General features: G+C 38.1%; 6 protein-coding genes and 3 long non-coding RNA genes across 13 annotated transcripts; 4 read left to right on the top strand and 5 right to left on the bottom strand.

Moving 5' to 3' along the window:
- Positions 1 to 45,355: 45,355 nt before the first annotated feature.
- LOC309504893 lies at positions 45,356 to 53,213 on the bottom strand. Its single transcript, XR_014208219.1, has 3 exons — positions 52,847 to 53,213; positions 52,569 to 52,754; positions 45,356 to 45,555 (listed from the first exon to the last, which is right to left on the bottom strand). It is a non-coding gene; the product is annotated as an uncharacterized lncRNA (long non-coding RNA).
- Positions 53,214 to 81,737: 28,524 nt separating this feature from the next.
- Positions 81,738 to 100,387, top strand: cpxm1b (carboxypeptidase X (M14 family), member 1b). The gene is made up of 13 exons (XM_082177557.1): positions 81,738 to 82,536; positions 84,958 to 85,067; positions 85,757 to 85,896; positions 85,991 to 86,075; positions 87,147 to 87,297; positions 87,808 to 87,896; positions 88,843 to 88,966; positions 95,766 to 95,962; positions 97,028 to 97,207; positions 97,356 to 97,650; positions 98,766 to 98,905; positions 99,027 to 99,129; positions 99,258 to 100,387. The coding sequence occupies exons 1-13, from the start codon at positions 81,906 to 81,908 to the stop codon at positions 99,566 to 99,568; spliced, it is 2,556 nt and encodes an 851-aa protein (XP_082033683.1). The 5' UTR covers positions 81,738 to 81,905; the 3' UTR covers positions 99,569 to 100,387.
- Positions 100,388 to 100,485: 98 nt separating this feature from the next.
- On the top strand, positions 100,486 to 109,005 carry cox18 (cytochrome c oxidase assembly factor COX18). 5 transcript variants are annotated; one of them, XM_082177606.1, is made up of 7 exons: positions 100,486 to 100,633; positions 101,271 to 101,686; positions 103,649 to 103,749; positions 105,354 to 105,520; positions 105,661 to 105,767; positions 107,067 to 107,174; positions 108,570 to 109,005. In XM_082177606.1, the coding sequence occupies exons 2-7, from the start codon at positions 101,285 to 101,287 to the stop codon at positions 108,735 to 108,737; spliced, it is 1,053 nt and encodes a 350-aa protein (XP_082033732.1). In that variant the 5' UTR covers positions 100,486 to 100,633; positions 101,271 to 101,284; the 3' UTR covers positions 108,738 to 109,005. The 5 variants fall into 5 exon arrangements, with proteins under 5 accessions (XP_082033732.1, XP_082033731.1, XP_082033728.1 ...); XM_082177605.1 differs by having other exon boundaries at positions 105,658 to 105,767; XM_082177602.1 differs by having other exon boundaries at positions 100,487 to 100,633; positions 105,652 to 105,767.
- A 683-nt stretch (positions 109,006 to 109,688) lies between these two features.
- igfbp7 (insulin-like growth factor binding protein 7) lies at positions 109,689 to 117,370 on the top strand. The gene is made up of 5 exons (XM_082177607.1): positions 109,689 to 110,181; positions 112,887 to 112,996; positions 114,620 to 114,727; positions 114,966 to 115,092; positions 117,244 to 117,370. The coding sequence occupies exons 1-5, from the start codon at positions 109,767 to 109,769 to the stop codon at positions 117,261 to 117,263; spliced, it is 780 nt and encodes a 259-aa protein (XP_082033733.1). The 5' UTR covers positions 109,689 to 109,766; the 3' UTR covers positions 117,264 to 117,370.
- On the bottom strand, positions 111,966 to 112,880 carry LOC309504483. The gene is made up of 2 exons (XR_014208086.1): positions 112,632 to 112,880; positions 111,966 to 112,541 (listed from the first exon to the last, which is right to left on the bottom strand). It is a non-coding gene; the product is annotated as an uncharacterized lncRNA (long non-coding RNA).
- Positions 117,371 to 118,800: 1,430 nt separating the features above from the next.
- LOC309504477 lies at positions 118,801 to 119,403 on the bottom strand. Its single transcript, XR_014208080.1, has 2 exons — positions 119,186 to 119,403; positions 118,801 to 119,138 (listed from the first exon to the last, which is right to left on the bottom strand). It is a non-coding gene; the product is annotated as an uncharacterized lncRNA (long non-coding RNA).
- Positions 119,404 to 119,433: 30 nt separating this feature from the next.
- Positions 119,434 to 130,048, bottom strand: polr2b (RNA polymerase II subunit B). Its single transcript, XM_082177539.1, has 25 exons — positions 129,926 to 130,048; positions 129,509 to 129,581; positions 129,193 to 129,343; positions 128,985 to 129,097; positions 127,890 to 128,109; positions 127,597 to 127,755; positions 127,297 to 127,461; positions 126,994 to 127,190; positions 126,560 to 126,679; positions 126,256 to 126,442; positions 126,000 to 126,143; positions 125,751 to 125,890; positions 125,492 to 125,603; positions 125,241 to 125,395; positions 124,956 to 125,154; positions 124,641 to 124,809; positions 123,931 to 124,027; positions 123,737 to 123,831; positions 123,168 to 123,418; positions 122,878 to 122,967; positions 122,095 to 122,202; positions 121,043 to 121,156; positions 120,548 to 120,708; positions 120,273 to 120,468; positions 119,434 to 119,756 (listed from the first exon to the last, which is right to left on the bottom strand). The coding sequence occupies exons 1-25, from the start codon at positions 129,942 to 129,944 to the stop codon at positions 119,667 to 119,669; spliced, it is 3,525 nt and encodes a 1,174-aa protein (XP_082033665.1). The 5' UTR covers positions 129,945 to 130,048; the 3' UTR covers positions 119,434 to 119,666.
- Positions 130,049 to 130,219: 171 nt separating this feature from the next.
- Positions 130,220 to 135,678, top strand: noa1 (nitric oxide associated 1). The gene is made up of 7 exons (XM_082177783.1): positions 130,220 to 131,564; positions 131,875 to 132,039; positions 132,633 to 132,844; positions 132,991 to 133,122; positions 133,201 to 133,317; positions 133,409 to 133,526; positions 134,311 to 135,678. The coding sequence occupies exons 1-7, from the start codon at positions 130,322 to 130,324 to the stop codon at positions 134,541 to 134,543; spliced, it is 2,220 nt and encodes a 739-aa protein (XP_082033909.1). The 5' UTR covers positions 130,220 to 130,321; the 3' UTR covers positions 134,544 to 135,678.
- On the bottom strand, positions 134,741 to 142,675 carry rest (RE1-silencing transcription factor). Its single transcript, XM_082177782.1, has 4 exons — positions 142,531 to 142,675; positions 139,456 to 140,393; positions 139,266 to 139,349; positions 134,741 to 138,455 (listed from the first exon to the last, which is right to left on the bottom strand). Exons 2-4 carry the CDS (start codon positions 140,381 to 140,383, stop codon positions 136,465 to 136,467), a joined length of 3,003 nt encoding a protein of 1,000 aa, XP_082033908.1. The 5' UTR covers positions 140,384 to 140,393; positions 142,531 to 142,675; the 3' UTR covers positions 134,741 to 136,464.
- Between the last annotated feature and the right edge of the window lie 1,504 nt (positions 142,676 to 144,179).

Here is a 144,179-nt window from a genome sequence, read left to right as displayed (position 1 = left end):
AGAAATATATAAAAATTATATAAAAAAAAAATTATATATATATATATAGGCTATATATATATATATAATTTTTTATATCATTTTTATATATTTCTAACTATATATTTTTCTATATAATATAATATTATAGTTATAAATCATATAAATCATATATATATATATATATATATATATATATCATTTTTATATATTTCTAAACCTATTATATATATATAAAAAAAAATACATGTGTGCCTAAACTATGAGGTGCAGGGTAAAACAAATATAAATCAATATAAATATAAATGTTAATTTGAATTTATTTTATTTATTTTTATTTTATTTACAAAATTAATTCATAAAAATGAGTTTTTAATTAAATTGCCTGAAATATATTTGTAAATACATTTATATTACATTTATTTATTAAATATAATGAATAAATTATTTTAAATATTTATTCTTTTAATTATTCAAAAATCAGATTCCAAATATATAAGTTAGTGCTAGCAATTATGTAGATGATCTTCTAATTATCTTCTTAATATTAGTGCAGTTCGAGCCTCCCAGTAGGTTATAGCCACAGGACCAGCTCTCTCCGCCTCCTCGTGGTTGCTGTGGCAGCGGGTCGCCAAGGGGAAGCCCAACCCTCAGCACACCCTGAAGCGCTGACTCTGGTTTTGATTCAGTCACCTGGCCAGCTTTGGTTGCAAGCCCACACTAATCGCTAGCAGAGGCCTTTTCTCATTCTTCGTGCAGCTTACTGGTTTTTCACATGCTGATTGCATTCCTACTCCCCCTCTTGTTCCGTTCTGGGAAAATCTGGACTGGCGGATGTGTGCGACTGCTTCCCTCAAGTTTCCCACTTTGATCCAATACGACTTGAATGTTTCCTCTAATTAAGAGGGATTTCATTCGCCTTGCCTGAATAAAAAGAGAAACCTCAGTTTGGGTTCGCACTCGCATCCCACCCCGTGTTTATTTTTCCTTCGTTTCAAAGCCCAAGTTGATTCTGAATCCGGCCCTAGACTGAGAAAGCTAAAAGACATTAGAGATAATGAGGATAAACTTGGAGGTTTTCCACATCGAATTTCGAGGTAACACTGGAAAAAAAGCTGTGAAATTTAGTGAGATAGAGTGAAATGTCGTAAAAGTGCTAAATCCCTTTCCGCCCATGCCCGGTTGGAAAGGACCCAGAGCCATTAGTAGGCATCAGTTCTGGCTGGTGTTGGCTGAAGTTAATAGTGTGTCTCCAGTCCATCAGGCCAGTTTTCCGGGTGGCACAGGCCTAACTCCTCCTCGGTGGCCCCTAACGGTTTATGGGGAGTCGCATGCGCTAAGCACTGCTCCTGTTTGGTTCTGCACTCTTCCATTATCCCACGCTTCCAACATCCTTCCTGGATCAATGACACAATACGGCTCTTAGTGCTACAGTTTTCCATATCCACACACAAGAAGGATACCGATGATTAGAGAAACTAAAATTGGCCAACTCACTGATCCCTATCCAATCCCTTTTCTCTTTGACTTCACCAAATCAGAACCCTGGCAATAATAAGGTGACCCTTTATTTCAGTAAAGCTTCTCATGTTCGTGAAAAAATGCATTTTAGAAGCCATGCTACTAGTAACACACTAAGTAGTCATTCAGCAGTCACTTTTATCCAAAGCGACATAACAGTACAATTACAGGGACAATCCCACTGAAGCAAACTGAGGTTAAGTGTTTTCTTTAATAGCGCATGACCAGATCTGGACCAGTGGGATCTGGACTTTTTTTGTGTTGATTTTAGGAGAAAATCTATGGAAAAGGGCGGAACAAAAATAGAACTGAGAGTAGTACGCTCTAATTGATAGCTGAAAGCATTCCCTGCATAGAAAATCCAGCTTAAGATGAGAAGGTGTGTTTTGAAATATGCTACCTGGTTTACTGAGGATTACTACCTAGTCCAAGCTAGCTATTGGCTGGTTGCAAAAAAAATTTTTTGTAAAAGTAGGCTAACGATTTCGTCATAACCACGCGACTCTCTGTCGCACAGTATAGAGATTACCGAATGGACAGGAGGAGAAGCTCGCGGGCAATCGGGGAGACGTGGAGGCAAAATGACAAAATAATTAATCGGAATACCTAGCAAAAGTTTCTCCTGCTCCTAGCTCGTGGATACCTAACGAAAACTAATTAAAACCTACTGTGACTGGGGACAATTTAAACTAACCTAAAATACATTTTGATGACTCCAAAATCTAAAGTAAAAATGGTCACAAGTTATATCCCATAATCCCAAACAAATGCCAAAACATTTTTAAATTCTACCAGCATTAACTCTCGCCCTTTAAAATACTAAATCTAAAGTGCCCCTATTACGCTATTTTAAAGTTTCCTAATGTTGTTTTGGAGTCTACATGCATCAAAGGTAAAAAAACTGTTTAATTTCCTCATAATATACATTTGCACATCACCACATTTTCAATGATTCTCAAACGACCCGTCAAATGAATCAATCACTCTAAATCTGAGCTAACTCTGCTCTGATTGGCCAGACAGCTCAGTCTGTTGTGATTGGTTTACCACGTACAGCGCAACACCCATTGCCATAACAACGTCAGCTGTCCTGAAGCTTCCTACACCGTAAACTAAACACAGTAACGAACAATGACGTCGATTTTACCATATCAATGCGAGCGCGAGTCCAATGATGAAACACTGGGAGAACTAGTTATTCAACCCGAACCTCCAGGACAGGAAACGTCGAGCAGGACGTTTTTCAGTGATACACTACTCAGTTTGAGGTACATTATGAGATGTTGCAACTGTAATTCCTCACCATCAGCATTAACAAGTGCATGTCCATCAACAAACCGATTATTTTACTTGTACTAATTTATTTACAGAGTATTGTTCTCATTTATTGCGGTGAACATGTGGAAACTGTATCAATAACAGTGCATACATTAACCAAGCTCTAGCATGAATGACTGATGTAACATAAATATTGGTTAAACAAATGCTCCATGCTTAATCTTTCCTCAAAGTAGTGAGAACGACAGACAATCTGCATTAATGGACAGTTTTAGGTAATAGTGGCCCACAACTGATTAGCAGAAGTATGTCAGTAAGACAGTAATAATGTGAGTAACCAGTTAGCAGGAGACCTACACAATATAAAACTCAAAACTAAGTATTTTGAACACCATCTTTCAAGAGCAAGCGGTTTGCGAATCCTGCATTGAACTTCGAGATTTGAGAAGCAGTCGTCAGTGAAATAAAGGGAACACACAGCAAAAGTTTAGGATTATACTGCTGTGATATCATGGTAAAGATGAATTTTAACCACTGATTCTTCACATGCTCGTCCTTGTGCATTGAAAAACTGGCTTTACCTTCACATTAAGCACGGGGTCTTCTCGACATGATGCTATCCAGCATCCACAGGAATCAGCTGCAGGTTTGAGGTTCAAGTTTTCCCTGGTGTCTGCGTGCACAATAAATGGGCGGGCAGTATACAAATGTTTCATCTTGACGTCACAACGAAACGGCTTATGACTCGTTTGAAATCAATTCATTTCATTGACTCAGAGTCGACTCTTACTTTTGAAAGACAATAACTTTATATACGGTGCACTTTCAGATTTAAAACTTTGCAGGATGTTTTCATACACTTGTTACACACTACATGAAATGTCATTTTCAAAAATCCATAATAGGGGCCCTCTAAATTTCAGACTGAAACTAGAAAACTCTAAAAAAATAAATATTAATAAACTCTAAAAATCTAAATACTGACAGACTGACAACGATCAAAAATTAAACTAAATTAAATAGACAAATTGAATTTTTTTTTTGAAATTTTCTTTTTTTTTATAATAACTTAGACCAGTTAGACCAGCTTGGACTAGCTAAAGATCAGCATAGACCAGCTAGAACCCAAAGTGCCACTCAGTTTAAGTTGGATGTCAGCCGTTTGTAAAACTCGTTTTAATCTCTATGCAATCCTACTCTAGACTCTTGTAGGGCTCGAAGTTCGAACCAACAGTCTCCCTGTTACCAACCCTGAGCCTTAACCACAACACTACCCTGCCCTGCTCAGCTATATGTTTGTACCGTATGCACTCTTCCAACAAATGTCTCTTAAAAACATAATCCGTTAGAAAACCATCCAAATTTCCCTAATGGAATTATTACCTCGGTCTAGCGTGCATCATCATTTGTGGTAAAGCATTACGCAGTGCAGTATAAAGACAAAGGGCCCCCTGGAGTTATTATTCCATAATTTAGATTTAGTATTCCAGGAATCCGCGGAGAGGACTGCGGGATTACTACTATGGCCTTGAGTATCTTAGAGAGGCGGGTGGCTGTCAAACTTTCCACACAGTCCTTGAAAACACTTCACAGGCAGTATATAGCACAGCAAGTGCATCAATGCGCTGATTGGTCCATGGGAATACGTACTGAAGAAACAGATGTACTCCTGCAGTCGGCAGGATTTCTCATCGATGGACAAGGACACAGCGTTTTTATAAGTGTGCATGGCCAATGAGTAACATGACGCTTTGCTAACAGCATTTTTTTACGTACTTCTCTCCAACTCAAATACGACCCTTGTCCTTATTCTTCACCCAGAGAGAGAGAGAGGGGAATCAAGGGACAGTGTTGTTATCATTAACGAAAGCTAAAATTAAAACATTTCATTAACTGAAATAAAAAATACAAATATCTGGGGAAAAATACTTTATAATTCCAACTAACTAAAGTAAAATAAAATAAAAATCACTATAAAGTAATTTTAGTTTATGCTTTTCATACATGGTATATTATAAAACTTTTAACATGAAATGCCACTAAGATAGCAATAACACTAGACTGTGCTCAGAAATGTAACGTTAGCGCAAAACAATGCTGACTTTAGCCCTTTTGTAGCCGTAAAATACTAAAATAAAATATAAATAAAAGTAGTTGGTCAGCTTTGGTTTGAGTAGGTCCTCCAGTTAGAAGTGACATCCTCTCTAGACAATTAAGATGAGAAAGTGTCAGTCACCTTGCAGGCCGGGCATTTAATTAAGATGTCGCTAAAGCTCTGTTTGGATTTTCTCTCACTTACACTCATGCACACACGCACACTTTTCCACTCACTCTGGAGAATACAGATTGTGAAGCAGCAGTGAAAAGCTCAAACAAAACAAACACAGCACAAACCCTGACTCACTCTGACATACCCCTTATTCATAAGTAAGGCTATTCGCTTCTATTGTCTTCGACAAGTGATATTCTGAATATTCAACACAGCTATTTGTTTTTCTGGCCTCTGGTCCCAAATATGAATGTCAATATTGACGAAGTCCGAGATATTTTCCGACACCTCAATTCTGCCACAGGTTTTTCTGGGACGTACAAAAACAGCACAACCTCTCAGAGAAAACGCTGTTACCTGGGCCCCTGAGCACTGAACGCAACAGTCGGGCCTCTTCTCTCTCGCATAACGTCCCACGGGGGAACTTTTTCACTGGTTCTAGCAGTGAGAGAATGAGGCCTTGGGCAGTGCAACCGACACGAGTGTTGCACGGAAAACACGTAATCGCAAGAAGATGATGAAATCATGTTAGAGCTAGTTTCGAAACATATGCACCAAGTCTGTTGATTATGAATAGAGTCTTTTCATTAATTCGACTGCATACGAACATGGGACATGAAATCTGCATGAGAGAGAGGGAGAGGTGGATTAACTCCAAAACACCCCGAAGGAAGTGGGGTGTACTGAACTGGAACAAACCAGTCTCCAGCCTGAGGGAGCGGAGCATGTGTAACAAAGCAAAAACAAAGCTGCCCATAGGCCTCCAAGCACCCCCTTGTCTTGAAACACTCCACCAACTCACCTGTGCAGGAAACAATCCGAACTCAGGAGGCAGGAGCACGTCGGATTAATCCGAAACGACTGACAAGTATCATTGGAGCAAATAAGAAGATTATCATTCCGTGTTCTTTACGGCTTTATTTCAAAGGGAAACACTGTGAAAATCATCCGAACCAACATATGAACACATTTTGATAGAACGATCATTCTGTGTTTTATTGCACAGCACTGGCGAACGGCCTCGGAAAGGTTCCCATCACAGGAAGTGACATGTAATATTATCTCTGGGCATGACAGCAGCATAAAGTATCAGAGGATGGCTAGCATCTGGATATGAAATTAAGCTTTTATTGCTGTTGCATAGTGTTGGGGAGTACCATATTTCAGGAGACTGCATGGCATTGCTTTCAGAGATATGACTTTTCAGGGATATACAACCTGATTTGCTAATGCATGGGCTGATGGTCAATGTAATGTCAGAAATGCCTTAGATTTCCTCTAGCTCAAGAGAATGACCAAACAACATCATGCATTGCCACAAAAGAGAGAGATTGTGTCTGATAATGGTGATAAACTGTATAAAATACTGCATGAAGAACAGGCATTACTTTTCAACCCATGCATGCATTATGGTTCATTGAGTAAAACACTTAACTTCAGGTCGCTCCAGGGGCACTTGGAGTCACTTTGGATGAAGGTAAATCAGCTAAATGACTAATTAGCTGGCCCACACAGAATTTGCAGTCACACAATTGACACTTTGTTAAGCCCTGTTTGTTACTGACCGATCGTACCTTAAAGGTACACTGTGTAGGAATTTCTCCCATCTAGCGGTGAAATTGTATTTTGCATTCAAACGAATAGTGCTCTCTAGCGCCTCGCTTTTTCAAATGCATGTTGCAACTACGGTAGTTGTTACCAAGAAGCTATGACAACATGTCTTCCAATAGCACTTCACAGAGTTTAACGATACATGTTCTACTGTTATGCTGCCTATATAATGAATTACACAACCAAGCAATGAAAAAAACTTGTAATTTAGACCGTAACATTGACTTACCTGTCGAGAAGAAAGCAGGCAACTTCAGCGTCCCTTTCAAAGTCTTTCTCCTTCATTAGCTCTTTCCACCTGGGATAAGCTATCCCGATATTTACCCTCGTTTTTTGAATTCGCCCGTCACATTTCCTTTTAAATTAAATTTTTAGCTTTTTTGGTGACGAGGATTCCTTCTCCTGTGGCTCGGCATAAGTATGATCCTGCATTATGAAGTACAGTGCAGCCTTTCACATTTGCCGGGGCAGTGACAAGCGCCTCTCACTGATCTCCTTGTCCGTTTCCGCTGGTTTCAGTCACGTGACGCTGGCTCTGAACGAAAACGCGTAGTGGAAACGCGTTAAGGTAGGCTAGTGCTTTTTGTCCCTCTCTGCTATTATAGTTTTTCAAAATGGCGGAACGACATAGAAGCCTCCTTGGACTTACCCGTCCAATGTAAATAAAGATAAGAAATTCTTCGCTTACGAGGATAAGTCAGATCATTGGCAGAGGTAATTTTACACCAATGAGGACATATTTATGAATAAAGACATTGATTTTAACTAATAAAATGCTTAAAAAACTACACAGTGTACCTTTAAGCTGGATGCACACTGCACGATTTTGGCCACGATTTGACCGTCTGAGACAAATTTTGTGAATCCCAAAAGATTTCTCTGATCCTAGATTTCTCTGATCCACTACCAACGAAATGGCAGTGTCAGAAGTTTTGAGGCACAGTCCTGCAGTGTGACTTCTCCTACGACAACAACCGTCAAATCAAAAACCAATAGGAGCGCAGAACCTGATGACCAATTAGTGAAACAACAACAAACCACCACTTGCTCCACATACACACGTCTTCGTTTTTTTCCAGTTTTCTTTTCAAGAAAAGCCATGATCAAAATGAATGCTTTTGTGTGTTAGCCACCTTTTGCTATGTAAATGCGGCTCACGGTCACCAAACGTGTCATAGTCTTCTTGCATGCATCATTTTATAACATGTCTGAGATCCCACAGTGACATGGCTTATAGGGGGATCATGTTCGTACAGTCTGACAAGCAACAGTTGTAAACGACCATTATAAATTGTACAGCATGCACCCAGCTTTAGCAACCGCTGTTGTTCGCCATTTTACAGCCCTGGTTACCCAAACACCTGCATAAGAAAATTCTCTATTGACTACTTTTAGTAACTAAGTAACTAAAATTCACAGTTCATAGGGAATGTGTAGGGATAGGAATGTTATTCTAGTATGAAGTTAATCACTTTATTGCATAATTTAACATTTCTTCAAATTGACTGTTTTTCTGAGAAAAACAGCAGATAAAAATGCTTTGCAAAGTCAAAATTCGTTCCAGTCTAAGAATAAGTCAATCCGTTTTTAACACTTAATTTTACTTTTATTTTTGTAATTTTACTCAAATAAGCTTAGCTTGTGACAAAAACTATGCCATTTGCGAAAATCTCCTATTTATACATGATGTTCTGTAAAGCGTGTCTGACTTAGCAACACAAAGGAGGGCGGAGCTTAGCAAAATCAATTCCTCAGGTCAATGGTCAATTCTACAGAAATCTAAATAGATTCTGCTTTTAGATGCTTTTCAATAAATGTGTAGTAGCCTACATTAAGTTTCATTTAACACACTTGGCCATGTTTTAAATCCATTATGCAGATTTTTCTCCAGAAAATCAACAAGAATGCAAAAAAAAGATTGCATGTTTTATCTGGCCAGGCCAATTAGTGATAAGTAATTAGATTTGGTGCTAATCTCTATAAGATAAGTTATTGAACATGATAACTAACAAGACCTCTTCCATCTACATAATGCAGGATCTGAATTTGGTTTCATGAATGAACTAAACTTGTAAATACAGTACAGTATGAACGGCATCTGAAATTGCAGCATCAATATTACAGAAAAAGATCATATTAAGTGTGTCAAAAGAGGGATATTAATTAAGGGACTGAGTGATATAGTATAGTACAATAATATACTCATGTCCTGCTGGTTGGAATAAGCTATGAAAAACAGAAAAGAAGGAAACGTGCCCTCTGTACAAGGGCCATGTTGTAATTTGCAATCAACCGGCAAAACTATGGGAGCGAGCATGAAGGAGCCCCTGTTTGCTTTGCTGATCTGTATGAATGATATAGTGTAGTCCAGGGGAGGTGAGGATGAATCATGTTGATGGCCCGACTGCTGTTATGAAAGAGAGCCGGAAAGCCTCCACTTCCTGTATGACACACTCTCCATTTCCTGCCTGCACACATTTCTCACACAGAGGGTGGCAGAGCCGCGCAGCACTGGGACACTTACAGAGCTAAAACAACATCCTGAAGGAGGAGGTTACCGGGCCTTAAAGCCAGCGGGGTTCTCCGTCTGGGGAACGCTTGTCAAAGCTGCGTTAATAAGAACAGACGGAGGGACCGCGGGTGCAAACGCCCCTCCTGACGGCCGCTGACTTTTAAATAATCCTGTGAACTTCCAAAATCAACCAAAAGAAGGTTAATCATGCCCACCCAGGTAGAAGTCATTATGGCGGTGTCAAAAAGTGGATTATTGTGGCCCTAGGTATTGTCTAATATGTACTAACAATTTGTAATTTCATTCTCATAACAGCTGTGGAGAGGGATCGCAAAGCTTCACGACCCAAATTAGTTTATGGCATAACTTTTAATTGAAATAGATCTGTTTGCTTTGCTTATCACTCTTTAAGTTATCTCTTCATCTCTCCCGTCTCACTGAGGGATTTCAATTCACTCTTCCACTCTATTGTTTTACCAGTTTAAGGTCAAGTCTCACTGGCGTGCTGTAATCATCAGCATCCTCCTCGTAAACTCCCTAATTTGTGCTTTGTAATCGCTCCTTATATTCAAATAAAGCAATACCCTCCCTACCTGTCACAAGGGTGGGCATCTTCGCCTAGCCCTCAGCGCTACAACATTAGGAGGGGTTAATCTACACAAGATCCGCCACATGCACTGCTTATACTCCGAGTTAATAAGACTAAAGCAGTATTAGCCCGGCTCCATAACATTCCCCCGTAATAACGCCGTCGGCTGTCAATCATAGGCACAATTAAATTGTTTAATGAATAAATTTGCATAGATAATGGTGTGGCTGTAGGAAACATCTGGTTCCTGCAGTTTAATGACATACCTTGCATCAGACCCCCATATGGAATGCTAAAGAAAATGCTGTTTTGATGCTAACTAAATGAAAAGTATCACTCAGATTAATCTGGGCTTTTTGACAGAGATGAAATCACTTAACGAGAGTGATTCTGGCATGTTACAAGCCTCACAGTTAATTGCTTCAGGAGGAGCCGGCCCCGTGTCTCGCTTTCGCCCGGCAAACCGAGCCGCCTGCCCGAGAAGTCACAGTTTTTTCCTCGCTGCATTTCAATATTGCAAAGGCATCAGGAATTTCGAGACAGTGCCAAATTAAATGCAAATTGGCTCCCCGATGCTATCACATCTGGCTGAACTATTCCTTAAAATCTTTACGTGCTGTTTTTACAATTTAGATGAACAATTGCCACTACATTGCTAATTTCTTCTGCATAAACACTCCACGCTGCCAAGATATACATTTGAAACTTATGGCCTGAGAACGGGACGTGCTTTTAATCATGCCGGAGGAGCTGCGGAAACGCAGACATCAGTGTCATTACTGTGCGATTCCACAAATCATGCGATACTCAGCATCGCATTACAACACAATCGCTTGCTGTTTACAAATGTACATGCATTTGTGGAACAGATTTACTTAAAACGTCTCCGTCTACATATAGTATTCTTTCACACTCCCTTCTCTAGGCAACTGACAATCATCAGTTTCAACTGCTTGAAGGTGTGATGAATTTACCTTGAACCACAAACTGTAAATCATTATTTAAATGATTTTTATATCTAAGACATTGTGATACCCTGTGCATGCATACTGATTGTACTGGGCAATAGTGCTACTGTCTGAGCATGTCTTGAGAGCAGTGATCTACACATGCCTTTGGACTCTAAAAATTACACCTGCATAGTAAAATAATTTCCGGTCCCACTTTATATTAGGTGGCTTTAACTACTATGTACTAACCATAGACTGTAAAAAAAGATGGACGACGCCCCTTCGCTGTCTTCCATTGATGAGAACTGAAGCCACCAGTGTCCCGATATGGCGCTGACATATTGGAACTTGAGTCTGCGCAGTAGCGATCTCGGGACCAGACCTGCGCAGTCGTGAGCAGGAAGTAAAGGCGCGAAATCAAGGCCCCGCCCTCACTCTCGCAGAACACACTCAGGGAGAGTGCATTCTGCACACTTTTTTAAAAATTGATTGCAGTACGACAAGAGGCTTGCTAAAATAAAGTAAATACAATCTCCTCAGTCCTCCGAAGATCCCCAAAAAAATGTCCGTTGGTGCTTCAGTGACTACTTCGCTCAGAGAACCTGCCAATCACAGCTGTCAATCATGAAGTTACACCACCGCATCACGTAACTAACTAAAAACCAACTTATTTTTTAAACAGACACTTGAACTTACATCAGCGTGATAAAAATGACAGCAAATGAAAGAAACCACCTTTTGAAAAAATATATTTGAAGTGTATTTAATTGTTTAGTTGGTCTCACGTCCCGTAGAATAACACGGGGAGGCGGGGCTTATGACCTATACTAGGACCAGTCACCGGGGGGCGATCGAGACGTTTCGGCTTCACTTTTCAGGGCTTGTGCGGCACGCTTGGTACTAACATTTAAATGAATAATTTGATACAATGCACTTATTGTGTACATACATGTTTTTACGTTGTACTTAAAAAATACCTAGGCATATGTAATTACAGCTGTCATTAATTTCTGTAATTTCATCTACAATTACACTGTTGAGCCTTCCCTTATACCTAAACCCACCCTTAAACCTACCCATACCACCAAACCTGTCCCTAACCTTACCTGTATCCCACCTCAATAGCAGTAAAGGTGTTTTGCAAAACAACATGAACACAATTAGTACAGTGTACTTATTTTTTATGCAAGTATGCCAGTTAAAGGCACAATATGGGATTTTTTCTCCACTAGGGGTCGCTAACCTATTTACAATAACAAAGGCGTAGATTGATGACGCAGCATTTGCTATGAATTATGGATTTTGTCGTCAACGTCAAGCCGACCGATCTAATAATGTATATGGATTACTGAATACATCGATGCTTTTATCATGACTGTGATATGAAGCAGTTCGGGATTGCTAAGAGACAGCTATCAGCTCCAAACGCGATGCGAGTCCCGCGGATATAAAAGGAATATGGACATTTCATTCTACCGAACTACACGCAGAATTACTACTCACAGGTCAGTTTATTCGACAAATTAAACTTGAGACGTAACGCAGCGCTGTTTCACTTGCTCTAACATTACACTATCACTCTAAACTGCATTTGAATGTGTTGAAATGTATGTGTTAACGTTAGTTTGCCTGTATGAGACTAGCAGTAAGCTAGCTAGGCCTAGATCAACATTAGAATAACATACAGATCATATTCTAACATTTTATCATTGTTGAACTATATAACCTTGATTAGTTTTATGTAAATGTGCTCACCTGTTTAATAAAGTACATGTAGGAGTTGTCGAAGTCTCGGACGTGGAGCTCTCGTTTATATAGTGTCCATGGGAGCTCTCGACATCTCGAAAACACCGCGCTGATATTGATTCTCGGTTTAGTTCTCCTTTTTTATCCATAGTCTGCTTTCCATGGTCCATAATGTTTGAACGAAACAACAACAGCGTGCAAATAGACATTGCGAACTACACAGTTGTCCGCGTCAGTTTGGTTACTATCAGAGGGCTCTGGTTCATAGCTCTGGTTGCCATGGCAGCACGAGCGGAAACCAGAGACAACACGGATATGACGGCATTGACGGCGACAAAACGGAAATAAAGACACGGTCCGTGTCTTCGAATTAAAATATTAATTTCTCTGGATTTAGAAGTTAATTGGAACTGTCGGGATAATGTAAATACACAACTTTAAAAAATATATAACATAGATATAGTGATTTTTTTATATTTTTAAATAAAAAAAAATACATATTGTGCCTTTAAGAACACCTAAAATAATGTGTGACAGAATTTTCAAAATAAAAATTGCATTTGATGCCAGAACTAACTTTGCATCAACATTTCACTAACTCTACTATTTTGCATTAAAAAATCTGAAATTATTTATATTCAATCAATAACTGACAAGTGTATTTTCCCCATCTAAATATGGATAACTCTAAACCTATTCACAGTTTACACCTCTGGGGATTATATAAATTTTTTAATGGCTGTCTTTCACACACACACACACACACACACACACACACACACACACACACACACACACACACACACACACACACACACACTCTCTCTCTCTCTCTCTCTCTCTCTCTCTCTAAGTAGTCACCATACTTGCATACCAATTGCAATACAGTATGTCTTAAACTTCTTGTAGAGTTGTTCTAAACTTGTACTTCTTGTAGAGTGCAGTTGCATGGATGGTATGAAAATCTGCATTCTTGTGTGACCAGGAAAATTTTAATCATGAAAGATTTCTCATTATGTATTGAGGGCCTAACATCTCAAGCTAATGAGCAAAAACAACCTAAGACCAATGCAGACTGTAAAATATTATTATCATGATTTTGCTTAGTTCAACTGGACAGATGCAGCAACTGGAACAGACATCTAATAACCCGACCTTCGGCTTTAACCCGGATTAGATTGCTGCTTTTCAGCATGTTAAACCTACACCTGAGAACTACGAGAACTCCAAAATGATGTATGATGAACAGGGAGCAATGTTTTGACAGCGCCACGTTGTTTACTATCTGTGCATATTTCACTGGGACTGGAAAAAGTATTTTAACACTGAAAAGAAAAAGAAAAACAATACTTCACATTTAAATATTATGAACTTTCTTAGTCCCTAAACATTCAGGCCAATGGCTTGCATGGGAACAGTCCTGAAGTAATGTTTGCATACATATTTACAACATTTTATATTTATACATTTTATAATACAAGATATAGATTTTCCTTGAACATCTGACATTCAACTCAGAAGTTATTCCAAAACTTCCAAGAGAAGGCCACATGAGACTGCAAAGCAATTTTCTAATCAGTATCGGTCCTATAACATCCTTTCACGTCCCTGCAGCCCGAGACCCACAGTCCGGGTGCGGTTAAAGGTCTCCTCCTCATGAGGATTTCGGAACAGCGCAAATATTTCTCCCCTGAGAAGCATGTTGGTCAAAATGCAAACACGAGACAGCCATCGTAATGAGAAAGACGTCCCTTCAGCCAGATGATTCTGACAGAGCCAGGACCAAAGGATCCTGTAGACCGAACACACTGAGAGAAAGATTAAGGCCTTGTCCACACTAATACGTTTTCATTTGAAAACGCATCTTTTTCTCTCCGTTTTGGCCTTCCGTACACACTGAGACAGCATTTTTATTCATGAAAACTAACCTTTTTGAAAACGCTCTCCGATGTGGATAAATTTGAGGTTTTTAAAAACCATAATAACGACGCAAGTTTAGTCATGTGACGCATATTGAAACCATTATGTATACATGTTTATACCTGTATAGTGCCTGTTATGTGCAATTCACTTATACTAATATGTTACTTTGCACACTCTTCACATCACAGTCCTGCAAATATGACAGAAAATGTACTCGCATTTGCTTTCCTGCGGCAATACATGAGAGCAGTTGCGTTTTAGATCAAATACACGGTGAGTAAGTGCGAGCTGGTGAATCATCAGTGCGACATCAGTGAATGCTGATTGCTGAATAATATTAATATTTTTATAATAATATTTTGCTAAATAAAATGATCCTGCGTGAAGAATTGCGCGATAACTTTATTATTTATTTTACCGTCGTTATCATCTCAGTGAGCTTTTGTGAGGGTTTACGCATGCGCAGGAAGGTGAATTTAGAGTTTTCAGAAGTTTGTGTGAACGAGAAACTTTAGAAAAACGCTAATGTGGACGGAGTAAAACGAAAACGCCATTTTCAAATGTATCCGGATTAATGTAGACATAGCCTAAGAGTGGAGAAAAGGCAGCTAGAGCTCATGCACTTAATTGTGTTTCTTTTAAAATGCATTAGGTTTGGCGGAGAGGCTTGGGAAATGGGGAGCTGGATTAGGTGCTGCGAGGGAGGGGGAGGCTCATTAATGTTGTTATTATGTTTGGGACATGTTTGTTTGAAGATCCTGGTGCGCTCTGTGTTGACATATTGAGAAGGCTGCCTTGAGGGACCCTTTACACGCAGCCGGCTGCACTCGCACTCAAAGACTTATTGTTACAACCCACGTTCAGGGCGACAAAGGTCAGTGGCTTTCTCCTGAAGTCCTTCGACTGCCCGAGACCCTGAGGACAGAGGTTTTATTTAACCAAATTACAGTATGTGACTCAGTGGATTCATATTGTCATTGTTAAACACTTCTGAGAGGACACTTCTAATGTACCTGAACTCAATAACCTACGTGTACCTGTTGGTTCAGCTATACTCCATCAGAAGCCTCTAAATCAGCAGAAATCATTGAGTCTTACAGGTCTCAAATCCTAGTTCTGATCAGTAGTTTGAGTCGTTACCCAAAACCCTAAGGACACATTAGGGCTACTTTATTTAAAGAGCAATTCTCACGGTGCAACTAATCAGAAAAAGGAGCGCGCTCCCGGCCCGGGCAGCTGTGTCCTCATGCCAGAGGTTTTGAGGGCTGAAAAATGAGTTTATGGTTTCTGAAATATGTTTTGAACAAGAGAGGGTCTCCAAAATAGACAAAGGCATATCTGCCAAGATCGAGGAGTGGCTGGAATGTTCTTATTTTTTTAGCGTGGGTTGAATGAAGAGAGGTTTGTCTGGCTAGTGTTCTCCAAACCCACACAATCTCCTTTGAGTGCATTTATGCTCAACACACACACAAACATTCAAATACACACACACACTGGCCTGCATTGTCTGTTCAAGAGCACTCCCCACACTGAGACACACCTCAATACCACTGACCCGACCTCAGTCCGGCGTTTCCATCAAAAACACATTGCGTCAACAGCTGCTGAGTCTCTCAGAAAACTCTCCTTAGTATTTTTCATCATATCATTTCTAAACCTTTACGCACTATACCCAGGGGGTCAATAATACTTGGTGAAAGCAATCCGTTAGCATTCCTAATCTCAATGGCACTTGCTTGGCTGGAGTAGCACAGCCCTATTCCACTGCCATATTGTTTTGAGCCAATGACCTGAATATAATCATGTGACTAATGACTCTAAATGCAGCAGACAGGGTACATTTCACAAATGTAAACATCAAAAGGTACTGCTAAAACATATATATGTTGAAATATTTGCAATATTTTATAATGAAATATTTGCAATATTTTATAATGAAATATTTGCAATATTTTATAATGAAATATTTGCAATTAAAAAAGCTGGTCAGCCAAATTTAATTAAAAAAAAAAAATGTTTTAAGGCAATGGTAAGACGTCTACTATAATATAATGAAATATTTGCAAAACATTATATCTATCAATTTTTATATAAAAACTGAAAATTAAAATTAATATATTAAATCTTTCCCTGACATTGATGGAATTGTCCCTCATTTATTCCAACGCTTCCCTGCCATTGATTCCATGCGCTATTACGCATCTTTTGAAAGAATACAGAATCTCTGGATCCAAAAACAAACGAAGCAGAAGCAGAAACAAGCGATAGAAGCATTGCTTACACATGTGTAAGCTAAAGCAATCATCAAACATCCCACCAAAACACCCAGGAACAGCACTGTGCAAGCTTTGGGGGGGTTGATAGACTTGATCTTCTCGGTCTATGTTTTGATTATCGTTCTGAAATCCATCGGGACGTAGTCTTTGATGAAACGTGATTTTCTCAAAATGTTGCCGTTTTTTTTATTAAACTTGCCCATATTTAAGTGTAATATGCTTTTTACAGCCAGATGGCATGGCCATGCAAACCAGCAAAACCTGGACCTCTTGATTTGGATAAGCAGCTAGTCCCACCTTAAACTCACTCCATTGGTTAGGCAAAGTCGGGCCACTCAAACAAACAAAAAAAAGTCAAAAAGCACCACAAAATCAACCCACAAATATCTGACGTAAAGTTGTGTTTGACATAATAAACTGTACATTAATGTATTTTGATTTTATACTGTGGATTTTGATAGCATATATTTCAATAGGATAGATTACAAAGTATGTGCTTAAAACATTTCTGCCATAAATTCAACATAGCAATCAACTTTTCTAACTTTCAATGCTGTTCTGGAGTGTGTAGCCACAAGGACACATACCGGTGGTTGGGCCACTGTGAGTTCCCACCTTGGCACATCGAGCACCTTCGGCAGCAGACGAATTCTGCAAAAGACAGGATGGAGCGGCACACGCTTCCTCTCCTCTAAAACAAGGGGGCTGAGCGTTTTCGCACTCCATGAATGCATTGCAGCGTGGCTCGGCGGGCTGTTAATCTGTTTGCACATTTGTGGCGCTAACAATGTGTTGACAACACGCTGACATCACACAGATGTCAGACGCATCTGCCTCTTCTGGCCCATGAATATTAATGCAAAGCGCTTTGTCTCCTCCCGTTTACAGCAGGCCCTCGCTTTCTGTCGGCACTCATTTACACCAGCTTGCACATGTTTTCTTTACCTCTGCACTGCTCTTTTCTTTATTCGTTTTCTCTCGCCCCTTCTCATCTTATTGTTTGATCAAGTGATATGCTTCACTTTCCCTCTGTGCTGGAAACACTTGCTCTAATTGGAAAATGTTTCACCTCCGCTTTAGTAAAGGTGTCATTTTCGTTGGTTTTTCTATTCTTTTTTATACAATATAAAGCAAGCAAACACATCTATAGTGCAATAAAGAAGGGATTTGGCTTGAAATCATCAGTTCTTCACCTCTATCAAACTCAGGGTGCCATTTATCCAACCAATCAAAGCTGCTGGACTATATTTTTCACAGGCCCACCACATATATGATAAATAGCAATTTTTGCAACAAATTTTGATGCGTTCAAATTTATGTGATTCAGTGCTAATGCAAAAAAACTGATGACATCCATGACATCACACACTTTTTGCTAGAACACAATTACTGCTTTACAATTTTCAGACCCTTCTAACTTATGCTTATAAATCATCTCACAATTTAAAAAAAAAAAAAATCTATATTAGCTGACTCGATTACCTTATTTAAATAAATGTAATACATTTCTCACAATTCGCAATGATCATTGTATGACAGAAAACCAAATGTTTAAATATGCAGAAAATCCCCATTCAACCCCCTCCACGTGCCCCTGTTTTCCCAGTGCATTGTGGGAGCAATAAGGAATCATTGGTTAAAGGGAGTATATTCTGCTCTGCACTGGGATTATCCGTAAAGTGTGGGAGATAATTGCCCTAATCAAGAGAGGTTAATTAGCCCGACTGTGTCTGCAACCAAGGAAGAGTGTTATCAAAGCGGTGCCGCTGGTGTGGTGGGGTGACACAGGCCTCACCTCTTTTGCAATTAGGGCATCTCTACAGAGGCGATAACGCAGGGTTAAATATTCACTGTGAGCACCGCTGTGGCGCTGAGAGCAGATGAGGTGTTGTGTCAGACTCCGTGCCCCCAGGAAGAGGGGAGAACTGCAGAGGAGTGTAAGCATGTCATGTGATTGCTGGACAAGGAGCCTGATTGGCTGATGACAGATAAGATGTAATCAAACATTACCACAAGGAAACATCACTCTAGCTAGGCTTTTGAAAGCAGGTGATTTGTTTCCAGATTAATTGGCTCAATTCTTTAGAAAACAATGGTGGCGATAAATTGAGATATTACCATAGACAGTATATAAACTGGACACAGCGACCCCATTGGATTCAACGGAGACAAGTGAAGTCAAATAGAAGCACTAACTTCCTGATGGTCGAGCGTACTGCGCAGACTCAAACTGAGCTTGACGACGTAGTCTAGATGTGACGTGAGCAACCCGTCTGTCTTCTAGTAGCTGTGCCGAGAGAAATCTGAATCATTCCCTTACGAAACTTGCAGAGACGGAGAGTGTGAGTAGGAGGTGTCCATGAGCTAGGAGCAGGAGAAACTTTTGCCAAGTATTCTGATTAATTACTTTGTCATTTTGCCTCTACGTCCCCCCGATTGCGCGCGAGCTTCTCCTCCTGTCCATACGGTAATCTCTCTACTGTGCGACAGAGAGTCGCGTGGTTATGACGCAATCGTTAGCCTATTTTTACAAAAACTGCTTCTACGGGGCCATAACGTAAGATACAAGGTAATGGAGCCTTTTATACATTTTCGTGTTTCTTTAGAAATAAATAATGGACAAATGGAGTCTTTAAACGCCTCAGATGTAAAGTTATTCGCTGTCAAAGTGACGCCAAAATGAATGGGAGTCAATGGGATGCTAACAGCAGGTGATGGTCCGCTAGCCAATGGCGGCGCCCGGGGCTACTTCAAAATAATATGAAACCCTGCCCCCCTGGATATTACAGACACCATAAAGTATAATTAAAACTGTTATAAATGATACTGCAGAATAAATGACACAATATCTTTACATTCCCTATCAAAAATAAATAGCCTATGTAAATACACTATTCTATGTATAATATAACGAAAAATGCTTGTCACTGAGATTAATCCAAATGTCTACTTAAAGGGATAGTTCACCCAAAAAAATCATAATTTCCTCCCCCTCATGATGTTCCAAACCTGTATGAGCTTCTCTCTTCAGTTGAACACAAAAGAAGATATTTTGAAGAATGTTGGTAACCAGGCAGTTGATAGCCATTGACTTCCATAGAAGCGGAAAAAATACTATGGAAGTCAATGGGTGCCGTTAAGTGGACATCATTCCAATCCAACCTCACAAGTCACAATGCCTTGGAATCGAAGAGTCGATTCCTTTTTGGATCAACTCCTATTCCTTAATCTAGCGACTTTTATACTGCATCACTACTCATGTGTTTCATATTTCAAACTTTTTGCGCTAAAAAATCCTCATCTATATTTGCCATATGTATTTCAATACATGACAGAAAACCAAATGTCATCTGATGTAGGTCAAAACATTTGCCAACTGACCAGCAGTCCAAAAACAGTGTTGCAATGCGAAACAATGAATCGTTTTCTGAAGCAATAGGCTGAATTGATTCAGAGCTTCGAAAAGCTCCGTTTCGCTCTCCACTAATTCCAGCTTCAGTATTTAATTACTGTTTGGTGTAATACAATGATACATGAATTTGTTTTAGGGTACAAATCAAAACATGTAAAAATCAAAACGCAATTGTGAATGTAATAAAGCAGAACGCACCTGTTCAATCATGTGAACTCTGTCGAGTCAGGGAGGGTTCCATTAGGGCTTGTAGTACAGTTCAGAAATACTGGTGGTTTCTCGGATGTTTACTTAACATTTCGTTAAAAATATATATATAGCCTATAATTGTATATATTTATGTCCATATTCCACTCAATTATGCCGCCTTGGTGAGCGTTCAGAAAGTAAACACACCTATGATGTGTGTTCTATTCATATTACACAGAGAGTGGCGCTCTTGAGCTGTTATGATCAGTGAAGAAGAGCGATAGATGACATTTGATCGCGTCCGAAATTTCATGTGCATCACAATTCGCGTACTTATGCACTATATGACGTTTTTTGGTATAAACAGTGCGTGCTTACACTGAAAATTCCAAAAAGAAAAGGTGCACTTTAAATACCCAGCTAATGTACTTAATTAACCGGGAAAAAAAATAGGGAAATTGCATACTCTCTTGAGTAGGTATAGGCTACTTATTCTGAATAAGTAAATACTTCATAACCGTTAAAAAAGTACGTTCTATATAGTATGAATGTATGTAGTGAAATCCGGACGTACTACATTCGCTATGTTGCCATTATTATGTGACCTGCATCAGTTACATCGCTTCACTGCCATTCATAAATCCTCTCCCATTGCCTCATGGGATAGTAAAGTGTCCATCATATGCACACATCATATACACACCTATAGGAGTAGGTCATCCGGGTACATTTTGCCTACTCTTTTACACTGTAAAACATTATTTTCATTATTTGTAATCACAACTTATTATCTTTTGTCAAATCAACTTAGTTAATTAATGTGGTTCAGATAACATAATATTTTGAGTTTCTATTGATTAAACCAATCTCCTTCATTGTATTAACTCAAAATTTTGAGTTCATTGAAATGAAACAATTAAGGCAACCAGGTATCTAACTTTTTTAAGTTAAACCAACAATAATTTTTTACAGTGTATGAGTAGGGTATTGTGAATTCGGATATAGGCCTACTCCTTTTGTCACATACTATTTTTCGCCTACTATATAGTAGGGAAGTATGCTATTTCGGATGCAGCCGAAGTGTGGAATGTTGGACACTTCATGCCCTCAACTGTCACAGCTTTAATTATGTAGCCGAGGGGGAGGAGCTATCAGACTCTGATGCTGAATGACAAAATAACCTTATACACTTACTACACGGTTGAGTATACATAGTGCATAAGTACATAGTGTATAGTGTGTCATCTAGGACACAACTATAGGCTACTCTCTAGGTACTTATTTTGAATAAGTATGTCACGACTGCTAAAAAAGTATGTTCTATTTAGTATGAGTGTGTGTAGTATAAATGTAATCTGGATGTACAACATGCGCCATGTTGTCATTATCATGTGACCTACCAGCGTCAGTTGTAATAGTGGTGCTGGTATGATGTCACTTTGTAGGCCAATCAGCAGTTAGCATTGCGCTGGTTCCCTCAACAAAACCCCAATAGGTTTTTTCCATAGGCTTTTGGATTATCCCAAAAAAACAAGATCTGTGATCAATGTAAGTGTATGATACTTACACATTTTGTCCATCAAGATCATTTTTACAGATGAACACAAATTTTATGAATTTTGAAGCCTAAATACAGCTGCCAGAAGAAAAAGATATGGGTAGGCTATACACGAACTACACCATGGTCCCACAACTTCAACGTCACCACCGCTAAGCTTCCGACAACTCTTTCAGTTTTTATCTAAAAATATTTTCCCAGAACGTTTGAGTTAGAATAGTTTATAAGAGCACTATTATAAGCATAATAAGGCTGTAAAAGGAGACAAAATTTCCCTGTTCGCCGTGATGACGTTTAATCTCCTCGACAGCCTCTGTAGTCCAGTTTAGCAACTTGTTAGCAACTGCCTTCAATCTTATGATTTTTCTTATAAAATTGTGATTGCAATTTAAAAACTGATTTAAAAAAATCCAGGTTTGGGATTGGAAAAAAAACCCCACAACTGTAAAATTACAGTATGAGTATTTATGGCTTTATTTCTTAGTCTTTAAAAGATAAAGATATCGAACTTTTATTTTTGCCGGTAAAAAATGCAGTGAACCCTTAAAAGCATTAAAAGTATAAGAAGTATTGGTGGCACAAGCTGCGTTTTTAAATTAAATCACAGCCTTTGAGGTTTGATAATCGCACTAAACCATATCACGATTACGGGTTAATTGCGATTAATCGTGCAGCCCTACTTACTACTAACTCTTAGGTAAAAAAAAATTAATTCCAGTACGATTATTAAATATGACCTGCAATCACATTTGGTGTTTAAGCAGGTAATTTTTATATCTGTGCTCAAAAAAGGGGGTTGGATGAACAGGATCAAAACAATTTTGAAATTATATCATGAGAGTTGCTTTTTGTTTTGTTTTGTTTTTTGGTGCAGAACTTTCTAGAGTGATGTTTCCCTTATGAGACTGAGATTTTTTAACACAAGGATGGTGGAGGAAATCAGAATGTAAAGGAAGATTCCACAGGGCAAAGGGGAGCCGTGCCTGAGCGATGCTCTGCGGTGGGTTGTTTGAAATAGTTCACACTGATGCAGCCTGCTGAACATGCCCAGAGGCTATTGTCCATTTCCAAATGGCAAGCCTTCCCAATTAGCAGCTCTGCACAGCCGTGAATAGATAAACACATCTGTGCCTTCACCCCTTCATTTTTAATTCTTCGTGAGAATCTGCCACCTCTTAAGCCCAGTAATTATGAAGACAGGTGTGTTTTTGGCCTCTAAAGCCTCTACCCTTCCCCTATCAAGACAAATCTCTGAGATGGAAGAGGCGCAGATGCAGAAGATGACAGAGAGAGATGTTTGCTCGAAAGTAAATGGTGTCATCTCTGGCCCCCCTGTGGAGGCACGTTGCCATCACAAACAGTCTCTTAGTAAATATCACTCCAGGAAAACACACCGTCACAGTCCATTTCAGCCCGAATATTTCACGCTGATTCATGGCTAATCTTAAATAAAGTTTTAGCAAAAGATATCCAAGAGCTACATTCCATCCAAGAGCCATGTCAGTAATCATTTTTATAGTCTTCGATGATGAATTGCATCTCAGCAATTCGAACAAAGCCAGAAAAATACGACACTGTACTTCCACAATAAAACTAAATCCTCAGACAGTTCGGGTGCTTTTGCAACACACTGTATGTTCATGGAGACAGTATACGCTGTGAGCGAGACAGTGTTGATGGTGTGTTTAGGTAGAGGTGCTGCATAGGGGAGCCAAAAGCAGGTCTGATCTATAGAGCTGTAAGTCAGAATCGATCAGGTCCAGCACATTCTGGCTCTGGGGAGATCCAGGATGGATGTCTAGGTCTCCCACAGGCTCTGAGCACAGAGGCCCGGGACTGGAAACTGAGGTTAATAAAGACAAAGAAAGAAGAGGAATCTTTCTCTGCTTTAGCTGAGGGCTGTGAATTTTAAATGTTACACCACTTTAGTTAATTTGGTGAGATTCACCCATTTTGAATAACGTGGAGAAAGTGGTGTTGCACGGGTCATTTAAAATTAATATTAAAAATTGTATATATTTAGGGATCATTAACATTTTTCTGATATTATTCTCATGAAAATTAAGCAGAAACAGGTAAGCATTTCCTCCCAAGTTCTCATTAATGCATGCTGGGGATTTTTATTATTAATTTGTAATATTCTCAATGGTCCATCTCTGTAGAAGAGCTCAAATTAAGTCAAAATGAAAGCCAGTTATGTCAATGAAATTTTAATGGTTTTAAAAATGCTTCATTTTCTGTATGCAAAAAAAAAAAAAAATTTGATTGTTGATATTCACCCAAATACTGCCAAAAATACATTGTAGATTTCAATTCTAATATACGCAATGATTTTTTATTAGTTTAAATGGTTAGTTCACCCGAAAACGTTGTCAGTAATTATGTCATTAATTACTCACCCTCATGTCCTTCCAATCTTTTTGACGAAATCTGAGAGCTTCATGAAATCTCCCTCCAGACAGCTACACCATGTTGATGCTTTAAACAGTTTATCGTAAAACTAATCAATTTCAATTGAGCGGTTTAGTCTGAAGAGTCTTGATCGTTTAATTTTCTGAAGAGTCTTGATCGCTTTATATGATGAACAGACTGAATTTAGGCTTTTATTCACTTTTGATCAGCGTACATAAACAGAAGCTCAACCAAACCTGCATGACGCAAACCTGCACGAGAACAAACCTCTTGTGGGAGCTCAAAGGTGCTGAGTAACACGAGAATGAACCTCATTGGTTCTTGCGGAAGCTCAAAGGTGCTGCGTAACACGAGAATGAACCTCATTGGTTCTTGCGGAAGCTCAAAGGTGCTGCGTAACACGAGAATGAACCTCAATGGTTCTTGCGGAAGCTCAAAGGTGCTGCGTAACACGAGAATGAACCTCATTGGTTCTTGCGGAAGCTCAAAGGTGCTGCGTAACACGAGAATGAACCTCATTGGTTCTTGCGGAAGCTCAAAGGTGCTGCGTAACACGAGAATGAACCTCAATGGTTCTTGCGGAAGCTCAAAGGTGCTGCGTAACACGAGAATGAACCTCATTGGTTCTTGCGGAAGCTCAAAGGTGCTGCGTAACACGAGAATGAACCTCAATGGTTCTTGCGGAAGCTCAAATGTGCTGCGTAACACTAGAATGAACCTCATTGGTTCTTGAGGAAGCTCAAAGGTGCTGAGTAACACGAGAATGAACCTCATTGGTTCTTGCGGAAGCTCAAATGTGCTGCGTAACACTAGAATGAACCTCATTGGTTCTTGAGGAAGCTCAAAGGTGCTGAGTAACACGAGAATGAATCTCATTGGTTCTTGCGGAAGCTCAAATGTGCTGTGTAACACGAGAATGAACCTCATTGGTTCTTGCGGAAGCTCAAATGTGCTGCGTAACACTAGAATGAACCTCATTGGTTCTTGAGGAAGCTCAAAGGTGCTGCGTAACACGAGAATGAACCTCATTGGTTCTTGCGGAAGCTCAAATGTGTTGCGTAACACGAGAATGAACCTCATTGGTTCTTGCGGAAGCTCAAAGGTGCTGCGCAACACGAGAATGAACCTCATTGGTTCTTGCGGAAGCTCAAAGGTGCTGCGTAACACGAGAATGAACCTCATTGGTTCTTGCGGAAGCTCAAAGGTGCTGCGTAACACGAGAATGAACCTCAATGGTTCTTGCAGAAGCTCAAAGGTGCTGCGTAACACGAGAATGAACCTCATTGGTTCTTGCGGAAGCTCAAAGGTGCTGCGTAACACGAGAATGAACTTCACTGGTTCTCGCGCGTCAAGCAAACATGCTTGAGCTTCAGGTTACCGCAACTGATGTGTGAGTTGATGAATGTTTATATGTGAATAAAAGCCTAAATTCAATCTGTTCATCATATAAAACGATTGAGTCATTTCAGCAAATTTCGACTAAATGCTCAATTTAAATGGATTAGTTTTACGATCTCTTTATGAACTTTTAGAAGCATCAAAGTGGTAGTTGCGTAGCTGTCAATGGAGGGACAGAAAGCTCTCAGATTTTATCAAAAAGATCTTCATTTGTGTTACGAAGATGAACAAAAGTCTTACGGGTTTGGAACGACAAGAGGGTGAGTAATTAATAACAGAATTTTAATTTTTGCGTGAACTATCCCTTTTAAGCTTCTGTTGGCGTATATTAAAGTTTATTTTATAAAGAGGATAATTAGGCTTTCAATATGCAGCGTAGACTCAAGTAATTATTTTTCGCTTCTAACCAAATGTAGATTCTGACATTTTGTCATTTCAAAAGTTGCTCAAGTTGTCTCTCTTTTCTGGGGCCTGCACCTGCAGTGCCTCCAAGTATCTGACATCAATTAATCATGTCAAAGGTAAATGCAGAATAAATAAAAGATTTCTACATGTATGGCTGATGAATTATGCAGACTCTGTTTTTCTTAAGTTTTTCTTTGTCCTTCTGAAACATTCTTTCCAGTGAAACCCAAAAGGCATTTCAAATTAAACAACATGGTTCTCGGATGAAACAATAACAGTAACACACTTCGTCTCGGCTTTGTTATTAACGTGAAAAGATCTGCTTTGTGCCGGCACTCCCTCGTGGGAGCGAGGTAGAGATGTGAGGGAGAGACGAGAGAAAATGCTCTGGGTGATTTGAATCTCTTGAGAGGTGGAGGACAAAAAAAAACAACCCTGTGACAGACTCCGTTCTGACTGGGAGCTACTAAAATCAGTGTTGATACAAGAAGAGTTCAATGTGATTTTTTTTTCCCCCTCATCTTCTGAACAACAACAAAGAGTGAGCTGAAGTTTAATAAGACACTATGCTTGACACATTTCAAGTTTCTGTTCTACACACAAAGGTAGAGAAGCACCAGTTGAAGGCAGATGTTGAACGCGGTCCAAACGCCACAGGCTTACAGAAACCTGGATTCATATTTTTTTAACCCGAGGACAAGAATGCGCTGGTGCTTCTGCGTCCCTCATGATTTACCATGCTCGGTGAAGTCTTCTCCATCCTCATAAACACTGACGTACCTTCTCTCTGGTACCTGATGGGCCTCCTGTCAGGAAGGAAAGCAGTGCTCAGACAGGCAAATAATGGAAAGCCTGCTTTCAAGGGCCGAACACTGTTGCAATTATCATTATCTTCTTGGAGGCCTGAGGCGCTACTCTGACTGATGCCATCTAATCTTAACAACGAAACTTCATCTGTATCACTGCACATCTAATGTTTGTTTTATAGAAAAAAAAAAGGATTTCTGGTCTGTATTAAAGTATTTTTAAATGTTATCCAAAGCATTGAACTCTACAAATGAAGCATCAGCCACATCATTACCCTCAAAGTTCAAACAAATTTAACAACATCCACATTTTCCTCTGACCTTTTAACACAAACCAATGATTACTGGACGATTTGCATGCAACCTGAAATGCTTTTGCAATCACATATTCCACATTTGTGATTTTAACATGCCTTTGCCTATTAATATTTAAAAACTTAACTTTATGATCTTGAACTCCTTATTTCTTTTTATTTACTTTTTTCCTTATAGTTTCCAAAAGCATCCTGAGACTTCAGTTTTTGAACAAATTTTGATTCACCAGAGCATTCAGTCTTTCTGCAATATTTTAACCTATAAGGTATATTTGATACAGCCTTTAAAAAAAAACTGTTGTACACAATCACATGCTTTCTGTCGTCTTATTGATAGTTTATACTTTTTAAGTACTTTATAAATTTAAAAAGCGTCAAAATTCAGGTTCTGGTACACGTCTTTTTGCCGTATGTAAGAATCATTTTTATTGTTAGTAATATTTCAAGATGAACACTTGCTAAAGTAAAGCAACTTATAAGTTTTTACTTGATTATGCATATGCATTGATGATACATCAGGCTTTTGAGGAACGTTTTTCATCCATCTCTCAATAATCATTAAATTGCATTGCATTATATACAATAATTATATAAACACTACAGAGCTTTGATCGTAAAACTAAGCATTTAAATATAATCTTACAAAGACAAATTAATGGGAGATTTATGATTAGTATTATTACCAGGGCTGGGTTAAAGCAATTGAACTTTTTTTGCAAGATTTCACTTTTAATGTACACAGGCATGACTTAAATTTGCCTATTTTCACATAAAGAAAATGTTCAGCTTTAAAGCAGCATTCTTTAAAAAAAAATTACAGTAAAACTGTTATTTATGCAGGTCTTTTTTTTTTAATTTTTTTTTTTATTTTAAAAAATGATCTTTCTTGCAACATTGCTGAGAGAAAGATGACTAAAGAGTCAGAGGGGAATGCGCACAAATCACAACAGGTTTCCACATATTCATTTCTCTTCCACACATTCTTTCTGTCCCGCTGTGTTTGCAGGTGTACGTGTGTGTGTGTACATGTAATCCAGGAGTCCTGTCTTGCGCTGATGTCCAGGGTGAGGAATGCTGGGAGAGTTCACATCGCACTGAAGCCAGCCTGGCCAGAGAGAGCCCAGCCTCGCCTCACTGCAGATCTGCAATGAGTTATAACCCGACTCTGGACAACACTGTGTTTCCTGGGTTCATGCAAATGACAAAAACATGTTCTCCGATCTCTCGCGCTCTCTTTCTTTCGGCCTTTTTTTCCCTCAAACAGGCATCAGGGATTTCAGAAAGAAGCTTGTCTCCGAGTACGAATATGATTTTTGGCATCGACTCGTGGAAAATTGTCAAATGCTTAACGAAAAAGACCCCGTTACTCAGGAAGTTCATCATGTTTAATGACAGACTGACAATGAGCAGAGCAGGAAGTAGAGCTTATTTAACCCTTCTCAGACTTAAAATAGAGATTTACCTTTTACATCATTTCATAGATAAATAAATAACCACACAAATAACAACAGAAACATGCTATCATACACATTTAAAAATTAAGATTCTTTATTGGCATTGATATTCTCTGAGCCTTTAACATCCGTGGAACATTTACACTGCACAAAAGTGTCTTTACAGTGGAAAATTAAATGTTTCTTTAGATTATTAAAATGTTGACTTGCTAAGAAAAAATGGTTCTTTTATGAACTGTTCACTGAAAGCCTTCCTGTAGCTCAAACAGCGTTGGCGCTTGCAACGCCAAGGTCATGGGTTCGATTCCCAGGGAAAACAAGAACTGATAAGAAAGTAATTGTGTACCTTGAAATGCAATGCAAGTCGCTTTGGATAAAAGCGTCCGCCAAATGCATAAAATGTAAAATGTAAATGAAAGGTTATTCGGGGAACCCCAAATGGTTCTTCTATGGCATCACTGTGAAAATCCCCTTTTAGAACATCCCTAATTGACAAATGAGAAAGTTGATATAGTTGATAAAGTTGTACAAAAGGTTATTTCTGAATGTTTTCTGATTTTTTTTTTTTTAAATGGTTATGCAAACATTAAAGGGATAGTTCACCCTGAAATGAAAATGAAGTCATCGTTGACTCACCCCAGTGTGGTTCTAATGCTGTTTGTCCTTCTTTCTTTTATAGACCACAAAAGAAGAATTTTTGAAAAAATGTCCCACTCGCACTCGTCAAAAATACAACATGAAATACATTGCCTAGAAATTCCCCAAAACAGCATCAGTGTACTTTCTTCACTGAGTCAAATATCACCAGACCGGAACTCTTTTTGTCTGATGACAGTTGACAGATGTGAACGCGATAACTTCATGTTACGACGAACACAATGGATATCCACCTCAGAGAATGCCAAGTTTTTGTTAATCTTGATTTCTCACAACTTGTGAGTAAATTATAACTTAAAGGGATAGTTCACTTTGAAATTAATTTTTGCTATGTTTTAGCTTACCTCAAGGGCATCCAAGATGTAGGTGTCTTTTTTTCCGCAGTAGTTTCAATTTTGATATTTTTAGGTCAAACCATTCTTGTCTGTCAGTCATATAATGCAGGTCGATGGTCACCACCTCAAAGAGCATGCACAGAGTCCAAATTAAAACAATTCCACGTCGTCCAAATTAAACAATTCCCCATCGTAAGTACACATTGATGGCCTAAGACACGAAACGAGCGGTTTGTGTGAGAAAACGAACAGTATTTATATCGTTTTTACCTCTTATACACAGCCATGTCCAAGTGATCTGATCTGACGTGTACGCAGACTGGTGCATAGATATATACACTAGATGTCGCCTTAAAGACATTCGTTCCAATGAACTGCCGTAGACAAGGCGACATCTAGTATATATCTATGCACCAGTCTGCGTACACGTCAGATCAGATCACTTCGACATGACTGTGTATAAGAGGTAAAAACTATATAAATACTGTTCGTTTTCTCACACAAACCGCTCGTTTCGTGTCTTAGGCCATCAATGTGTACTTACGATGGGGAATTGTTTCATTTGGACGACGGGGAATTGTTTTAATTTGGACTCTGTGCATGCTCTTTGAGGTGGTGACCATAGACCTGCATTATATGACTGACAGACAAGAACGGTTTGACCTAAAAATATCAAAATTGAAACTACTGCGTAAAAAAAGACACCTACATCTTGGATGCCCTTGAGGTAAGCTAAAACATACCAAAAATTAATTTCAAAGTGAACTATCCCTTTAACTTTCGTTTTAGTGTGAACTATTCCTTTAAGGGAACTTTCTATTTTATCATTTTTGCAATATTATGAGAATGTTACCTTTTGACTCTAAATGAACATTCTATTAACATGGAAGAATGTTTGCAATAACATTAAAGTTGCTAAAGCTCCCTGAAGGTTCCCTGTTTGCTGAGTTTATTCTGGAGAGTGTAGAATCAAAGTGCAACACAATGTGTTGTTACAGGACTAACAGCATCTGAACAACACGACAAACTCTCTGAGATGATCATGCAATGACATCCAGATGCATCCGGCAATGGATTGAATTCAAAGCGTTGCCTAGTGAGGAAATCAAACAACATTTGCAACAACAAAGCACACTTAACAAGAATCATCATAATGCTCAGTGCTGCTGACAGCTGATACCACTGTCATTCCATGCAAACTCATTCCCAACTGTGACAGTGACCTCAGATCCTTCTGTAAGTGGTTTCATGCTTGCAGTATTAATATGATATTGTAATATTTCTCATTTGTTGATTTTAAAGAATGTTAATTTAAGGAGACAGCGTGCAGCCTTCACTCTCAATCTAATCAGAGCAATGTGTGTACGGTAATGTGCTGTCTATATACATTACTGCATTAACACACTCCAACTCAAGTGGCCCAATTCAAAAGGACAAAGAGACATAGATACTTATAATGCATCTTGACTTTAATAAACCTCTCAAAGACCCTGAGCACCTAGAGATGTAATGCAGTTCCTTTGGCTGTTACAATTACATTGTAAAGTAAAATGAGATCTAATCCAGCTCAATCCCAGAATTCTGTTCTTGTATCGAAAGTTCATCTGCTTCCCACTGAAAGCGTTACTGCTAAAAGATCTAAATATAATTTTATAATGGGAAGCAAGAGGGAATATCCACAATTTGACTTTGGCTTCAGCAAGGTCGTGGGCTGGATTTCAAGTACAAAACTGCCTGCTTAATGTTTATTTAACCATTTCAAATTGAACATAATTGAAAGGAACTATTATGAGAAAATACAGATAAGAAAGCTTAATATGGGACTTTCTAAATCTGATCTTAAGTATAAATGGGATCTAATAAGCAAATGTGAAGTATTTATCTTGATATACAATCATGTATCAGAAAATATAACAAAGAACTGAAACGATTCTGGCATCATTGTGGCATGTGTTAAACCGTTGCATTAAAGATGTGAATTATATCAATTTGAGATTAAGGCTTCACTCTAATTCACTTCATTATAAATGAAAGATCTGCTTGTTCTCTTTCCAGTTGGCTTACACAACCTTACGTGCACAAAATGGCAAAAAACACACACACACACCTGCACAGTGCATACACATCCATATCCACATATATCAGTTATAGTCTTTAGCCAGCAGAGGTTGCTGTGTTGCCCCATGTTGGACACACACTCAGAAACACGCACACACACACACACACACACACACACACACACACACACACACACACACACACACACACACACACACACACACACACACACACACACACACACACACACACACACACCTCTCTCTCTCTCTCTCTCTCAGAAAAAAAACAGTGTCAGAATCACAAAGACAACCTGTGATATGTTTTCATTTACTTGCCCCTGATTACACCCCTGATTCATCATATGAATAAAAATAAATCTAACCAAAGACTTTTCATATCCATAAAATGTAAAAAAAAAAAATTACAAACACTCTAGATAACATTAAAACCCTTTGTGAACAGAGATGCAGCAGGGACCCCTGCTATTGTAAAAAAAAAATTGCATGTTAAGCATGATTTATAATGTATAGTAAAAATTTTATGTATTTTCTCTACTTTGTAAAGCTGCTAATGTTGCAAAGCCAATAATATGTTAAGCAATACGTCAAAATACGTTAAGCAATTTTCAACTTTTTTTATAAGTTATACAAGATTCAACACATTTTTTAAGTCAGTTTAATGTCATTTAAAGGGGTCCTATTATGTTTTTTCACTTTTTTAACTTTGTGTAATGTTGCTGTTTGAGCATAAAAACAGATCTGCAGGGTTACAAAGCTCCAAGTCCACTCCAAAGGGAGATATTTTATATATCAGTGTCCACTTTTCAAGAACAACAACGAACATCTCGATCGGACTACAACGCACTTTTTCCTGATCTTATGAAGTCATAATGTTCCTCATTTAAATAATCCCCACCCACTGAATATGCAAAAGAGTTGGTGAGGCCTGGTTGAGCTGTGATAGAGAAGATAAGTGTTGTACCTGTTTTTTCCACCCTGGAAAAAGTTTGTCCTATAAGGCTAGGAACTCTGTTACTGAACATTATGAGCTCAACGTTTGTCTGTGCGCTGCACATTTTACAGTAAACAGCAGACAGACAGAGTACAATGCAGGCGATATACGCACAAATGTAACCATTCCCATTTTGTCTGGAAAATCTGTTGTTTATGGATCACAACTTGTTAGTATGGCTTATTATGTGTAGCAGCATGTGTTTTCTATGAACAGTTCCAATTATTAGTTTTATGTAGTTGCTATGATAACTATAATGTAAACGAAGGGCAAGGCTTTGCCTCCACAAGCCTGCTAACTAACATTACAGTAGTGTTTACTTTAGCTTTTGTACGCTCTTGCTTTTGTAAGGCTGTTCACCGCCCCTTAGGAAAATAAACCATGGTTTTGTGATCGATTACTCTTTGTATTACCATATCTTTCCGACAAATATGATTATGGTGGATAACATCATATCTTTAAAAAAAAACAAAAAAAAAACATACCACTCTGAAACGTACAGTGAAAACCGTTCTTGAAACTCGTTCACCACGATCCTCTTGTTCGTCAACATCAGGGTCTGAATCGGGCTCGAAATGGTTTGTTTACGCTAAAGTTAATATTTACATCTGAGTAGAGCTTGCGGTTATGAAGGTGCTGGACATTTCCCGAACACACGCTAAGTGCTGCCAATCACAACATACTGGGTCAGCTAACCAATCACAGCACATTTCGTGTTTCGGAAGGAGGGGCTTCATCAAAAATGACGCCTTTAACCATACTGGGGAGAGAGGAGCTGTAATAATGTAAAATATGTGAAAAATAAATGAAAAAGCATGAAAACATATTCTAGTACACCCCAAAAACAAAACCAAGACTTCATAAATGGGCATAATAGGACCCCTTTAAGTTGAAATTACTTAAACATCCAAGTTGATTGTAGGCTACTGAAAAATTTAAGGCAGCAACTTTTTTTTTACGGTGTAATATTGTATTTTTGACATTTTCTTTTCTATCTTTTTTTTTTTTTTTCAAATGAGTCAAATAATTTATAAAGCACTTTATACAATACAGATTGTTTTCAAAGCAGCTTCACATTAATAAACAGGAAAATAACAGTTAATGTTGTAAAATTCATCAAACTAATTCAATTTCAGCAATAAGCACCTCTACAAATAACAATAATGTAATTACAATACAATAATGTTCTCCAATAGTGTCAGTGCAGTTAAATCGATTTGAATAATAGTTAAAATCAAACAATAACCCCCTGCAGTACAGCTGTTGAAGATCACAAATAAAATACACATCCCATGTAGAATATTAGAGAATTAGAGAGTCACATTAGTACAATTACAAATCACAAAGTACAAATCCATTCAGCAATCTCAACCAATCTCTCTCTCTCTCTCTCTCTCTCTCTCTCTCTCTCTCTCTGTCTCTCTCTCTCTGGCAGAGGTCATTTTGAGACAAGACCATTCCCACTAATGAAGAGCCATGGATTAGTTTTTTGCCACATTCTCAAGGTTTTGTATCCTGGCGCTCGGAGCCTGGCAGGTGGCTGGTTGGTTCTGACAGGCCCCAAGCATCCAGCAGTAAGCCCGGCTCTGCGTCTCATGGGCCGATCGTCTGTATCTTCCCTGCTCGTCGCTCCTCCATTCCGCAGCCATAATGTGGAGCGTGCCAGGCATTCCATCAGAACGGAGGACAGGAAGGGGCGGGGCGGAGGCCGCAGTGGTACATTTTGGCAGGGCTCTGCCTCTTCCCTGAGCCCTTGTCTCTTTATTAGATGCAAACATAGTCACATAAACTTTCCTTTTATTTAGTTCTTTGCTTGTTTTGTTCATTTTGTTGCTGACTGAATTTAATTGCATTTGGAGTAATCTTGGGACAATACTTTAAAGACCTGGGTATATTTTTCTCATACATTAGCGCCTCGGTCACTGACTGTACCATATGTCTTTGGATTTTAGGTTGGTTTAATCAGTTTGCATATTAGAGGAGAATAATATGAGGGTGCTGTCAGAATTATAGTATGACAATGTGCTTGCCGAGACCTCCTTATGGAACATACAAACATTAGGTTAAACACACTCCTAACATACGGGAGAGGAACAAATAAGTTATGAAAATGTATGGTCATACCTCTAAAACAAAACTGCAACAATGTGTTTTGTTGTAAGTGCTTCTCATGAATATTCGATATGGTAGAAAATTCTAAGATTAACTTGTGGGAAATAAAATGCTTTTTATACGGCTGATTCTGATTGGTCAATTGCATTTTCATTCAAAGAGTTTTGTATAATGAATGTTGAACTTAAGTAGAGAATGTTAATAGCACTCTTCCTGTAGTTTTTCTGTTCACTAGTAAAATTATTTCAACATTATTATTTCTGTTTTGGTTCACTTAAAAGAACCGCTTTTGATTCACTAAAAAGAACCGGTTCATAAGAATCATTTGATTGGGAATCGAGCTACAAGATTCAGTTATATCTCACAATTCTGAGAGTTTTGAGATATAAACTTGCAATTGCGAGTTATAAAGTCAAAATTGCTAAATATACCTCACAATTCTGAGATAAAAGTCAGAATTGTGAGATAAAAAGTCGCAGTTACTTTTTTAATTTTTTTATTTTGTGGCAGAAAACAAGCTTCCATAGTGTTCTGTCTGCAACAAGCGAGAGCCTTAAAAGGAATTTATTAAAAAATGAAATGTAATGTACTCCAATAATCTTTATTTACAACTTCATTTTTTTTTTCAGTGTATGGTGCCAAATCTTTTCTTTATTTTCTTTTCTAAAGACTGCATTGACTGATAGTACCTAGAGAGTAGCCTACAACATTTTGCCTCCAAACTTTAGTGCCAAATGAACTGGAGGTGTCAAGGCATCTCATTTGAGTTCCAGTGAATATGTAACTAACTCTGATCTCTTGTGTTCTGCCCACCCAGGCTTGAACGACAGCCAGAGTACTGAACAGCCGTATTAAGCAAAGGTCACGGAACCAGCCTCGGCGTCTGTCTAACGCACACATCTCTAATTCACAGAGGAAAATGCGAAATCTGTCAAATCTGACAGACATGTGCTTTGAGCTTCCCAACTCGCTCTGCTTCGTGCTCCTCGCGGCGACACCTGTTTGAATAGATTCCTACGCCCCGAAAGCACACGCGTGCGACCGCCGCAAAGAGAAGAAGTAGCCTACCAGAAAAGACAAACTTGGGTCGATCCTATCAATTAATACCAATAAAGACCTTAAGTGACAACACAGAGACACATTAGGCCCAACAAAGCACAGCAGCTTTGTTACAGCGAGGCGCCAGCTGCCGGCCACGGGCCCGGAGGAGCCAGCGGGGAGCCGGCGGTTCTGCACCAGCGGGCTCCGGGGCCGGGAGGAGCGCGGGAGGGGGGTGGCGGTGGATGGCGGGTGCAGGCCGGCCCCGTTCCCTGTGCGAGTGCAGTATTAATGAGGCGACAGCACGGCCCTGCTTCCGTATTCATTAGGCATCTGGGCCAGCAGATGTGAAGTGCTGCCTCAAGACGAATAAAAAATGACTTCCCATCTGGACTCCCTAAACTGGAAAAGACAAGAGCGCGTGGTTCTCTTTTTCACTCTCACTAACTCGCTCACTCCCTCTTCCCTGGCACTCTGTCTTTCAGTGCCGAGGCCTTTAGAGGTACGGCTTTTGTTGAAGTTGGGGGAACTGGGATCAGACACTGATCACGGTTTATAAACCGGAATAAAGGTCATTGTTTGACTATTGCACACGGGCATTCTCACTGCCAGATTAACATGGGTGAACTTCAGAACATCACGGTTGTTATTAAAACTCTCTGTGGATGCATTAGAATCCACACACGACAATGTGCTTTTATTAAGTTTATGGTAAAGGGCACATACTGTATGAAAATGCACACTTTTTTTCAACAGCTTTTAAGATAACACTGTTAGATAATTTAAATAATACTATGAAAACCCCTTTCTTATATAACCACCTGTCTCACAAGTATGATGAATATGACACATGATCAGCCTGTTTTATCACATTCTATGACACTGTCAAAAAAATTGTTTGTGAAAGTTTTCAGGTTCTTGAAAAAAACACATGACGAATCAGCATCCTGGATCATTTAATAATATTCAAATTCAAAGGGCTTCAAATTTGCATATTTTATTATCTTCCATACTGCTAGTACTGCAATTCAGCTCTGCTAAAAACTATATTTCATACTTCTAATTTAAGCCACTGCAGGCGGTGTTTGAAATTCCACTGATATCATCTAAATAAGACTTTGAGTGATTGAGTTTCTCTCGCTTTTTTCCCTGTTTTATAAGATCCTCTATTAAAGGGCTCATTTCCCCTCATCTGCTTCCTGTGTGTTTTATCTGCTGAGTCCAAATGGACATCAGATGGACATGGTTCAAGCTCCTGGGCTGTGCTGAGGGTTACTGGCTGGAGAGTGTGTGACTGTGAAGGTCAATGACAGATGGCAACTGCAAATGTGTCTGCAAATAGAGAAATAATTGCCCTCACTGTCCCTCTTCTCTGTTTCTCTTGCACATACACATATATACATATACACCTGTCCTCTAAAGACATTAATAGTTCTATTCAGCAAGAACGCGTAAAATTGATCAACTGTGACAGTAAAGACATTAATAAAGAGATTTCTGTTTCAAATAAATGCTGTTCTTTTCAACTTTCTATTAATCAAATAAATAATTAAAATGCATCAGTTTCCACAAAAATATTAAGCGGTGTTCAACATTGCTAATAAAAATAAATGTTTCATGAGCACCAAACAAGCTTATTAGAATGATTTCTGAAGGATATAATTGGAATAATATTTCATAATATTGCTGTTTTACTGTATTTTTGATCAAACAAATGCAGCCTTGGTGATCATAAGAGACTTCGTTAATAAAATCTTATACAGACCCCAAACTTTTAAACGGCATATACAGTATGTATGTATATCTAGAGGGTATATAAAGGTAAAAATATAAATACTTCTCAGTGCAACTAAAGATTTAATTTAGCAAAAAACACTAATCGGCAACACAAAAATATTAATTTGTAGATTGCAATCGTACACATCTCGGAAATATGTTATTGGCATGTAGAATAGACCTCAACACTCCACATACAAATCTGAGTAATGGTGACAACCAACAAATATCATTCTCCAAGCTCTAGCAAAGCAGTAACTGCATAATTTATTGATGCTGCAATGCTTGCAGAGAGTTTAATAAACTGCCAACACTGCTCAGTAGTTCAAATCAACTGTTTGTTAAACTCTGTTTGGGTAGATTGGACATATATTGTTGGTCTAACTGTGAGTTTTTTTAATGAAATTCTTAGTTTAACTTTGACTCAAGAAGCTGGATCAAATGTAATCCCTTGTTTTACAGTGTGCCTGACACCCATTAAAGCGAGAAGAACCACATACTGAGCTGAGGGGGCAAAGAGGCCCAATACACAAAACCTCACCAATGAAAAATATCTTTCTGAAACAAGCTTTTTTTTATTCTTTTTTTATCTTGTCTACAAAATACATTTCAATTTGAGACTGCACTAGATATTCACTGACAAAACCCCTCAGTTTACAATAGCGGTCAGTCCTATTCAGCTATTCTGCTCAACATCCATCATCGCTGCATCCCCAGGAGGTGCAATTAAAAATGGATGCACGGCGATGGCTGAACAAAAACTTAATAATAGAACAAATAAAAACAGACATCAGGGCTAATAATCGGCGCTGGGTGATTTGGGTGGTGTGCGTGGGGTTGTCTGCACGGGGGCTTTACAGCAGATTGGTGAGAACCCCCAAAAACAATTTGTTTCACTCAGACGGCCAGTGTTGCATCTCCCCAGGCTGGACGAAACCTCAGGCATGGCGGCAGGCCTCCCAGCCGCTGTCATGCTCTTTATATGAAGAGTAATGGAGGAATGTGGTGGCCAAGCCCTCAAGACAAGGGCCAAACCGAGATGGAGACATTGGCGTTATCTGCTGCATGTAGATTTATCCTGTCAAAAGCGCCAAGTTATTGCATGGTGCATGAAAGCTGATTCAGCAGTAACGGCTCACATGAGAAGCCCATGGAACGTGTGCTGTTAATATATGTTATTTAATTGAGATGAGCAGCTGTAGATTCTTAGCTGTTTAAGTAAAACAATGCCAGATGAGGAAATAAAATATTTTTAAAAGAAATTAATTTATGAGGAAAAGAAATGATCACATTTTCAAACATTTTACAAACAATTATTGTAAAAAAAAATAGTTTGAACTTAAACAAGTTAGTGTTCATGCTGCCTTCAAATTTTAAGTTTAGTCAACTCAAATATCCAAGTCGTCACTTAGTACAACTTCACATTTCAAGTTGACTAAAATAAAAAAACACAAAAGGCAGCACGAACGCTTACTTTTTTAAGTTGAAATTTTTTTTTTTTTTTTACAGTTTATGATTGGATTATTTGAAACAAACAAATTAAATGTATTTGTCATGTTTTTTGTCACAAAATCGTTTAATCATCATCATGATGTGCTTTTTCCATCATCCATGATGTGCTTTGTTAGCATTTACAAAATTTAAGCAAATAAAAAACAAAAAAAACATTTTAGTCAGTAATTTTGTTTGTAATGTAACATTAAATAAATAAATTAAGTAAGTAATGATACACTGCTTGTTGGGGGTGTGTGTGTGTGGGGGGGGGGGGGGGGGGGGGTCTTTCATTTTAAAAACTGGTAGCCTACTGAAAATTGAATTACTATAATTGCATTGCTACAGTACATTTGGCTACTTTCCATCACTTTCTTTTTGAAAAAAGAAAATGTCTGCAAAAGGGCAACTAGTGTGGATAGTAATGTGGACAACTCAAAGTTAGAGATTAAATATATAAGCGTACATATGGACGGGAGCAAATTTACCATAACAAACAAGCAATTGCTGATGAAGAGAGGCGCTGGGTTAATAGAGGACTGACAGCACCTGCAGTCACCACCTCTCATTAACCAGCAGGAGTTACAGAACCCAAAGCCACATAAATAGGCGCGATTTAAAGTTTCGCAGGGCAGATAGAGGGTCAGACAGAGGGGGAGAGAAGCCCTTTCACCGGGAACATCTGGAATTAGCCAGCCTCTCCAGATAGAGACACACACCATTTTGAGGATATGAAAGCTGTCACATCTTTTATATGGCGGCACTCTCATTAAAGACAGGGAGGGCGTGCGCCACGGTAATTGTTTTAATTTATTTGTTTATGGCAAAGACAGAGGGGGACGGGCACATGGCACTCAGTTTTTTTTTTCTTTTTTCTTTTTTTATTGGGAACATATGGAACGCATTTATCACCATTTGCAGCGATCGGCCTAAATGATTTTATTAACTAATTTGTAACTTTACACTTTTTTAATCAAACACATGCTGCGCACCGTAATGTTTTGATAATGCTCCCGGGCTTTGTAAAGGGAGCCGTGGCAGAAGCCAAAGGGAAATAAAAAGTGAGAGAGAGTGAAACGAAATGAAAATGCGGCGAAGGGCTGCCGGGGATGGGAGAGGCCGCGATGCCTCGCAGGCATTAGAAGGCGGCATCGGTAATATATGGCGGTGATGATGAAGATTATTATGGCGTTCTGCATCGAGGGGAAGTCGCAGAGGGCTCGAAGGTATTTAGGATGTCATAGAGCACGATTGTTTACCTAAACTAAGTGAAGCGATACAGGCGCTGTGACAGAAAAAGCAGGTATTGTTCTCTAGTGAAGTGCAAAAGCCACGACGCTGCCTCATTGCCAGGGTAATACGCGCTCCGTGGGGAGGCATGGCTACTGTGGGAAGTTATGTTGGGAGTTGAGGTAATGTTATTTGGGACTACACTCCGAGGGCATGGATAATGCTAACTGGTTGCAGGGTCCTTCTATGAAATGTGCAGAGGTCTCAAGAGATGTTAATAATAAGGCAGACAGCACAACTAAACCAGCTTTGCAATATATAAATGAGGTTCTAGCATTGTAGAGGGAGAAAAGTTTGACATTACTGGACATACAAGAAGGCTAAGAAGCCCAAAATTCTTACCCCACTGAAAAATAAATTTTTCTGATTCTAAGCATAAACGTAAAATGCAAACTTACACTAGCAATCAAACGTTTGGGAACAGTAAATTTTTTTTAAAGAAATTAATAGGCTACTATTATTTATCAATGGAACATTAAAGTAATAAAAAGTGACAGTAAAAACATTTATAATGTTACAAATTACTGTTTTCAACATGATAATAAGAAATGTTTAATGAGCACCAAATCAGCATGTTGGAATGATTTAGAATTTGAATTTCTGAAGGATCATGTGACACTGAACACTGGAGTAATGAGGCTGAAAATTCTGCTTTGAAATCACAATCTAAAAGAGTTATTTTAAATTTAAATATTGTTTCACAATATTATTTTTACTGTATCATTTCAAAAGCATTAAAAAAAGTGCACAACCCAAACTTTTAAACGGTATAGGCTAGTGTAATTCAAGATATGGGCTTCTCTCTAAAAACAAGTCTTAATATCTTACATAGTTCTGCTTCTCATGTAAACTGATCTTGTTTTAAGGATGTTTAGTTACTTTCACTAAAAAACAAAGATATAAAGTTGCTGTTTTTGCCAAATGTATCTGCTCAAGCCATCACAAAATTTCATTTCACTCTGCCGATGATCACAATCTGTTGAATTCTGGGACTGCAAAGCCTAAATTTTCCCACAGGGGCTCCAAAAGCTCATAAGGGCCCTGCAGTACAATACTGTAACTATGCCTCAGACATGGACTCTGAACGTCATCCAATTTTAAACTGCTACACAAAGAGCCATTTTTAAAGAGAAATTTAAAAGAAAGCTGATTTTTTTAATTCGATGGAAGCTTAGTACATATTTGATGCCCTGTTTACACCACAAGTAGACAAGGGAAACATACTTGTTTACACCTGGTGTTTTAAGCCGTCTCTTTCGTCCACTTTCAACCACTTCTGTCCTGATTTCTTTGAGGGGAAGGTCTATGGGTGGGTAAACGCCGTGAGTGTGTGTTAGAAATCAGGAATGGTGAGAGAACATTTCGCTTGGTTTTTCATCTTCAAACTAAACTTGGGTCTTCAGCAGACAAAGTTTAAATCCTGTCTGGCTAGCATGCTTCCTATAATGTTTACACATTAGGTCAGTAGACGGAGAATAGGCAGTCATTTGTGGCTGTTTGAACGCATTCGACCACAAGCATTTACACTACGAAAGTAATCCGGTCAAATGCGTTTTCGACTACCTCTGGAAGTGGTCGAAAGTGGACAAGCTCAAAACGTTTTAGACCCCATTTAGCCTACACCTGTATTTAGCTTCGTCCACTTGTGACTCCGATTGACCCAAAACGCATCCTAAAACCAGGTGTAAACAGGCCCTGAGATAGCTTAGCCTTCTGTTAGAAATATATATATATATATACATATATATATATATATATATATATATATATATATATATATATATATATATATATATATATATATATATATATATATATATATATATATTAGGGCTGTCAATAGATTACATTTTTTAATCGCGATTAATCGCACTGTGATAAATCGTTGCCTGCATGGAAATCCAGACCTAAATCTAAAAGATTAATGGTCTGGTGTCGACTAATGAAAATCGCTCGAGGGGTGGCACCAAGCGTGCATTTGAAAATCTCGCTGCACGCAATTGGATAACACTACGACCAATCACAACAATAAACCCCAGCTACCAGCGGAGCTAACCTTATTAGACATTCTCTGATTCTCTCAGCAAAAACCCTTCTTGCAAAGGAACGATTTGAGCGGCGTCTTCTGTTCCTGTTTTAGATAAAAAGCCAAGTCTAACTCGTTCATTGTAGCGGACAAAGCCGTTTCAAACAACTGGTATTCATCCATAGCCATCTTGCAATGTTTACTAATGACTTTGACGTCACAGCGCTGTCGTCATCTCGCCTCTGGCCCGCCTATATCAGATAACTCGATGTGATTGGTGCAGCTCAGATCGAGGGGCATATTTAATGAGCATCATTATTCGACACCAGAGTAACTCGCTGAGCAAATTCAACTTGTGCTCTCGTGAGAACTCTGGATTACCAGGGTAGATAAATCGCACACTTCTCGTGAAATTAAACATACACTATTTATTTTGTTTAATGATTATTTTTGTCATCATTTCACAAAATTGCTATATAGCAAAGAGAACCATCAGAACAGTTTCAATCTCAATTCAATTTCAATTTCCTGCTTGCCAAACTAAAACAGAACACACAGAAGCTTATTTTTTCTAGTCAGCATTTAACCCGCTGCTAAGGCATACAACATGTTTATTTTTGTCATCATTTCACAAAATTGCTATATGCAAAGAGAACTGTATAAGAACAGTTTCAATCTCAATTCAATTTCAGAAGTTTTCAGAAGACATTTAATATTGCAAACTCTGCCTAGACACCAAATCAAAAGTCACTTTAATACGAACATTTATCATCAAATTCAAAAGGCAAATGACTTGAACATGCATTTGGACAGCCTGGCAAGCTTATCAAACTCTGCAGATGTTAGAAGCGATAGCTTGTGGTTTTGATGAGCCAATGTTGCTATCAGGGGGTCTTTGTTGCGTAGTGTCCGGCTGACCATCTCGAGGGTTGAATGCCACCTTGTGAGAACGTCTTGCACTAGAGACTCTTCGCCCAGGCCATGAGCAATTTGCTGTGCTTTCAGGTCTATCATATTAGACGGGCTATGTTTGAAATGTCCGACTAGTTTACGACATTTCACTAAAACGCCATCAAAGCCGCCTTCACGAAGAGCAGTTAATGCAAATGAGTGCATGTGCCAGTCTTTATCAATGAGATGCGCAGTTGTACCCAAGTAATTATGCTGGCTTACTGATGTCCTGTGGTCCCGAGTCAAAGCAACACTCTTTGTGACAACCACTGTTTGTGATAGCAGCTCTACTTTGCATTTCTTTTCGTTAATGTACAGTTCGTGAATCCTGGGCATGATTGTTGATCTTGACGGTGAAGATCTAATATATTCAGATCTAATATAGATCTATTATATATCTATATCTTTATCTATCTATCTATCTATCTATCTATCTATCTATCTATATATCTATATATAGGTCCAGTAAAGCCCAGCAGCTAGCACTTATGATAGCAAATATAAGCCTTTCTTTCACTTCTCAGGAATCATAACACAGATGCCATAACCCCAATCATTAAAAAAGCATGCTCAAACTGGCTCGTAAAGGATCGGCATGTTGTGTAGCACAAGCGTCACGTGCCAACAGCTCCATTATGAAGGTGGCAAAGTCAATTTTGCAGTTTCGCTGTGTTAGGATCCAACGCTTCCCTGCGTTTAGACACAGAAGCGCAGAAGGTTATGAAGCGGGGGGGCCGAGAAAACAATGTCAGCCTGGATGATGTCACCTGTCACCCACATAGAAGCTTGACCAAAGGCGACTCAAACTACTCTGTCTCACTTTGTTCAACAATTAGAGCCAGGAGTCTGGCAGAGCGAGGAGAGAGACGGCGCTCTAGCACACATGCTACAGCTAGTGCCTGGGTAATTGAGCCCCATTTGTAGATCGACAGCTGGACAGAATTCACTATTGCAATTTGGACACAAGACAACAGCAAAGAAGCCACATGTTCTATTAAAATATGATGATGTGTGGCCCTCCCGAGGTTCTGTCTGCTCCCCAGATTGTTTGATGTCCTCCTCTTTAGGGTTCTAATGGGAAGTGCTCCGTCCTGCCACTCCGCGGGCCACGGCTCTTTGCGGGCGCGACACGTAATGGAGAGTGTCAGTTGGCACACTCCGGCGAGGCATTGGGTGGGATTTGATGTTCTTATTTGGAGCCAGATGTTGGTGGAATTGAGAACATGTCAGCAACAGCTTCACTTCCGAGGTCTGCGACCACTGCGAGTTGCATAAGACGAAGCATTAAAGGGGAAATGTCACATGAAAGATGCAAAGGATCAAAAGTAATTAACTTTAAGACATGCAGTGGCCCCAAAAAAGAACTTGGACACTTAATGCTTAAAAATATGAAAATTAATTGCATTATATACATAAAAAAAAAAGGAAAAAAAGGGCCATTTGCAAGTTAATAATGCTAAAGTTTCTCTTAGCCATTTCTGCAACGGATTTTAACAAACTGATGACAATGTGAGTTCACACAGGTGTTCAAGAAAATCAACATGATCCACCAACATTTAGCAGCCAGTCATTTTCTGAATATTTTCTGGCTTAATTTTCAATAATATTATATTGCTTGTATTATATTAATTGTACATTGCCTGAACATTTTCATTTCTATGATGTTTTTGAAATTAGATACCACTTTGTGTGATATTGACTTGGTGTGGTAATTATTTAAAAATAAGGAAAAATAATAAAAAGAAAATAAGTACAATTTGTTTCTATTAAATGGAAATACAAGGGTACATATGTATAGAGAAAAAAAAAAATATATATATAATTTATATATAATAAATGGAAATACGAGTGTACATGTGTACAGAAAAAATAAAATAAAAATGTATTTCTGTTAAATGGAAATACAAGTGTACAGGTAATACATATATTGGGGGAAATGTAAAAACCAGATATGTTTGGGAAACATATTGTGTAATTTCTTATTTTTATCATTTCGTACCTTTATTCTAATTCGGTCTATTAATTGTGAAGCGTGTGTTATGTTGAAGAGTAAGTGTGTAGTCTGCTCCTCCTCTCCCTGAGCACAGGTCCCAGGCGCCTGGTCCTGAGACGGTTTCCTGGGCGACACCTGGCCGTGGTGTTGTGATGAGAGAGCCCATGTGTTAATTAAAGCCCCATCTGCGAGGGGGAGTCCATCTTCACAGACTAAGACACAAGGGACAAGAGCGCACACACACACACACACAACACAATACACATCACTCACACTCTCTGATACCTGCGGTGCCATGAGAGAAACACACACACAGCCCCGAGCCCTCTGTGTTTTGGCCATTACGTATAACGAGTCAGTGGATAGTGAGAAAGAGAGGAAGGATCAGTCTCTGTTTGTTTTCGGATCAGTCTGATGTGTGAGAAATAGTGGTCACCAGATAAAAACACCCCCGTGGACGTGATGGCAAAACAAGCAGAGTCACCCTCATCGTGACCATAGAAGCACGCTGCTGCTCATCCACATCATAGCAAAATGAATCTGTATTGTTTAAAAAACAAAAGTTACATTTATTGTTAAATATTTGTATTGTACCTCAGAATTTTAAAAAAAATATATATTTATTAATAAAATGTTTTGTTTCAATGGCTCAAGCCTCCGTTAGCTCTAAAATTACGTTTTGGAATTAGCAACAGAGGCGTGGGATGAGATGTGTAAGAAACTAGTCCTACACACAAGAGCATTTTAAGGACACAAACCTGACAAATGTCTTGAAATACAACTTCTGAACAATGTCTTAAAGGGATAGTTCGGCCAAAAATGATATTAAACCCATGATATACTCACCCTCAAGCCGTTCGAGATGCATATGTCAATCATTTTTCAGACGAACACATTTTCAGTTATTTTAGAAAATGTCTTAGATCTTTCAGTGGTTATAATGTCAAGTTATGGGGTCCACCTCCTTCAAGTCCCAAAAATGTGCATGCATCTTTCACAAAAGTAATCCATCCGGCTCCATGGGGATAAACGAAGGCCTTCTGAGGGTAATCCGTGCGGGTTTGTCGTAAAAATATACATATTTAAAACTTTATAAATGAAAATAACTGGCTTCCGGCAAGGGTCGACGCGCGTTCACGGGAGATGGATGCCGGCGTATGACATAGGACGTAGCGTAGGAACCGTCGTACGTAGCGTACGTCATACGCCGGCATCCATCTCCCGTGAACGCGTGTCGACCGTTGTCAGATTTAAATATGTATATTTTTACGACAAACCCGCACGGATTACCCTCAGAAGGCCTTCGTTTATCCCCCTGGAGCCGGATGGATTACTTTTGTGAAAGATGCATGCACATTTTTGGGACTTGAAGGAGGTGGACCCCATAACTTGACATTATAACCACTGAAAGATCTAAGACATTTTCTAAAATAACTGAAAATGTGTTCGTCTGAAAAATGATTGACATATGCATCTCGAACGGCTTGAGGGTGAGTAAATCATGGGTTTAATATCATTTTTGGCCGAACTATCCCTTTAAGGTGCGGTAACCATATAGTATAAGCAGATTAATTGACTCCGGTCCGTTGAATTATTACAAAATAATGCACACCCGAGGTCTGCTTCGGGCTACAATTATAAAATGGCTATCGTAATGCATTTTTACAGTTGTTTCTGTTCTAACTGAAAATGTTGATGATGTCTGAAAACAAATCTTAAATGATTTTCTTCGGTAGTCAACATCACGCCACATACAGTATGCTGTCATGTCAATAGAACTTAACTTTCCATACACCTGCCTACATTATTTTAATGGATAAACAGCAGGGTTTTCCACATTACTCAAACAAATACATCCCATTTCAGAATTAAGAGTGCTTTAAATCCATTTCATACCAGCAGTAACAGCCTGAGTACATGAAAATACGATTATCTGACAGGAGCCCAAACAAACATTTCTATACAGGCTTTGGCAGGAAACAGACAGAACACCTCTCTTTCCAGGCTGCCAGAAACTCTGCGCTGAGTAATTGGAGTTTCTCCCGTAATGAATGGCTCTCCGCAGGAGAATGGCTGCGGCTCACTTTAAACTCTCCTACATGTTCTTGGACGAGGCCTTTGCGTCTTTTGACAGCTCGCTATTGTGCTGCAGGAGTTATGCCTCTAAACATATGATGGTTAATTTGGTCCCAGTTGATTGTGCAATCAAATCTAATTACATGTGAGAGCACTGGTGCAGTGCCAGCGGTGGGTAATATGTTAGTTTTTAATAGTGCACGTCAAAAGCACTATAGGCTATATGAACTGTCCTAAAAGTCACCATATGGAGTTAGGTGCACCAATTTATTTCCTTATTTCCAGAAAAACGGAGCAACTCATTTCATCATGGAGACGTGTTCAGCAAGAACTCGGCCTCAGAGTTGCCCAAGAAATTTGACATTAGGGATTCTCCTTCAGAGACTTCGTAAAGCAATTTTTTGAGGGGGAACTGGCTCACTTGGTGCCCAAAGAAAAGAAAAGACTATAATGTAAAAAATAATATAAAATATATATATATAATATAAATATTTGTTTAATTTATAATAACAATAATGATAAATCAAATTTGAATTAATATATACACAAATATATATATATATATATATATATATATATATATATATATATATATACAGTATATACTGTATATAGTAGGTATACTCTATATATACACCTCTAGGTGTGCAAAGGTTGACCTGTTGTCTTTACCATCTGTTTCCTATTATCATTCTTGCTACTTTCCGTTTTGTCTATACTTGTTTTAAATTGAAGAGTTAATCGTTGATCATATGGTATGCATTTGAGAAGCCACAAAATGAGTGAATGGTTGCTATGGATGCTGGTCCTGTGGGATTAAGTCAGGAGTTGAAGCAAGAGTCAGACTCTGCTTGTTGGGCCCAGATGGAGAGCTGAAACACTTCCTCTCCTTCACACTCATCCTCTCTATTTCTCTCTCCCACCCTTCCAGGACTTACGGTCCACTCCCACACTCCTCTGACAGATGCGAGATACACCCCAGGGACTGGCCATTACAAGTTTTAACATCTGAGGTTTGGGTTTTCATTAGTGCACTTGTCTGTGCATGTATCCACGTAGGAAAGCCTGCTTGTATGTATATGTCTAATAACATTAAAAGGAAAATAAAATAAAATTGACATTTAATCTTAATTGCTTCCAAACAAAATACATTATTTAACCCTTTCATGGGTTGGTTGTATATATACACATGGCAAACATAAAGAGACACAGGTGATAATCATAAGTAACCATAGAAACAAACAAAGACTTAATCCGTAAACAAGGAAACCAAAACTAAACAGATGAGGGAAACAGGAACTAAGTGAAACAAAACAGAATACCAAAATAAGAGTCCACAGAATGTAACATAAACCTGACAAAACCAAAGCATTATTTGAGGTATTTCATGCAGCATGATCAGTAGGACTTGGGTATTAAAGTGTAATATTTAGCATTGTTCAAATCCCTAACTATAAAAAGCAAAAATAATAAAGTTCCCCTTATAGCACACATCAACATTTTGATGTGACAAAGTCACATTTTGACATATAACAGATCACAACTATGTCAACTATAATGTCGCAATTGTGAGATAAAGTTCCAATTGTGAGATAAACTCTCAGAACAAATGGTACAAAAGCTGTCACTGGGATGTACCCTTTAAAAATATTCTAATATGTACCATTTAGGTACTAATATTTACACTTTTGGTATCAATATGTACCTTTGAGGTACTAATATGCACTCTTTAGGTACAAATATAAACCTTTTGAAAGGGTACTGCCCTATTTCCGACAGCGTATAAAGTAACGTTTTGTAATATAATGTTCCAATAGAGAGCAACAGTCGGATTCAGGAAGTAAAAACTCCATTCATTTTATCGATAGGGAAATTGATTGTTAATGATAACTTATAAACATTTAAAGACAGCCCTTCTGTGAGTTACAAGGTTGTTAAACGATAGCATTTGCCTCTGTTGCAACCGTCAGCCTGCATTATACTTTTTTTTTTTTAATTGTGTTTAACAGCAGACTTCCCTGTGAAAAACTGCATTACGCTGTACAGAAAATTACACCAATCAGAGAGTCTAAAAAAACGACAAAACAGCTCTTTAGCTCCGCCCACGAAGCAACGTGAATGACATAATCGACCGTAGCTCTCAGTCTCAAAATACCTAAATGTTTGTATATATATATGCAATAAACTTACATTTTTTTTTTATATATATATATATATATATATATATATATATATATATATAAAATCAACATTTGTAAATTGTAAAAAAATAATTATTTGATTATGCTGTTCACAATGCTTCCCTCACTAAAGCCATTACACAGTCTTGTACCTTTGCCTTTTCGTCCGATTTTCAAAAACTTTTTTGCTTCAAATCAACGTTTGTAGTGTTGTGATTCACATCAGCTAATTGGCTGGTTCATGTCTTATAACTCTTTAATAAAGACTTTTTAACAAATCCCTATGGGAAAAATGAATGGAAAAAATACTTCCGGCACCACCGCGGGCACTGTTGCAGGAAATAAAGTCGCAATTATGAGCTAAAGTTGCAATTTTGAGATATAAAGTTGCATTTCTAAGATATAGAGTCACAATTAAATAAAGTTGCAATTGTTAGATGTCACATTGTGAGATATTCAGTAACAATTACAAGAAATAAAGTTGCAATTGTGAGATGTTGTCACATTGTGAGATATAAAGTCACAATTACAAGAAATTAACTTGCAATTCTGAAACGCATCACAATTGAGATATTAGAATGCTCTTTTTTAAGAATGTTTGAGAACGTATGTAGAATTTCTTCATACTTATTGATATTTTATGTTTATCATTACACGTATTTGAATATGAGGCGGCTTTTTATCAGTAATTTTGGGGCTTGTAAAGAATCTGTTTTGATGTGCTATCATTAGAAAGATAAACAGAGCACTCGCAGATATAAAATGCTAGCGTACTTGTTCTCTTAATTTAGTTGTCCATCACCTTGAACAGACAACATGATTACTTCAACAGGAGAATTAGTTTAATATTATATTGCTCTCCTCTGGGGAAATGACAGCTAATCGCTGCTCTGCTATCATTTGCTTTGCCACGCAGCAGTTACGGTTGCATCTAGACGCCCCCAACATAAATTAATCACGGCGAAATAATGCGAGATGTCACTAATTCCACAAAAACCACGTGCGGCGATGACAGAGGAAATAATGTGTGCGCATTAGCGCCATGATTGCGTTTAGCATGCTTTCGCTCGTGGTCATTCACCCTGCAAACTTCATTTCGACAGTATGACAAGATTTTTCAAAATAGCCCTCATGAGATTTAGGTGTAACAAAACATGATGAAAAATCAAGGCCTTTTGGTAGAAGAACACAGCGTTGTGGTGATTTTCACATGTTCGAGCCCCCGTGTTTGTGTTCGAAGTATTGATTTGTTTTTTACTATTTATAATGCTTCAAAGATATTTCCCGAACGCACCGATCTTGGCAAGCGTAAGAGCGGATTGAGCGGGGTTTTGTGCTTGTGTTTGGGGTCTTTTCCTCATATTGATCACTTGTATTGGCAGAACTGGGAGCCACCTGACTAATTTCTATTCAGCAGAGCTGTTGTGCACCATAACAGCATGTTTGGTCCAGTACAGCATCCGCAATCCCTATATCTCACAAAACACGCACATATAACAAGCAGGCATGATTCAAGGGGAAAAAACTGCATTCAGGTTCAGACATTCAAGGGCTTCAGGGAGTTCAAATGAAAACAAATGTGTGACGGGGAATCAGGCTAATTATTTTTGAACAATTCCAGTGACTGGCTGACCTGCACTTGTAATAAGTGGCTACATTTCAGGGTAGCACAGCTATGCAAATGAAACCTTGTTCTTCCATTCTCTCTCTTTCTCTCTCTCCTTTTCTCTATGCACCTACCCTTCTCGCCGCAATATCAAAAAACAATGACCCCGGGCTAATTATTAGCGAGCAAGTGCCAGCGCGGGGGAAGGAGCCTTTGTTTGTGGCTTGATTTGGACATTAATGATGGACTGGAGAACAAACAGAGGGAGTGTGTGTGCATGTGTGTATGTGTAAATGAGTGACTCGCTGTGGTGATACGGGATTGCGGCCTCTAACCACCAGTCTAGCAGAAATAAACATGTTCAGCCTTGACTGAACAAATAGCCCCTTCAGCACTCTATAGTAGAGAAATACAGAAATACATTGTTAAAAACCAAATATAGGCAATTCAGCTGTCATAAGAGGCCAAGCAGCCCATAAGGAACAATAGATATATCGATATAATTTCAACAATATTTAATTGCAGCACAGCTTGTAAAATTGAATTTTTTGAAAGAAATTAATACTTTTATTGCATTAAATTGATGACAGTAAAGACATTTATAATGTTACAAAGGACTTCTATTTCATGAAAATGCTGTTTTTTTAACCTTCTATTCATGAAAGAATCAGTAAAAAATGTTTCCAACATTGAAACAATAAGAAATAAGCAGCAAATCAGCATTTGAGAATGCTTTTTGAAGGATCATGTGACATTGAAGACTGGAGTAATTATGCTGAAAATTCAGGAATAAATGACATTTTAAAATATATTAAAATAGAAATAGTTTTAAAATAGGTATTTTAAATTGTAACAATATTTCACAATATTACTGTTTTTGCTGTATGTTTGGTCAAATAAATGCAGCCTTTGCGAGCATAAGAGACTTTTACGATTAACATAACCAATATACTGCAGCAATTATATACAGTATTATAGAGTCAAAATGTAATCTGCCAATAAAAGAATTATGAAACAAAGCATGAAAAAAACCTTCTCTCTCTCTTTGCAGATTTGAACTCTGTAAAAACATTCATTTCAAATGGTCTTCTGAAGTTGTTCTTTTGCCTTATTATTATTTTTGAGCAATGTTTGGAACAACACTATACAATATATAACTGCCATAAATATTCAGATGAATTGCATCAATATGTTTTCTAGATCAACAAAAATTTCTCCCACAATTCCAAGTGATTGGGATTGGAGCCAATTTGGTCTGTGTGTGTTGGGACTCTTAGTTTGACGTTCTTTCCATTTTAGTTTCCCTTTTCCTGTTTAGTTCCTGTTTCCTTGTTTCTCATTGTTTCCTTGATTAGAGTCTCACCTGTTCCTCGTCATCCATAGTGTATTTAAACCCTCAGTTATCTTCTGTTCATGCATGGTCCTGCGTTGAAGTTTCATGCTGGTGGTTTTTCTCCTTATAATTAAAAATGAGTTTGTCGTTCTTCTGCGTCAAGCATCTTGTCTAGGATTATCAAGTCAAGCCTGCACGTGACAGCCAAAGGAAGTGCTGGAGAGGAACAGAGGAAAAGAAATTCAAGTTTCAAGGTCAGAGAGACTCCAGCAGGTTATAGCAGAAGGGTAGAGAGCATGAAATCATACGTTATGCTGATAGGACTCGGATTCTCTCAGACCAGGCCACACAGCTCAGCTGGGACACTAGAGGAAAAAACACAATTAAAATAATTGAGCCTGAGACCTCAGGTCGGCAAAAGATTATTTACATGCTCATTAATAATAAATAGGATAGACTGGCATGAAATATGGAGCTTTGTGAGGGTGTGTGTGGTGTTTGAAATCATGTAGCTATTTATGAATTGTGTGTTCTAAGCCCCACTTGTACAGTATGTGTGTTTATTAACAGCAGGTGGTTACTCAGATTAACACACAGGTGCAGGTTACACCTCTTAAAGGTGTAAAGAGTGAACAATCATCTCTATATCAACATATGAATCTTTATCCTCATGTCTCCTCCCCATAACAAATAACATTCATAGATCTTCAAATGTATAAATGTTTTTGCTAATTGTCAGACACAAAAGCTAATTTCTTGTAGAAAGCTCATTTGCATATGCAATTCTCACCCACTGACACATTTAAATAATAAAATATGTTGTTGCAGGTTTCAAAGTTTTTTGAAGTGTTTTTTCAACTATGGGCATTTTCTGAACTTCTTTTAAAACACAATCGTTATATTCTGGTCATTTTATATAATTTGTCTATGTATTAAATCTGTGATTTATCACTTTCAAAATCAAACTTTCTTTACATTATCATAGTTCTAAATTTAATATTTTTATAATGACTTTTCAGAGTTTAAAATTGAAAGTGAGTCTGGGATAAAGTAAAAAAAGAATAAAATGTTTGTGTATATATATATATATATATATAATAAAGGTATTTAAAAAGTAGCAAATATAAATTTCAAATGCATGGTAAAAGTTTCCAATGTGAGAAGAAACAAACACCCCCCCCCCCCCCCCCCCCCCCCAAAAAAAAAGAAGTTGAAGAAACATCCACAATTTACATATTAACAACATGCCTACCTTCGAAACGGCTTATTATAAGTGAAAAATGTATATATTTATATATTTCAACAGCTTATTGTATCCAGTTACTCAGCAACATGCATTGTCAGAGTTATTCTCTATCAATTTAAAACCTAATATAATTATGGACCTATAATCTAATAAAAATCCTGGACTCATTTAAGTTGTCTGATGCAAATTTTGTTTAGCCCTGCTCCTCCCCCATAATTTAGTTGGACATCGTGGGCAAACACTGACAGGATATTTTTAGATCCTGTTTGAACCCTTTTGACAGATTAAGAAGGAAACGCTGCCCTGATGTTTATCTGATGGAGAAAAACATCCCAGCGACGTTAGTGTGAAACTGGCAAGGCCGTCTGGGCGGCGTTCAGAGAAATCTTTTGGTTAGCGGTAGGGCAGCCCCTCTCTCGATCTCTCCTTGACCTAATAAAGCAGCTTTATCAGACATCAGCAGTGACCGTGTGAAAGTTGGCCTGGATAAAGCAAAGGAACGAAACCCTGGAGCCCCTGATTGATGGACTGGGCGCTTGTCAACGCTTGAGATTATAGAAACCCTGGCTCTCATCGCGCGACGCCCCTTTTGGGCCGCAAACAGAAACATCTAGAAGCCTCCATGCCAATCCTGCTTCTCCTGTGAATTCCCCCCCACTCCACACAGGAATTCCAGACTGTGGGGAAATTAATGTTCGGATCTGGCATAGAGGAGGGTAATGCAAAGCGCTGCCAAGTCATCTGAGAGATTTTTTTTTTTTTATTATTATTTTGTTTGCTCCGTCCGTGAAATACGGCTGATTCCCAGCTCCGCGTTTTCGGCTCCCAGTCAAATCCCAGCCGTCTTTATGGATTCTCCAGATCTCATTACAGTCAATGAGCCTGCAAAGACTTTCAGATCAAAGTGAAAGACTTTTAGCACTGGTGAGAGAGAGCAAGAGTAAGCCAAATCAAGTAATTATAAGCAAGGAAAAGGCATATCAGGAATACCTGATAAATAAATACTGGTCAACAACAATTTAAGCCAAGGGGGGGAAAAAATCAGCCCAATGCAAACAATTTCAGGGTCCTAAATCTATAGCAGCTTCATCTGAATAACATTTATTATTCACAGCCAGACACAAATTTCCAAGTTGCAGAAGCCTGCAAGCCATTATGCGATAAGACAAACGAACGCGCGGGCCTGACCTTGAATAAATCGGTAGGGCTGGAGGAGCTTCGGGTGAGCGTTCGCCGCACGAGTGTCACATCTCGATGTCGGAATTGAAATGAGGTTTTGTTTATAGACTGAAGCTGTCAGGGTTACGGATGAACCCGAGGAGTCATCCGTCAGATCGCATATGCAAGGCCGAACAGAAGGAACTGTAGCTTTTTACTGATTCATTGTCTTTTACCATGGGCTTAATCCTCTGATCTAAAATGTATGGCTTGTATCTGTTGGAGATTAGCCCGACGGGACGTGTTGCGAGATGCGAAACAGAGCGAAGGTCAGGAGGGAGCTTGTAAAGCAGAGGGCACAGCCAAACACACAGATACGTAGAGCACCTGAAAGAAAAAAAGAGAGCATCTTAAGAGCAAATATCTCAACAGCCTGATAAAATGTAGTTACATGGATCCACTGGCGTCGTTCCTGAGAGTCAAAATGCTAGTCAGCGTCAAAGCCAGACCTTCCGCCGTGTTGCCGTCAAATATTTGGACCTGAGAATGAAAAGCATTTTCTCATTACTTGTCAAGCACCTTGTAAATTTGTTTAAAAAGGTCTGCCAGACTATTCCAGTGATTTTACAGAGCCAAGACAAACTCGATATGTGTAGTGTACACTGTTGAGTGATTGCTGAAAATAATAGGCATTTGGCTCGAAGTCCAGAGATATATTTTCTTTAGGCTATAGAGCATTTCCTCCTTTCAAAAGAAGTGAGTTAATGTTATGAGTCTATGTTTTAGGGCTCTTAAAGTTGGGTCCCTACACTTGAATCCGAGACACACTTTACGGCTCATTCCTGTTACACTGTACATTCTCATGCCCTTATCATATATGGCTTTACAAATTGGAAAAAAAATACTAAGCTCATGATACTTAGTTTTCTTTTATCACAATATCACAATAAAAAGTGAACACAGGACAAAATTTAGAGCGAACATTAACAGAGATTTTGAAGCCAAAAAAGCGCATCTATCCATCATAAGAGTAATCCATACGTCTCCACGGGGTTAATAAAAGCCTTCTGAAGCAAATTGATGCGTTTTTGTAAGAAAAATATATTTATAACTTTATAAACTTTAATCACTGGCTTCCGGTAATGGACTTAAACTAGAATTTTTCAAGAGAAATGTCGGAGGAGCTTGAGTTTGTTACCCAGGCCTATTTGTTTGAACCACAAGAGGCGTCTACTCTCACCTAAGTTCACGCTACTCCTACATCCTACATCAGAGGTCATAATTACAATTTTTGGGAGAACTAATGATATCATTCTACAGAAAGTTACATAATTTTTGGTGCAAACATAACAAACGTGAGCAACTATTAGCAATAGTTGTGGTCAATTGTGGAAAAATTAATTCTTATAAAAATGTGTGATTTAAAATGCATTTTTTTATTTTTTTTAAAAGCTCTAGGTTTTCCATGCTTGTTTGTAGGGCTGCACAATTTGGCAAACATTTTATATATTAATATGACTATTATTATTATTATGAATTATTAAAAATAAATATTACTATTGTTTTACTGTAAAATAAAGTCAAGTATTTAATAACAATGATTATTATTATTAATTTACAGTACAAATGTAAAAGTAAAATTGTAATATTTAAGGCCGTCTTAATGCCTTAACTGTAAACTGTAAACAAGTTTTTATGTTGTCGAAAAAGCTTTTCTATAAAGCTTCTCTTTTGTTGACAACAGCCAGTTTATAAGCTCTACAAGAATGTGAAGATGCTTGTCACATGTTGCGTTTAAAAAAGCACACTTTAAGCGATCCAAAACTCGTAGCACATGCAGATTTGAGTTTGTGTGGAGTAGCATTTACAGCTAACAGAGCTGCTCTGAGACAAAGTTTAAGATATCTTAACCAGAATATTTCTAAAAGTCTGGTTTACCCTCTTTATTAAATTATAACACAGGCCATATTTTGTTCATTTACAGAGTTTAAACGGTGCTGCATCATAGGAATGACATTGCTGTAGTACAGGACAGTATACTTGTCAACTGAGCATGGGTAGTAAGCCCATAGCTGACCAATAACAAGTTAGACACAACTTCATGGGCAGACTTACAGTTCTGCACCAGCTCGCCTCGTTGCTTTGTTTGGGCCTCTTCTTGAGGGGGAAAAAAAATAAAATAACATTTCTGCACCAGCACACTAATAACAACCCACTACCAGACTGCAACCCACACACATACTGCACTCCTCTCCCTCACTGCCTTCATCTCTCAGATCCCCTTGCTTGCTTCATCTCCAAGTCCCTCCATCCAAACCCCCAATGCACTCAGCATCTGCTTGCAGGATGAATAAATCAGTGCTTCTTCCCGGCTGCGGTCCCCTGACTGACAGAGGCCCATCTTAATTGTAGCTGAAAGCCGGCTTTCTCTGTGCTAATTAGCAGAATGCGCTGCTAAATGATTTAAAAACTCGGGGCTTATACGAGCCCTGCCGATCATCACTTATTCACATGGAGCGCGGCACTTTGTGAGAACATGGCGCCCGAGGTAAATTAATTTACTCCAATTAGCAGGCCCTGTCAGCGCGCATCAATGTCTCTTCCTAGACATGCCTCTGAAAAAATAATGCACTTGTTTTGTCCTCTGCTTTGGTTACATCTGGTGTGCAGTGGAGGGGAATCGGGTGAAGCAACCGTAGGAAAACATACAGCTCTTGTCTTGGACGACTAAATACCTCCATAATGCCATCCGAGATGAAGCGGAACAGGAAGTGGTCACTCTGAAGGTGGGGCTTTCAACCACATGCATGAAGAAATCAGAAAAATTGGAGTTTACTATCTGTAAAAATGGACAAAAAACAAAACGAGGCTTTAAAAAGTCTTTCTAAATGTAATTGCACCAAAAACACTTAGTTAGGGTGCGTTTACACAGGACGTGCTCTTGCATAGATGGGGTGCAACTAAACTGAAATCAGGGGTCTCGAGAGGCAAATTTAAAAAATTTAGCTATTTTTTAACATGATACAACATGCCGAAAAAGCAGTGAACAAACTTCAAATCTTACAGATGCTAAAAATTCAGCTTTGACATCACAGGAATAAATTACATTTTAAAATGTATTCAAATAGAAACAGTTACTTTAAATTGTAATAATATATTTCACAATATTACTGCTTTTACTGTATTTTTGATCCAATAAATGCAGCCTTGGTGAGCATAAGAGATTAAACTTTTTTTTTAATAAAATAAAACAGAAGAAAAATCCTAAATTGTATGTCTATGGAAAATAATGGAGTATAAATAAAATGTAAGAAATATTGCATTGAATTGGAAGACAAAAAGTAAGCCAAAAACGCAGAAAGAAATGGACAAAACATTACAGAAAGTATTGCCACACAGAATTCGTACTAACTTAAAATACTCAAAAGGCAACAAAAACTTCCCCTAACTATTAATCATGAGGAAAATAATTCGTTTTTTGTTTTTTTTGCCTGGCAGCGTACAACCCTTATCTCAGTTACAGTTTAGTCTTAAGAGACCATTATGCTGTTCCTGTACCTATTTTAATTTCTGCAAATGCATTACGGAGGGCAAATTCCTCATCCTTATACAGGGATTTGAAATGTCACTGACAGCTGAAGCAGCAGAGATCAATCTAGAGCGAGTGTACCGCTGAAAGCTGCCTTTGCCTGCTAATGATCGAGCCGACTGCAGGTAAGGAGAAAAGAGTTGGAAAACACTACAAGAGCTCATCTTTTTCTCATCCTCCACAACTACTGAAAGTCGATGTTCTGATCCATCTTCTTCTCTTAAGAGACAAGCCAGCAGCCAACACAAAGGCAAGTGCCAAAAACGGTTTCATCCGAGGATTCAGACAAAGGCACGGGACAGGTTTGCTTGGAATGCCTTCCAGATGATGTCAGACTTGAGCACAGGCAAACATACAAATCCAACCCGGGCGTTTTAGAGTTATTTATGATTCCACTATGATAAATCTTGCGAGCGGTGATTCTTTACGGGGCCCTAGGGATCACAAAGCATTGTGGGAAGCCTACATGTTATATATTGCATCCTTGTTTTACGTGGAAATTATGTTTCAACAAATGCAGCGCCTGATTATGGCCCTACCCATGATGCATCAGAACATAGCTGGATGTGAATAGTGTTTCTCCAATTCTTTTTCTACACTAAACTAGTCAAGTAGTAAAAGAACACAGCAGAGAGAAGGCCACAGCTGAAAAAGAAATAAGGGAGAAAGAACTTTTAAACTGATATTTCACACCCCACTATAGCTTCCTGATCCTGCTGCTGAGGTGTGGACGGTGTGAATAAAACTGACATTGATAATACGTTCTCTTCAAATTGGTATGATTGCATCAAAGCATGCTGGAAGATATAAAATAGCTCTAATAAAAAAAAGATTTTCGCTGTCATATATGGCAGCTGTGTAACAATGCAACACTTGAATTAAACAAATATTTCTTTAATTAACTGATACGAACATACTTATGTACACACTAAAAAAAAATGCGGTTCTTCAGGGGTTCTTTGCGGTGGTTAAGGTGCTATATAGCACCACTACCATTTAAAGAACCTGTTAAGCCCAGTTTGGTTCTTCAGCGGTTCTTTAGCGGTTCTTTGGGGTGGTTAAGGTGCTATATGGCACCTCTTATGGTTCTACATAGCACCATTTGACAAAGGTAGGTGCTATATGGCACTTAAGGTGGTTCCCCTATGATTACAAGCCAATGAACCACTTTTAGTGCTATTTAGCACCATTTTTGTTTAGAGTGTACATAGATGAGCCAAAGCATTATGACCACCTGCCTAATATGCTATTGGTCCTCCGCGTGCTACAAGAAAACGGTACTCAGGCGACCTTCATCCGCTGCTCCAAAGTCTAGTCCCGATGATCGCGTGCCCATTGTAGGCACTTTCGATGGTTGACCGGGGTCATCATAAGAAGCTGCAGCCCCATATGCAGAAGAGTGCAATACACTGTGTTGTGACGCATTACTCCAATAACCATCATTAAAATTGTGTGTGACTTGTGCCACAGTAGTCCTTCTGATGGCTCGGACTAGAGATGGTATAGCCTTCATTGCCCTTGTGCATCCAACACCCTGTTGCCAGTTTGTGGTTTATCCCTCCTTGGGCCACTGTTGGTAAATTCTCACCACTCCTGACTGGGAGCAACACGCAAGCCTTAAAGGTATAGCGGAGGATCTTTCCAAATTTTAGATAAGACCCGCCCTCTCCACTTTTTGAAAAGTTTGATTGATTCACCAGAATGATTGACAATTAGGAGGACCAATAGTTTAGACTACCCACCAGGAAGTAAAACATCCTCCGCCATACCTTTAAGGTGATGATACACAGGGCAACTTTTTGAGCAATTTTGCAGGGCAATCTTGCCGAGCGATTATTGCTTGGGCGCTTTCCCATTGAAAATGGGCAATAAATATATATCTGGATAATTTAGATTGGTCGCGGGCCGATGTGTCTCAACTGTTTGCCCGTTGAAGGCAACATTGCCCAGCAACATTGCCCAAAAAGTTGCCCTGTGTATCATCACATTTACAGTTTCAGAGATACTCTGACCCAGTCGCCTTGCCATAACAATTTGGTCCTCGTCAAAGTTGCTCAGATCTTTATTCCTGCATCCAACACATTGATTACGAGAACTGATTTTTTTTTGCTTACCATCTCATCTACCCAGACCTTAATATGTTAGGAGATGATCAACGATATTCGCTTCACCTGTGACTTGGTCATAATGTTTTGGCTTATCAGTGTATATAAAAACTTAAATTCAGAGAAACTCTATCATAGGTTCTTTAATATTGTTCCTAAAAGCATAAAAAAAAATGGTTCTGAACTTTTTACAGTTGTCATTTTTTTTTTACAGTTGTCAATTTCAGTTGTTGAATCTCTTTTTGTCTTGAAAAACAAATTATAATTGTGTTATTTATGCATAAACACAAATAAATCATGATAAATGCCTCCAAATAATTGAATAACTGTAATAATAAAAAAATTATAATCTATAAAGTATTATGTAAATGCATTAGAGGAATTTAATTGTAATACAGCTTTGTCATATGTATTGCTAATATTTAAATAAACTGTTATATAAAGTTGATCAGTAGACAGCATCAACTAATTAAACGATCAAACCTGCAGCAACAAATTATGTAGAAAAAATAATGTTGCCATAATTATGTCTACACCACGCAGTGTTAAAAACCTGGTGTCACTGTTCTCTCCAAATGTGAATGTCCTGGATGCAAAATCATGCTTTACTGATGCGTCCTCCACAGTAATGGAGCTTCATGTCCTGATGATCAACCGAGCAGAAATGAAATCATGGCTTGTTTTTGGCCAGCTAAACTGAGCAAACAAGCGTCCAAACATCTGCATTTGCATTTGGCAACTGTGGAGTCGCTGTTTTGTAACCATGATCCTCTTCTGGCCCAGGTGTGTTTGTTGTCAAGCACATTTGGCTTTATTCTACACTGTAAAAACGAACTTTTTGGTATAGTAATATATATTAAATTAACCTTCATAATTTTTACTTTATAAAATTAAAATTCAATGAGAACTAGAATTTTCTAAGTAAAATTTTAAATATCTACACATTTAATTCATGTAATAAATTAACTGGTTGGAAAGAGTAAATCTTATTATATATTTGCTTGTAATATTTAAACAATTTATAGTCACTTCACATAAACATAGTAATTTTAAGTAAATTTTAATCGAAAAGTATAGCGCGTTTGAATCCGCACATGCGTATTTGGAGAAGAAGACACGACGACAGTCTAACTGCCACTTTGGGTCAGACGGATTGGCGAGCTGCTGCGTGGCTGCTTTTTGTCGTGTTTGAGGTAAGTTTGTCTTTCTGTTTTACATTTAATAAAACATGGGTCTGTGTCGATTTTGATGATTCTTGTTTACTTGACATTAATGCTCATCTTATAACATGACCTCATTACTGTAAGTTGTAAGTTAACGCGTCTGGGTTATCCATTGTACATTAACGTTATAACCCTTACGTTTCACTTCCTACATTGGTTAACTTAACGTATATTTAATCGGAAAAGTTTTCAATAGGTTTATAGATTCGGAAAGCACTGTTTTTCGTGTAAAATTTTCAAACTGATTGGATACCGTTGTAACTGCTAAGTTAGCTTGCTAACATTAGGCCTTAAAATAAACGTTAACTGCTTTCCTGCTGAAGTAACGTTAACGTTATACTGTTGACTATGGAAAAGTTTTAATTTTCTTACTGAATATTTCCCAGGAACGTCTACACATAAAGCTAGAATATTTCAATCGCACTAAATCGTGCATGAATGAGGTCTCAAAATAAGCAGGGCTGCGTTTCTAAAAGCATCCTGCGATAAGTTGATCCATGGGCCAATTGCAGTAACGTCAATCATGTTACTTGGGCATCGCCATGTTAGTATGCACTGGAATTTAGAGAATAGGATCTGTTGGATTTACAACATGTAAATTCATCCACGTCTCCCAAAATACATGAAAGTAAGAGGCTGGTGAAGTGGGAGAAAGAAAAACAAAAGTAAACTTTATAGTTACTTACACAATGTGTGTGGTAACTTAGGTGTATGTAACTTAAATGCCTGAAATGCACTATGTAATCACACCGGTTTAATCGTACGCATCATAATCGAAACCATATGGTCTTTTTTTAGTTTGTGTATGTGTTCATTCTGTTGTGATAATGAAGTCACTTTCTATTTTTTGTTTCTCAAAATAATTATATTTTTTCTTCTAAACTGTATGCAGGAGGACAGCTACAGTGACATCACTCAGCACATCATTAAAATACTGGTCGTCCATGGTGCTGATGGAGAACTTCAAACATCGAGATCCAATCGATGTATCCATTCTTCTTAAACTCTTCCCAAAAGTTCAAAGATTAAAGGGATAGTTCACCCAAAAAGGAAAATTCTGTCATAATTTACTCTCCCTCAAGTTGTTCCAAACCTGTATGATTTCCTTTCTTCTGCTAAACACAAAAGAAGATATTTTAAAGAAGGTTGGTAATTAAACAGTTGCTGGTCCCCATTGACATCCATAGTATTTTTTTTTTCCTACTATGGAAGTCAATGGGGTCCATCAGTTGTTTGGTTACCGACTTTCTTCAAAATATCTTCTTTTGTGTTTAGCAGAAGAAAGAAAGTCATACAGGTTTGGAACAACTTGAGGGAGAGTAAATGATGACAGAATTTTCATTTTTGGGTGAACTATCCCTTTAAAGATGAAGTTGTAGTAAATGCTATGGTATGATAGAATTGTTTAAACATTCAGCTGTTGATGTTTTAATACATTAAAGTTGTAATGGTATTCTTTAAAGGGTTAGTTCACCCAAAAATGAAAATTCTGTCAGTAATTACTCTCCCTCATGTTGTTCCAACCCCGTAAGACCTTCGTTCATCTTCGGAACACAAATTAAGATATTTTTTATTAAATCTGAGAGCTGTCTCACTCCTCCATAGGCTTCTAAGACACTATAACTTGCTGGCCCAGAAAATGTATTAAAGAGATCGTTAATATAGTCCAAGTGACTACAGTGGCTCAATCTTAAGTTTATAAAGCGACGAGAATAGTTTTTGTGCGAAAAAAACAAACAAAAATAACGACTTTATTCCACTATTCATTTCCTTCTCTCTGGGCCTCGAGTTTTTTTAACGTAGTAAAACAGCGCAGCACATCTGTGTTATACGCCACACGCATCACACACATGACCAGCGTCGGCCAATAGTGAGCCTACGTGTGACGTACAACACAGAAGCGCTACGCTCTTTTACTACGTGAACTCACTGTTTTTGTTTTGTTTTTTGCACACAAAAAGTATTCTCGTCGCTTTATAAACTTAAGATTGAGCCACTGTAGTCACTTGGACTATATTAACGATGTCTTTAATGCATTTTCTGGGCCAGCAAGTTATAGTGTCTTAGAAGCCTATGGAGGAGTGAGACAGCTCTCAGATTTAATAAAAAATATCTTAATTTGTGTTCCGAAGATGAACGAAGGTCTTACAGGGTTGAACAACATGAGGGCGCGTAATTACTGACAGAATTTTCATTTTTGGGTGAACTAACCCTTTAAAGTTCACTATTTCAGAGTGCTCTTTTGAATGTTGAATGTTTTGCATGAATTTGTTTTTAAATACATTTTTATGTTTAAAACAAGGGTTACAGTATAATTCTGAAGTTTTACTGAATGCACCTGTGTCAAGAGATGACTGTGAATGTCCATTTTTGTATGAAGAACCATTTTTGATGACTGAAATAAACTGTTTAATTGTATTTTAATTGTGTGATTTGTGAAAAATATAGAGAAAATGTTCATTTATTTATGTTCAGGATTATTTATAAAAAAGAAATTAGCAATGTTTACATAATTATAGGGAGTATTATAATTTCATAAAACTAAGTAAATGAAAACAAAAAAACTTAAATAAAATCTACTTATTTACTTCATTAAATGGTAAGATTTACTTCATAATTTCATAAAAGCAAGCTTCCTAATTATAAAACAATAAATAAACTTTACTTAATTAATTTAAATAAATATAGCTTCTAAATGAAATGTAAATAGGTAATTTTTACTTAATTTCTTCATGAGCGTTACGTTCAATACTAAGTAGATTTTACTTGATAATGACACTTAAGTTGTACTTGATATTATAGCAGTAAAATTTACTTAAAATATACTTGTGCAAATTGTTACGAGGATTTTATTAAGTAAATCTTACAAGTAGTTTTTTTCAGTGTAGGGGCTACACCTTACTCGTCCTCTCATCTTCAACATGTTTGCAGATTTAGGGGTCTTTGGAGGAGCTGGTTGGATGTGGTAAGCAGCATGCGTGTCGGTCTGAGGGCTTGTTGAAACAGCGATGTAGAAAAAGATATGGCACCCTGACAGAGGAGGACTCGCTAATAAGATGAGAGTGGGAACATTGACTTATGACACCTCCAAAACTAAATTACATGAATCAAAAGAACATAAAACATTATGAGGCACAGTCCAGATTCTTTATTTTAATGCCACCCAAACAGTGTTGGCTAGAGAGACCTGGCTATTTCTATTGGACCTCCACCAACATGAGAAACAACAGCATGTTAAAAGAGTTGTGCAAAATTCTGAATTTAAAAATTATTTTCAATTCATGAGTGTGAATTTGAATCGATTAGTCCCCATAAGATGTCTAATTGTAATTGGAAGAACATTAAGAGGAATTGAATGCACTTACATTAAGTTTTGCAACTTGGAAATTAAGTGTTTTTCCACCATGATCTATAAAATATTTTTTTTTAATTTGAGGTAACACTACTTAAAGGCTTTATAATGCATTATATCTTTTCTTAAACAACTGTGACCATAGTTAAAATGCATGATAATATTTGCATATTCCTTGTAACATCTGAAATTGGTTGTTTGGCATGTGTTTTAATGCATAATACTTTCTCAAGGTGTAACAATGAATAAATAAGTATTATAATGTATTATAACTGTGGTTACAATTATTCATGAGACCATACAATGTATTATTAATGCATTCAAAATACTTTTAGAATGCGTTATACACTAAGCTAAAACATTATGACCAGTCACAGGTGAAGTGAATATCACTGATCATCTCCTAACAAGTCCACATATTAAAGGTTGGGGTCGATTAGAAAGCAAACAATCAGTTCTCGTAAACGTGATGCCACTTTTTGTAGCTGCAGTCCAATCAGAGTGCGTATGATGACCCCTGTCAGTCATTGAAAGTGGCTACAATGGCGTCAGAACTGGACCTTGGAGAAGTGAAAGAAGGTCGCCTGGTCCGACGAGCCCCGTTTACTTTCACATCATGTGGACGGCCGTATACGTGTCGCTGTTGGCGCCAGTTAGTGATGGCACCAGAATGCACTGTGGGAGGACGACAAGCTGGTGGAGGGAGTGTGACGCTGCTGAGAAACCCTGGGTCCGGCCATTCATGTGGACATAAATTCGACACATTCCACCTACATAAAACATTGTTGCAGACCAGGTACACCCCTTCATGACAATGGTGTGGCTTTTTCAGCAGGATAATGCACTCTGCCACACTGCACACATGGTTCAAGAATGGATTGAGGAACAGGGTTCAGGTGAGAGTTCAAGGTGTTGCCCTGGCCTCCAAACTCCCCAGATCTCAATCCAATTGAGCATCTGTGGGATCATGTGCTGGACCAACAAGTCCGATCCTCGGCCGCTCCAACCTGCAACCTACAGGACTTGAAGGATCTGCTAATGTCTTTGTGCCAGAAACTAAAGGACACCGTCTTGTAGAGTCCATGCCTCGGCGGGTCAGAGCTGTTTTGGCAGCACGCGGAGGAACAACAGCATATTAGGCAGGTGGTCATAATGTTTTGGCTCATCAGTGTATATAAAGGCTTTAAATAAAGCATTCCCAAAATAAATTTATTTTATTAAATATTACAATTACATTTATTTATTTAACAAACATTAGACTTTAATGCATTCTGCAAATTCTTAAAACTTACATTTGATATACAATTCTGCATGTTTGTTCAAACATCAACGACTAGAAATTAAAATGCATTCTCAATTTAATTGTGAATGCTGCCCAACCTAAGCATCACTTTTCATCAAAGCTGCCCTCGCTGCGGTGCTTTCAAGAGCTCTCCAAGGTGCTGAAAAGACCACTTCCTTTCACCTGCGAGGCCCACTGACTCCATGTCAGCCCGTCACAGCACTGCAGAACTTTGAGCTGCCTCTTTTGCACTCACTCTTCGTCTCCTCCATCCTGAGCAGAGGACGAGGCTGAGCAGAGGGAGTCGCGGAAGACTCCGGGGTGTCTTTGTTTAGATTAATGACTTTTGAAAATGCAGCAGTCTCACGGATTCATGGCCAGTGCCCCACGTTGAGCTCTTAAGGGGATGCTGCAGAAGGAGGCAGACTGACAGTCAGGCTGTCATCATCATTATCTGGCCTGAGTCCTCCCATTAAGGTGGCAAAGAGCTGAAGGGTGTCACCCTCCGGAGCAGAGATTTAGCCTAAAGCTCTCATCTGTGCAGACAGCAAGCGAAGAGGACCCTCCCAGGTGAGAGCGCCGGGGTGAACCTTGTTTCATTACCTTTCTGCACTAGTACATCGACCTGTTAGTAACCTTACCGTGACAGGGAAAGAGACTCTGTTAACGCTTCTCAGCTCTTTTGTCTCAGACTGAAAAGCTAAACTGAAGTGAATATGGGGAATGTAGCGACAGTTTGTGTCCAAACAGGTCCTTAAATTATGATTTCTAGTTGCATTAAAGACCCCTTTTCATGACAATAGGCAACCATCATCTTTCAAATGAATAGAATTTTTCATGTTGCCACTACAATACGCAATATGATTATGAAATATACCTAAAACATAAAAAATTTTGAATTCAGACTTTAGTCATCGTTTCCATGCTGTGGATCTTTTCATTGAGCAGCTGATTCAATTATCACTTTTAAAAGTATCTAAAAGCATATTTGCTCACTTTCCTTATGCAATTTAATACATTTTTCTCCTTAGTTTTGCATTTTACTATTATTTACTCTACTGTTCAAAGGTCTGAGTTCGGTAAGTTTAAAAAAATTTATTAAAAAAAATAATACTTTTATTCAGAAACGTATCAAAAGTGACAGTAAAGACCTTTTATTATTTTACAAAATATTTTTGTTTTGAATAAATGGTTCTTTGAATTTTGTATCACAACTTCCACATAAAAACTGATAATAATCTTCACCGTGGTAAGCCTATTATAATTATATTTTAGGGGCAGTGTACACAACACTGTTTTCAACTAAAAACAGAAAACCTTTTATGGGTTTTGGCCCTTCATTTACACAACAACGATGTTTTAGGGAAAACTGATTTCAAAGTGCAGGATTTTGAAAACGATACCGTTATCGTCTCCATGTAAAATACAAAAACGCAAATTTGTGAAAAACGGCGACATCTTGCGCATGCGTATTACGTGTTCAGTCTATAGGCACATAGTGTATCTTTACAAAGTGACATCACAACTACTGGCCTGGCAGCATACAGTGTTTTTAGTCATTTTCGCAGATCCATGTGATCGGGATCGGTTTGGCAACGTTGTCGTCTCTACGTGAAAAACACAAAGAAAAAACGTATCCGGTTTTAGTACATCGTTGTTGTGTAAATGTACCCTTAGACTTGACGGGTGGCAATTTGGGGGAAATTGCGTACATACGTCACTCGCCGGTGCGTGTCTTGACATATCCTTAAATACAGAAAAGTTGCTCCGGCTACTTTGACACGTGTCTGGTGTGGAAGTGTCATAGGTTAGTTGTCACAACGAGCGAGAAAGGTTGACATGGAACACGCTAAATCTTGAGCCTCCAGGGAATCATCTGTTTTAAAAAGAAATGTGACAGAGCTCGAAATAAAACAAGAATAAATACTGGCTTCACTTTTCGGAGATGGCGAGAACTGAGGGATTTGAAATGTAAAAGTGAAGCAAACATGGCATTTTTATTTGTCAATTATGGCTCGCTGAATCTCCTGTCTGCATAACAAATTTACTCTTGGGTACTAATAAAGACACCTTGAACCAACAGGTGAGTAAGGTATTTTATAGAACAGATAAATTGCCATATGTAGCTTTCTATCAGAGTTCATTGTAAAGCATTGTAAAGCATTATCTATCTGTCGATCTATCTTATTCACAGTCACGCAGAGCAGAAGCACAACCAAAACAATGTTCTTCCGCAATGTTCTTCAACAAAATGCATTCAGTTTTGTTTTTTAACTGCTAGAGGGTCAAGAGTTATAGTGTACCACAGTTTATTGTGAGCTATAAAGACACAAATTTGATTAACCCTTAGGTTTGAATTGGCTTCCATACTGTAATTGAACATATAAACAATTGTAACACTGAGAAAGGTGTAATTGTGATATGTCATATTATTAAATATTAAGTTGCAATTACAAGAAGTTGCAATGTGTATATGTATTTTTATGTACATATATGTCTTTTGTAAAGCGCTTTGTAAACATTGCTAAGAGGTGCTACATAAATAAAGTTTTACTTACTTTTACAGATGTGCTGATCAAATTCAGTGTCACTTTTCCAGGCCCAGTTCCCACTTCTCCAGGCCCAGTTCCCACTTCTCAGCATAATTTCGGGTCATCTCTCATCTGTCAATTAAAAAGTGGAAGAGATAGGAAGGTTTAGGTTGTGAAGAAAACTACATTCCAATCTCATTGACAAACACAAACTCATCCCTGCTTGATTTAAACGATGTTCAAATGTGTCAATGTTTGTAACTGGACAATAATAAGCTCTAAACTGTACAGATCATCCACAACAGCAGGCAAACCATCATTTCAGTCCATTCTTGTGAATACTATCATCTTCCCAACTCTTCTCATCGGAGAAAAACAGTGCTGATGTTTCCCACAAGTCACGACTGGGTTGAAATCAACACATTGCCATACACTCCATAAACAAGTCACTTCTAATTAATCTTCTCCCTGTAAGACTCAAACACATTTATGGTAAGACTTTAAATGTTTCGGTGCAGCTCTACAGCTCTAAGTAGTTTGAAGTGGTTGGTAGTGGGAGTCACGGCTAAATCAGTGGCTCTGTGGTTTATTTTTTTGGGCAAGAACCCATGGAGGAACGGCGTATCCGAGTGTGGCTTTACATTTGGAAGTGGTCTCAATAAAGGCCTCTGTGAAAACCTATACTCACCAGGAGTGGTCAGAATTAAGTGTAGAAACTAACACAAGCCAGTTAGCATTTCCACAGGCCCGGCCACATATGGCAGCAGTTCAGATGTGAGGCTGTCGTCGTCGCCGCCACCGCTTTCGCTGCTCGGGAACGCTCGATCCAGACCAGCTGTGCTGCACTGTTTAGATTAATAAGCTCAACGTGGAAGACATTAAGCACTAAGCGCTGACCATGCCAGCTCCGGAGAGGACCGTAATGGCTTCAATATTACTGGGGCATGTATGAAAGAAACCTTACATTAATTCATTTAATCAGCCATTTACATCCTGTGGAGAAGGAGGCGGGCGCGTGTGCAAGCCGTGAGAGGGTCGGGCAGTGATCTAGTCTCGCTGTCATTGTAATAGGGTCACTTTGACACATTGGGCCAAGTCCAGTTTGTCTGATAATGGCCTCGTTTAGTCTTTAGGACGAAAGCGTGGAGCGGATTGTGTCCGGAAAACTTAAACAACAATCAAAAGTGACATAAGTGACAGCAGCACAAACTAAAAGATGTTTTTTATAAAGCTACAACTTCTGAATACTCGAATATTTGAAGTATTTTAAATGAGACGCCAAGGAGGAAACAGGGTTATTTTATTATCATTTGAGATGCTATGAGTTTTTATTAACATTTTGAATTATTTTTGTTAAATATTTTCCATTTTAATGTTCGTTAAAGTTCTAGAAATATTGTTTTGCTATTTTTCTATATTTTTTGCTATATATATATACATACATTTATAGTTTTTATGAATTTTATTTTATTTTTAATTATTTTTGTACATCAAGTTAAACTAATTGTAAATTACCTTGGCAACTAGCTGGAATAAAAAGTTACATTTAAGTAACAAAATAGTTGTATTTAATGGTTTTAGTTTCCCAGTGAGGAAACAGTAGCAAAAGTAACAGGTTGCAAGACTAAACCCCTGCTCCAAAAATGTTTTTTTTCCTCATTGTGTCGCGATCGGCTTCGAACAGTCCTCTTGAAGACGTCCCTTGCGTAATTGTCAAGATGTCCTTCAGCAGCGATCAATGGGGGACCCAGGCATAAATGGAAGGCAGTTTCAGAGTTTTGTGATGATATGAATTCTCCTCAACGTCCCATCTATCAAGATAAAACAAATGCTGCTCATTACTGGGGAAAAAAAATACACCAACGTTCCAGCAAGGGCAATTTTGCCTCCCCAAAAAACGTGTGGGAGTTTTTAATATTGTGGAGTGGAGCGTGTGTCACCCAGGGACCCACTTCAGCTCTTCATCAATCTGCCGTTCCCCCCCTCCATCCCTCTACCTCCCACCCCCACGGACCTCGCCGGAGATCTACAGACGAATCTGTGCCTTAACGTTTTAGAACAATGCTTCTTACTGCTCACCAGAGAAATGTCCTATTTGATTTCAGGGGAAGTAAATGGTCTTTTATCTGTGGTATAAAATCGGTTAAGTTTTAGCACCAATTGTCTACCCTTGAAGAAAAGAAAAAGTATATCACATATTTAAAGATTTATGACTAAGATTTTGAGAGTTTGATTGATGTTTCAGTCATACAAAACCCACCGTTTTCATTTTAGATGTGCAGGCTGTTACTGTATTTATCAAGGTGGCACATGGAGACAAGAAAAAGTAAAGTGGGTACACAGAAAACGGGGCACGGTGAGAGCATGAAAACGATTCATCTCACCTTTTATACTGGCCTACAATTTGATTGAAGGACAGACAATAGACTAAAACTGGGGTTTTCAAGGGGGGCCACAAGGGGGTGCAATAGGGGGGCTGTGGAAATGTTCAGAGAAAAATTTATAAAACTTCTGTATTAAAATAAATTTTTGCATTTACATTATTGCCATTTCAATCTTGCTTTTCAAACAATAGTTAGAAATCATGAAAAAATAAATCTATATTTTCTATTGGTGTATAACATACCACAAAAGATAGCTGACTTAATAGAAAGTAAATATTTTCCAGTTAATATTTTAGACGTAAATTGTAAATAAATGGGTCTTTTTAGATGGCCTTATATTTTAGGAAGGTGGCCCTCACAAGAAGATCATCATATTTTGGGGTTTGTGGCATCAGAAAGTTAAAACCCCCACATCTAAGGGACCCGATCTTGGTCATTACTCAAATTGTGCTAGTTTCTGCATTTTGCTATGTATTTGTACTCAGTTTGATAAATCCAAATACATTCTCTACGATCCCTTATTATTTTTCTCAAACAATTTCCTTACTATGTGTATCTGCCGTTGAAGTCTAGGTACACTGATTTAGCTTAGTCCGGAACTATGCCTCATTCCCGTGGGCTTTTGGGATCTAAGCCATCTGGTTAGCGTTCTCACAGTCCATTTCCCCGTGCTGCGCTCTCCACAACACTGGCTGAGAGGAACTAATGTGAAAGTGAGGGAGAACCATTGAGCACAAAAGCTCATTATACATCTACACCAGGCCGAGCAGCTTTCGCTGGGTCACACACCAAGCAACAAAAAAAAAAGATGCACATAGTAGACTTTATTTAACAACCAGAGGAAGGGATTCTTTCCCATTGACAAGACTTCGCCTTAACCTTGCGCTTTTCTCCTCGGCTCGTCCAAAGTTTCCTATCACGATGCGGTGGAAAATAGCCCTGGAAAGAAAGGGATTAGAGATCCTTACAAAAAAAAAAAATTATTTCCATCTGGACAAAGAGAGGTGGGGGGGCAGTGGGAGGGGGGCATTGAGAGGGGTGGGGGATTTCTTCCCAAAAAAACATCTGGAGAAGCAATTTGGTGTAAATAAGGAGACAGCAACTCACTGCCCACCCAATAAATAACACACAGGGAAGGAGCTAGTTCACAATCTGGGCTTCCCCGGAACATGACACTGAATTAGACTCAGCCAGCAAGTACAGGGAAAGCTGGGAAAAGGGTGGACACAAGTGCGCTTACTTGCGTGCATGTGTCTGATTTGCCTATCCTGGTTTTGTCTTTTGGCTCCACGACAGTAACTGGCTGGTAACACACATTCTCCTCTCGTCCACACAAAAAAAAAGTCCTGCCTTCTTCCGTTCTCGAGCAGAGGTATCGTGCTGGAGAGAACACAGCTCCAGTCTGCCCCTGTGGGACTTTCAGCGCCTCTCTCAACTAGAAATATTTGTTTTCTCTGCTCAGATAGTGATTTAGGTAAACAGCATATTGCCTGCTCAAGTTGGCACAAACATGGTTTGTTAATTACATTTTCCATGCCAGACAAACATTCAAAGTAAGGCACATATTTTTTTGTACGATTTGTGAACAAAAACAAATATTCTTGTATCACAGCAGCCGTTTTTTAATCATTTATAACTGCTAAATGTTAGAAAACTTTCTTATATCCTGGTTTAATATGCAAAGACGACTACAAGTAAGCCGTCTGAAGGTTGTTTTACCTGAAAAGCCTCAGTGGCGCTGTCTAAACATGTTTGTTTGAGCATCCCGACCAGCAAGACACAGTAACGCTGGCTCAACCAATGGTGTGGGTTTGGGGGAGAGGCTATCTGTTCATGCGACCAATGATAGGTTCAGTTGGGGAAACCTGAGGATATTCAGATTTACATTTTAAAGGTTTGGGGGTGGAAAAGTTTTTAAATGTTTTTGAAAAAAGTATCTTATGCTGCATTTGTTTGACCAAAAATACAGTAAAAGCATTAATATTGTGAAATATCTAGTTTCCTATTCTAATTTATTTTAGAATGTAATTTATTCATGTGATGGCAAAGTTGAATTTTCAGCAGTCTTCAGTGTCACATGATCCTTCAGAAATCATTATAATATGCTGATTTGGTGTTAAAGAAACATTCTTATATAGCCTGGTTAAAACCAGACCATTCTCAGTAGTAACTGAGTTATGGTCTGGCAAAGCTTCATTAATAACTCATTTCCAAAGGGGCGTCACCAACGGACGTCGCTCAAATGCCTCTGGGCGCAATTGGATAGACCTAAAACCAATCAGAGCGATCGTCATCGTGTAAAGCCATATGCTGCGTCCCAATTCGCCTAAGTTACACTACGCCATAAAAGTATGTACTCTTTTTGTGAAGAAAAGGTATTTACTTTTGAATGTGTAGCAAAAAAGTAGGCAAGCTTTGGGACATACTACTTCGTCATCTTTATCGGACGGATCTGTCGCGTGCATCCTGTCACGTAAACTGCCCTGTCAATCATCTTGTCACAATTAAAATCCTCTATTAAATCTAATTTCATTTCCTACCGTTTCGGAGAGAAATGTAGTAGCACATTCATCCGCCAGTGAGTCTTTCATGGAGACTGTCCTCATGTGTTTGCAATTTTAATATGCATTTAAAAGTTGCTGCGCTTCACCAACAGATGTCGCTCAAATGCCTCTGGGCGCAATTGGATAGACCAGAGCGATCGTCATCGTGTAAAGCCCGCCCCAACGTTTCTGATTGGTGCCGCGATTTCGAGGGATTAGAAATGGGCTTGAATGGGCTATTTGCCAGACTACTTGCAGAGCAAATCTAAATTTGCCGGAAGTTGTCTGGGTTTTCCCAGGCTAATTCTTATAGTTATCAATGTTAAAAACAGTGCTGCTTAAAGGGTTAGTTCACCTAAAAATGAAAATTCTGTCATTAATTACTCACCCTCATGTCGTTCCAAACCAGAAAGACTTTCGGTCATCTTTGGAACAAAAATGTATATCTTTTTGATGAAATCGGAGAGCTTTTTGTCCCTCCATATAGACAGCTACATAACTACCACTTTGACGTTTCAAAAAGTTCATTAAGAGATTGTAAAACTAATCCAAATGAATAGACCGGTTTAGTCCATATTTTCTGAAGAGACTCAATCACTATATATGATGAACAGATTGGATTGAATTTAGGCTTTTATTCACATATAAACATTGATCAGCGAAGATAAACAGAAGCTCAACCGAACCTGCTTGACGTGTGAGAACAAACCTCTTTTCAAAGCTCAAATGTGCTGCGTAACACGAGAATTAAGTTGCGTAGCTGTCAATGGAGGGACAGAAAGCTCTCAGATTTCATCAAAAAGATCTCCATTTGTGTTCCGAAGATGAACGAAAGTCTTACGTGTTTGGAACAACATAAGAAATAATAATAATAATAATAATTTGTTACATTTATATAGCACTTTAATAGGTACTCAAAGCACTTTACATATGGAAGGGGGAATCCCCTTAACCACCACCAATGTGCAGCATCCACCTGGATGATGTGACGGTAGCCATTGTGCGCCAGAACGCCCACCACACACCAGCTTACTGGTGGAGAGGAGACAGAGTGATGCAGCCAATCAGTATTTATATGGGGATGATTAGGAGGCCATGATGATGGACAAAGGCCAATGGGTAAGGAAGCCGGGGTTACAGTGCTACTCTTTTTCGAAGGACATCCTGGGATTTTTAATGACCACAGAGAGTCAGGACCTCGGTTTAAAGGGATACTCCACTTTCTTTGGAAATAGGCTCATTTTACAACTCCCCCAGAGTTAAACAGTTTAGTTTTACCGTTTTCGAATCCATTCAGCCGAACTCCGGGTCTATACTCTCATTCCTGCGTAATAATCAAGAAACTTTGCCGCCGTACCATGGGTCCAGCAGGCGTAATGATATGACGCAGCGCCTGAAAATAGTCCCCAGCTCGGTAGACTATAGGGTCGACTATTTTCAGGCGCTGCGTCATATCATTACGCCTGCTGGACCCATGGTACGGCAGCAAAGTTTCTTGATTATTACGCAGGAATGAGAGTATAGTTCCTAGCCATATCAGCCTAGAAAATCGCAACTTTACATTTTTCGTCGGTCTTAGTACACGATATAACTACAGAAGAGTCAAGTTTTAAATAGGAAAAATATCAAAACTCTTTGGTCATTTTTTTGAGAGAGATGCTAATGGTCCTGTCCGATTCAATGATCTATGCTAAGCTATGCTAAAAGTGGTACCGCCAGACCCAGAGATCGGCTGAATGGATTCGAAAACGGTAAAACTCAACTGTTTAACTCTGGGGGAGTTGTTAAATGAGCCTATTTCCAAAAAAAAGTGGAGTATCCCTTTTAAGTCTCATCTGAAGGACGGATGAGGGTGAGTAATTAATGACAGAAATTTTCATTTTTGGGTGAGCTAACCAAAAATGAAATGAAAATTAGTGTAAATTCTGATACTCTTTGTCAAGATTCGCTGATGAATAGGAATTTGAAAATAACAGCATTTATTTGAAAAGCAAAAGTCTTTCCTGTCACTTTTGATCAATTTAATACGTGCGATTTTCTGAAATTTAAACTCGCGACTGACACCTGTGGCCAAAAAACGGAACTGCTCTTCCTTTCTGCTCGCTCTCGTACGTGCACACTTCACAAGTCATCCGCTGCAAAGAAGTCAACATTATGTTTACAGAGGTAAGAACAGTCAAATACATATATTGTTTGAGAAACTAAGTTTGTTTACTGACTAGCGGTGGTGGCAGAGTGATCTGAAACGTTTAACATGAACGCGCTTGACGTCACATCCGCAGACAGAAAATAGAAAAAATAGGATACAGGCTTATAGGTGCACCCACTGTGAGCGGACAAGGTGTCAGTATGCTCATCAGGAGATGTTTGAGTCATAAATGGTAAAATAAAAAGGCTATTGTTACGTTTATTTTGGGGAAAAAGTTGCATATAGCCTCTTTAATGCATTTAATGCACCATAGCTGAATAAAAATATGTTTACTTATTTAACTTTACTTGCCCCAAACTTTTGCAAGATAGTGTATATTTACGTATATTAGCAAACGCAAAATCCTAAAGCATACAGTATATAAGAAATTGCAGTAAAACATGATGCCACATTCATGAATTTAATAAAAAATTCCCTCTTCTATTTAAACATAAGATTGTTTAATAAACTTCAGCCACAAAAAAGTTAACTTTCAGTTTACCAACTGGCTGAAAAGTTTCAGCAGCCACAGCATGAGCTGGTTTCTTGCAGCAGAAGAGAGCTGCCTCATGCACACGGACTCCCAGCGCCCAGCGGTGGAAGTGACAGAGGCAGATGGCACAGGCCCGGGTCTAAGGAGAGGAACACGGGGTGCCAGGGCTGCACGGGCAACCCGGGACAGACTCTCAAGGAGCAGTAGGCCACCTCTCTACATCTATCAGGGCCGGGGTGTTAATGAGAACGGCGGAAGGAGGAACGCAAGAGAGCGAGGAAAAACACAGACGAAGGACGCATTGATAAAAATGACAAAAGAACAGATGCAGGTGAACAGGTAGAGAGAGAGGGAGGAGTTGAAGAGGAAAGGTTGAATGTCACTAATGATAGCTGTGAGATTACTAGAAGTGCATGAGAGGGGAACGTGAGGTGCATAATGTATAACAGGGGGAAAAAAAGGTAAAAATTTCCAGACTTGGAATTGAAATAAAAGGGAAAACTCAGAGCTGGTCTTCACCACAGGAGATCATGCTTATATATCCCATCATTCTTTGCTCTTGCAGCCAGGTGTGTGTTTTTGTGCGAGCGAGCCCAGCAGAACATCACACATGCATTATGGGATGCTGAGGGGGCGGGGGCAGGAAGGGGACAAGAATCATGAATATTTTATACAACATGAGAGGGACCAAACTGGGGTCGTCAGGAGATCATCAGCTGAGCCCATCAATATTAAATGACACCTCTACATTTATTGTTCATGGAAGGGGAAATGTCTTGGGAGGGGATTTCATCCATGTATTTTTTTCGGATGATTCAGTGGAAGTCGAGGGAAGAAAAGTTTTATGGTGGGTTCAACTTTTTCTCGTAGATTTTTACATATGGTCAACTTGACATTTACCAGAAAAGCTCTGCCAGATATAAGATTACAACTTTTTAATTCTCAAAGTGGAAACTGCAGCATGTTGATGCCATAACGGGATGGTTGGGAAGCTTTTGCCACCTGCTGATCGCAGCTTCCGTTTCACTAAAGCACACCAGATGTATTTACCCGATTAATCTCGATTATGCAATGCAAATTTTAGCAAGATTTTTACTTCAAAGGCTTTACATGGGAGTTAAATAATAAAAACAAATGCCAAATTAGCATAAATTGACACATGCACAATCCTGCATTATTTCGTCTGAGAAACATCCCATGCAATATAAAAGATATATTACATTAAAAGTTGTATACACATATATTAAAATATGATATGATTATGATCATATTTAAATAATAATTATAAATAAATACATTTAAATAATGAGAAGTAATGCATAATGAATAATATATATTTTAATTAAACTACATTCAATTTTCTAGAATTTACTTCTCAAATTCTTCTGAACAATCCCGAGTTTCGATACTTTTATAAGCCTGCTGGAAATCAATAATTGAGCAGTGCGGTATAGCATGCTGTTAGATTTTCAGGTGAGGGGAAGATTGAATATTTATAATTCTGAATTCCTGTAGCGTTCAGGTAGTACACCGTGGTAATGAGAGGACACATCGAGCAGATCCCAGAAAAAAATAAAAAAGAACATGAAAGAAACATCTGAAGGCACTTTACTCACTGATATGTCCTGTGTTTTATTTGCTGTTGTTCACATCTCTGGTTTTAGGTCAGGGCAGTGCGGTTTTCATCGGGAGGTTAAATTTCTCAAGCTGTGGAGGTCTATGATGGACTCCTGTGAATTGATGCAGCTCACCTGCTGTATGAGTGAAACTGTGGTTCATTTGAGTGGTACAGTAAACTGAAATGAGAGCACAAAGTCAGTGTTTCCTCAAAAATCTCTCTCTCTCCACTTCTTTGTGTGAAACTGAAACTTTGTGGCTGTGTAGTTTTATTAGACAGAACATTGACTTTTCAATTCACATATAACTACCATTACAGATGTTAAGATGCAGAACTGAATCTGACATCTTTAGCAAACAAACTCACTTAGTGTGAATCATAAAATGTACAAGAACTGATCAGAGAGTAAGCTATCAATAATTCAAACAACAATCGTGCCATAAAACTCCCCGTACACACGCTCAAAGTCTTGTCCCCAGCTCTCTCTCTGTGTGTGTGTGTGTGTGTGTGTGTGTGTGTGTGTGTGTGTGTGTGTGTGTGTGTGTGTGTGTGTGTGTGTGTGTGTGTGTGTGTGTGTGTGTGTGTGTGTGTGTGTGTGTGTGTGTGTGTGTGTGTGTGTGTGTGTGTGTGTGTGTGTGTGTGTGTGTGTGTGTGTGTGTGTGTGTGTGTGTGTGTGTGTTGCAGGCTGGAGTGTGGGCCCCTCACCTGGCTTAGATCAACAGAAGTTGCTCAGCAGGTTCTCAGGTTCCCTGTGTATGGTCTGGGTCCACAGCTCTCATAGGTCATTAAAGGAGCGGCATGCAGCTAGCTCTCACACAACCGCTGCTGGGTCACTGTACAGGATGGACACACACACACACACTGTTAGACCTGCTCCTAATGAAACTCTCATGACTTCAGAACTTACAAAACAGACCAGCTGAAGAGTGCAAGGAACCAGACATAATTTTAGAAATTATATACTGTATGTGTGTGTGTATGATGAATGATCTATTTATTTTAAATATATTAGATATTTTAAATTGTTTTTTATCTGTGTGTGTATGTATGTATATATATATATATATATATATTAAATGGAATATTTTAAATAATTTCAAATTGTTACACTCTCACACACATATATACACACACATACACATACATACATATATACATACACACACACACACACATACATATATATATATATATATATATATATATATATATATATATATAAGACTTTTAATGCCTGATATACATATATAATTGCTTAGACCCTTGTTTAGAGGTTATTTAATTGATCAGTACAATCAAAGTCTAATTAGTTACTCAATTTATAGAGCGATAATCACAACAACAATTGCCAAGCAGACCGATGGGAGCAATAAAGCATTTGCATTGCAGTTCCTACTAATCCAATTTCATATATAAGACCATCAGCCACCTGACAAATAATATATCACTTATGGTTTGACATGAATAGTTCACATAAAGATGACCTCGGCTCAGACAATGTACAAAGAAGTCATGTTAACACCTATCCAGACAACATAACAGCACAACAGACACTATAGCACATATATATTTAAGGAGCGGAGCAGGTTATGAATATTTCGCAGTGTTAAGTTTCCTATTAAGCGTTGACATTTCACTCCTCACTGTAGGTGGTACTGGGGGAAACTGACAGGTTGAGGAAAGAAATTTCCATGCAAACTTCATGTTTTTTCTCACATCCGGTGTGTGTGTGTGTGTGTGTGTTAGAGAGAGAGGGGGAGAGAGAAAGTGGTAAATTGAATTTTTCAGGAAACTACACCCTCCAGCGCATAAACCTTAATACATTTTAGTTCTATGCAGATACTAGCCTAATACATATGCCTTCAAAATTAAAAAGCACTAGGCCTGTATAATCAAATAATACATATTTCCATCCTCTGAGTTTATTAACCTTCAATGCATAATGCCACTAAATTAATTTATAATGTTAAAAGACACTCTGAAATATTTATATGAAAAAGAGAATCTAGACCAAGCATTACTAAAAGAAAAGATGAAAACAACACATTCAATAATTGATAGATCATAAAATGATAAACTGCTTTAAATGCTCAGAATTGTTTGTCTGTTTTTCACATTTCTGAAATGGTTGTATGAAGTTTATTGATGCGCGTAATGCATTAATAATTGATGGTGATGTGGTCTCTAACCTCGCTACTATATGGTAAAGCGCAGCGGAGCTCAGTTTGGACATGAAAGCCATGAGTCACCAGTGCAAATAACATCTTTCCATGCTTAAACAACATCTTATTGTATTTAATTGATCAGGACTGTTTGGGCATTTTATTTCGTTTTGTCAAAACAAAAATTTATCAAAACTCTCCACAATATCGGCCCTCGTGTTTTAAGCGTTCAACCTTTACGTCACATTAAAAAATATACAGTGTTTGGTCGCCATCTAGTGGAAGGTTTTGGGTAATTATATTTTTTACAAATTGTAAGTGTAAGTTATGTTTGGAATTGGATAGGCAACGCTACTTTGCTATTCGTTATTATATATTCGATATAAAAAATGTAATGAAACATGACGACATTGTTGTCATTCCTGACAATTAAATTCTGATTAAATTTTCCAAATGGAAGTTTCTTGAAAGTCTTATGTCCCGAAACTCTCTTATTTACAAACGGTCTGTGAAAGAAGATGAAAATCTTCAGAAAAGAAATCTTCGTTGCTACAAGCTGTTTGCTGTTTTATTTTGTATTCATTTTATATGGAGGTTTGCAGAAAAATGCAAAAAATTTAGCACATGGGTTTTAAAAAAAATGTTTTATAATAAGTGTATGACAAAATTGAACGAAAATTAAAATGAAAATAGGCTACAACTGATAAATTGAAGGAAAAAAATAAAGAAAAATAAAATAAATATTAGTAAAAACAAATAGGGAGAATGAAACAAGATTACTTACTTCCAGCACCGCTGAAGAATGCGTTCAAATTATGATTTTCTTTGACGTCGAAAATGTTAAGGAAATTTAAATTTTTGTAATTGGGATAAAATTAAACTTTTAACAGGGTAGCATGCAAAATATGGGACACACCCACACAACTAAAAAGGCTAGGCCTACTATGTTGTTGGTAATTGAAAATATTCTTTGACGTCTTCATAATAGGTTAATTTGATGTTATATAATAATTTATTAGACATATCAGGTCAGACATAAAAGGTCTAGGTGTACACAGCATGTGTTTTCCCAATGTTAACATTCCAGCAGCAATATTAAAAAAGTCTGATCTGTGGTCGCCACTAGATGGCGCGCTGCTACAATTAACTGGGAGTACAAGCCTTCAACATTTTTTGAGTGGAAAATGCCACAAGTAATAGCGTTAAAACAATATATAACATTTAGCGTGATGCTCAAAATGTGATTTTTTTAACGAACTCATTCGTTCTTGGACAGAAAAAAGCGCAATAACAGAAATTCAGCAAAGGAATGTGTGCGGCACACATCTCCCCCTCAAACTCTCTCTCCTTCTATTCACAGTAATATGGTCTCACATTTGCTTTGCAACTCGAGTGGCGCGTGATTTTGCAACATTACGGGGTTCATGGGTTCGGATAAAGCAACATTTCTGGGGGAGATTTTACATTAGTAAGGAGTAAACAGTGAGTGAACCATGGCACCAACCGTTATACTTTTATCTTTGTTAACTTTTATTGTTGTTTTAGTTGGAGGAGTAACTAATTCACATTCTCTTAAAAAATCATATAACTTAAATTACACTCAGACAACATCTGCAACAGCAAGCGCGAGAACCGGCACTTATGGAAACATCTCACCTACTAAGGTAAGCAGATTCTCCAAGACGATCAAACCCACTGAGGCGACTTCCAGACCTCTGAAACCCACTGAGGCTAGCACCAAAACTCTGAAAGCCACGACATTTAAACCCAAGCAGACCCAGGGGACCACCAGACCTCTGAAACCCACTGAGGCTAGCACCAAAACTCTGAAAGCCACGACATTTAAACCCAACCAGACCCAGGCGACCACCAGACCTCTGAAACCCACTAAAGTGAAGCCATTCAAGTCAAAGGAACCCACTAAAACTCTGAAGCCCACAGAGAAATGGACTGAGGTGAGCACGAAAGCCCTTAAACCAACAACAGTGAAGCCAACAGAAACAGCCACAAGGACGACGACCAGCCCAGTGCGCTTCCACACAGAGAACCTGAATGAAAACATTGATAAAAACGTGGAACGGAGAGTTTGGCACAAACAAGAAAGTGAAGAACCACCAGTATTTGGTAAGTTAATGTGATCTATCTATCCATCTATATATATATACACATCACCCATCCATCAATCTATCTCTATCTATCTATCTATCTATCTATGCATGACCCATCCATCCATCTATCTCTATCTATCTATCTATCTATCTATGCATGACCATCCATCCATACATCTATCTATCTATCTCTATCTGTCTATCTATCTATCTATGCATGACCCATCCATCCATCTATCTATATATTTATGCATCATCCATCCATCTATCTATCTTTCTATATATTTATGCATCACCCATCCATCCATCTATCCATCCATCCATTTATGCATCACCCATCCATCCATCTATCTACTATCTATGCATCACCCATCCATCCATCCATCCATCTATCTATATATCTGTGCATCATCAAACAAAACAAAAACATAAACTCCCAGATTATCAGTTCATAAATTTGCTTGCAAGCATTGTTACATAATTCTGGCCATATTCAAACACTGCTCTAATAGTCCATTTCCTGTTTCAAAAGCCATTTGGGTCACTCAGTCAGTGAACTAGTTTTCTCCACTAAAGAAACAAACCACAGAGCTGAAAAGCATGATTTTCCATAGATTATATTCAACTTTAGGAATTCTATGGTCAGAATTATGAGAAAATCTTTGGTCATGTAGGCTACCGCATGTTGTATCAAGTTAACTAAAATGAGGATTGCTAGAAATATAAAGCTACAGTTGGAAGTCTTTATTATGAAGACAGACCCATTCAAGAACAAATCGTCTCGATGAAGCGTCACAAGAAACAGCTCATCTTTTCAACTTCTTTTATGTTCTGCAGAATTGGGGTGTTTTAGCTGATTTGTTGGGGGAGGTGGTTGTGTAAGAAGCCCATCCAGACCTCTCCAAACACCTCTTAAAGATGAGCCCAGTGGCATGTCACTCCACAGCCGGGCTTTCTGTCCACTTGGAGCATAAAACAATTAAAGGGCAACAGGACAGTAGTTCAGGTCAAAGTATTTGGGCCATCTAAACAACCATCAGTGCCAGGAAATCTCCCCACTTTCAGATGAATTGGTAAGGAATGCTGACTCCGCAAACCATCAGACTGACTCACCCACAAGAACCAGATGTGCATTTCTCTCACTGAGAGCCTGATCACTTTTACATGATGTCCCAGTACAAAAGTTTGAATGCAACAGGCACAATCAGCTGCAATAACGCTAACCAGTAACAAACAAGATATTTCTGGAAATGCTATCCAAGCTTTTTGCTCATTAAACAGTTCACAAGGTTAACTAGGAGATCAACATATAAAAAAATGTATACTGCGGTATAAGTACTGTATATCAATTATTATTATATTATAAACTAAACATCGTGGAAGGAAGTGGTATATCGCATGTAGTTAGTCAAGTATTGCTTTTGAAAATTATTTTGTTCACAAGTCAAAGTTTTATACGAATAGGAATGAATACCTTTTTTTTTAAATAAGAGTGCTCAAAGCATCTGAAGCAAACCATGTTCATATTATGACCAGTTTTGTGTTTAAAAAGTTGTTTAGAGGGCCTGTGAATGATGTGCCCTTCAAGTAGAGTCAGAAATATCAAAACGACGAGTTCCAAGCACATGAACTACCAAGCAAAGTTATATTTACAAATGGGAAACTCAGAATTATAGATGATACACAAATGAATGAGTTGTGGCGTTGGAAGGGGTGATTCTATTTGAAACATGGTTGAAACACTGATCATATAGATGATATCATGTAATATATCTATAATCTATATAGAGATCATCAGTGAGTGGAAAATAATTCTGTATTGTTCCATGGTTTGCATATAGTACTTGTGATACCATGTATAATAAGTGATAGAAATATTTTTCATCATTTTCAATTCAGATGTAGTTATTTAAGTTTATAGTCCACAATATAATTCATTTGTTTTGTTTAGGCTACTTCCATGTTATGCTGAATGCTTGACTTTATAATGAACGCCTGACTCGTAGGTATATAGTTTCACAGGTGGATTTGAAGACAGTATCCCTCTCTTGTTATAAAGTTAAATTACAAGCCACATCCATCTCAACCATTTGTGCAGGGTTTGTCACACATTGGAGTAGCAGTTTACAGATCCTAAAGGCTTCAAAAACACACAGGTGTTTTTTGTTTAGTTTTTTTTAAAGAAAGAAAAGAGAGAAAGTATTTGGAAAGCGGATGGGACCAGCTGAACTCCTCAAAACAACAGTTTCCTGTCTGCCCTGCAGCTGCATCGACTGTCAAATATTATGGACTGATTTTACTCAAATGTTTTTTATAAATTGCATTCAAAACCCATTGGCTCAAAAAATCTGAGGGGCACATGATGTGATGCTTGTGCTCTCAATAGTTTTCTCTATTTCCTTCCTCCTCTTTAAATCATATCTCTTTGCCTTCTCAGAGTGTCCTCCTTTGGGTCTGGAGTCTCTGAAAGTTAAAGACTCACAGATTCAAGCCTCCTCTTATAAGCGCATGGGCCTGGGGCCACACAGGGGCCGACTCAACATACAGGTGGGCCACACAACAGAATAAACCTCATATGTATATTTATTCTCTGCCCAAAAGTTTGGAGTCAGTAAGGTCAGTTGTTGTTGTTTTTGGGAAAAAGTTATTAATTGTATTCAGCAAGGACACATTAAATTGATCAAAAGTGACAGTAAAGCCATTTATAATGTCACAAAAGATATATATTTTAAATAAATGCTGTACTTTTGAACTTTATATTCAACAAAGAATCCTGAGAAAAATGCATCACGGTTTCCACTAAAATATTAAGCAGTACAACTGTTTTCAACATTGATAATATTAAGAAATGTATTAAATCTCATATTAGAATGATTTCTGAAGGATAATGTGATACTGAAGACTGGAATAATGATGCTGAAAATTCAGATTTGCCATCACCAGAATAAATTACATTTATTTTTAAATATGAGTTATTTTAAATTGTAATAATATTTCACAATATTACTATTTTACTGTATTTTTTATTTTTAAAATATGCAGCCATAGCAATTAGAGATGTCTTTCAAATAAATAAATAAATAAAAAATCTTACCGACCTCAAACTTTTGAACGGTGGTGTATATGCATGTCATCATCAATATCATCAATGATGTATTCATCAGCATATTTGGCAGTTTTTGCTGTTTATATTAACATAACTATTGTTTCATCGTTTTTCTTTTCTTCTTTTGCAGTCTGGTGTGGAGGATGGGGATATCTATGATGGAGCTTGGTGTGCCCAGTATAAAGATCAGAACCAATGGTTACAGGTAGATGCCAAGAAGCTCACACGATTCACAGCAGTGATACTACAGGGTCGCAGCTCTATATGGAGGTACTTCATATCATGATATATGTCTCTACCATAATATCATAATTTAAACAAAATGTTAAATTGCAATAATAACAATGTCTCTCTTATTTTGTAGCTGGGACTATGTAGAAACCTTTAAAGTTCTGGTTAGCAATGACACCATTAAATGGAAGCCATGCATGAACGGGACAGAAGAGGCGGTATGTTGTTCTCTTTGCCATCAACTGTAAAAAATTGAATAAAAACACTACCGGTCAAAAATCTGGAATAATTTTTTAATGTTTTTGAAAGAAGTCTCTTTTAATCACCAAGACCATATTTATTTGATGACAAATACAGTAAAACAGTAATATTGTGAAATGTTTTAAATTTTAATATGCTTTAAAATGTAATATATTCCAGTGACTGAATTTTCAGCAGCCATTACTCCAGTCTTCATTCACATTTCTCAGAAATCATCCTAAAATATATAAAAAAAATCTTAATTATTCCAAACTTTTGACCAGAAGTGTATATTACCCTAAATAAGTTATTTACATAATTCAATTTCAATTTCACATTTATTTGTATAGCGTCACATTAAAATCTGTTATCAGAGATAACTGTCTTAGCTATGCATTTCAGAAATGTACCTATACAAATCACAGTTAGCTAAAAATGTATTAAATCAGTGTAATAATTTAAGGCAGAAACAATAAACTCACTGAAGTAATGAATACTTGTTTGTTAACAAATGATTATGACATGTATAAAATTGTAGCATTGGTGTTGATTCAGAGTAATAATATGATGTCAGCTTTTTTGCAGCTTATTTTTAATAAATAATCTCTTTGGACTTAAAATTTAGTTCTGAGAGTTATAGTATTTTCAGAGAACAATTGAAGAACAATAGTATTATGAGGCTACATTACAATTTGACTCTCATTTAACAGAAATCACCTAAAATAAGCCCCCTTTTCCAGACAGTAGGTTGTGCCATTCACCTCTGCTGGTGTATATTAGCCTCAGTATCTTTGTGACATCATTATATCCATTCAGTTTCCAGCTGGCACAGAGTCTTTTAGACTAACAAAGGTTGGAGGCAGGCGCTGGCAGTAGTTGGCAGGGTTAAGCGGCTCTTTTGAAAAGAATAGCCTGCCCACTGCGTACTGAACTGTGCCAGCCTCTCGTGTGCCCTCCTTGGACATTGACTGTGCCAGCTGCCACTGGCAAATGTCACTTGGATCGCATCAATAGGATCACTCACCAGAAGTGATCTTGTATGCTAACAGGTGTTTGAGGGGAACAAGGACACCGAAACGTCAGTCTTGGCCGTTTTGCCCAAACCAGCAGTGGCACAATACATACGTATTAACCCTCAGACCTGGTTTAAGAATGGGACCATCTGCCTGAGAGCTGAAATTATGGGCTGTGAGCTGCCAGGTATGCCAAACACAAACATTTCACTGATCTCACATATGGAAGGTCTTTCTTTTACACATCATAAACGCTACAGACTGTGTTTAGCATCCTTGTTAGGGGCCGGTTACATAAGTAAATGGTAACAATATACTACTGAAAATCAAAAATGGCCACAGTAAAGGCCCGTTCACACCAAGGACAACATATAACGCTATAATGATAGCGATAGATTCCACACCACAACTATAACGATAATGGCACAGAGGAACGATATCATTGGAATCACTTTCAAAATTATTTTTTTCCAGCTGATGAACGATAAAAACATCGGCAGCCAATCAGAATCCATTAAGCTTTAAAGAGCTTGAGCATTTAAAGCAGCAGACGACAAACCTGCAGCTGCACACACTTAGGATAAAAAGAGCGTTAACGTTCATCGGTGTTGACACAAATATTTATCGTTATGGTCATCTTTATAGTTATAGTTCTTGGTGTGAACAGATTTTCATGAACTGTACATCGTGTTTTAAGATCCAAACAATATCTACCCGTGGCAAGCTGAGGAAGGCACCAAGGACAAACTGGACTTCAGACATCATAACTACAAAGAGATGAGGAAGGTGAGGAAGATGGAGCCTTTTCTCCTCTTGTTTTGTTGTTGCTTTTGTCAGCATGAAATGGTGCAACCCACTGACATACTGACCATTAAAAATAACAATACCTTCATATATTTAAAATTAAGTGTTTTGCTAATGAAAGGAGAATTATGATTCATAAATTGCTCTTTAAAGTGAGAAGCCCTACATGCTAACAGTCCAACCTTAGATTGACAGAGATGGATGACTGCATGATCTAAAAACCAGCCCTGGCTAGAAAACAAACATTTTCCCAGATTTTCACGTCAGTATATGAGCTGCCTTGCGGATCACTTGCGGTCAGTCTGACCACCATCATGCAACAGTGTCTACATTAACACAAGCCTGCGGGCAGGTGACAAAAACCACATTTATATACACACAGATAGATAAATGCAAGGAATGTTTTAGTTTATTCTCCAGTCCTGGATACTTGTGCTTTGTCATACTTCTGAAATGTGGGATCGGTAAGATTTTTGAATGTTACTGAAAGAAGTCTCTTATGCTCAAAAAGGTTGCTTGCATTTATTTAATAAAAAATACAGTAAAATCAGTAATATTGTGAAATATTAGTACAATTTAAAATAATTTTCTATTTTAAAATTGAGTTTGTTCCTGTGATGCAAATCAGATTTTTCAGTATCATTACTCCAGTCTTCAGTGTCACATGATCCTTCAGAAATCATTCTAATATTCTGATTGGCTGCTCAAGAAACATTTATTATTATTATAAATGTTGAAAACGGTTGTGCTGATTAATATTTTTGTGGATTTTTTTTATTTATTTTTTAGGATTTTGATGAATGGATAGATGAATGGAAATGTTTTGTAGCACTGTAAATATCTTTACTATCGCTTTGAATTAATGTGTCCTTGGTATACATTATGTTAGAATAAGCTGTGAAAAAGTTGATCATCATTTGTCTTTCAGCTCATGAAGTCTGTGAACGAGATGTGTCCTGATATCACCCGCATTTACAGCATTGGCAAAAGCTACATGGGCCTTAAACTGTATGTGATGGAAATCTCAGACAATCCAGGCAAACATGAGCTGGGTGAGTTTGAGTCCCAACACAAGTTAGCCTACCACTAACTATACAGTGTTTAATCATGCATTAACCTGGCTAATTTAAATTGCAAACATTTATGATGAATCCAAGAAATTACAAGTTTTCAACTGCTTTAATGCAACCTTTTATTGGATAAAAACAATTCTTTCAACGTGTTTAAACTATACTGGTTAAAAAAAAAAACTTTAAAGGGACTGTGTGTAGGAATTTCTCCCATCTAGTGGTGAAATTGTATTTTGCATTCAAATGAATAATGCTCTCCAGCGCCTCGCTTTTTCAAATGCGCGTTGCATCTACGGTTGCCGTTATGTACCAAAAAGCTATGACAGGATGTCTTATAATAGCACTTCGAGTTTTTCATCGGGTGAACAGGTTTGTTATTTAAAACAAACTGAAACTTGAAACAACGAAAAAAAGAATGTTACAGTTATCAATTACTGACTGTGAAAAACATTAACTATGGTTATTAGTAGTAATGCCGCCTTTACTCGTTATATTTTTTGAAGTACGTGCATTGTTAGATATCATCATCATCATCAGAGCCTTCTCTAACGTTACTTTACTCAATAGCTGCTATTCATCAAAGAGCCTGTTTAACTTTTAACTATAAATGTTCGACTGTCTATATAATAAAGTACACAACCAAGCAATGAAAAAAAGCTTGTAAATTAAGACCGTAACATTGACTTACCTGTCGAGAAGAAAGCAGGCAACTTCAGCGTCTCTTTTGAAAGCTTTCTCCTGCATTAGCTATCCCGACATTAACCCTTGTTTTTGTAATCTCCGGTCACGTTTCCTTTTACGGTCTATTTTGGACTTTTTCGACGACGAGGACTCCTTATCCTGTGACTCAGCATATGTATGAATGAACGGTGTATAAATAATCGTGCAGTGTGCATCCTTTTAAACTTGCCGCGGCAGTGACAAGCGCCTCTCACTGCTCTGCGCCTCCGCTTCTGCTGGCTTCAGTCACGTGACGCTGGTTCTGAACGAAAACGCGTTGTGGAAACGCCTTGGCTTAGTACTTTTTGTCCCTCTCTGCTATTATAGTTTTTCAAGATGGCGGAACTACATGGAAGCCTCCGTGGACTTACCCGTCCTATGTATATAAAGATAATAAATTCTTCGTTTACGAGGATTAGTCTGATCATTGGCATAGGTATTTGTACACCATTGAGGGCATATTTATTAATAAAAATATTGATTTTAGATAATAAAATACCTAAAAAGCTACACATAGTCCCTTTAAAAAAACTTAGTAAACTTGTTTTGTGAGTAAATTTAAGGGGAAATGATAACAGCCCTCTTCAAGCTATAGGATTCTAATGTTATAAATCTTTGTATCAAATACCCGGGTGGAATATACAGACTTTTCAATTTTCAATGCAAATTTTTGTGGGAAAATCTGTGGAATTCCGGAATGGATTTAAACATGGTAAAATATATTGAACTAAATGAACATGTAACAACAAAGGGTATGTGGAATTTTCTGTGGTGCTCTTTGGGAATGGATTCGACGTGGGCGCAGTTATCAGTTTTTATGCTGAAACTATAGCAATTGGAAAAGAGCCCAAAAGCCTCTCTTTCACTCACTCTCATTCAGTCTGATTTGCCCTTTCTATTTATACTGGGCAACTCTAGTGTTTGCATTGGCCCGTGGGCTAGAAATTGGTTCCTCGGTGAGAGAGGTTGCCAGCTCTGGCAGTGGTTTACTCATCTCCTGCCAGCACTCATAATGCAGGCTGGAGCCAGGGATGCAATCGCAGAAGGCCATGGCGGCAGACCTCAGAAAGAGTCTAGAGAAGGAAAGTGGGAAGAAATAACCTCACTCGGTGTTATAAAATCATAGAGCATTTCACGAGTGGATCAAAGCACGTGGCGATTCTGTTTAAGAGGAGATTTGACTTGATTAATCTAAAGTCTCTCCAGGCACAGTGGAGAAATGCCAATTTACAAGAATCCACAAGTTATGGCCTCTTTGGAAATATATTAGCTTTTTGTTGGCTGTGCTTATGAAATGAGAACAATATGGAAGTGCATTTGTGTGCTCTAGTGTTACAAGCCACACACATCATGTCTGAGGTCGAATAACACACCCAAATGTCATTATTGTAATAAGCGCTTTTTCGAAACACATTGACAGTCCTTTTCGTATTCAATTTCATTGTCTGATCTCCACCAAACTGAACCATTAATCTTTTCAAATCTGTTTTGATATATAAATATAAAGAGACAAAATAACAGTGACCAAATACTTTTTCAGCAGCCTTGATCCTCAAGTTATATGCCTTAAACCAAATCAACAAGCTCAGAGATTAATAACTATATTAAAGGGATAGTTCACTTTGAAATACATTTTGGGTATGTTTTAGCTTACCTCAAGGGCATCCAAGATGTAGGTGTCTTTTTTTCCGCAGTAGTTTCAATTTTGATATTTTTAGGTCAAACCGTTCTTGTCTGTCAGTCATATAATGCAGGTCGATGGTCACGGTCTCAAAGAGCATGCACAGAGTCCAAATTAAAACAATTCCCCGTCGTCCAAATTAAACAATTCCCCATCGTAAGTACACATTGATGGCCTAAGACACGAAACGAGCGGTTTGTGTGAGAAAACGAACAGTATTTATATAGTTTTTACCTCTTATACACAGTCATGTCCAAGTGATCTGATCTGACGTGTACACAGACTGGTGCATAGATATATACACACTAGATGTCGCCTTGTCTACGGCAGTTCATTGGAACGAATGTCTTTAATGCGACATCTAGTGTATATATCTATGCACCAGTCTGCGCACACGTCAGATCAGATCACTTGGACATGGCTGCGTATAAGAGGTAAAAACGATATAAATACTGTCCGTTTTCTCACACAAACCGCTCGTTTCGTGTCTTAGGCCATCAATGTGTACTTACGATGGGGAATTGTTTAATTTGGACGACGGGGAATTGTTTTAATTTGGACTCTGTGCATGCTCTTTGAGACCGTGACCATAGACCTGCATTATATGACTGACAGACAAGAACGGTTTGACCTAAAAATATCGAAATTGAAACTACTGCGGAAAAAAAGACACCTACATCTTGGATGCCCTTAAGGTAAGCTAAAACATACCAAAAATGTATTTCAAAGTGAACTATCCCTTTAAGAGTACAAAAAGATACAAAACAGTGTCCTTAACATCTGATGGAAGTGGATTACTGTGAATGAATGATATCTGAATCAAAAACGATGGTACACTGTAAAACAATTAATTAATATTAAAACAGTATATTTTACATTTATTGAATATACTGTATAAACACACACAAATATACAAGGCATTTGACAGAGACTAACTAGCTGCTTTATAGATTAATTGAACTCGTTTCATATTTGATAATCTTTACCCAGTTATTGAACAGAACTGAATCAACACTGAAATTACACTATTTTCTTTTAAGAGCTGCTTTACAGCAGAATTGAATTCTGTGTGCATCATTTAATCAATATTTTCCTGTTTATCACAGTAAAACTGCTTTTAAACAATATGTATTGTATAAAGTGCTATTTAAATAAAGAATGAAGACTCAAAAAAATTAGGTTGAATTTAAATTGACTAAAGGAAGCAAATCAACGAAATCATCAAATAATAAAAACATGAGTTCATGGCACATCTGTCTTGAAAATCTTACTGGTAAATAAATAAAATTTTCTTTGGAGAATGATTTTTTATTTGTAGATCATGACTGCTGTGCTCTACACAGGAGAGGAGACATTCTCATTATTTCCTAGCCTGTCTGATGGGTATATCATCTTTTTTGGTTGCACGCTCAATATGAATCAGTCGCTTGTTGTTTCGGGGGTTTCCAGACTCATGCGTTTCCTGCCTGCATTTAAATCAATGGCATATCAATGCTGTGGTCTGCATGTGGGGGTCAAAGTTCAGTTAGATACTCCTCTGGAAATTCCTCCTCTTTGGCGGGATGGGTGATGTTTTCTCAGTGAGGCTAACGAGAGCCAGATTGCTGAGACTGAATGGGTCAACTGTTAGCCAAATATTGCAGAGAAAGAGGAGGGGGGATTTAACCTTGCAGAGGACCTGAACCTAATGACGCTCAGTTTCACTGTCAAAACAGACGCAACTTGTGCTTCTCTTGGTTGACAAAGAGGCAGCAAGCTGCAAGCCGAATCAATATTTATAGAAATAAATCATCCATGCTTGGTTAGATATGCACAGCTTAGCTGCACATAGGCTATTTCCTGTTTTTGCTTAAAAACTCTGAGAGATGGCACAATAAATGTGCCTGTTTTTTTTTATTGTATCCTAAATTCTATCCTAAATTTCATGATATTATAATTGAAAAAGGCCACAAATCCCTCTATCCTTCTTTATCATTATACAGTATATCATTTTTAAGTATCGCTTTTCTGAGACAGAAACTAGTGACTACAGATTCATTTTTATGTTTTAGCAAGCTACTAATTTATTAGCATTCTCAAATATATAGGTCATGTTCTACCACATTAAAAAGCATTTTTCCCCACTTTCAGTTTTACACTATTTAAAAATAGTTGTTTTCATTTGACATAGGTCTAATGGTAAACTACTGAATGCTTTCTCTCAGTCTGCTAGCTATCAAACACTGTCGTTTGCGAAATACAATATTATTGTACAAATACACTATCGTTCAAATGTTTGGGGTCGGTACGATTTTTCAAATGTTTTCAATGTCATCAAGGCGGCACATTTTTGATAAAAATACAGTAAAACGGTAATATTTCTCTCTGTATCCCAGCTATTAATCACTGTTGTTTGTGAAACACATTAATCAATGGTGGAAAATACTGGTGCAAAAAGGGCATTCCTACAATATAATCAGAAACTGAACTTTTTTCTAATTATCCACTCCAATAAGTGTCATTAAAATCCTGGCTTTTCACAGACTGTGATGACACATTTTCAGATTTATTACCATTGTAAATCTAGCAAAGTTTTTTTTTATGTATGTTTTTTTTTTTTTTTTTTTTTAACACTATAGTTTAAGTTATATTGCCTTGGCATTAAATTACAGAAAACTAGTTAAAGGCAAGCGGGAAGGAAGTCGACCGGAAGTTGAAGCCGGCCGCGTGCCACCATCTTGTAGCAGAACTTCACCTGCTGTTAGCATCCCATTGACTCCCATTCATTTTGGCGTCACTTTGACAGCGAATAACTTTACATCTGAGGCGTTTGAAGACTCCATTTGTCCATTATTTATTTCTAAAGAAACACGACAATGTATAAAATGCTCCATTACCTTGTAGCTTACGTTATGGCCCCGTAAAAACAGTTTTTGTAAAAGTAGGCTAACGATTGCATCATAACCACGCGACTCTCTGTCGCACAGTAGAGAGATTACCGTATTGACGGGAGGAGAAGCTCGCGGGCAATCGGGGAGACGTGGAGGCAAAATGACAAAGTAATTAATCGGAATACCTAGCAAAAGTTGCTCCTGCTCCTAGCTCATGGACACCTCCTTCTCACGCTCTCCGTCTCTGCAAGATTCGGAAGGGAATGATTCAGATTTCTCATGCCACAGCCACTAGAAGACAGACGGGTTGCTCACGTCACATCTAGGTCGTCAAGCTCAGTTTGAGTCTGCGCGTCAGGAACGGAAGTCCTAAAAAAATCGCTGAAAATGGGCTTCACTTGTCTCAATTGAGTTCCAATGAGATGACTCTGTCCATTTCTTATACTGTCTATGGTTAAAGGAACCGAATGTAAGATTGTGGCCAAAACTGGTACTGCAATCACTTTCAAATTACTGTAGAGCGGTGTATCCCCTCCCCCTCCCTCTGACTCGAGGTTGCCAGTTAGGCTGCAGGATCCAGCAGGAACATAGGCTGCTACAAGGAGCTTCCAATGGCAAGTGACGAGTCCTACACAGTACGTTTTTTTTTGGGACTTTGTCACGACGTATTTCAGATTCATAATGAGGTCTTTTAGTTTTCGTAACATTAGACATTTTTTATCCGACACGTTTGTAGCTGCAGCTGTGGTAACTAGAGCAGAGCTGGCAACCCGGATGCCGAAACACTACTGACTTCGTGATTGGTAGATAGGTGGAGGGTGGAGCATCAGGCCAAAACACAACATGACAACATCAACATCAGTTGAGGGCTGCAACTTCACTTTTAAATGACAATATCCTGGCCGGACTACTGTTGTCAGTGATATAAGTATTTGAAATGAACATGATTTCTTAATGTCCAGTGACATATCAGGGCCATTTTATGATTAATTGAAATACATTTCTTACATACAGCTCCTTTAATGCTGCTGTGTGAGTGTTTTTATACTATGGCAAATTTGACATCTTTCTCCCTCTGAAATTTAATATGTATATAGGTAATAGCTTTGACTCTTTCCTAAAATGTAAGGCACTCTTCTTTTTGCCCATTTTGTTCTCCCCACCAGAGAACCACTGATAAAACCCCTTACATTTTAAAACAAAATGTCGGCCACAGACATTATGCCCGACAAATTATGAAAAAAATAATTAACTTGAAAACAAAACATTTAACAGACAAGCAGATTTCTGCCTCTCTGAGCTGTTAGAGAGAAGGTGCCAGATTTCAGACACCTCTGTTAGCACACTCTATAGAGGAGGTGGAGAGAATCTGGGCAAAGCATGGGGTTACTTTTCAAAACAGAGCCACACATCTGTATAAGTACCATAACACTCCTAATAACTCCGCACACCTAATCCAATTTCTGTGACAGAGCTTGACAATCTAAAAACAGTTTGGCTCCCCCTGCAGGTGAAGCTGAGTTCCGCTATGTGGCCGGTATGCATGGAAACGAAGTGCTCGGGAGGGAACTACTGCTCAACCTGATGGAGTACATATGCCAGGAGTACAAACGTGGAAATCAGCGCATAGTTCACCTAGTCAAAGAGACACGCATCCATCTTCTGCCCTCGATGAACCCTGATGGCTATGAAATGGCTTACAAAAAGGTAGAGTGGGGAAAGCAAGGGATATTCTGGCGTTTCCAAAATGTGTATCTACCAATACACTACCGTTCAAATGTTTGGGTTCGGTAAAACATTTTTTGATGATTTATTATAGCTTGTCAAATTTGCCCCTTTTTGGGTGTGAACAAAAACGCGCTGTTTTTGTGTGTCCCTTTAAATGCAAATGTAAAACTCAGTTTACATACTGTGGTAAAAATTCAAAATGTGGAGTTTTTATATTTATAATAGGCCTATATGATACAGTTCAGCAACATCACACTACTAAAAGCGCTGAATACAATCACGATTGAAAATGTGACACTGATTTCATATGACAGTTCAATAAACAAGTAATTAATATTAAGTCACTTACATTTTAGACGAAATATTGACTTTTTTTGTTCTATTTTAGCAGCGAAAGTTCCAATCCAAACAAAGATCAAAGCATAGCGCGTCTCACAGCAACACTCAATCGTGTTTTGAATGATTCAGCGTTTTGAACGAATCGGTTGAGTCAAAGATTCAATGACCCATTCATTAACATCTTTCCCATTCTTGATGATCAGCCATTTGAACGAATCGTTTGAATGAATGACTCGCTTAATAAGACCGCTATCACCTGCATTTCTGCGCTCACTATTGACAAACCAATCAAATCTGTTTACAATTATATATTTATATATATATATATATATTTTTTTTAAATCAGACCAAACACATTTTTATTTTTATTCAGGAGTTATGTATATACAAAATGATAACTTTTTATAACATTAACCTATTGATAAAAAAAAATATTGTGCAAACAAGCAAGGACTGGTTGGGACTTGACGTGGAGTTGGTGAAGGGAGACAGGGTCGTCCAGGGCGGGCACTAGTGACTCACAGGGCGGGCCAGGCCCCCCAATGGCGTCGGGACTGCCGGGGACACGAGTATAGCACTTAAACACGGAAAAAGTCAGATTTTCATGATATGTCCCCTTTAAATATTTTAAACCAAGCACAAACAAGCTCAATTAATCAACGACTTCATAACACTTGTGTTTTGTGAACATGTTTTGTTTTACAGGGTTCAGAGCTGGCCGGATGGGCACTGGGTCGCTATAGTTATGAAGGCATTGACATGAATCACAACTTTGCAGATCTGAACACAGTGATGTGGGACGCCATCGAGCTAGAAACAGACAAGTCAAAACTAATCAATCACTACTTTCCCATTCCAGAGTACTACACTTCAGAAGAAGCTATGGTAAAGTATGCCTGTAAAGATCATATATGAGATCTCACTGATTAAAACAAACACCCTTCCACCTTTAAACGACTTCAAATCATCATTTTCATGTAATTTGGCCATAATATTTTAAATAAATCACATTATTCTTGTCTTTATATTGAAGGTGGCTCCAGAAACGAGAGCCGTCATCAGTTGGATGCAGACTATACCATTTGTTCTCAGCGCTAACCTGCATGGAGGAGAGCTGGTGGTCACGTACCCATTTGACATGACCAAAGACTGGGCCCCTAAAGAGCAAACGCCCACCGCCGATGACAGCTTTTTCCGCTGGCTGGCCACCGTTTACGCCAGCACCAACCATGTGATGTCCAACCCAGACCGAAGGCCCTGCCATAATGAGGACTTCCTTCGTTACAATAACATTATTAATGGAGCGAACTGGCACACTGTACCAGGCAGTGAGTACTGCTGCTCTTGTGGCTTTTGAGATCATCAGGGGACTTAGTCTTTGCTGATAAAAGTTCACATATATATATATATATATATATATAAACTCAAAGAAAGTAAAAATAAAAATAAAAACATGACACCCACTCCATAAGGCCAAGCACAAAACAAACAAAACTCATAATACATTTTTATTACAAAAAAGGAAATCAACGAAATGGGTCAGATGCAAACTTTTCAATCTTTGTTCAATTCATAATCTGAACAAAAGAAAAAAAAAACTTTATTCAAACCATATTTGTATTTTGAAATGGGAAATGCATATCAGTTTGAATGGTCAGATCTACCAAGTTATTTCATCATACAGGATTGAATATCTATGTAATGCTATATTGTAGTATCTCTAGCTAGAATTTCCTCATTTTCACTCACTATTTCCCTTTTACTAAGGAAATATAGTAACATTATTTGACGCCACTTACATTTTTTATCTTTACCGTTACATCTAAGGTCCAAAACATACTTTTTGCCTAATATATATATATACTCAGCAAGGATGCATAAAAGTGATCAAAAGTGACAGTAAAGACATTTATAATGTCACAAAAGATTTCTGTTTCGAATAAATGCTGATCTTTTGACATTTATATTCATCAACATTTATAATAATGAGAAATGTTTCATAAGGCACCAAATCAGAGAATGATTTCTGAAAGGATCATGTGACAATGAAGACTGGAGTAATTATGCTGAAAATTCTGCTTTGATCACTGGAATAAATTACATTTTAAAATATGTTTCAAATATAAAAAAGTTACTATAAATTGTAATAATATTTCACAATATTAGATGTTACTGTATTTTTGATCAAATAAATGCAGCCTTGGTAAGCATAAGACACTTCTTTAAAAAACTTTAAAATGTGTGTGTGTGTGTGTGTGTGTGTGTGTGTGTGTGTGTGTGTGTGTGTGTGTGTGTGTGTGTGTGTGTGTGTGTGTGTGTGTGTGTGTGTGTGTGTGTGTGTGTGTGTGTGTGTGTGTGTGTGTGTGTGTGTGTGTGTGTGTGAGAATATTAACCCTGATTACATGAATTTAACGCTTCATGTGACCTGTGTTTTCATCTGTAGGCATGAATGACTTCAGTTACCTGCACACCAACTGTTTTGAGGTGACCGTGGAGCTGTCCTGTGATAAGTTCCCTCATGCCAGTGAGCTGCCTATAGAATGGGAGAACAATAAAGAATCCCTCCTTGTCTACATGGAGCAGGTACAATATATCGCAAACAAAAACCCAGCAACCACTAAACATTTGTCTCAGATATGTCTAAACACCTGAATGTGTCATTAAAAACAATACAGTCAATGCATTTGTCAATATTTGTCAACAGGTGCACAGAGGAATCAAAGGAGTGGTTAGGGACAAAGACACTGAAGCCGGCATCGCTGATGCCATCATCAAAGTGGATGACATCGACCATCACATAAGATCAGGTAATGCTACTCAGAATAATTAAAACTATCAACCAAATATGCATAACTTGGATAGAAACAAAAAAAAACATCTTAAACGGTCTCATTTAAATAACACTCAAATCTGTTGACTCAATATCTTTTTTCAGCTTTTGATGGGGACTTCTGGCGTCTGTTGAACCCGGGTGACTATGACATCACAGTGACCGCAGAGGGATATTTCCCAGCCATTCGAAGTTGCAGGGTCGAGTACGAGCATTACCCCACTATCTGCGACTTCCAACTTACCAAGACACCAAAACAGCGGCTGAGAGAGATCCTGGCCAAGGGAGGCAAGATTCCCAAAGACCTGCAGCTCCGACTGCGCCAGCTGCGCATGCGCAAACTGCGTGTCAGTACTAAGCTTATTAACCGACGCAGGGAGTCACAGCAGCGGAGGGCTAGGGGGGCCCACAACTAGACTGACCTTTAACCTTTGACCTGTTTTGCCGGCCAAGTACAGGATTAGACTGTATTAATGTCTAGGGAAAATACAATTTAGATGGGCCTGTAAATAGGTTGCCCTTCTCTGTGGTAACATACATTGTGTATTATACATTTGAGGAGCAGATATATATTATGCAGTGTAAATTAAATTTCACACCAAAATGTCTCAAAACTGTTTTATACTTTTATACAAGACATTGATAACGGCAATTAAAAATAGACCGTTGTTGGAATGTTTGATTTTTATGCTAATCTGTGCCCACATTTGTGCATAGAGGTGCAAATACATCTCAGTCTGGAACTGATGTTTTATCAATTGTTTTTTTTAGCTGTATAATGTTTATATTTTGTTTGCTATATTTCAAATAGTTTAACCTTGAAAGTCAACAAGAGTTGACATCTTCTGAAATATATACTGAAGAGTTATTTATAATGATAATAATAGCACTTGGATGTTTTGTTTTTTAAGGAAATGCTGCCACAAAAAAAAACTAACAGCAGATAAACAACAAAAACAATATACCTCAATATGACAAGCACTCATTATAACCAAATATGAGTAGTTCCGAATGGAACGGGAATCATTTGTACATAACTAAACTTTTGTAATAAAATAATTCTCGAAGTAAACAAGATGAATGAACTTGGCCTTGTACTGTTTATATGGACGCCACTGTCTCTGTTTAACCTGTGGCTGTCAACAGATGGCGCTGTGGTGCTTTGAAGATTTGATTGAAGATTTCAATAGGGCACAGCATTATAGAAAAATAAATAAATACGCTTTTAGAATGCATTGAATCTACTCTTTATTTTGTAATTCTTGTGATACATTCTTAACTATTTGTTATAAATAAAAAGTGAGTGATGTAAATGGTTTGCGAAAAACGTGACGTCATATTCAAGCGACTTGTCATGCCTTGCTCATTTTGACATTCCGAAGAAAAAGGATGACTGTGTCAACTATCTTTCAGTAAACATTCAGCGCGCGAAGGATGTGATAAACAACATGCTTATCTAAAGTTTGGAACTGCAAACGAAGGTGAAGATTTTGTTACGTTTCTTCCAGTTGAAGGGCAGCCGGTTTCTTTACTGTAACAGTCTTACCAGGTTAAAGGTGTTATCTTTGTCTGGTGATTTTATTATTAATCATATTACACACACACATCTCGTTTTTAATTGTTTTTTTGTTTTGTTTTGTTTTTCATGGGTTGCGTTTTATTATAATATGATTGGTCTGTTTAATTAAAATATTATTTGAATGCAGAATATGCAGAACATAAAAACGTGAATTATCTAATATATGGCCGGCATATAGTTTGTGTGTGAAGATCAAGAGAAAGCTAAAGTATATGAAACATAACAGGTTATGCTATATATCAATAAATAAAAAAAGGACACCAACTAATCTATAATCAAAAACAGACAATGAACAATGAATTATTGCATGTTATCATTATGCAATGCTGTAGCTTTAAACAATTACTAGACATTTGCACAAACAAAAGTTAGATATTTTCTACAGAAAAGTACAAACAAAGGATACGTGGTGATGGTGTGATGCTAGAATAGTTGGATATGTTCATAACTTCATAATGTCTGCCTAACTAGAAACAAAACGGTTTTGCTTTTGTGTGCAGACATTTCTGAGATTCCTCCTTGTTATTTTTTTTCCAAAGGTTTATCCATAAAGATGTGGCCAAAGCTTACCAGGTCGGTGACCTTTGTGACGCTACGGATATGTCGCCAAAGCAACCTAGCAACACTGAGGCCTCACATCAGAAGCATCTCTCATGGTTCCTCCTGCCTGGACAGCAGAACTCAAACCATCCAGCCTCTCTGCTGCAGGTCTGGCCATCCCTCCATCACACCAGCCCTCAGGCTTCAGCCCAGAAGAACTATAACCACAGACCGGTCGAGCTGGTATGAGAGCATTGCAGACTCCACTCCCGTATGCCTCGCGGAGCAGCTCCTCGTGTCCACTCAGCAGATGACGGGACTGCCGTGGTGGGCCAGCATCGTGTGCACTACACTGACACTGCGCACCGCTATCACTCTCCCCCTGGGAATCTATCAGTCGATCATCATCGCAAAGGTGCTGCTAGATCATTTCAGCAAGAGGCTGTTGTAGTCATTGTCCATGTCTGCGATCTGTGGTTGCATCAAATCTTCTTGGTGTTTTTTTGCTATACACAACCATTCAAATGTTTGGGGTCGCTAAGATTTTTTTATGTTGTTAAAAGAAGCCACTTGCATTTATTAGATCAAAAATACAATAAAAAGTATTATATTACAATTATTAAATTAATACAATTTAAAGGAGCGGTTTTCTACTTTGAATATATTTTAAAATGTTTATTTTCGTAATGCAAAGCTGAATTTTCAGCATCATTACTCCAGTCTTCAGTGTCACACGATCCTTCAGAAATCTTTCTAATATGCTGATTTGATACTCAAGGAACATATATTATTATCAATGTTGAAAAGAGTTGTTGAAAACTGCTTAGTGTTTTTGTGGAAACCATGATAAAAAAAAATATTCTTTGAATAAAAAATTCTAAAGAACAGCATTTATTTGAAATAGAAATATTTTATAACATTATAATTGTTTTTACTGTCACTTTTGATCAATTTAATGCTTCTTTGCTGAATAAAAGTATTAATTTCTTTCAAATAAAAATCTCACTGACCCCAAACTTCTGAACGGTAGTGTATGCTGTGACGAATGTATTGTCATCAAATACTTTTCACCTATTTCTGCTAATTCACAGGCCCATTTAGTCTTTTCTTAAAAAGGATATATTATTTGTACAATTTCATTATATCCCTTTTTAAAGTCTGCTTTCTCCTAAACAATAGCAAAAAAAATTATTTACATGCCCATTTTCCACCTTTTTTCTGACCCCTCACACCATGTCCTAACCAGATGCGATAAACAACAAAATGGACAGTCATGGCCTAATGGTTAGAGAGTCCGACTGGTAACCCGAAGGTTGCGGGTTCGACTCAATACTGGCAGGAAATGACTGAGGTGCCCTTGACATCAAGGCACGTAACCCCCAATCACTCCCTGGGCACCACAGCTAATGGCTGCCCACTGCTGTGTGTGCGTGCATGCGTGCGTGCGTTCGTTCGTTCGTTCGTTCGTTCGTTCGTTCGTTCGTTCGTTCATTCGTTCACTACTCTAAATGTGTGTGCACTAACTTGGATGGGTTAAATGCAGAGGACAAAATCCGTGTATGGGTTACAATACTTGGCTGTCTTGTCACTAAAGCGTCAAGCTATGGATGTCTGTTCCATGTTCTGGTGATTTCTGAACATTTTTTAATTTTCATAAATGGTCTGAGTGGGCTAGGGATGGAGCTTTGCCATGTGAGTGGCTGGTACATCAAACGCGGATTTCAAAAGCTCACTAAAAGCTATTTTCCACAATATGTTCCTTTCAATATACATGACTAGGTTTAAAGTGAATCATCGAGTAAACAGCCCCTTCTCATGTGAATTTCTTTGTTTATCTGCACTTAGTACAGTATGGGAGGCACATCTTGGAGGTCAGCAGATATCGCAGAGAAAACACTGGAGATTATGTGCCTTATTAAGAATCTCTCTCTCTCCCACTCTCCCAGCTGTGGGATGTTTCTCTTGCCAAGAAGGAGAATTGAAGCAAAAGAATGTTCCTCCCCTCTTTCTTCCTTCCCTACTGATGTCCCACTGTGTGAGAACATTAGCTGTAGCATGTCAGACCATCTCTATAAACTGATGTCTCGATATCTAAACAAGCAGAGATGAGGCCAAATCAATTGTCCTTTTTAAATCGAGTTTGATCTGTAGCCATTGAAAATATGTGTGGGTGTCTCTATCTGAAAAATGTTGCAATTCATTAAACTGAGTCAAAACACTGGTCCATCCAGGCTGTATTTCGGTTTTATGTACCAGTGGCAGTGTCCAGTGAATTACAGATTTCATAGGCCAGGGACTTTGTAACTTTGTTGGAAATACTTAAAAAGGAGTTCAGGCTGGGAAAAAAGTAACCCATGTGCCCTTTTGCCTCAGCTAGGTTGAAGCTCTGCAGAAGGAGATAGCTGTGTTAGCCCGCCAGTTACGCTTTGAGATCTCCGTGAAAGCCAAAGAGAAGGGCTGGTCAGAGAAAACATGCAGGTAGGAGATAATTTTTTTCATGCCGTCTACTTAGGCTGCCTCCAAAATCGCATACTCTCTTAAATAATACTTTGTGAGCGCTAAAAAAGTATGTTATATATAGTATGAATGTATTCTGGGACGTACTACATTCGCAATGTTGTCATAGTCATATGACCTACCAACGTCAGTTGCGTCGCTTCACTGCTATTCACAAATCCTCTCCCGTGGCCTCATGGGAGAGTAAAGTGTCAAGTCAAGTATATTTGTATAGCGCTTTTCACAATACAGATTGTATCAAAGCAGCTTCACAGTATTAAATTAAAATAATACAACAAAGTTTGTTTCAAGAGGAATTTATTGATTGATAAAATTAAATTAAATATCCCCAACTGAGCAAGCCAAAGGCAACAGTGGCAAGGAACCGAAAAACTCCATCAAGTGACCTAATGGTGTCCTAAAACTCCATCAGGTGACCTAATGGAGAAAAAAAACCTTGGGAGAACCCAGGCTCAGTCGGGGGCCAGTTCTCCTCTGGCATTTATGAGCTAGAGGCCGGATTGTAGTTTGAACTGTAAGATTATATGAATGCCTGGCTGAAGAGATGCGACTTTAATCTAGTTTTAAACTGGGAGAGCGAGTCTGAGCAACGAACAGTATCAGGAAGACTATTCCAGAGTTTTGGAGCCAAATGTGAAAATGCTCTCCCTCCTTTGGTGGTTCTGGATATCCTAGGTATGACCAAAAGTTAAAATAGACTGGAGCTAAGCCGTTTAGGGCTTTATAAGTCAGTAGCAATACCTTGTAATTAATACGGAACTTTATAGGTAACCAATGCAGTGATGATAAAATCGGTGTTATATGATCATATTTTCTTGATCTCGTAAGAACTCTAGCGGCGGCATTTTGGACTAAAGTGTCCATCGTATGCACACTTCAGTATCTCGCCAGAAGTAGTTGGTCATCCGGGGATATTTTACCTATTCTTTTATGAGTACTGTGAATTCGGACATACTTCTTTCGTCACCTACTGTTTTTCACCTACTATATAGTAGGGAAGTATGCGATTTGGGCCACAGCCTCTGTCTTGGGTTAAAGTCTTTGTCTTATGAAAAGCCCATATTAAAGGTCTCAGAAAATAAGGAGTCTCATTTCACTGCAAAAACTTTTTGTTTTCATTTACTTGAAGCAAAATTGCATAAGATACTAAGATTCGTTTTCAGAGAATATATCTTATTAAATGCATGTTTTTTTGTTTTTCACTTTGTTGGGATTTTGCTTTCGTGAGATTTTAATATAATGAACACAAACATTGTCAATGGTGGGGAAAAAAATAAACAATATTTACATTTTTTTGTAAATATGAAATATATTTATTTTCAAGTTTTAAATATTTCTAAACTTAAAAATAATATAATGAAAGGTATATTCAATATGAAAACAAGTTGTAATATCTAATGCATTTTTGAAAACTGTTTATATATATTTTTACTGCAAAACATGATTCACTTCCCTCACACCAACATGGCCTGATAAAAACAGTATTATATTTCATTTCTCGGCTACACTATAACTTTGAAGGATTTAATCAACCTTTTGCTTAATTACAACAATTGCATCTACAGGTTTCATTTTAAGAAGAATCTAAAGCGAATCGTGTCTGAGCTTTATGTTCGAGATAACTGCCACCCATTCAAGGCCAGTTTGCTGATCTGGGTCCAGCTGCCCATGTGGGTGTGTCTGTCTCTGGCCCTGCGTAATCTCAGCCTGGGAATGGGACACGTTCCCCTGGGTGAGTCTCATCCATTAGTCTATTACATTTTCCAGATATGCTCTTATATTTAGCAATGCAACCAACTTCCCCATAATCACCTGAAGAGAGGCTTTTAATGAAACATACATATTTCTGCTCACACTCATCAGCATCAGAAGCCGGTTTAGCAACAGGGGGCGCTCTGTGGTTCCCAGACCTCACTCTCCCAGACTCTACCTGGATCATTCCCGTTTCTCTTGGCCTCATCAACTTGCTCATCACAGAGGTTATATATTTATATATCACATATTTGCTGATGATCATCATATACAAGTGCATCACAGCACTTATATATGTATATAAATATACGTACAGTGGGGTTCAAATGTCTGATACCACTAATGAAAATTCTATACACATACAGTATATAGTATTTAATTGTTTGTATTTGTTTATTTTTCTTAATTGTTAGATAATCATATAATACAATTTTCCATAATATATTATAATTGTTAATATAATGTAAAATTATTGTACACTTTACAATAATGTCTCATTTGTTAGCTAACATTAACTAACAATGAGCAATATATTTTACTGCATTTATTAACCTTTGTTAACGTTAGTAAAAATCGTATTGTTTGTTCATGTTTGTTCACAGTACATTTAACAAATTTTAACAAATACAAATTTGGATTTTAAAAATGGATTAGTAAATGTGGAAATGACCATTAACCGAGATCAATAAATGCTTTAGAAGTATTGTTTATTGTTAGTTCATATTAAAGGGTTAGTTCACACAAAATTCTGCCATCATTTACTCACCCTCATGAAGACTTTCGTTCATCTTCGGAACACAAATGAAGATCTTTTTGATTAAATCTGAGAGTTTGATTTTTTTTTATGATCTCTTTATGAACTTTTTGAAGCATCAGTGTCAGTTGTGTAGCGGTCTATGTAGAGACAGAAATATGATTTGAGCAGCTTAGTCCAAATTTTCTGAAGAGACTCAATCGCTTTAAATGATGAATAGAATGAATTTAGGCTTTATTCGCATATTAACATTGATCAGCAAACATAAACAGAAGCTCAACTGTATGTGATTTGACGCGTGAGAACAAACCTCATTGGTTCTTGAAGGAACTCAAAATCTAGACTAAACCGCGGCTCGATTCATATGAATTATTATTTTACGATCCCTTTTGTTAACTTTTTGAAGCGTCAAAGTGGTAGTTGCGTAGCTGTCAATGGAGGGACAGAAAGCTCTCAGATTCCATCAAAAAAGATAGTCTTACGGGTTTGGAACGACATGAGGGTGAGTAATTAATAACAGAATCTTTATTTTTGGGTGATCTAACCCTTTAACTACTATAGTTAACCAATGTTAACAAATGAAACCTTATTGTAAAGTGTTATCAAAGTCTAATTCGAATATATTTTTCTCATTTTAATTTATTTATATAAATAAATAAAAATTGGGGTGAAATATGACTCATACTTGGCAGGTTTTATGAGGTTCACCTATTATTTTACAGTTAATGTTTTGCTTGTTTCTTATCTTTTATTTCTTGATTTGGTTTTCCAGATTTTTGCCCTGAGACAACTAGAGCCTTCAAAGTTCCAGAAGTATGTGACACACTTCATCAGAGGAATATCTCTGGTGATGATTCCTATAGCCGCCACAGTCCCGTCAGTAAGTATCCCGGCACATACAGCTATTATCTGCTCTGTCTGTTAACTGTACCTTTACATGCTTCAACATGTATGACATGAATAAATATCACTCACGTTTTCAGATGATGATGTTTTTCCAAAAGAGAAGAAAACAGTGGTACATGATGTCTGTACATAGACAGATATGCTCTGTTCTGACATTTTTGATCTTGTGAAAGAAGGGGGATATGAAGGGTTGTGTTTTTGAAGCCCACCTGGTTACAAAAGGCATATGTTGTACAACTTTGCTTTGATATCTCCAGCACATGTACAAAAATCGATGTCTCCTGCTTATCTCTCTGTAGACGTATTTGTGTTGTGTCTCCAGTCCTTTCTGACGTAGATGAGATGAGATGTTGGTCATGAGAATGCTTCATAAAAAAAATAAAAACAGCACAATGAATTCTAATCAAATTCAAATGTTTTAAAGGGATAGTTCACCCAAAAAATTTAAATTGTCATCACTTACTCAACTTCATGTCGTTCCAAACCCGCAAGACTTTCGTTCATCTTCGGAACACAAATAAAGATCGTTTTGATGGAATCTGAGAGCTTTCTGTCCCTCCATTGACAGCTACGCAACTACCACTTTGACACCTCAAAAAGTTCATAAAGAGATCGTAAAACTAATCCAAATGAATTAAGTGCTTTAGTCCAAATTTTCTGAAGAGACTTCGTCGCTTTATATGATGAACAGATTGAATTTAGGCTTTTATTCACATCTAAACATTCATCAACTCACACATCAGTTGTGGTAAACCGAAGCTCAAGCATGTTTGCTTGATGCGCGAGAACCAGTGAGGTTCATTCTTGTGTTACGCAGCATGTTTGAGTTTCAGCAAGAACCAATGAGGTTCATTCTTGTGTTACGCAGCACGTTTGAGCTTCAGCAAGAACCAATGAGGTTCATTCTTGTGTTACGCAGCACGTTTGAGCTTCAGCAAGAACCAATGAGGTTTGTTCTTGTGCATCAAGCAGGTTCAGTTGAGCTTATGTGTATGTTTGCTGATCAATATTTATATGTGAATAAAAGCCTAAATTAAATTTGTTCATCATATAAAGCGACCGAGTCTCTTCAGAAAATTTTGACTAAACGCTCAATTCATATGGATTAGTTAAACAATCTCTTTATGAACTTTTTGAAGCATCAAAGTGTCAGATGCGTAGCGGTCTATGGAGGGACAGAAAGCTCTCAGATTTCATAAAAAAGATCTTCATTTGTGTTCCAAAGATGAACGAAAGTCTTATGGGTTTGGAACAACAAGAGGGTGAGTAATTAATGACAGATTATTTTATTTTTTTTACATTTTTGTGAACTATCACTTTAAGGGGTCCTGATGATTTGTTTTGTTCTTTCTGTTTTCCTGATTCATAGTCTATGTCTCTGTACTGGCTCAGCTCCAGTTGTGTTGGACTGGCACATAACCTGCTCATGAGATCCCCTCGTTTCCGGGGCGTCTGTCGGATCCCTCCAACACGTTCAGACTCAGAAACTCCATACAAAGACATTGCAGCTGCCTTTGTAGCCAAATACATCAAATAGATTGAACCCGGACATTGCAGATTATTAGTGCATCAGCTTCTGAAAATGTGGAACCAAACATGTGGATGTGTGCAAACCGGTAGATTCATCCAACATGACACTGTAACCAGAGGAATATGGCAACAACAACAAAAAACAGCTGCCTTTCTGCCAGGAATATGAGTATGAAGTCAGGACATGTTTATGAACAAATGCATTTGGAAAGAGACTCCAAGTAATACAATTTTAAGATGATGTTAAAAATAAAAATTATTTCTGAAAAAAGGAATAGTCCTCCATTTTGTTATTAGTGTTGTTGCTCATACTTGGGTTCATGATTCTGGCCTGGCAGAAACAAATCATTGATTGAAGAAGTGACATGAGCCATGTACACTGTAACTGGATAGTTAAATATTTTTGAAAGAAGTAGCCTATCTTGTGCTCACCAAAGCATACCCAAAAAATACAGTTACATTTTTAATTGTGTTCTAATTTAATCTATTTTAAAATCAATTTAATAACTTTTTGCTGAATAGAAGTAAATAAAATAGAAATAAATCTGAATTTAATGTTTCTCTCCATGTTTGTACAACTAATTTTACTTGGATTGGAGTACATTTGAACTGAATTTGAACCACTTTTTGGTTGTAAATTGGTTAATTTTGTTAACAGTATGTTATCTATAATATCACGCTTAGTATTATTTTTACATTATATAAATGTTTATTTGTTCATTTAAATATATCTGTCACATACTTGAAAGTGGGATCCTTTGACACCCTAGCAACTATCCAAAATACCCTAGCAATCACCAAAAACTTCTTATCTAAATCCATCAAAAAACCCAATCCATTCCACTGTATCACAAATAATACCAATAACAACAGAACCACGAAATGTAAATGAGCTTCCAAAATCATTGCCAAAAAAGGAGGGTAGCCTTAGTTGTGTTGTAAGTTTATGTCCCTGCTGGGCGGGTTTTAGTACCTCCATCCCAAGCAGAGAGAAGCAGCAGACTTTGAACCAGCCTGAGACCCTCCACATCTCACCATGCTCTGCTTTCTGCTATTAACACTGTTCGCGGTGTGTTCAGCGGACCGGCTGCCCCGCAGCTGCGGCACCTGCGACCCGAGTCAGTGCGCTCCGCTGCCGGCCGAGGGCTGCTCATCCGGGACGCTGTTGGACGCGTGCGGCTGCTGCGAGCTCTGCGCGTCTGGAGCGGGAGACCCGTGCGGGGGACGCGGACCCTCGGCCAAGCGCTGCGCGTCCGGACTCGAGTGCGTCAAGAGCGACAAAGACAAGAAGAGTAAATCAGGGGTCTGCGTGTGCAAGAGCAACTATCCCGTGTGCGGCACTGATGGCGTCAACTACAACAGCGGCTGTGAGCTCAAAGAAGCAAGTGTGAAAGCAGTGAAGGAGAAAAAACCCGAAATTAAGATTCAGAACAAGGGCAAATGCGCTCAAGGTGAGATTCTTTAACATTATAAGAGCCTGTCTGCATTTATCAGTCAACACTTTAATAACTTGAATTAATAATTAAAATGTTTACATTAAATAATGCTTATCAGTAGAAGTGCATGTGGATAGAAATGTCATGAAAGTTATGATTTATATCATGGGCTATATGGGATTCCGTGTTCCTTGTCACACTTTTATTCTGGTGAATATGTGTGTATATGTATACATATTTAGTCACATACAGTCAAAATAACCCTTGAATATTTTCAAATTGCCTAGGGGGGGAACAATAATAGTGTTTGTGACAACATGCAATGCTGGAAGCCTATTATAAGCTTTTTAGCTCAACAGTGAAACAAATCATGAGGAAATGGCAAAAAAAATTATACACATTTTTTATTAATAAACTGTATAAGTAATATATGAGATTTACAAGCACATGTGACAACTTGCCCTGATAATGGAGGGCTAAAGTCACAATTCCAATTTCAGATTCTGCTGTTTTGATATGAGTCTTTACATATAACACAAAGTTAGTGCATGCAATGGATGTAATGCACAATGTATTTATGTGATGCAATGGAATTCAGACATTTCCATGGGTGTGATTTAAGCGTCCGAAAAATGTTTCGGGGCCACTGTAAACTGTTGACAAATTTTGTATACAGTGATGTTGGTTAATTCATTTTTATTTGACAACTCATTGATTAATTATGTTTCTTGGGCCCCAAACCAGAAGCAAAAAAAAAACATCATGTGCCTATGGTAATGAAAATTATAATGGCTCACTGTTTATGTAAGAACATTTAGTGTTTTGAAGTAAACGACCCGCAGCCATTTAAAGTTCAGTTTTGTATTTAATCCAGTGTAGAATTTGACCGTGAGGCTTGATATACAAGGATCAGATTGTACGTGCAGAGAAATGAAATGCTGGCCTTTCTGCACAGCTGCGTCAACAACTTTCCTACTTTAGATTCATTTTTGCCTTGTTAATGCCCTATGATCCAATCGCTCACATGATCAGCTGTCATGTGCTTAGTGTTTAGGTTTCTTTTCTTCCGGGATCCCTGTACACTGACCTGTAATACTAATGTCCTGTACTTTCTCCCTGGGACAAATAAATTGTACACACACATAATCACATATACATTGACAGTGTGTATTAAGGCAACAACGGAACAGGCCAGAGGCCATTGTTTTCACACAGGGTGGTAACGTTCTGCTATCCCTGAACAGACATGTCTGAAATTCCAGCCTCTCGGGTGGATTTTAATTAGTGAAAAGGGAGATCAGCCCTGATCAAATAGCAATGTCTCGTTTAGCAAAACACGCAGGCAGACTGTTGCTTTAAAGCAAAGTCAGACCGCTTGAATCAGTGAACCTGCATATAATTCATTATAACCGCATTCTGAGCCAGAGGATATGGAAAAGCTTCTCTAGCAGAGCTTTCTCTGAGGCTTCTGCTAATAGACCCAGAAGTTGACAATATGATAGAAGTTGAACTATGGAGAACAGTGCAGTGATTTGTTTTAACTTCACTGTAAGAAAAATCCAACGTTTTTACCGAGAAAAACTGGCGGCTGTTAGCTGTGGCTAAAATAATGTAATTATTATTCATTTAACAACATAAGGTGTAACATAAAACCCTGTACATAGCCTAACTGATAAAAACAACTAAGAAGAAATATAATTATTCAAATGAAAACCCATCAAATGTCACATGGAATTCTGAGGATGTCAGTTTACGACATTATAAGATGATTTGTTCTTTTTTTACTTATTAAAACAGTGTATTTAAAAGCTTTTTACTGTACAATTATATGAAATGTAAGGTTAGATCTGTTTTTCCCTGTTTAGTAAGGGGAGGTTTCAACAAACCGTCATTGATTCAAAGAGCTTGTGAGGTAATAATAAAGCTTGTTCAATGAAACTGAGAACCTTTGTCTATAACTTATACTTTATAACTTGTTCTTCCAGTTTACAGTGGGACAAGTTTTAATTACGATGGCTGAATGTAGGCTAAACAAATTGCAGTTTTTGTTGTTGTTGTTGTTTGCGTACCATGGATGAGAATCCTGTGGGGTTCTTACAGGTTTAACAGTAGGTCTACATATCACATTATTTCATGCTCGAGGCATTTGCATATTTTAGTGTTGATAGTATTATGACTTAGAAATTAAAGGATAAGAGCGTAAATGAACTTGTGGACAAAAAATACTGATTGGAGTTAAAATCATTTTTATAATTTTACAATTTTAGCGCTAATGTCATCTGAAGTCATTTTTAATACAGTCATTGAATTAGACACTAGATGGAATGGAAGCTCGTTTCCACTACGAAATAAAAAAAAAAGAAAAGTTATTGCAACTTTTTATCTCATAAATGTCTGACTTTATATATATTGTTTTTATTGTTTAATCGAACTTGTAGGGTGGGGGGGACAATGGCAAATTCCACTTCATGCCACTTTGATGGAAACAACATCGGAATGAATTCAAAATTCATAATGTTGTGTTCAATGGAAGAAAAAGTCATTTGACACTAATTATTTTAATTTTTGGGAGAACTATTCCTTTAGGAACAACAAGGTCATTGTCTATATTATAGTCTCTCCGTCACTGTATTGTGCAAACTCTGTCCCAGAATTCCTCACTCTTCCAGACATGCTGATAACCTTAGTGTGGCATTTTGTGTCATTCATGTCCAATGCAGGACCGGTTATAGAGACAGCTCCTGGTGAGGTCTGGAACGTGACCGGTTCACAGGTCTTCCTAAGCTGTGAAGCCACTGGGATACCGACACCTGTGCTCACCTGGAGAAAGGTAGAGAATACATTTAAAAAAGGCAGTGAATCTTTCTATATTGCTTTTGTAAATAACGTATGAGAGCTGTTATTTTTTCATGTATCAGAGCACAGGCCCAAGTCTCGTATGGAAAAGAGGAAGGATGTGTTTGTGTGTCCTGAACGGCTTCAGATATGTCAAAGGATGTCCACCTCTATGAATAACACAGCACAGAAACAATAGCACCACAAACAGGGGAGGGGTCAGGGCAGGAAGCACTTTATCAAGCATGTCATCAGCCATCACATTTTTCCATTCTAGACTGGGTTTCTCCTTAAAGATAGAATCAAAGAATTCCATGGGACTGGATTCTCCTTTGTACTGGCTCTAGAGTCATTAATATGAAAAGCCACAGCGGATAACCGGATGCAAAAAAATAACGAGGTGATTTCCCAGGAAAAAGCAAAAAGCTCATAATTAACCCCTCTCAGCTACAGTAAAACCTGAAACCCTGGGAAATATTAGTATTGTTTGCTCTAATTCATATTTTCTATCCATAAATTAGTTTAAAAAGTAATCTGGGCTGTATTTTCTTATGGGGTTTCTGATGATCAGGATGGTCATGCTTCATTAAAAGTGGAAACTAGATTATGTCCTGCCTAAAGAATTTCACCCTTGCCTCAGACTGAGAGGCCCAGGGATATTTTTATTACAGCGATGAAGCACTGTAGACCCACACTCACTCAAAAACTTCAGATCAAAGAAGGAGATTAAAAAGTTTAAGCAATAAAAACTAAGTCTGGTGGACAGAAAAAAGAAAGAGTGAGAGGATTTTGAAAAGTAAGATACATTCGCATTGCTTTCGTTTATTTTATTCTATTTAATATTGTCATCACATACAACAACGATAATAATAATAATCATTATATTTTTTATTATTAATAATAATAACAACACTAATATTACTACTAATAAAATATATTATTATTAAGAATTCAGATCATATTTTTTCCACAGAAATTGAAATGTAGATAATATAATGTCCAATGATTTATTTTTTTTATTAGAAAAAGTCAAAATAGAAGCATTTTACAGTGTTTTAGAGCTAACTTAAGTAAGCCTTATCTCAAAATATCAGTTTAATTCACCATTTACCACATGTTAAGCATTTCCAAACCTAAATGGCCCTGAGTTTAAAGGGATAGTTCACCCAAAAATGACAAAAAAAATCTTCAGAATATCTTCTTTTGTGTTTAGCAGAAGAAAGAAATTCACACAGCTTTGGAACAACTTGAGGGTGAGTAAATGACAAAAATGACAGAATGACAAAATTTAAATTTTTGGGTGAACTATCCTGATTTCAGATGGCTGTTGTTTATCATGGCAGCATATAAAACTGCAATACATCATCTAGTTTAAGATTTATTGTGTCTGGTTCCACATGTGGTTATAGTTAAGAGAAAAAAAACATTGCTTATCTGTACAAATTAAACATTTCGTCTTGTAGAGTCTGGTGAAACTTAGTCACGCAGAACCACAGAACGAACAAGCTGTAATCTGCTGCAAAATCATGTGCTTAGCGATTTATATGGTGAAATTTGTTCTGCATTAACCCACAGAGTGTATAAGTCAAACTCTTTATGGCTGTTGTGATTCTCATAGGTATCTGACAGCAAAGGAAAGTATGTGCCGCTCCCAGGAGACAAAGACAACCTGGCCGTCCAGACCCGTGGAGGCCCGGAAAAACATGAGGTTACTGGCTGGGTGCTAGTAAGTTTGTTTTTTGACTAAATATAAACTCTTAGCTTATCTTTCCACAAGCTTTCTGCTACAAGTTACGAGTGATGTTTATTGTGCAACACAAAACCGTTACTTACAGCATTTATTGGCAGCGCTGCTCCAAAAGCATAGGCTCATCTCAAGTTACATTTGTTTGGAATTCTCTGCACTTATCGAAACATTCAGAACAGATTGGATGAAAACTACGACTGATGGCCATCTGTTGCAGATATCTCCTCTTACCAAGGATGAGGACGGCTCCTACGAGTGTCACGCCAGCAACATCAAGGGCGAAGCATCGGCAGTGGGTATCATCCACGTGGTGGATTCCATCAATGACATTCCTCCCAAGAAGGGTGAGTGAGTGCAGTTGAACCACAGTTGACTTATCTGCAATAAATCAGTCCATTTGCACCTACTTCATGCTTTAGGATACATAAAAGACATTTGCATTAGTAGAGAATGCGTGCTGCACATGGCTGTATTGAACATGTCCCATCATGCCAAGCTGTGTTTTCTTGGCCCACATCACCTGCCAGTTCCCTGTCAGCAAGATGGTTGCAGTGACAAGTTTCTACTGTTGCGTTGCAACAGCCCATAAATCAACTTGCTAAGGAACGTTCTCTGGTTTTCAGCCAATCAACATGTTGCTACACTTAAGGCATGCTCAATAGAGAGCCTAAAGGGGGTCGCACACGGGACGCGCAGCTCAGCGCCGCGCCACGTCTTTTAAATTCGAACACATTATTCTCTATGAGAGTACACACACCGGCGGCGCCTTTCGGCGTCTGTCCGCGGCGGCTCAGGACCGTGTTCAAAATCCTGCTGCGCCACAGAGCGCCATTTACATAGTTTTATATTAAATTTACATTATGTGTCTCAAATCGTAGTTAATGTATATACGGACTTCACCATGTGCTGCAATATACATTTAGTTTTTGTCAAAATTGTTGATGTTATCGGAGTTTCAGGTGAGAGTTGTCCTAGACGTGGCGCTGAGCTGCGCGTCCGGTGTGCGGCCGCCTTAAGTCCCTCCCCTTCCGGTTGACCACCATGGGACCTTATTTCGGAAAAATATTGTATGGTAGTCAATGGCGAGAGACAACAAATATTTTGATCTCGTTTGAATTGTGCCCTGAATTACACATATGATGTTTGTCAATTTAAAAGATACATTTTAAAGTCAAGAAAGTCGCAGTTTGATGTAAAACTGTTGAGGTATAAGACTGTGAAAATACGTAATTACAAAGACTACAAACCCAAAAGGCGCACATGTGACGTCATACCTTTTCTCTCAATGAATGAAGCTAACTTTACTGAAGCTAACGTCTGTCATTTTTTCTATAGTCTTGCGTTATAATCGTAACGTTACGCCGTCATGCCTGAGTGTTTTGTACCAGACTGCACACATACGTTATTGGTGACATACATAGTGCGAGATGAGAGATGTAGTTCATTGAGCGATTTTCACATAAAACTAAATGTTACTCTTCTGTTTCATGACAAACTGCGACTTTCTTGACTTTCATAATTATCTTTTAAATTGACAAACATCATATGTGTAATTCAGGGCACAGTTCAGACGGAATAAAAATATAAGTTGCATGTCTCTCGCCATTGTCTACTATACATATTTTTTCCGAAATAAGGTCCCATGAGCCGGAAGCGGAGGGGAGGGACTTAGGATCTCTATAGGGCACAGCTGATAGGTCCCTGCTGTATTTAGTAGCCAATGAGCTCGCTGATCAACCTTCAGATACTTGGTTAGCATTTACTGTAGAAGTTGCAGCGCACTTTCAGAAACCCTCCACCTTCCCCAGCTCCACCTGTATAGATCTGCTACAGATAGGCCTAATTCACGTATGCTATTTTGTACGGCAGCAATTTCAATAGATCTTATGCACCAGAGAAACAAGCCTGCAGCCATCTTTAGAATATTCTCTTTGAACTTCCGGTTTTGCGGACGCTCTGTATATCTCTATGGTATCGCTGTGAGGAGTAATTAACTGGTGAAGTGGATTTACTTATTGTAAAGTTAATAAAAGTTATCATGTGGATTGTAATGTTTAAAGCAGATGTCTTAACAAATGTCAGTAGATGTCATTTTAAACGAGCCGTTCTTTCAAAAATACGCAAGATCACTGTGAAAATACAGACCGGAAGACAAAAGACAACAAGCACAGCGCTGAAAAGGGGCGGGGCTAAATAAGGTCTATAAATATCCATGGCCTTGCCAAACACTCAGAGTTGTAATGGCAGAACTAAAATTAAAATGAAAACTGGAAATATAAAAATAAAAGCAAATTCAAAATATTAATACATAGGCCTACTATAATAGCATAAATAATACTAAAATAACACTGTTTAAATCTTAATCTGTTCCTCACATACAAGATTTGGAATATAGCACACAAGTCATATGAACTACAATAATTATTTTTGTGCAGCAAACTACAAAACTGTTAAGACTTCATTGTCATTGGTGTCTCTTGTCTGTTTGTATGCAGTGAAGGATAGCAGGCTGTAAGAGGACGCGTGGACTCTGACTGAGATGAATCGCACTACGTCTGTGCACTGAGGACAAGCACGTAGCATCTAGTGTAATCACTGCTCACACACACACCGCCTGAAACACAAACAGCAACTCGCACGTGGGCACTTTATTTTATAGAAGTTGTTCAGGCACACTCACAAAAAACCAGACCCCGACATTTCTCCTTTTGTTTTCTTTAAAGGAGAACTCTGTAACTCTAGCGAACTCTAGTCACTTCTTCGCTGATTTTCCCTTTTGTTGTCGCATGTTTTCCCCACGAGCTCCCCCTACAGCTGTGGGGGGGCGTATATTTCACAACACAGTCGTAAAAAACTCACTTGCGGCGGCCTCCTCCCCCTCTCTACCGCTGCTCATGTGCGTTTGTTTTGATCGGAGCAAGCCAACTGTATCGCGTGGAGCTATGTCTACCGAGGTGGGTAATCTGGTAATACATCATACATGCGTGTGTGTTTATGTCGAATTGCCGTAAAGCAATTTGTGTTTCGCGCTCGTTCTCGTTCTAGTTCTCGCTTCTCACGAGACTTCCAATTTCACTTTGCCGGGACGGCAGTGCGCAAGTTGCAAGGTTGGTTTTCCGCCTGGGAACGCTGGGGGGAGCGGGGAAAGTCACCAATATCACCAGAACAGGTTGTTTAACCATCCAAATGATTTCTAGACAGTTTTATTAAGTTAAAAAAGTTACCAAGTTCTCCTTTAACTCACTCTACAATCTGTCTGCCCGCAGAACAACTTCGATACTGTAAAGCGCCGTATGGGACGACCATCAGATTGATTTTCCAAGAGATACTCTCGCTCATACACATCTCCATGCAAACATTCACACTGTGTCCTAACCATAGACTGTAAAAGGTCCTAACCAGACGCGAGGCGACAATATTCCAGCGCAGCGACAAATAATTTGTAAAAACCCACAGCCAATCAGAACAGTGTGTGGGCGGAGTCTCGCGACAAGTGCACAGTGTCAGATTAATCTTGACAGCAGCACTCGCAAGAAAATGCAACATAGTAGGCAACATAATCAAATTCACAAATATTACACCATTTAAACATTATTAAAAATACATGGGATTAATCTTGTTTGTTCACAGTTTGAACGTTCTTGTTTCCATTTGTTTAATTTCAAGATCTGAGGTGAATTAGCCTATCCATTGCTGGTTTTACAGCTAAGTTACAAAGCTGGGAGCACTAAATGATATTCAAAGTCACATTACACGCTTTTACATTAAGTAAAGCACATAAACAGTAGCCTACCTGAGATTATCTTTGCCAGACTTTTTGTTTGTTGTTCCATCCGCGACGTCGCAGAAAAATAGAAACCGTTTCTGAATCGTCGCGTGTCGCCGTCGCAGCTGGTTAGGACAAAAACTCTGATTTACATGGAAAAGATACCTTTTATCGCGCGTCGAGTTAAGGCATGCACACTGAATGCATTTGAGGCACTCAAATATCTCGTCTTCACTTAACTTATGCATGCTTTGCGTGTTTGTAGGGGATACAAATATTGTACTAATTTCTTTAGTTTTCTATTTTGTTTTTGATTGACGTCAATGGTGCTGAATGAACAACTTATTTTGAACGTCAACTGTATTTATGCACAAACTTTTGGACGCGGTCCCTTCAAGGTTAAATTAAAACAAAAAGCTTTAAGACGACTACTTAATCTAAATCAGAGTTGCCCAAACGTTTTGCAATAAAGGGCCACAAATCTAACTTGATTGAGGGCCATGAGCCGTAGGTAAATGTTTCATTATATCTAACTACATTATATGAAAATGTAAAGCTCACTTATACCTGCCTTTAAATGCAAAAGATAAATTAAATCAAACCAACAGAGGGAAAAAAAGACACCTTTTCAGCTTATGGCATGACAAGTTCACTAAACAAATCACAAACACTGTAGTTCAGTGGTTTAGATTAAGTTTCTGGGATTTAAGAATTAAGAGCTCATTTATCACTGCTATAGACTTCCTTCTATTCTGTTGGTTTCTAAACTGCAGTAGAATTAAGTGTTGTCCTCTAAAAGTCTGAACATCTAATGCATTTGTTTGTATGTTTTGATATTTGTATACCACCAATGAATAAAGATGTACTTTGAGAGGCATGGAGTTTGTGGTGTCTGTGCAAAAAAAACTAAGCAATTAAATCTTGATGAGCACATCATTTATTTTATTTAAAAAAAGAAGCTTTATTTTATTCTAGGTTGAACAGCCAAAACACCTGTTTCAGAACTATAACAACATATGAAAAACAACAAAAACATAAAAAGTTCACAAGCCCAGCAGCTACCGCAGGAAGTGCTGTTGGGATCCATTCAAAATCATTTTCACTATGATTTGCTCCTGGTTCCTGTTTTCCATTATTCATCAGTGTGGTCGTTTAGCTGGTCATCATCCGTGGGGCAATGCTCATAGACATCAGCTCCTGGAATAAGAGCTTACAGGCGTACGGCATCCTCACCAGAGAGATCTGAAAGAACAGAGCAGAGGAAGGGGTCATGAAAGAGCTCATTTTAACATCTTGAATAGGAGTTCTATAATATGCTCATTAGACCATTTAAAGTAAAAGCTCATGGCTTGCTACTGGTGGGAATTGAACCAAAAACCATCCCTGAGCCTTTAAAGTCTCAATAAAATAGAGAAGTAGAGACAGATCTTTTCTTCTGTATAGTGATTAACAGAGTGAAAATGATTATCAAAAAAAGAAGAAATTCTTGGTTCAATCAATGGGTTGTTGATCGGATTGAGGCAGATCTCAATGCAAACTTGTAGCATATTGTGAGAAAGGGGTGGGTTTAAGCAGACTTAATGATTGGAGAAGTCTAGCATATGTCAACAGAGAGAGGTCTCGAAAGAGTTGTGCATAGATAAATCATTCACAATATAATCAATAACATTTTTTTTTATAAATTATAGCGTGAAATTAAATTTTTTACCAACTTTTGACCACTTGACCAAGTAAGACTGGATAATAGCTGTTTCTCACCTGTGTCTTGTTGCGGCAGCCCCTGCACTCATAGGTGTGCGTGCGGGTGTTTGCGATGGCCATGAGGCCGCACAGGTTGCAGACGTGGACCTGGTACGGGTCAGAGGCCTCAAAAAGCCTCTCTTTTAGGAACTGAGCGGCACCGTGAGCGATCTGACAATCACGTTCCATCTCTCCAAAACGCAGCCCACCATCACTGGAGGAAAGAAAACAGTTAAGATCTGATAGGTGATTTACACATAAAAATAGCTAGCATAATAGTGCTGCCATCTCACCGTGATCTACCCTCCATGGGCTGTCTGTTGAGGATCTGGACCGGACCACGGGCCCTGGAGTGGATCTTATCATCCACCATGTGCTTTAGACGCTGGTAGTATGTGGGTCCGATGAAGATCTGTGAGGTGAGCTTACGGCCAGTGAAGCCATTATACAAAACCTGCAATAATAAATACTACCATTAGAACCACGTTTCAACACATCTAATGCATTCTTAAAGTAATAGTCCACCTAAAAATTTTAATTCCGTCATTTACACACCCTCACGTCATTGCAAACCTGTATGACTTACTTTATTCAGTGGAACATAGAAGATGATATTTTGAAGTCAATGGGAACCGAAACTGTTTGGTTGCCAAGATTCTTCAAAATATCTTCTTTTATGTTCCACAGAAGAAAGTCAAACCGGTTTGGAACTACATGAGGATGAGTAAATGATGACAGAATGCTTATTTTTGGGTGGACTGCCACATTGGCAGGTAGGAGCTCTTCACCTCATTGCCTCTCAGATGGTAACCGTATTCTGACAGCAGGTTGGAGACCTTTTGTACATTCACAGCATCGTTGAATGGCGTGGCATCACCAATCTCTCCTTTGTTAGCAGACACCTGAATTGAAAAGGAAATAAAGTGTTCTGAACTGCATATTTAACACACAAATGACTAGGGTTGTGAATCAAGAATTGGTTCTTATTCAGTGTAATGGAACCGAATTATGGTTTTGTTATTGATTCAATTGATGGTTGAATTGCATGCAAAAAGTATGCAAAAGTATGACGACTAGTATATAGTTTGATTTCTAAACAATTGGCTCTTATGAGTTAACACTCACAAAGACTCTCAAATCAAGTCTCAAACTCATGAGTTATTGGTTCAAATCAGTCTAAAAATTGAACAAATAAAAAAAAGATGTTATGTCAACCTTTAAAAGAACTGAGAACTGTTATTGAGTTTTGTACTAGACGTTTGAGTTAGAAATGGTTATAGTTAAAGATTAAAAGGCATTTATAACATCTTTGTTTTGTTAAAACAATAAATAAATAAAAAATCATTAACTACATTAAATAACATGAACAATGGAAAAAAAATTATACTTCTTGGTTAATGTTAATTTCAACATTTACTAATAGACTTTTAAAATCAAAGTTATCTCTGTTGATATTTAATGGACCTGAGATAACAAGAAATAATAAATGACCAGTTGTATTTTTATTAACATTAACAAAGATTAATAAATACTGTAACAAACGTATTGCTCATTGTTATTTAATGTTAATTAATGCATTAACTAACATTAAGTAATGGGTATTTATTGTAAAGGCTTACCAAGAAGTACATGTGCATTGATAGGCATAAAAACATCTTTGTTTTGTATATATATATGATTAACTGTGGAATGTGTAATCATTACAAAACTATTTAAATATATACTTTGTAGGACACTTTTCTGAACACATGTTCCCAGAATAAACATCTGTCAGTAATGTAGACAACGAGTTGGAAAGAGAAGCACGATACGCAGTATTAGGAGCAGAAAACCAAAGTACCTTCCCTTGCAGACACTCGATCAAATGGCCGACTGTCATTCTGGAAGGGATGGCGTGAGGGTTGATGATGATATCTGGGGTGATTCCTTCACATGTGAATGGCATGTCCTAAAGAGGAAAATTCACACAGCTCAGGTCAGACACACACTGCATCTGCGTTTGGGTTTCATAGTGACTGTTTACAATGCCTTCAGCTGTAAGAGTCTATGCTATCATAAGCTGTTTAAGAGCCACATCCTGTGTACAAACCTTCAACTGCAGGCTAGTTTAAACAAAGCTAGCAAAAGCATACACATTCAGTCTCGTTTACAGTAAAAATGAGCACTACAACATTGCATCTCCCATTACACAAGTTGAGTCAGTAAGACTTTTTAAAAAATACTTTAATACTTTTATTCTGCAAGGATGCCTTAAATTGATTCAAAATGACAAAATATTTGTATTTCAGAAAATGCTGCTTGTTTGAACATTCAATTCAAAGTACCACGGCTTCCACAAAAATATTATAATAAGCAGAACATCTGTTTAAGCATTAATAAGAAATGTTTCTTGAGCATCAAATCAGCATATTAGAATGATTTCTGAAGGATTATGTGACACTTAAGAATGGAGTAATGATGCTGAAAATACAGCTTTGCCATCACAGGAATAAATTACATTTTGAAATAGAAAACAGTTCATTTAAACTGGAATATATTACAGTTTTGTTATATTTTGCATGAAATAAATGCAGCCTAGGTGAGCAAAAAAATCATACCGACCCCAACGGTAGCGTACACTTACCTCTTGTCTGTACTGGATACCGCAGGTACCCTTCTGACCGTGACGACTGGCAAACTTGTCTCCGATTTGTGGTATACGAACTGAACGGACCTGCACAAGACAATTTACATTTATGCATCTGCACTAAAAGTGTTTATTAATAAACAAATTTTATGCTGATCTTTGAAAGAAAAAAACAACAGCATTTGGGTTTGGAACTACTGAGTGTAAATAATGTTCATGTTTGAGTGAAATATTCCTTCAAGATTGGCAAAAAAAATAAAATAATTCAGATTCAAATCAGTACATACTCTGATTTTGCAAAACTTGTAACCCTCCTGGTTTAGCGTGACCATGACTTGATCAACGATTCCGGTTTCGCTGGTGCGCAGGAACGTGCTGCAGTCTCTCTTAGTGTAGCGACGGTTGGTGCTATCCAGCTCATCATCATTCTCGGGAAGAGTCACGGTTTTGCCAATGATGACGTCCTCACCAGACACACGCACACCGGGAGCTATCAAACCATCGTCATCCAACTTGTCATAGATGGCATGTCGCATGCCTTTAGAGAAAAAAGAAATGTTAATAACACATAGCTTGCAGAAAGGTTCTGTAACACCTTGTTCTAGCGAAGCATGATGTAATAAAACATCAAGCAATAAATCACATCTCCATTTTAATCTGAAGATTTTCAGCAAATATCAACAGTATTGCACAAGATATTCAAACTGAAAACTCATTGGACCCCAAATGTAGACAAATATAATATATTTTGTTGCTTCATGCAGTAGAGGACAGAAAAAAAATAATGTAATGCTACAAATATGCAGCATTGCCACTTCCTAGGATGAAGAGAAGAGTAAAATCACTAGAATTGCACCTTGACAGGTCTCTCGGGTGGGTTTCTCAAAGATCTCCTCCTGGTCAAAGCCTTTCTTAGATTCCTGTTCCTTGTACGAGCGGTAGAACACAGACCTGAGATAACAGACAGTTTAATCAAAACTTGAACTTTGTGAAAAGAAATTAAGCATAGTTTCACATTGATTTTGACAGCTAAATTCTAGTATCAGATACCTGAAGAATCCACGATCCACAGCCGAACGGTTCATGATGACAGAATCTTCCTGGTTGTATCCAGTATATGATGCAATAGCCACAATGGAATTGATACCTTTTAAGAAAAATGGGCATACATATTACAGTTTTTGAGGTTAAATGATGTCTGAATCATTGATAAACTACTGTTCAAAAGTTTGAGGTTGGTGACATTGTTTTTTTTAAGTCTCTTATGCTCACCAAGGATGCATTTATTTGGTCAACATACAGTAAAAAGAGTAATATTGTGAAAATAACTTTTCTTTATTAATAAAATTTAATCATTTCTGTGATGGCAACAGCCATTTCTACAGTCTTCAGTGTCACATGACCCTTCAGCAATCATTCTAATATGCCGATTTGGTGGTCAAGAAACATTTCTTATAATCAATGTTGAAAACAGTTGTGCTGCTTCATATTTTTGTGGAAAGAGTGATAATTTTTTTCAATGTTGCTTGATGAAAGAAGAGCATTTATTTGAAATGGGAATCTTTTGTAACATTATAAATGTCTTTACTGTCACTTTTGATCAATTTAACATGTCCTTGCTGAATGAAAGTATTAATTTATTTATAGAAAAAAATGTAATTAAAAATTAAAAAAAATTATATATATATCTAACTCCAAACCTTTGAATGGTAGTGGAGAACCAGATAGAGCACTACTGTTTAATGTAAGAAATAGATTACCTGCCGGCAGCTCTCTGAAACGTAGATACTCCATAGAACGAGTTGTGACTAAGGGTTTCTGGGGGTAGTAGAGCACATGTGCCAGGGTATCCATTCGCACATGGAAGTTGGTGATGTAAACTCCCATGGCTTGTTTACCCATAGCAGACTGGTACGTGTTTCTGGGAGACTGTAAACATCATTTAGACACTTTATTATGCAAGTTCTTCATAGTTATACTTGAGAATTTGCAGGGTTGCAGATGTTAAAATTCTCTAAAATGTTCATATATCCACAATACTGCATGTTGTAAATAGGTATTATATGGGGCGGTACCTGGTTGTGATCAGGGAAAGGAATAATGGATGCACAGACACCCAAAATCATGGACGGGTGGATCTCACAATGCGTGTAGGTGGAGCAATAAGCCACGCCCTTCTCCTGAAGGTCATCGGGGGTCATGGCCAACATTACAGTTTCCTCCTCTAGTGTGTCAATATATTCAACCACACCACTGGCTACCAGGTCCTGCCAACTACACAGGAGACAGATACTCTGTTATAGAGGAACAGGAAGAATCTGAAGCCAGTCTGAGATGATATTCTTCACATATGTATGTACCTGTAGTTGTTGTACTCTCTCTCTTTGAGCTGGTCAATGTGTCGTCTCTTAAGCAGAAGTTTCTGTTTCTCCACAATAAGCAGCGGACGGCAGATCCTACCAGCGTCTGTATAGATCCTGATCTCCCTCTCACGAATGTCTCTGATCATTGACACCTGGACCATGATGAAAACAAGATCACAATTAGGTGCTGTACACGAAATAAATGTTAAACTGGAGTGGTGCAAAAACAGGGAAAAGAGATGTCACACCTCAGACACGATGATGTCCATCTGTCTCCTCAGCTTCCGTAGAGTGTTCATCAGCTGCTCAGGGTCTTTGTGAATACCCACCCAGCAACCGTTCACAAAAATCTTAGTTGCACTAAAAGGAACAAATACAAATTATATTGTATAAATTAAATAAATAAAAAATATGAACAGCATTGCACAATCACAAAATGTTTCACTTGTAAAGCGTGTCGATTTCAATGGTGTGGTGCTGCCCCCTATAGAACAGGATGACACTCACTCTGCAATGGCAGCAGGGGAGATTTCCTCCAGGTTCTCCATGCTCCACTCCTCCAAGAACTCCAGGATGGGGGACGGCTGAGATCCCACAGAGATGTAGGCCATGAGAGCTAGATTCTTTACCAAACCTACAGCATGGCCCTGCAACAAAACAATTACACTCCATCTTAATTACCTTCAGCAATTACACTCCACCTCAATGAAAACTTGAGCTTACATTCACATGCATACTAGTGTTCAAGGGTCCTACCTCTGGGGTCTCAGCAGGGCACACCATACCCCACAGTGTGTTATGAAGCTGCCTGGGTTTGGCCAGCTTGCCGTCTCGTCCAATAGGCGAGTTTACGCGGCGCAGGTGGGAAAGAGTGGAGGCGAAAGTCAACCTGTTCAACACCTATAAACAAAAAGACAATGAGGACAGTTTAAAAACTGTTAGCAAAAAAGTGTAATAAATGTATGCATTTGTACAGAGTAGAGAAAAAGAAGGAAAAATAAGTAAACATCACCTGAGATACTCCAGCTCTGGCCTGATGGGCTTTCTTCACATCCCCCCAGTTGCCTGTGGCCAGGGAGTACTTGAGTCCGTCAGAAATGATGCGGGTCTTAATGGCCAGCTCAAGATTAAAGTCCTTCCCCCTGTCAATAAACTTCTGTGCATAGATCCTGATCTCCTTCAACAGGTTCTTGAACATTCTGGGAAAAACACATGTATAGATTTCAATTTTGGATGTGATGTCACCTTAAAACATGCACAAGCATTATTTTATTAATGCACCTTGAGTGCTTAATTAAAGTTTTTTTGATTCTAACCCTCTGAAAAGGAACGCAAGCAAAGGTCCAGCAAGATCAAGCCTCTTGTTGCCATAGTGATCTCTGTCATCCAGCTCTCGTCTGCCCAGAGCAGCCAACAGTAGTCTGTGAACCATGTAACTAAATAAAGAGAAAGCAATCAGTTTGTACATGCATTACACAAAATATTAAAAATTAAGTAGAAATTTGTGTGTATACATATATACTCACACATATACATGCATACACACTTTTTACTAAAGACAGTTTAATTTGTGATAACATGCTGAATTTTTTTTTGATTTTGATCAGAAATACAGTAAAAATAAAACACATTAAATTGTATTTTGTTTAGTATTTTTACCGTATTTTTTTCTATAATATGTTTTCAAAATGTTACGGACCACAAATGTAGAAGTGTAAGACAACAGGACACACTCATAAAGCCATTTTACCCTAGAAAATAAGCTTTCTTGGTCTCGCAGAAATCTGATACACCAACATGTGGCAAGACCTCCTTCTGCAAAACCTCTTTAGCATATTTGATTCTTCTCTCTTTGGTGACACCAGGTTTAGCCCCTCTGGAGCCAATGAAGTTCAGAGCCACATTCTGTTCCTGAATCACAAAGGCCTCGTCCAAAGATGGCTTTACCTGGAGGGGGAAAAAAGCAGAGTACGCCGTTTTTACAAATTAAATCGTACTTCTAAGGGAAAACTCTACTAATCAAAAGAGTGCTTGTACATTTAAGGTGACATACCATCTCCATCATCTCAGGATCATCAAAGTCATAAATTATGTGTTCAAGGATGTCTCTATCAGACACAAATCCCAAAGCACGGAACACAATGATGATGGGAACTTCCTGCCGGATGTACGGCAGAGTGGAAACAATCCTCTGGCCGATGGCACTTTTCTTAACTCCCTGGGCAGAAGGAAAAACATATAAGAAAATAGATCCACAAGATTCAGAGCAAAAATAGTTAATGTATCCAAAAACCACACAACTTGGCTCAATCTGCAAGTGAAATACTTGCTTTTACAGTCAGGAGATACTGACCTGTCCTCCACGGGCCATCATGCTGACCCAGATGGTGCTGGTGGGTCTGGAGGAGTTCTCCAGACATGACCTGCACTCTCCAGTGTAAGCATACTTGGAGTCTTTCTTGGCAAACACATACACTGTGTTAGTGGCCATCTTCTCTTGAGCAATCAGGACCTGGACAAATGACAGAACACATTGATTTAAAACACAATTTATGTTATACTGCAAATGACCAATTATTTGCACAAGAAAAAAAAAAATTCACAAACAAATTAATTATGCGATTGTGTGTGTAACTTAAAACCAACCTTCTCTGAACCATTGATGATGAAGTAGCCTCCAGGGTCCAGTGGGCATTCGTTCAACTCACAAAGATCACGATCTGTCAGGCCGCTCAGCAGACAGTACGTGGAACGGAGCATGATGGGAATTTTGCCTATAAACGTTTTCTGATGCTGCGTCTGCTGTTGCTCTTCTCCATCCTTTATGATAGTCTTTGTGATGTCCACATACAGAGGGGCGGAATACCTGCAAGTCACAGCGTGCATTCAGATACACTGCCTGCTCTTGTGAAACCTGTGGGAGTCGGACTTTTAAAGTACACACTAAAACATGCAACTTAAGAATGCTGGCTACTATAGCATATTTAATGCACACATTTATAAGGTCTCAAAATTATCAACAGGATCAAAACTTTGATGTTGTACAAAATCTATTACATGATTTCTGTTGTCTGACAGTTCTTTCTGTATCAGCAAGTAAATAGGCTTTTAGTATAATTCTAAAAACATCCCCCTTGTACATGTTTTTACTGTGAAATCTTTTACCTGATTTGTATAGTTAACTTATATATTGTTAGTAATATTTCAAGATGAACACTCACTGGACTGAAGTAACTTACTTTCCATGATTACCCATACAATTTTTTTATAGAGAAAGAAACAAATGATACATCAGGCTTTTGAGGAGCATTTATTTGTGGATCTAGTAATCATTGTATCGCATTATATTGTATGTTTTACATTAAATGTACAAACCATCACTAATAAAAACTTAGCATTTAAATACTATCTTACTAAGACTTATTATTAGGAGATATAGAGTAACCACTGATATCTATATGCACTTTATGAAAGTAGATCAGATCAAAGATCTCATTGATTGATTTTATAACCTATCAGAATTTTCATTTTACTTTGTTCATTTACTTTTTGCTTTTTTTTTTTTCTCCTCAAGTACGATCTACATAATCTCCTATATCATACGTTATATGAGCCATAAAAGCCTGATCTATCAAATATGATACTCAACAAAAAACATAAAAAAATTAAAGTTATATATTTTTTCATACGTCAGGCTTTACAGGGTTAAACTGCTCTCAAACACTGAAGGACATCACTCACGTGAGATTACGGAGTCTGGCTTCGTTTGGCATCATAGGTGAGGGAGCACCATCTCTTTCCCAGTGAGTGGGTTTGGACAGGTAGATTTGCTCAAACTTCAGCAAGTACCGAGGCTGCAGAAAATAAATCAAATCAAAATCAGTCAATTCATTTTTAGAGAGTCTCATAAACGCATATATGATATCAGACATCGAATCAAATCACTCACCGGTTCCTCCACCTCTCCAGATGTGTGCTGGGCCTCAGCCTGCAGGTCAATGGGTGGAGCATCCTCCACAATCCTCTGCACAGACATCTGGATGAACTCATCGAATGAATCCAGCTGCTGTCGCACCAAACCTTTTTCATCAAAATATGAGCTGGAAAGAGAAATGTGACAAGAAACTAGCAAAGCAATGTCAATAAAGTTTAAGATTTATCTTATTACCTATTATACTGCATAGATAGATAGATAGAATTAAGGTTAAATTCAAGTTATAGCACAAAAGCAATAATGGCAGCTATTCAACAGGTTTTTTCTTTACCTGATAACAATCCAACAGGCCTCCTGCCACAGATCAGGGGTGATTTCATCCTCATCTTCATCATATTGGATATCTACAATAATTACAGAACTTAAAGTTATTTACTTACACAGAGTTAATACACGGAGTGCAAAACAACATTGTTGCTGACAAATTATGCTTACTAACAAATGCATTAACTTCACTCTATAAATCTAAAATGGAAGACACTCATTAAATACTTGTTCTAGATACAAAGGTAGAATTATTATAATATTAAGTTTGTTTTTCTTAACATGCCCATTTGCGACAAAGCTAACCTTAGCCTGTTAGCCAATAACGTTGTGTTAACGCTTGAAACTATAGTTTCTAACCACACATTTCACAGTAATAAAACAATAAATAAACACGTATTGCACTTATATCGCCAAAACATACCTTCGTCTTGATCATACATGATATTTACTGGTGAAAAACTTAATTTCTGTTTAAACTAAAAGGAGGCTATCCGCGCACCCCACTGAACGGCGCTTTATGTCTGCGGCTGCACAGTATGATGAACACAAACGGCTACAGAATTATACGTCACTTCCGGACAAGTGTTTTTATTTTATTTATACACAAGCATTTACACGTCTGTGATTAAGTAAACCATAGTTTGAATGTTAAATATGTTACATAAAAATAAAATATTGTACATAATATTCTTTGTCCAATTTTTTTTTTCCGGTGACGTATATTGTACGCGCGGCTCTCGGAATTCTCTCACATGGGTTCGTTGTTTTCAAGGTTGTAGTAATTGAAGCGATGGGATTGTTATTTTAACATACAATAATGTACAAGTTATTGAGAGCGTCGACATTCCAATTATACACTCGTGCGTGTTTAAAACATGTTTCAAGACCGGAACATGAATGGATGTGGCGGTTTCCACGGTCATTTGTTTCCAGCTTAATATCAAAAGACTGTGTAACCCATTTGGGCACAAACCAGATGTGCAGATCATCCAGATGTGGGGTTTCAGGTCTGAGATGTTACAGCAGTCAAATAGGAGCTAGAGTACCAGCATCAAATCAACCGCAGGAATTATACACATTAGTTGAGCCAGAGAAACAAGAACAATTTGTGTTCCCGGACTTTGATGAACCAGTGGACAATGAAGAGGATAAACTGCCAGATCATCTTCTTTCAAATGAGCTTACGAGTAATGTAGAAACAAAGCCAGTGCATGAAAAGCCTGGCAAAGACATGCACATTAAAGGACTGGAAATGCAACTGAAGCATTTAAAGGGCTCTGCAGAGTCTGAAGTGGAGGAAAACTCATTGATTGAGTTCCACGATGAAGGATTCCCACTGGACCGACGCACCAAATCAAATAAGGTTAAAAAGCAGCAAAAGATCTATGGCACTCCTGATGTGGAGGTGGCAGTCAGCGACTCCTGTTGCTCTGGCTGCGGGGCCCTCATGCACTGCACTGACCCTGAAATCCCAGGCTACCTGCCAAGTGAGAAATTCAAAGTGTTAGTTGAAGAGGACAAACTGAAGAAGGCAATATGTCAGAGATGCTTTTTAATCAATCACCACCAGAAGGCTTTGAACGTCACCATATCCAAAGAGGAGTACCGAGCGATTGTCAAGAGAATTAAATCAGAGAAGGCTTTGGTGCTGCTGATAGTGGATCTTCTGGATCTCCCCGACTCCATCATCCCTGACCTTCCAGAGCTTGTTGGGAAGAATAAGCACATTGTTATTTTAGGAAATAAAATAGACTTGCTGCCTGGAGATGCAGAGAATTACCTGCAACGTATCAGACGTCAGCTGGCGGCATACTGTGCCAGCATGGGCATTTCTACCAGTGATAGCAAGGACATCCACCTAATCAGTGCCAAAACAGGTTATGGTATAGAAAACCTTATATCAAGACTGCAGTCAACCTGGAAGTACAATGGAGATGTGTATTTGGTCGGCACTGCTAATGCTGGCAAATCCACGCTGTTTAATACTCTACTGGAATCAGATTATTGCAAATCCAGAGCCTCAGATGTGATCCATAAAGCTACTATATCTCCATGGCCTGGTGAGATATTGCATTTGAGTTAATTGGTTGCTTTTACAGACAGATACCATATTTATGATGACATAAGATATGTAATATGTTGACTAATGCAATGTTTGCAATTCTGTTTCACAATTATATAAGAACAGAATGTTTCAAGGCACAAAAAAAAGAGAACAAAGACCTTTTTAATGAATGTGCTTGACCCTTTTAGGACCTCGTTTAGCAATGCGTTGTGCATTTCTGAATGATAAAGCTGTTTAATGTATGATATTGCTGTCCAAGTTATTTAAATTGTTAAAACATATCTATCTGTCCTCGGTAAATCTAGGAACAACATTAAATCTGCTGAAGTTTCCCATCATCAACCCGACCCCCTACCGGATGTTCAAGCGGGCGGAGAGACTTAAACAGGCGTCTCTTTTGACTGAGGAGGACATGAATCCTCAAGAGCTGAAGAGAATCAAACAATTCAGCAAGCAGGGATATTTGGTTGGTGAGTTTGCAAGGTTTTTTTTTGTTTTTTTTTGGGATCCACAATATATGTGTTCCATGTCAATTATTGGCTGATATTATAGACTTTTAATTAATCTCTATCGGCTGATATTGGAAATTTAACTGTGCATGGTAATTTTCACTATGTTTACATTTATAAAACCTTTGACATCTAATGCTCAGTTAAAGTTGATCTTTAAAAACACTTAATTCATCAAATAATAAATAAGTGTTAAATAAAATCACAAAATTAATATAAACTTTTCATACTGTACTTTGTAAAGTTCTGATGCCTAAATACACTTGTAGCATTTAAAAACGATTGATTTTATTTTATTTGTTTACTTTTAATGTTTAAATGTATCATTATTTAGGTAAAATAATATAGATTATAGATCATATTTTTCTCATTATAGTGCAAGTTTTAAGCTCTGAAGGAAAGGAAAATGTGATTTTTTTCAATTTTATATATATATATATATATATATATATATATAATATTATTATTATATATTATTAATATATTATAATATTATAGATTTTAAGTTAGAGGCAACTTAATTTTATGTTTTTTTTTTATTTTATGTTTTTTAGGTCATATTGGGAGGACATTCCGAACAAATCAGTCACTCAAGAAAGACCTTGTGGAGTTTGATCCTGACAGTCTGAGCTTTGGAGAAGAGGCGGAGGAAGGTGTTAAACAGAATCCGGCCTTGGACTCCTCCACAGACGCAGAGCTCACCTACAATGAAATCAAAGATGCACACTGGTTCTATGACACCCCAGGCATCATGAAAGAACATGACGTGAGTCTCTCCATTCAAACTGTACTCGCATAATGTGATGTAATTATGTTCATAAGTGCAATCATTTCTGTGTTCCCTTATTTTAAAACATCTATCATTATGAATCATGTGTCACAAAGGGTTTTAATCAAAATGCAACTTTCCAGGTGCTCAGCCTGTTGAATGAGCAGGAAGTGAAGCTGGTGGTTCCTACACATGCCATTACACCGAGAACGTATCTAATGAACCCTGGTATGGTTTTGTTTTTGGGGGCTTTGGCACGCATTGATTATTTGGAGGTAAGAGTCTGTTTGACTTAGGAATACTGAATGTTTTGCTGCATCTGCAAGATCTCAATGTTCTGTTACTCTCTCTAGGGGAAAAGCTCTTGCTGGTTGACAGTTGTTGCCTCATCTCACATCCCGATTCACATCACCAGTTTGGACAAGGCTGATGCAGTCTACCAGAAACATGCTGGGAATACCCTTCTTGCAGTATGTGTATACTGTATATATATATATATGTGTGTGTGCTTTGTTATCAGTAAAATTAATTCTACATGATACTCCATTGTTTTGTGATAAGGTCCCATCTGGTGGTGAGGAGCGCATGAAAACTTTTCCGCCACTTATTGCTCAAGACTTTGAACTCAAGGGGCAGGGCAGCAACACCGCAATTACTGACATCAAGATCTCATCAGCAGGTGATTTTCTGAATTTTCAAGCAGAAAAGCAGGCTAAGCAATGTGTGGCATAAATCTTGTGATTCTTTAAAAAATTATTTTGATGTTTGTGCCTGTTGCCTTTCCAGGTTATGCTGGATGTTTTTTTTTTACAAAGTTTTTTTTTTACAAAAACTTTTTACTTTTCCAATATGTATTTTTCCACAATAAAGTAACAAAAATGTCATGGTATTATATTTTTTCAAATGTGCTTGGTTAAACCAAGACCTTCTTTGAATTATCAGGGTTTTTTAATGGTACTCATATTTGTGATACTGATACCACTACAGTACTTTTGTAAAGGTTTATAGTAAGTCTTTTAACCAAACCACATGGTCAAGTCTTAAAGTCCCCAGTAGTCAATAATTTAAAACTCATCTTTGATCTTCAAAATGTCTTATTTAAATGTTTTGTCCTGTGAAAATAATTCCGTCATACCTTAAAATAGCTTGAATGTAACTCTACACCCTTTTTTCATTTAGTATATGCGGCTCTCTGAATATGCAAATTAGCCCCGCCTCCACTCACTCACAGCAGCTCAGGGCTCCTGATCCACATAGAGAACAGGGGCGACTTCAAACGGCGTTTTTGAGACTGTCTTTGGTTCACTGCAGTTTTAAGGAGAAAATACTCAGCAATGGTGTTTACTTGTGCTTTAAGACAAACCGTGTGCAAATTCATATTTAAAACACCACATAGACATATAAACAGGCCAGGCCCCTTAAAAAAATAAATTTAATTTGTCATAATTTTTCTTGTCTCTTAGGCTGGGTTGCTGTGACAGCAGCTGAAGGAGATCAGCTGTTTTTGAGGACTCACGCCCCTGAAGCAGCAGGACTTTGTTTGCGCACCCCGCCTTTGCTACCCCACATTGTGAATCGGAAAGGACAGCGAATCAACAAGTCTCCCGCTTACAAGACTAGAAAGCCACAGGCGCTGGTGGACATTGGTCTGTCTGTGAAAGCAGCCGAGAGACTCAAAGTGAGAAGGAAAAAATGAAGAACAACATATTTAAGTGCTGCTGGAGTGCAAATTACTTTTCAAAATATTGTTGTTCTGATTCAACAATGTATTGCTTGTATGCTACATATTTTTGTACTAAATGTTTATGAATTTACCTGACAATGAAATGTATTTATATGTTCTGCCATTTAAAATGTCTTTCAAATAAAATAAAAAAAACATAACACTGTGGCAAGAGTTTTTAATTTTATTGAAACATCTTCTGCTAAGCATACAGGTCACATAGCAAACTGTTTTTGCAGATCATTCATAAAAAGCCAAATCAAGGGGACAACATTATATAATATTTCAACTGATATAATTTGACTGCTATTGCTACGACATGAAAAAGACAGTCAAAATACTTGATTACAAAGATGTGTAAATGGCAACATGCTATTCTAAAAAAGATCAAAAAATGCAGTGCTTAACAAATAATAATAATAAAAAAAAATTTTTACAGTGATAAAGTTCCAACCGTCCAAGAGTTTTCCAGGGCCCTGTGGATGGTTTTCAAGGAGCAACACACCTCCGTCTGAGGCCTGGGATTTTGCCCATAAAACTCTACCAACTACATCTTGCTTTGGTTATATATCCAAAAATACAATATTGCACTTAATGCACTAAAGGCAATTTATTTCTATAACTTTTCTCTTACCGTTTTTTTCTCCTTTTTAGACAATGACATAGCACATTTAAAGGTTTGTGGCAACAACACATTCACACTCATAAAAAGAAACAAAAAGTCAGTCGATATCAGTTGAAAGTCATATGATTAGATAAACTTTGGATAAACATTTTTGATGCAGATAAAAAATGTGATATGGAAGGGAATGTTTTACAGAGAAAAGACAAGACATTCATTCTTCTGATGGTAAATAAGATCTACATATCTGAGAAATGAATTAAAATGCTCAAATTGATTGTCTGAGGCACTGAAGAGCAAGTAAAGAACAGAAATATGTACAGTTTATATACAGACAAAAAAGCAACAAAATCTTTGGACTGAGGATGAAATTGAAGCATTACCAGAAAATTTGACACAAAAAAGACGCAAGAAAAAAAATCTACAAACGCAAGTGTAAAAATCTTTGAAAGCAAATATACAATGAAAGAAAATAACCTAATACTATTCAAACATTACAAACTACACACTACTTTCCTCAAAAGGCAGAGCAGCCTAATCAAAGAAAGACCTCTAGGAAGTGTACAGAAATGTTTTTGTGTTTAAATGAAATGTTCAGCTTATGTGAAACAGAGCCTCAAAGGTAAGATTATGGTTAGTTGTCAAGTGCTCTCTAAACTGTAAAAGGGAACAAAGAAACGGTTGAATACAATGACATTAGCCAGCTTTAAACACACTCCGTCTCTTGCTGCCCAGAGATGGAGGCGCTTCAGTGGAGTGGAACAGCACAAAGACGCTGAAAACCCCATTATCTTCAGGGCTATTCAGTGCTGGACCACCTGGGTCTGGCTAATCTGAGCTCTCTGCAGGGATGGAGGGACAAAGTTTGCTTGCTTTCAGAGCAGCCCTCCTTTTTTGTTGTCCGAGTAGTGTGACAAAAAAAAAAAAACGCGGGAAAAAACGATGACCATTTCGTCATGACGCACATGACTAAGCGAAGATTCAGTTAGTTTGGAAATCATTAGACAATAGGATCCTACCACAAGTTTACAATGGATTGTAATCTCGAACTGAAGGAATACTATGGTAAGAAATCTATTAGTTTGACATTTTGTTGCATCATGTCATGGCAAGCTAAAAACTAGAAAGCATTGATGTGTGCGTCTGTCATGAGCTGTAAAGCCAACAAGAACAGACAGGAACCTAATTTTTTTTTTTACAACCTGAACAAGCTTTGTTCAGTTTGGAAGTCTCTGAGAACCTCATAAACTGCCTTGGACACAAAGATACTCCTCACTTGTCACCCTGAGCTGCCCCCTCCAAGTAGTACACGTTTACTAAATGGCGGTTCAAGTGGCGACGGTAGTCCATCTCTAGAGAAAACGTACGGTCACAGAAGATACACGTGTGACTGAGCAGTTTGGTTGAAGTTGGGAGCTCTTCTGTTGGAGTCTCTGGAAGTTTCTCTCCACTCTCGGTGGCAGCAGCCAGTCCGTTAAGACCGGAGTCGTAGCTTCCTTCGGAGGCACTATCGCTGATGTCACTTCCCCCATCATTAATGTGGATACCCTCGTCATCTTCTGCATCCGTGGATTTGTGACCAGGCGGACCAGGAAGTTCAAGAGATGAGCTGAAAACAGGCTGCTGTTGGCTGAAACCTGGAGAGCTCTCGCTGTCAGTAGGTGACGGCATCTCACTTCCACTGTCTACTTCTGGAATTTCTTTTGGTTCATGTGAGATCTTGTTCTCGGTTTCTTTAGGTTGTTCTGAGAGAGGATCTTGGGGTTGGCACGAGACTGTGGGTTCCTCTGAAACAGCTGCGGTCTCCTTGTGATTTATATCACCTCGATTGATCACATCAGTAGGTGTCTGCTCGTCTGGTTGGGTAAGCACCTTCAGTGTTTCTGTGGTGAGCCCTTTTTCAGCTTCTGGAGGGCTTAGCTTCTCTGGGACTTCACTGGTCTTCTCGGTTTCAATGACACAACTCTCAGGTTTGTTTGTACTTGCCTCAGCATTCTTGGTTTTGCTCTTCATGGCCTGAAGAACCTCAGGTATGGTGCGATTTCTCTCTGGAGCACCAGAACTTGTTGATGGCTTGGCTGTATCTTTCTTCTTGCGCTTGACCCGCTTTGAAGGGCAGGTTGGTTCTGAAGAATCAGTCGCTAGTACATCCATGTTCTCTGCTTTTCTTTTGACTTGTTTAGTCCTGCCTTCTTTCATTGCCTCTTTACTCTGGGTATCACTGTTGACCTTTGACAATTTTGTCTGCCTCTTGCATGGCTTCTTGGTTGGAGATTTCCTGCAATCCTTTGCACTTTCTTTCTCTTCGGTGTCCTTCACTTTATCATTCAGCAATCTGTTTTCCTTTTGTAGCCGCTCTCTTTCTTCCTTGTCTTTGTGCTGCTGCTGTTTATCTACATGGTCTTTTTCCACTCTTTCTTTGTCCAAACCCAACCTTTGCTCTTCAACAATGGATTGAGGTTTTGCAATAACTTCATTGGCGGTCTCCTTTAATGGCTTCTCTTTCTTAGGACGACCTTTCATTACTTTCTCCACAGATTTGATTGATTTCTCTACCTTCTTCAACTTTTTATTAACTTGTTTGTTATTGCAGCCCTCTGTTTCAGTTGAGGCAAGGTCCATAACTTTCACCAAAGTCTTTCCTTTAACCTTCTTACCGGTTTTGTCTTTCCCCTCATTTTTCGCCATGGCCTTTTTCTCTGCAGTTTTCTCGTTGGGTTGCTGGCTTGGCTTTCCAGATTTTTCTTTCACAATGATATCAAGATTTTTCTTCGAGGTCTTGCCAGTCAGCTCAGTCTCCACAGCAGAGGTGGGTTTACTAGATTTCTTAATGGAGAGGTTGATGGGGCCTGATTCAACGTCATCCAATTCTCCCAACTGCTTTTCCTCACTTCGCCTTGCTCCAGCCTGTTCTGTCGCAAGCTCATTTGGCGAAACATCATCGCCGTCAGTCCTTTTGACACGCAGTCTTACTTTTGACACGTCCATCGAGATATCAGCGCATCCTGGGTGTCTGGACTTGATGTGATACTGCAAGTTGCACTTCTTGGACGCAGCATACTTGCAGACTGGGCAAAGAAACTGGCGAGGGTTGACATGGAGCTCAACATGCTTTTTAAAGTTGCTGCGGTCGGCTGTCTTGTATTGGCAGTAAGGGCAGCTTAGGGGCTTGGGTCCATTGTGGACCTGTCTGGCATGGCGGGTCACCTCGTGCTGGTTGGCTGCCAGGTAGCTGCAGTTGTCACATTTGAAAGGCCTCTCACCTATTGTGGACAGACCATAAGGAGAAGGTCAAGACAGAACAATCAGTCTTTTATTTCAACATTTTGAGAGAAACACAGATGCAAGTCTCATGCGGGGAATACAGATAAAAGACGGGCAAACACATCACAATACGGAATCACATTCTAATTCACTGTGTATACCACAAACCGTGTACCATTTTATCCAAAGCCATCTGGCTCCACGGAGAGCAACAAAAGAGAGAAACATCATTGACAAGATCAAAACACAAGCCTTGAGTCATAGCTGATTAACAGCACATTTCCTTTGTCCCAAAACCCAGAGAACTCCCTGACAAATCTATACACAATTTCCATGACTAAGATTTAATTCACATGATTTTTCCCAAACATGGAAACCACAGTTTTAAATCCTACACAATATTTTTCAGAGAATGCATCCCAGAATGCACTGTGACAGGTTCAATGAAAAAACAAATCCAAGATGAATTGCCAATTGTGTCAAATGATTAAAATTTTATTTAACAACAATACTTATTTTTATAAATAATGAATCAGTGTAATTAAAATGATTTAGCTAATTTCTAATATTTGTAATTGATAGATTTGTGCAATCTGTGTATTTTTATTCTATTAAAATATAGGCCCACTGTTAGCTGTTATTGGCTAAATCTATTGACATTTATTGGAACAAGGCAGCTCAGAAGGTTTTGGAACAGAGTTATTAAATCAAAATGTGGACTGTAATTTATAAATCCTAAAATATAACTATATACACCCTAGATCAATTTTAGAACAAGAATGTTTCAAAAGACAGACAAAAAGACTCACCTGAATGGGTTCTCATGTGTCTGGTCAGATGAGTTTTTTGTGAACTGGAGTACTCACAGTATATGCACTGGAACGGACGCTCACCTAAAAGAAGAATCACATAAAATCAAGTGTTTGATTTTTCATACATTTCTGATAATATAAAAGGACACTGAAACGTGAACTCAAATCCTTTAAATTTTAGACGCACCAGTGTGGGTCCGGATGTGCTGTATGTAGTTATTTTTGCGGTCAGAAAAATATGAACACTGGTTGCAAGTGAAAAGCTTGCTGGGAAAGTGGTTCCTCAGATGTTTCTTCCAGTGGTACTGACTGATGGTGGTATAAGCACAAATGGTGCACCTGAAAACTCTCTGATCTTCACCCTCCTTAGTATGATGTTTAAGGTGAGCCATGTAGTGGTCATAACGGTTGGTGTTGTATCCACAGCGCTCACAGCGGATCACACCTTTGGAGTTATTCAAGCTTTCACTATTCTCTGGGTTCGGTGTCTGAGAATGTCCTGACTCACTGGCCAGATCGTCGTCAGAGTCAGCCGCACCATTTACCACATTCATTTTCTTGGCACTGTGAATGCGGATATGGTGAATAAAGTCCTCCTCGTTCTCGGCCTGGTACTGGCAAGGTTTACAAAAGAAGGGCTTCTTCTTCTTTTTGTTGGATTCGAAGATGATGACTGGGGTACGCTTACGTTTTTCCGCCGGCGAGGACTCAGATGGGGCCTTTTCGGACGGATTCGAGAGATCTTCTGCTCGCTCCATTTGAACTTGCTCCAGCGCTCTTTCTGTAACCTCTGCCTCAACCCGAGTGGCCTGCTCAGCGTACGTGTCCTCGGACATCTCAGAATTGTCAAGGCTGTATCTGATAACACCCTCTTCCTCACTGTCAGAGTAGTTGTTGCATCCAACAGTCTTGAGTTCAACCATTTGTTTCTCTTCTGCATTGTAGTCTGAGGAAGACGCCTCTGATGATACCACTACGTTAGCGAGCATCACTAGCTGAGGGGCGGCCACATCATTCCGAGACAGCTCAGGAAGGTCATGGCCCACCTCTGGTAGTGGGATGCCTCCAGGCATGAAGATACCAGCAGTAGCAGGATACACCATCTGAGCAGACATGCTCAACCAGCTGAAATGTAAATAGAAACACTGATTTTAGAGAACACAATCAGAAAATACAATCAGTAACTTAATTGTAAAAATTGCATATTTGTATCATCTTAAATTTTGTAAAAACAATGTGTATGTGAAATGAAAGAAGTTTGAAAAGGATGTGAGAACTGTGATCTTTTGAGAGCAAGTCATCTGACTATGACAAAACAAACACTGCGATTTCATTTAAGTTAAATAAGGGTAAATGATTTGACCTTTCTGAGATGAGAGTCTTAGTTGAGCCATTATCTGATTGATTAATCAATAAAAAAGCAGATTGTTTGATTTCATGCTCCCAAATAAAGCCTAAATCAAAACAAATCTATAAGAGCCAATAAATTACACTTTTCTTTCTTGTATGATGTCCACTAAAACAATAAGCAGCTTTAACTCTGGGTTATTTTAGGGAATTACAGCAGACAAGTGTCTATGTTACAACAGCTCCAACAATCCCGACCATGTATGGTAATGTTCCTCAAAAGTAATGATTCAAATCTTACGGCGTTACTTGTTTAAGATGCAATCTAGGACAATCATGAAATATATTCAGAGCAATAATAACAAAACACATCATTATTGATTTGCATTATTTCAATTAGAAGTTTGTGAAGTATAGTTTACTTTACTGTGCACTAGGAAAAGCAAAATGTATTAAAAACTGTGCAATTCAGACATTTATTTCAACCCAAAATATTTTAGGCATATTTTATGTACCATATTTCAAAAAGAATAAAAAAAAATCTAGTTTAAAATGTTATAGCCTACTATATATAGTAACTTAAAACAAAATACTATTAAAACGAATTACCATGTACGCAGGGTACAATGTTTTATACTATTACTTATGTAATAGTATAGCATTTCTAAATACTACAGGCTATAACTGATTACATACAATTACATGATACATAACATTAAGAGACACTATATGTGAGTGAGTGAGTGAGTGAGTGAGTGAGTGAGTGAGGTTTAAAAACACTCAATTCTACATACAAAATATGATTTAAAAAATTTTGTTGTTGTTTTTTTGAGTGTTGATAAAACAAAAATCACTAAAACTTTCCAGTTAAAGTTTAATTAAATCTGTTCTATTGTAAAGAAAAAAAATATATATATATATATATATATATATATATATATACGGTCATGGCAAACAGAGTCATGCATGTGTGTGATGAGGGCCTGTGAGCTTTGCATGCTCAGAAATGTGTGTTCGGCCATTTTAAAACAGCACCACCAACTTCAGCCAGCGGAGGAGGAAAAAAAATACAGACGATGTGTGAACTGAAGCAGCTTTACATGAAAGTTTACCGAGATCAACTCATTTAATCAGCAAAGCACTAAACGTTTAGTGCTAATATGCGCAATCGAGCTTTAAGTGAAAAGATACATTGATTGTGTTCAATCAAAACAAGGAGTGAAAAACTTTGACCTTGTTGGACAGCTCCAAACACGACCCATCTGAATCAGACGAAGAGCGAGCTCCACTTTACACGAAATGTTCCAGGCATAACAATCAAAAATCACTCACTACATAAAGTCTAAAATCAAATGAAGTCGTATTTCACGGGAATATTGGTGACTTTCGAATAAACAAAACAAAGACACCAAAAAAGATGTTGTGATTTACTGTAAAAGTGAAAGGATTGTCCTTTTTCAGCTGGAATAATAGTGGAGAATACAAATCTAGTCAATCTGATTGCAAAAGTTGCATTACGAACCTTCAATAAGAAGAAAAAAAATACTTTTCCGGAAACTGCATGCATGCAACAACAACAACAGCACACACACAACCCGACAAAGTTACACTTTTTATTCAACATAGTCGATCGCAGATCATAGTGAGGTTTTTGTTTTTCATTTCTCATTACTTTTACGCATTTTTTCACTTTTAATTTGGTCAGCGTGAGTGTGTTAGCCGTGGTCCTGATCTGATCTCTCTCCGTGCTGAAATCAGCCCTGGACAGCGCCTCTCCCTTTCAATGCAACCCTCCATTTTCACTCCACTTACTCAAACTTAGTTGGGCTCGTGCGCGACACAAAACAACACAAAACAACACAAAACCACACCCTAATGAGCACGAAACCCCACGGAACCAAGCCCGCGTACTCACCGGAGACGTTCACTCGTTGTTCGGCGATGTTCTTCCAGAAACAAGTTTCGGGAGAAGTTATTTCCAAACTCTCAAATCGGTCGAGGAAGTGCGCGAGACTCACGCATTCCAACACATCGCTCTCGCGCAGCGATCGCTGGGGATGTGTGACGTCAGCGCGCTCGCTCACACAGGGCGCGCTCATGTTCTCGAGCTCTCGAAGTTTGGTTTTGTAGTGTGTGTGTGGGCAGAGAGTGACAGACTGGTTTGAACAAATAAACCAAAATATGGCGAAGATATTTTGAATGGGTCTGAACTGTATAGCAGTAGGTCAGCAGTGTACAAGGCAAGATTACTTTTTGTGTTGGTATTTTTACAGGATGATATTAGGCAGCTGAACTCACAGGATTAATACAAGTGCTAGACAAACAACTAGTAAAGATAGGTGGGGGGTTCTGTTTATTTTCCATGGATTTGCCCACACCTTTAACCCTTTTGGTGCTTTGGACACATTTTAACCATATTAAAAGTCGTGAAATCTTTCTAGGTTCAATCACTTGGCATTTCATTATATCATATATTTTAGAACAACTTAACTTATGTATTATTATGCTATTAGTTGAATAATATCTTACAGCTACAAATGTATTTTTAATGAATGAATATTGAATAAAAACATTGAGTGTTGAGTGTCTGCATCATTCCTGGAGTGGAATTCTTGGTTGTGCTATAAGCAAGTGCACTAAATTATGTTCTGTTATGGCTTTTAATAAGCTAAATCTAACTAAAGCAAACATGTTCAACAGGAGGATAGCAACTGTTTGTTTGTCATTCGTTCAGAAAGGACACTCTTTTCATGGCCTGCCCTGAAGTTTGCTGTTTTAAGGATTGATGACTCAGATGTGTGTTCAAAGAGAAGGGAACCTGATAGATTAAGCTTAATGTGCCAAATTAAAACTGTTATAGGTAAGATTTTAGAATTTAATGTTACATTTGTATTTTGCTTATTTAAGGACTTTTTAAACAAAGATATAAAGAGCTTATAAGGTCCCAGCCAAGGCCAGTTAAAATGGAACAGGGTATAAAGTCTAAAGTTAGACCTTGATGCCAGGGCCCTCTGGATGTGTGAGGACGTGTGTGTTGGAGTCACAGTGAACTTGAGAAAAGCATTCTGCTTTGCAGCACATGGGGAAGTGTTAACTCAGTGTTAATGACACTGTTTTATCAGAGTTTTATTGAATCCGTAATTTCTTATTGTGACATTGTATGGTTTCATTGTATTAGCCTGTCCAACAGAAACAGAATAACCAAACTGATAAAGACTGCTTCGAAAGTGATTGGAGCTCAGCAGATACTGCCCCAGGACATTTTTAAAGGACATGTTGTCAAAAAAGCCTTTGCGATAATCAATTGCCCAACACACCATTTACACAAAGAGTTTGTTATTCTTCCATCAGGACGTAGATATAGAGTAATGGGAGGGAGAACAAGGAGGTTTAAGAACTCATTCATACCAACTGCTATTCTAATGTTAAATAATCTGTAATCATGAGTGTTTATTATGTGAGTGTTTGCTATGTGAGTGTTTTTTTGTGATGTGCAGCACCTGTGCAAAACCAATTTCCTAAGGGATAAATAAACTCGAACTGAACTGAACTGGAAAACATGAT

Source organism: Leuciscus leuciscus (assembly GCF_965113295.1).
Source record: "Leuciscus leuciscus genome assembly, chromosome: 8".
NCBI classification, from domain to species: Eukaryota; Metazoa; Chordata; class Actinopteri; order Cypriniformes; family Leuciscidae; genus Leuciscus; species Leuciscus leuciscus.
This window is presented reverse-complemented; position numbering and strand designations above follow the sequence as displayed.

What these genes read in the sequence shown, in the direction of transcription:
- polr2b (XM_082177539.1), bottom strand. An exon ending in GCCTGTTGGATTGTTATCAG is followed by an intron (nt 129,344 to 129,508) that starts GTAAAGAAAAAA and finishes TTCTCTTTCCAG; the next exon opens with CTCATATTTTGATGAAAAAG. An exon ending in CACCCGAGAGACCTGTCAAG is followed by an intron (nt 123,419 to 123,736) that starts GTGCAATTCTAG and finishes TTTTCTCTAAAG; the next exon opens with GCATGCGACATGCCATCTAT.
- cox18 (XM_082177602.1), top strand. Translation starts at nt 101,285, where the DNA reads ATGTGGCCAAAGCTTACCAGGTCGGTGACCTTTGTGACGCTACGGATA. An exon ending in AGTCGATCATCATCGCAAAG is followed by an intron (nt 101,687 to 103,648) that starts GTGCTGCTAGAT and finishes TGCCTCAGCTAG; the next exon opens with GTTGAAGCTCTGCAGAAGGA. An exon ending in TCAACTTGCTCATCACAGAG is followed by an intron (nt 105,768 to 107,066) that starts GTTATATATTTA and finishes TTGGTTTTCCAG; the next exon opens with ATTTTTGCCCTGAGACAACT.
- igfbp7 (XM_082177607.1), top strand. Translation starts at nt 109,767, where the DNA reads ATGCTCTGCTTTCTGCTATTAACACTGTTCGCGGTGTGTTCAGCGGAC. An exon ending in CTGTGCTCACCTGGAGAAAG is followed by an intron (nt 112,997 to 114,619) that starts GTAGAGAATACA and finishes TGATTCTCATAG; the next exon opens with GTATCTGACAGCAAAGGAAA. An exon ending in AGGTTACTGGCTGGGTGCTA is followed by an intron (nt 114,728 to 114,965) that starts GTAAGTTTGTTT and finishes CATCTGTTGCAG; the next exon opens with ATATCTCCTCTTACCAAGGA.
- cpxm1b (XM_082177557.1), top strand. Translation starts at nt 81,906, where the DNA reads ATGGCACCAACCGTTATACTTTTATCTTTGTTAACTTTTATTGTTGTT. An exon ending in GGTCGCAGCTCTATATGGAG is followed by an intron (nt 85,897 to 85,990) that starts GTACTTCATATC and finishes CTTATTTTGTAG; the next exon opens with CTGGGACTATGTAGAAACCT. An exon ending in ATGAAATGGCTTACAAAAAG is followed by an intron (nt 95,963 to 97,027) that starts GTAGAGTGGGGA and finishes TTTGTTTTACAG; the next exon opens with GGTTCAGAGCTGGCCGGATG.
- rest (XM_082177782.1), bottom strand. Translation starts at nt 140,383, where the DNA reads ATGTCTGCTCAGATGGTGTATCCTGCTACTGCTGGTATCTTCATGCCT. An exon ending in GCACATCCGGACCCACACTG is followed by an intron (nt 139,350 to 139,455) that starts GTGCGTCTAAAA and finishes TTCTTCTTTTAG; the next exon opens with GTGAGCGTCCGTTCCAGTGC. An exon ending in ACACATGAGAACCCATTCAG is followed by an intron (nt 138,456 to 139,265) that starts GTGAGTCTTTTT and finishes TGTCCACAATAG; the next exon opens with GTGAGAGGCCTTTCAAATGT.
- noa1 (XM_082177783.1), top strand. Translation starts at nt 130,322, where the DNA reads ATGTACAAGTTATTGAGAGCGTCGACATTCCAATTATACACTCGTGCG. An exon ending in CAAGCAGGGATATTTGGTTG is followed by an intron (nt 132,040 to 132,632) that starts GTGAGTTTGCAA and finishes TATGTTTTTTAG; the next exon opens with GTCATATTGGGAGGACATTC. An exon ending in CTGGGAATACCCTTCTTGCA is followed by an intron (nt 133,318 to 133,408) that starts GTATGTGTATAC and finishes TTTTGTGATAAG; the next exon opens with GTCCCATCTGGTGGTGAGGA.